Source organism: Miniopterus natalensis, chromosome 7, assembly GCF_054644295.1.
Source record: "Miniopterus natalensis isolate mMinNat1 chromosome 7, mMinNat1.hap1, whole genome shotgun sequence".
Classification (NCBI taxonomy): domain Eukaryota; kingdom Metazoa; phylum Chordata; class Mammalia; order Chiroptera; family Miniopteridae; genus Miniopterus; species Miniopterus natalensis.
In genome coordinates, this window is record NC_142087.1 from 27788538 (window position 1) to 27890250 (window position 101713).

The window sequence follows — 101713 nt, forward strand, 5'->3', positions numbered from 1 at the left end:
AGTGATGAATTGCTGCCACATGGAAGGATGGCATCAATAAAATGAGATGAATGAGCATGATATTTGGGGAGCCCTAAATTGAGTAAACCGATCTGGCTAGAGCAGGTATTTCAGATTAGCAACTAGGTAACTTTAATGTGGGAAGGAGATCTTCAAGACTATTCGTCCAGTGCCCTCTGTGGCAGATGCTGTCAGTGTCCTATCGGTAGACTCTTGCTCTTATACTTCAGTGTGTATCAACTCAGTGCCCAGCCACCAGCACCTGTGTTTCATTGCCTGGGTGCTTGCTTGCTTATTTATTTATTTGTTTGTTTGTTTGTTTATCTATTTATTTATGGCCCCCAAAGCCCATCTGCCTATGCAACAGACCAGTTGCTTGCTGGGGAAATAATGCCCATGAAGAGTAGCCCTTCAGCTACTTCCTGATAGGAGATGGTGTATATAACTATCCCAGCTTAGGGGGACTCCCTCTAAGACAGGTGTCCACACTTCTCTCCAGAGTTCCCTTGGTAGAATTAAATCCCAGTTGACCACAATGGTAATGCTTTATAATGTAATTTAATGGCTGCCTTCCCTTCCCTGTCACTCAACCCCACTCCCCTACTTGTATTTCCTGAGATGACCTCCCAATAAATGGCTTGCTTTTTAGGGAAACCCAAACTAACATGCTCTCATTTACAGTTAAGGAAAACAAAGCCAGTATTCGGATTACTTTGGGGAAGTGCCATGACGAAGTACACCAAAACATGTCACACAAGGTAGAAATTTATTTCTCTCCATGTAACAGTCCAGGGTGAGAGGGCAGACTCTGCTCTAGGAAATGATCTTGTGAACCTCGGCCATTGGGGGAGCTTGTCATTCTCAATCTGACTTTCATTAGCATAATTCCCAGCCATTGAGAAGAAACACGAAGGTATGAGTATGAGATGCCCCCGCCAATCACTCTGCTTACATCTCATTGGTGAGAACACGCAGTTGCAAGTGAGGCTGGGAAACGTAGTCCTGGGGGCAGCCACAGGCACAGCAAAAATAGAACAAATTGGTGAGAACTGACCCCCAGGAGCCTCTGACACAGGGAGATCACATGACTGCCCAAGTGCCTGCAGCTAGTTAGAGGACAACTAGAGTAATAAATCTTCAGTCCACCATTTTTTTTCCTTTGATTTTTTCCCCACATTGATTCCAACCAGGCTGTGGCAGGTTTCAAATGCCATGCTTAAGAGTCTGATACTCTGCAGGGCCCATTTCCTCTCATCACAGAACCAGCAAAGCAGAATAAGCCTTTGGAACCCCTCTCAAGTTCATTCTAGACTAGACTGCTGGATTGGACTTTCTCGCCAAAGCACATGGCATAGAGGGTCATAGGCCCTGTTGCCCACGACCCTCCCTTTTAGGCAGAGCCAGCGAGCCTCACTGCCAAGCCCACGTTGGTACAAATTTTATTAAAAAACTAATAATGGCCCTCTTTCTCAAGGAACTCTACTGCCATACACCAGAACGGTGTCTTAAAAACCATACAAATCCACAATGACAACACTGTGAGGATGCCCTTGGAGTTAGGTGACGTTCAACCTGTCTGCTATCATCACAGTCCTGGCCAGGGGAGGGAGGGGAAAGGACTATGGAGCAGGCTGACATCCTTGATGATCAGAGACATTTTGCAGTCCCCTCTGAACAATCTGGACTTGTGTCTGTGACTTGCAATTATCCACAGGCTGGTCAGTGCTGAAGCTCTTTATTTTTGAACCCAGTATCAGGGCTGGAGATGCCCACCCAGTATCGGCACTCAGCACAACTCATTTGAATATTAAGATAGAGGGAAATGATAGCAGACAGGTTTATCGAAGTGAATCCTGTTTATAACTTTTACATGCAAACCCGTATTTTTCAAATTCTGTTTTTGACCAGATTTAGGTTTAAGCTGGCCATATATGTAGAAATTGCCTTTTTTGTTTTTTAGGGCAATGAAAGCAAATGAATTAAAAGAGTTTGTTCATTGGATGAATTTGTTTAATAGCTCTGCATTGTTCTTATCTCTCAAATTATATTTAAAAATCCTTTTATCCTCAATAGCTATACCTCTGAGTTTTTAAATCATTATTCTGCCCCTTGGCCATTCTTTACATTTCCCCAACATAGAAGGTGTATTTCCTTTACAATTAGTTTGAAAATAACCAGGGTATGTGCTGTTTAAGTTGTTGAACATCACCTATTACTATATTTTCAATATTTTTAGTGCAAGTGTACATGAGTAACAGTTACTTCTAATTTGGACTCTACAAAGTAAGGTGGTACCCTAGATTCGCCCCCCCCGCAACAATTTCTGGTTATGCTTAGCAATTCTCCCCCTAATGCAGACCTCCATCTCACTTAGGAGACTGTGTTGAAAATATGTACCCAATCACCAAGAATCCAAGCATTTATCAGGATAATCCTTTCAAACTCATCTACTTTAATGGTATCCACACAGCTTTTCTGGAGAGGGCTCATTAGTTTTGTGGGTGTTTTTTTTAATCTCAAAATTTCAATGGTCTGCGGCTTTACTTACCTAGTTAAAAACATAATCAGAGTTCTCTGCTTTCTTGTTTAATAGCCATTTTTTGCCCGTATATTGCCTTGAAAAACAGTCAAACAAATGTAAAGAAGATAAATATCAAGCACAAATGAACTACTGCCAAGGGGGGATAGGTTGTGTGCATAAAAATGAGTAACATCAGAGCTGCAGAGTAAGAAACTGAATGTGTTGGTGTTTAAAATTAGAATGGTTCCCAAAAGAATTAATAATGCTCCATTTAAGAAGAGAAATGTTTTCAAGTCCCTCTGCTAGCTAGAAGTCTGAATCAAAGTCAGAAATTAATAAAAAAAAATGCAGAGAGCAACCCTATCATAAATAACAGAGACGATTACTATGTTTATAAGAGCCTGCGAGGCCTGGCAGGGTCTATAGTTCTGGGGGGTGGGGGGCAGGGGGTGTCTCATAAAATGCAAGAAGAAAATGTTAAAAATAGAAATAAATGTTCTTGTAGAAATGTTATTATGATATTCTTGTGACACAATGACTTGTCTTCTGGAAAAGTAATTCTTCAATTGAGCTCAAGCAAGCATTGTATTCACTGTAAAGTTGTACATTTAGACCTATAGTAAGAAGGGTTTTCCTGCGTTTAGAGCTCGGTGCACCCCACGCTCATTAGAGAACAGGCGCAAAGCTCTATCACATTACTGCTTCGACACCACTCTGAACTTCAGGGTAGTTTTCAGTGCCTTCAAGTACCTAGATTGTCAGCAGTGTAGGAAATAGAAAGTAGAATATTGAATGGGTGAGGTGTATACATCAAACACGTAAGAATGTATAGACAGAGATAAGAATCGTGGTCGAACATCCTGTTGGAGCACAGTCAGTGCAGAACAATTCCAGGGTAAACACACACTTGCAGTAAACAGAGCTGCAATGCACAGGCTGCAAAAAATCAGAGCAGAGTGTCGCATTCACAATCCCATGGTTCCTTTCTGGACTTTCTATCAGGAGCAGGGCTTTGCTGTGGGTGGCAGAAAGACACGGGAACAGAATCAGAGCCACGAAATCTTTAGAGCCACGGACAGCAGAGGAGAAGTGTCTGAATTCAGGTCTGTTTTGACAACGGGATGGCGTCATTCTACAAGTGCTTCCTTCCAAATTCGGGCCAAATCCATGCTTTTGCCGAAATGCATACCAGGCTGGGGGTGAAGAACAGGGAGTGTGTGTGGTGGTCAGGAGGAGGGATGGGGAGAAGTCATTTAAGGACTATATCCAGCCAAATAATTCACCTCTGTTTGCTGGGAACTCGGTTTGCTTTTAGGCATTTATTTCTGTCGTGAATAATACCTGCATGGAAGGAGAACACTGAAAAGGTACAAGATGCAACAGTGAAAAGTCGGCCTTCCTCTCTGGCGCACACACAGTGCCCCTTCTGGTAGCAACGACCTTGGGACCCTTCCTTGCAGGTATCTCCACACACAAGTCAGCCAGGATATTAAAGAAAAGCAGCCCCCAGCCCTGCCCAGTTCCTCCAGCACCCATGTCCTCCTGTCCCCTCAGGTTATTCTGCACCCAGTCTCCTCCCCAGCCGGCCTGTTCATCTCAGGGTCCTCGACAGACGACCTGCTGACCACCGTGATGACTCAGGCGTTTTTCTTTCTTTAAAAAACAATGGAAATAAAGGAGCAGGGTTATTACTTAATGATAATGACTTATTTTACACATTGTCATCTGCTGATGTTTAAAAGATATGAAGGCGGTTGTCTGGCAGACGCCTGAGGCCCTCGGAGCCTGCCGGCAGACCCTGCCAAAACGTTTCCAAACTGAATAGTCGTTGGGCTGCCAGATAATTCAGGAACTATTTGTATGAGCTGTTTATCAAATTATTAACCGCACAGATGTTGTTTGGCTGAAGAGCAGCTGAATCCCCTCTCTGGCAGCCGTGTAGACAAAGGTCTCCAGGAATAATTGGAGATGTGCATGGAATATTAAATTAATTTACTGCTCTTAATTCTTATGCAAATTCTGACCTCCAGTGGCGCCTATCAATTACCCCGCGCACTGAAAGCGAAGGCGACAGTTTCTTTTCTTCTCTTGGCTTTTTTTTTTTTTTTTTAAGAACTCGAAAAAGGAAATATTTGCAATAAGCAGGCGGCAGGAGCACCGCGTAACTGGAATTATTTAATTGAATCTCCACGTTTTCAGGGATGTCCGTAAAAGATAAAACCCCGGGATGCCAGGGAGAGGGGAGGAGAGGCGCAGAGCGCGGAGGAATTTGTTGGTTGGACCGCACACCTGCCGGCTGCGGGAAACCGCACGACGGGCGGGGACCCGCGAAGGGAAAGAAAAGCCTCGGTGTGCGGGCGGGCGCAGACCTCGGGCAGCCCGCGGGTCCCGGGTCCGAGCCAGGCTTCCACCCGCCGCGCGCGCTGCCCCGCACCCCGGGGTCAGCGCCGGGAGCGCCTGGGCGCAGCTTCCCTGGACCGCGGCCTGCAGGGTCGCCCTCGGCGCTCCGGGTTCCTTTTAATTGTCTTTTAAGGATGTTAACTGGTCTTCACAACCCCCAACCGAAGAGAGAGGGAGAGAGATGGGTGGGGGAAAGAGGGACGGGGGTGGGGGGAGAAAGGGAGGGAGAGGGAGATTTTATTCATTGTTTGAAAAACCAAACCCCAACGCTGCGCTGGTTCAGCTACTGATATCCCGGGTGGGCCGAAATGCGATTTAATTGTCTCCCGCGTGGAGAAGTGACACCCGCTCTTTCCTTTGAATTGAGCAAACTCCCGGGCTTTGTCTGCGCCGGTGGCGTAAACTCTGTGCGGGGTCTGCGCCCCGGCGATGGGTTGTAAAACTGGGGGTCTCGGAGTCTTTCATCATCTTTTTATTAAGGAAAACCAAATCGGGCGCGTAATGTCATCAGCCCCGGCTCGACCTCGCGGGGACCCCGGCAGCCCGACGATGTCGCCGGCGGCCCCGGCGCAGTCGCGCCGCGCCGCCTTTCAGCTTCCCTCTGCCCCCACAAAGGCCAGACAACAATATCAATTAATCATGCAGTCGGCAAACAAGGAGATTTGTCCCGCGACTAACAGCCCCACCAAGGGCCGCTGAATGGGCGTGATTAGCATGTGAAAAGGCGAGCAAAGCTCCGCGGTCCAGCGGCTAAAGAGCAATTTGGTGGGGCTGGGACGGGGAAATTACTTCATTAGCGTCCGTCGGAGGAGAGCGCGGTTCCAGCCCCGCGGCCTGGGATCCAACCGCGAGACAAAACGCGCCGGGAACGCGGCCGCGCAGAGGGAACGCGGGCGACCGCGGGCAGCGCGGGGCCCGCCCGCCCGGGCCCGACGCCGGCGGGGGCACCAGCAGCGGGCAAAGGGAGTGCCCCGCTGGCTGCGGCCAAAGCCCGAGGCCCGAGCCAACGGGAGCCCCGACAGCTCGCCCTCGCCGCGCTCCCGAGGCTCCCGGGCCCGCACGCGGCGCGCGCCAGGCACCCAGTGCCGGACTCCGGCCTTTACTCGGTGCGGGGCTCGGGTCAGGAGCGGGGCGAGAGGCGCGGGGGGAGGGACAGGCCCACCCACGCCGTCCCTGCAGTCCCCCGAGGGGACCCGCGGGAAGCAGCCCGCCGCAGCCGCAGCCCCCGCCGACCCTAGGGCTCACCGCCCGGCCCCAGTCGCAACGCCAGCGGCGCGGCCACAGCCGGCAGCTCTGCGGTTCCGTTAGCGCGCGCAGAGGAGACTGAAGCGGGCCGGACGCGTTTTCAGGCTCCGCCTAACGTGGTCACCCTGCTCCTGTCTCCTGGAAGAGCTGCCGCGCGTGGTCTTAGCGTGTGACAAGAAAAGGGTTCTCTGGCTGCGCCCCCAAGGGGAGGAGTGGGGAGTTGGGAGGGAGCGCCCTAGCTGCTTGCGGGGAACGGGGTGCTGAAGGCTGCCAGGGGCGTGCGGGGTGAGAGCGCGAGTGCCTTGGGGGTAGGGGCCTGGATGGAGCAGGCCCTGGGGCTCTCCGTGGGCGCGCGCGGGCGGACAGCCCCAGGCCGGCCTTGGATCCGGACACGCAGGGCCAGAAGTGACAACGTGGACAGCGACGCACCGCGGCCTCCTCCCGGGGCCGGAGGGCAGCTCCGAAGGCCCTCAGCCCAGCCCAGCCCAGGGTTCGGTTCGGACCCCGCTTTTATTTGCTGGGGGAAAGAGTGACTGGACGAAAGGCTAAGAGGCAGCGCAGCTCAGGGTCCGCAGAACGCGGCCAAGGGGAGGGTTCGGACACGCTCAGGCCCGCATCCTCCCAGCTTGGGCGCACGCCCACGCCTTCCCCGCAACCCCGGACCGCACTCCCAAGCTGTGAAGCCTGAGCCGACCCCAGCGAGAGGAGCTGGGGTTTCTACTCGCCGGGGCGCCTGTAACCTTCCCTCGGGACGCAGGCCCACAGCCCGGTGCTCCCTGGCTCCTCCCAGTGCCGGGGAAGGGAAGGGCCCCCGTCCAGTCCCCAAAGGCCCTCTGGAATCCAGGACCCACGAAAAGGGTCCTGCCAGCCCAAGCCCCGAATCCGGGTGCCCGAGTGAGTCCCCGGGACGCGGCCCTCAGTTTCCCCGGGAGTGAGAGAACCTAACCCGGCCTTCGGGAAGCACATTAACACAGACGCCGTGGACACGTCGACAGACAGACTCGCCAAGGCCCCGGCCGTCTCAGATTCCCCCTGTCCCTTGGCACAAAGGATCCAAACACCAAGGAGTCAAATCTTGTTTATATAAAAGTGTGTGGGAGGGTGGGGGGTGGGTCGTCCCTAGAGCAGAACAATGTCACCCACTGAACAGCGTCAATTAACAAACCTCAGCTCGCGACGGGCTTTCAAAAGCTCAGTTCTTTATGAAATGCCTCTGGCGGCGGGTGTGCCGCGAACCCGAGCTCGCCCCTCTCCTTCCTTTCTCCTGCGCCCCCCCCCCCCCCATTCCCCGCTGAAGCCACAGTGAGGCTCCTTCCTTTTTCTGCCCTCAGTCGAACCCGGCGAGCCACGGCCCCCGGTTTGGCGCCCGTGCCGAGGTCAGGGAGGGGCCCGCGAGCCTGGAGGTCGCATCCGAAACCGCGAGAAGCCCTGGCGCGCTCTGGCTAAGAACCCGGGACACCCGCCAACCTGGAGGACCCGCACCCGGGGCCTCGGAGCCTCAGACCCCCTGGGTCTCCCCGCAGGCGGCGCGCAAGGATTTGCGGACCTCGGTGCCTCTTTCTCCGCTCAACCCTGCGGCACAGTGTGGCCCTAAGCGCTTTCTCCCGGTGGCCAAAGCTTTCCATTTTCATTTCAAAGCAAAGCGATTGAACCGCCTCAAAGTTGGCGGGCGGGGGGGGGGGCGGGGGGGGCTGGAAACCCGGTGGCTGAATGCCTTTGGCCTAACGGGATGGCGTAGCTTTTCCTACCCATGGCCACGGCTCGGGGCTGGCTTTGTATTTATTTTTACAAAGTTCTGCCCGGTGCCCAGCATATTGCCCTGAAAAGCAAAGGAGGCCGCTGCAATTTATTCCAATGGGCGGTTTGTAAGAAGCTGGCAATTTGAACCGGCTGGGTGTTACTTAGTGCAATATGAAGTCAAATGATCCTATTTCTCAAATAACAGTGTCTGTGAGGAGAAGCGAGTCCTCTGAAAGGGTAATTGTCTGCTGATGGCGTTGCCCATTACGCGCGATCTTGGCCTAAACGGTGCTGGGGAGAGGGCCGGGGGCGAATCGCTGCGCGAGCTCACGCTCCGGAGCCAGGGCCGCGGCCGCCGCGCTCGCGCCACCCCGTGCGCCCCCGATTTCGACGTCATTGGCGGGGGTCCGACACCGTTCGACAGGAGTGATCTTGGGGACCAGAGAATAAAACTAACCCTTCCTCCCTTCGCAACTTTGGGAACCGTTAGAGATCGCCATCGCCCTCCCGGTATCCTGGCGTCGTTTAATCAGACTACACAGTGACGATAATCTGGGAAATGAAACCCCGCTTGGCGCCCCTCGTCGTCTCCCCCTCCCCAAGTTAGTACCGAGAACGCGGGGCTCTTCCAGGGACACGCTTCTGCCTGGGATCTTCCCAGTCCGGCTCTGGCAATTCAATTTATGGGAAATATTGTGTTCCCGAGGCGCCTGTTATTTACACGGGCTTGGGGCACCTTTTCGAGTTTTAGAAGATGGCCCTGAGCTTTCCATTTGTTCTCCGAGGGCCCAGCTACTGTTTGGGGTGAAAAGCAGATACAGGGGTTCAGTTTGCAGCTGAGAGAAGCACGGGCCAGGAGCAAATTTAAGGAATGGTTTTAAGAACTGGGACAAACCGGGCAGTCCGAGACCTGCGCGCCTACGCTTGGGGCGCGTCAGGACCCCCGGGTCGAGCGCCAGCGCGCACGCCAGTGTGATCCACGGGGCTACCTCTCCGCGGAGTTATTCCCGGTCGCTCAGGGGTTGCAGGCAGCAGCCTTGCCCACAAACCTTTTGAAATTATTACTCGGGAGAGAAGCGGCCTCCTCTTTAGACTAGCCTGCGGCCCTGGACAGAGGGGGGTCGGCTGGAGCAAAGGTACCCGGGGAAAAGGCACCTCCAGGGCCACAGCCTTCACACTTTTTCCCTAAGGAGAACTTTGTCTATCAGAATGTCCTAGAATATTACCCTACACGCGCTAACTCGGGGCGTTTCAGGCCGAGGCTCCTAGGACGAGTTTGTGCTGTTTCTGCCCTAGCTAGGCAGGCTCATTACCACAGCCTCTTTGGATGTTTTGAGACCATTTATATATTTATACATTTCCATACTGCGACCTCTGTTTCCAAGTCCCTTAGATTGCTGATTTCCCCCCCCCCCCCACCTTGGCGCTACTTCCGAATATCTAGAGAAGGGAGAAGTGGTCATTCCTTTATGTCCGAGGAGCCCAGCCCTAGGAAGCGTCTGTCCCTTGCTCGGAGGATCGGCCCAAGGCACCGGGCACCGAGCGCGCCGCTCTCGGAGCTCCCTCGGGCCTCGCTGGCCGTCGGAAAGCGAGTCGCCGGGGTTCAGCCCGCGGCGTCCCTCCCGGGGATGCCATCGCCCGGCTGACAAGCCAGCCAGCAGCGGTCCTCTCGCCAGGCCCTGGGCACCGCCTGGACACCCGCCCTCCCGAACCCGGGGGTGGCACTTTTATTCTCACCCTGGCGTTGGGCGTCTGAGCAGCCTGGGTGCGGTTTCCTAGGGTTTTCTGGGGACACTCCCGCCTCTCGGGGTCCTGCCCTCCCCCTGCTGAATGGTGAGCCCTCCGAGGCAATCACAAAGTAAGAGGCGACGCTCCCACTCGCCCGCGAGGGGCCTCTTAGGGGACCCACCCGAGACTGTGGTCCCTGCGCAGACCCCGCGCTCTGCGTTGCAGCAAAAGCAGCCACCGCCCGCGCCCGAGGCATGACTGCCCAGGACCGCGGGCACAGAAAGAGGGCAGCGACCGCCTTCACACCTGCGTCCACCCCTCTCCTCGAGCCAGTCTGCGACCCCTTCAGAAGAGAGCGCAGCCAGGAGGGGGTCCCCCAGCAACTTCAAAGGGCTTAGACGGGCTCCCCGCGCCTCCTCCCCAACGCATCCAGCTGGGATCCCCGGCGACGCTGCGCCTAGATTTTTGTGTTTTTGTTTGTTTGTCAGCGCCTATTAGCCGTCCCGAGGTTTCAGGCTCTCCTTAGGCTTTATGCGCCCCCCCTTCCCCCGAGACGTGCCTAAACCCCGGGCTGGCGTGGACATCGGCGGGCACAGGACGGGGCTGGGGCCCGCGAGCCGCGGAAGCGAAGGGGTTTGGGTGGCTCAACCCAGCGGCCGCCGCCCTGCCTGCAGGGAGACCTTCAATGTCCGGGGGGGGGGGGGAGACTCAGCGCCGCCAGGCCCCGCGCCCCCTTTCGCCAGGGGTCTTGGGGTCCCAAGGAGTCTCGAAGCCCCTGTGGCGGAGAGCTTGGGGATTTAAGAGGGATCTTCCCATTGTCTGGACCATTTCCCGGCCCCTCCGCGCCTCTGCCGGGGCAGAGCTGCGGCGCTCCCAGCCCGCGGTCAGACCCGCGCCGCGCTGTGCCCGCGGCTTCCCCTCCGCGCTGCCCCCCACGGTTTCCCCCCGCACCGCACCCCCGCCTCCCTGCCCGCGGGAGGCCCGTCCCGCACCCACTGACCTTGGGCGGCGCGGCGCGGCCCGGCCGCCGGCGGACCCCGCGCGTGACTGCGGAGAAGAGCGCGGCTTCGCCCGGCGCCCGGCCCCGCTGGCTCGGCTGCGCCCGCGCGGCCCGCGAGGGAGCGCAGCGCTCCCCGCCCCCACGCTTATAATTTAATCACACGCGATATTAAATTATCAAGGCGCTCATTAATCACCGTGAGAGTTATTGGGACTGAACGCGCCGCCGCGGGTTCTGACGGCCCCGCGCGGCTCGCGGGGTCGGGGCGGGTCTGGGTTTGGGGGCGAGGGGGTGTGGAGCGACCTGAGAACCACTGCGGGCCCCGCGGGCGCACGGGCTCGTCGGCGCAGCGCGGCCCGGCCTCCGAGCGCGGCCGAGGGTTTGCGGAAGCCCGAGCGCATCCCTCCCGGGCCCTCTCCTTACTGTCCGAGTTTTGAGCGCCGTGATGAAGCCCGCCGGCCGCGTGCCAACCGACGGGATCTTGATGTGCAGTTTTCCAGAGGCTGAATTTGACCCGAACCTGTGCATCGTCATTACCTGCTGTGGACGGTGCGAAATTAATGCGTTTGAAATACAGATGAAATCTCGCTGCGGTCATTTCAAAGGACAACTTTTCCCTCAACTCAAAGGGACGCCCTTGTCTTTTGCATACTATAGATGCGAAGAAAGGGAAAGGGTGTGCCCCCCCCCCAATTAAATCCCTAATTGGAGGTTTTTCTTTTTAAAGGTAGCTCATGTGTTTCGCTCTAAAGTCTTTAGAAACTGGTTTTATTTTCCGGGTGTGTTTTTTCTTAATTTCGCTATTTCTATGGATTCTTAAAATGAATTAACTAAGTGAAAGTTCCTATGACTTGATCCCATATGCTAACATTAAGTGCTCATAAAAAGTTGTCTCAGTGGCACAAAAGAGGATCATTGGTTCTCAGCCTTCAGGATCTAACACACCAGTAGAACAAACAAAAGAAAGCATTCACCCCTCCACCCCGTGACCCCCTGTGGGGTGATGTGAATCTGTCCACCTACCTTAATATATATATATGCATATATATGTATGTATGTATGTATGTATGTATGTATATATATGTATCTCCAGTTGGAAATTAGGCTTTGAAGAAACGTGATTCCCAAATTAAGTCTTTTCCCACCTGAGCGTAAACCATGGCTGGGATTTAGTTAAGTGGGCAAGCAAAGTCTTCTAAATAAATTGTAGGTCAAATCAAATTATTTCCTTTTAAAAATATAACATAAAAACAAATGTCAACCAAAGGTATGTTGAAAATCCATAGCAGCTGAATTGTGTTTTACCTTTTCAACCAGGAAGTGTGATCAATTTAGTAAGCAAACAACTAAATAAATCTTCTGTGGTTATGGTTTATCACAAACATGATCAATATTATTACATGTGTTCAAGGACATTCTTAAGATATTTTCTCTCCTATTACTCTGGCGTCTGTATTTTTCTAACATATTAACACAAAGAGATAGGTATCAAAAACTCCACACACACACACACACACACACACACACACACACGCTGCTGCTGCTGCTGCTAGGTAAAATTCATAAATCTTAAGCTTGTAGGGGAAAGCCGTAATATGGTGTGAATTTATTTTTAAAATAAACAAATGGAGAAAAAAATATCTTGACTATCTTTACCCAGGCAGTTCATGCCTACGTATGTTCTGTAATGATAGGGACATTTGCTGATCGGACTGAGAGAGAGATTTCTGTCCCAGGAGCTCTTTCAAGTAAGAATGGGCCATTGGCAACCGCCTGCTAAAAATCGTATCTGAAGACTTTGTTTTAAAACTGGAGACCTCACATAACCTGAGTTATTCAGACAGCATGGATTGGTGGACTGGGTAATTGTCTTCTTCTGAAATGTAGAATGAAAATCGAGACAACCTATGTTATAGAGTCGTACACTTGAAACCTGTATGGTTTAATAACCAATGCCACCCCAATAAATTCAATAAAAAAAGACTACATGACAAGCTTGCAAAAAGAAATTAGAACACAATGTTTTGTTGACAGACCCACCAAAAATGAGAAAAATTCCTTTCATTTATCTATTTTTCTTCACGATATTGCTTTTGCAGACATCATCCCATTTGACTCTCGAAGAAATGCTGCAGATATGATTGCAGGCCGAGAGTTTCATCTCTCCTACTTGTGCTTAGGGAAGTTACATGACTTGTTCATGACTCACAGAGCAAAAGGGAGAACTCACATTTTTAAATGCCTACTTCAGTGCTCTTTCCAAACAGCAGCTGTTAAAGATGGCTAACATATACATCTCAATTTTTTTTTGTAAGCCCTCTCTCAATCACTCAATAAAGTTAAGCATTTTAATATTCTGAACCTCTTTCAGAATGTAACAAATATAAGAGATACTCATGAATATGGGTCAGCTCAGCCCCTAGTTTTGTTTCTGACTTTGGACAAGTTACTATAAACTTGAGACAAAGATTACAAGGCAAGTAAATTTTTCTGGAGGTGATCTCAGGAAGCAACACAGTAGTGGGGAAAGAGTCAAGAAAAAGATCGAAGACAGTGGGTTACCAACCAAGTTACCCCTGTTTGCAACTGGGCCTTAATCCTGCTAGATGAACTCTACGAAGCAAGGGAATTGTAGTATCCAGCTCTAGTCAGGTATTGGTTGGGTCTTAATTTTTCATTGCTGCAGACCTGCCCCACAAGAGGCAGAGCAGACTCTGTGCCCCAGATAAGTCCTAAAGCAAAGAGTTGCAGGTGCTGACATTTGGATGTTGGGTCATGTGCATAGAAATAGTGAGTGCCATTGTATTTTCCAATTATGTCCAACTAAATCTCCCAGCCCATATACTGTGTAGTGGGGTCTTGCTACTCTCCCATCAAGAGGTGGAATCTATTTCTCCACTCTCTTGAATCTGAGTGAGCCCCATGATTGCTCTAATAGAACACAGTGGAACTGACACTGTACTAGCTCCAGGGATAGGCTTCAACTGGTCTAGCAGCCTCTATTTCCCATTTTGTGAAATGCTGCCTTGTAGGACACTCTCTCTCAGAACCCAGCCACTATGCTGAGAGAATTCCAAGCCAATGGAAAGGAATGAGATTGGGACACTGGTCAACAGCCTTAGCTGTTTCCAGCTGATGACCAGCATCAATCACCAGCAATGGGAGTGAGTCATCCTGGATGTCTAACCCAATAGTCTTTGGAAGACATCTAACTATAACCATATGAGAGACCCTATATGGTTAATTCTATGTGCCACCTTGGCTAGGCTACAGTGTTTAGTTATTGAATCGAATAGTAATCTAGATGTTGCTGTGAAGGTATTTTGTAGATAGAGCTGACATCCAAAATCAGTTGACTTTAAGGAAGGAGATTATCCTGAATAATATGGGTGGACCTCATCTAATCATGAAAGTCTCAAGAGCAAAAATAAGAGGTTTCTTGGAGAAAAAGATATTCAAGACTGCTGAATCAACTCCTGCCAGTTTCCAGCCAATTCCTTAAAAAAAAAAAAAATGAAAAATACACACACACACACACACACACACACAAATATAATGTCTTCTGTTTTCCTGGAAAGCCCTGACTGACACAGGACCCAAACAAGAACCACCCAGCTGAGCCCAGTCAACCCACAGAACCACGAGAGGTAGGAAAAACTCATTTGTCATGCAACAAGGGGTAATCAGAACAGGAACTGACATTGTCTACTGTACTCTGCTGCCCTGGACATCAGTTCAGTCATCTCCTTGGTGAACATCTTCTTCTAGACTTACCTTGCAGGTCTTTTCAAACTTTCTTATTCTCAAATTCCTGAGACTCATTAATGGGATGGAATATTTTGTGGTGGTGAAATTGATAATACACATTTTATTAAAAGTAAGACAAGAAGAATATGAAATAATTAATGAAAAATGAAAAAGATAATATAAACCAATTACTAAATTATAAAAACTGTAGGACCTGAAGAGGTTATAGAGTTAATTAAATAGTAGGTTAAGGTGAAAGAGGCCTTATTCTGCTTTTTCTATAGAGTTACTACAATAAACCTTAAAGTGTTTCTGTAGTTTTATGATGAGGGAGCTTTTATCTGATGCTTTTGTAAAACACAATGACACTGACCTTGTCTGCAGGCTTTCTACAGAATAAGAATTATGTTCTTCAGTGATGTAGCCAAAATGTTCTGGAGATGTAGTTGACTATCTTAATGGAAATGACACAAGGCCCAATTATTCTCTTACTCTCAGAATGCCCAGGTGCATTCTCTGAGATTTGAGAAGCCATGGGAAATTTTTGTATTTCTCTTTTCACACCCATAAAAGATAATTATTTCTCTCTCTGTTCTTTTACTACCCAAAGACAATGATGTTACAATTTCCAAGATGTTCATTAGAAATGTATTCCTAAAGAGAAATTCTGCTTTAAAATATTCAAGGAAGCTTACGGAAGATATGCAATTGAGACTGTTGAAGGAAACTTGTGGGGTATTGAAAATGGGGAAGTGAGTGAGAACATTGACTTTATGCTCTAGGATTTCATGGTAGTTGTAGTTTCTCTACACACCTTCAATATACAGTTGGCCTGAGGCTCTCTCTTCATTTCAGTGTCCCTTTTAGACTACTGAGTTATTTCATCTTCTCTACTTTTTACTTAAATTCATTCCATAGATTTACAGTTTCTGCTCAGTGATATAGAGAGCTGGAAAGAGTGTTGTTCCCAATCTTACAACACAAAAGCCAGAATGTCACTAAGTATGTAATCAGCAAGTTAAGTCATTTTCTTAAATGCAATGGGGATGCTAATATCACAAGGCAAACTACTGGTCCAAAACTTAGGGTCAGGATGAGACCTGTTCATCCCTAGTCCCATCTCCCTTCAGTTTCTGAGTGCATCCATAAAGTTCTTCAAAACAAGTCATGCAGCGATAGTTGAATAGTTTCCTTCCAAGGAAGCAGTAGCCCTCTAATAAGGCTTGGAATCAGTCTTCTCCAACTTCTTTCTGTTTTAAAGTTGTTTGGCTATTCCAGGTCTTTTGCATTTCCACATGCATTTTAGAGTCAGCTTGTCAATTTCTACAACAACAACAAAAAAAGCCTGCTGAAATTGTGACTGGGATTCCATTGAATCTAGATCAATAGGGGGATAATATTTCCTCTTCATTTACTTAGATCCTTTTTAATTTCTCCCAGTAATATTCACAGTTTTTAGTGTATAGAACTTTTACATCTTTTGTCAGATTTATTCCTAAGTATTTCATATTTTTGATGCTGTTATAAATGGTATTTTAAAAATTTCAACTTTCTATTGTTTGTCGCTAGTATAGAGAAACACAATCAATTCATGTAAATTGATCTTTTATTCTACAAGGAAGCTCCCATAAGACTGTCAGCTGATTTCTCAAAAGAAACTTTGCAGGCCAGAAGGGAGTGCTAAGAAATAGTCAAAGTGATGAAAAGCAAGGACCAAGATGACTCTACCCAGCAAAGCTGTCATTTAGAACTGAAGGTCAGATAAAGAGCTTCCCAGACAAGAAAAAGCTAAAGAAATTCAACCCCACCAAACCAGTATTACATGAAATGTTAAAGGGTCTTCTTTAAAAAGAAGGAGAAAGAAAAAAAGAACAAAAATATGAATAATTAAATGGCAACAAATACATATTTATCAACAATTGAATCTAAAAAGCAACATAAATGAACAGGCAGAACAGAAACAGACTCATAGATACAGAGAACATTTTGACAGTTGCCAGATGGGGGTGGGGTGTGGGGTTAGGGGATGGGTGAAAAAGGTGAGGGGATTAACAAGTACAAATTAGTAGTTACAGGATAGTCATGGGGTGTAAAGTACAGCACAGGGAATATAGTCAGTAATATTCTAATAACTGTGCATGGTGTCAGATGGGTATGAGATTTTTCAGGTTGATCACTTAGTAAGTTTTATAATGTCTAATCACTGGGCTATACACCTGAAACTAATATAATATTGTATGTCAACTTAATTGAAAAATAAAAAATGATTTAAAAAATGACCATTCTACCCAAAGCAATCTATAGATTCAGTGCAATCCCTATCAAAATACCAATGGTGCATTTCACAGAACTAGAACAAATATTCCAAAAATTTGTATGGAATCACAAAACACCCCAAATAGCCACAGCAATCTTGAGAAAGAAAAACAAAGTTGGAGGTATCACGCTAACTGATATCAAACTATAGTACAAGGCCATAATAATCAAAACAACATGGTTCTGGCATAAAAACAGACATATAGATCAATAGAACAGAATGAAGAGCCCAGATATAAACTCACGCCTATATGGCCAATTAATCTTTGACAAAGGTGGCAAGAACATATAATGGGATACAGAGTCTATTCAATAAAATAAATGGTGTTGGAAGTTTGGACAGATACATGCAAAAAAAAAAAAAAAAAAAAAGAAAAGAAAGTAGATAACCTTCTTATACCAGATACAGGAATAAACTCAAAATGGATTAAAACTTAAATGTAAGACTTGCACCATAAAAATCCTAGAAGAAAACATAGTCAGTAAACTCTCTGATATTTCTCTTAGTAATAAACTTTTTAAAATACCTCTCAGGCAAGGGAAACAAAAGAAAATTAAAAAATGGAACTACATCAAACTAAAAAGATTTTGAGCAGCAAATAAAATCATTAACAAAACAAAAAGACAACCTACTAAATGGGAGAAGATATTCAGCAGTGATACATCCAATAAGCGGTCAATATTCAAAATTTATAAAGAAACCATATAACTCAACTCCAAGAAAACAAACAATCCAATTTAAAAAATGGGAAAGACCTGAATATACGCTTCTCCAAAGAGGACATACAGATGGCCAATAGACATATGAAAAATGCTCAATGTCACTTAATTATCAGAGAAATGCAAATTAAAACCACAATGAGATATCACTTAACTCCTATCAGAATGGCTACCATTAATAAATCAACAAACAAGTGTTTGTGAGGATGTGAGTGTGCAGGAGGCAGCTGATCAATAACTCTCATGATTGGTGTTTCCACCTCTCCTTCTCCCTTCCTCTCTCCAAAATCAATAAAAAACATATTTAAAAAAATAAATAAAAAATAACAAGGATCATTATCATCTCATGGTTTCTGCGGATCAGAATTCCAGAGCACCTTAGCTGGTCAGTTCTCTCTTGTGGCAGGCAGATGTTGGCTAGAGCTGTGGTCAATAGGAGGTTGCACAGGGCTGAAGGACCTAATCCTATTCACGCACGTGGCTGGTAAGCTGGTACTGGCTGTTAGGACAAAGCCTCAGTTACTCTCCAAAGGGCCCTTCCTTAGGACTGCTCAGGTTCCTTCACAATATGGTGGCTGGTTTATGATAAAATGAGCCATTTTTGGATGTCACACACTGTCACACAGGTTAGCCCTGATTCAATGTGGGAGGGGCTACACAGGGTATGAATTCATTATGGATAGGAATTTTGGGGGGACTGCTATGAGTTCAGTTGTGTCCCTCCAAATTCAGTGTTGAAGTCCTAAACCCTGGTACCTCAGAATGTGAGTATATTTGAAGATAGGCTCTTTAAAAAGGTAATTAAGTTACTGGATTTCTACGCTTGAGGGGTGATGTGCTGGGATTCTTTCAACTGCCAGTGTTGACACAAAGAGTGAAACTGAATCTCAATTAAGGTTCCCAATTGAGTGTCACCTACTAACTCGTCAGTGATGAGTTCATGTGACCTGACTCCTCTGAGTGGGTTGGTGAGTGCAGGGAAAGCAGCACTGATAAAGGATTGAGAGGAAGCTTAGGAAATGCCTTTGAGAGGTAGAAATAAATAATAAGAAGCAGAACATCGGCTCTTACCTCTGATGACTCATCTTCCAAAGGGACATTCTTCTTGCCTTCTGAGGAAGTGATACCAGTCTATGTTTACTGAGGTCTAACGCTACCAGGCATGATTCCAAGTGCATCACATTTAATCTTCTCAACAAGCCTGAGAGGAAAGCGCTGCTACGATCACCACTTTACAGGTGAGAAATGTGAGTCACAGCAAGGTTAAGTAATCTGTTCAAGGTCACACAGCTTGTAAGAAGAGGTGGTACTATACCACGCAGAGGGGGACCTGAGCCAAAATGCTCAACCTCTGTGTTCTACACTTTTATAGGACACAAAGGCAAGTATTTGTTGGAACAAGGACGATGCTCTGCGTGGCAGTCACCATCCAGGTGCCCCAGGAATGAATGAAGCCAACATTTCTACAAAGACACATGCCATGGATAACTGCAGATAATAAGAAGTGGAATGTTCTATACCAGGTGACCTGCCACCTTGTAAACATAAACATAAACAGTAGCCAACAAATTAAATGGTATTTATTATGCAAAATCCTTTGGTTTCAACCTCCCTGTGAGTTGCAAGAGCAGGCCTAGTGTGTCCCTTTGTTTCCAATCCTTGTTCTTAGGAGTACTTGTTGAACCCTGATGAGAAGTGCATCCAAGCGGCAAACAAGTATAAAATCCACCAAATGATTTCTAAGGAGAATCTCAGCATTTAAAGATTGTTCATGTGTGACATCAGTACCCACAGGGATGTGAGGATGCAACTCAAGAACCCAGGGATCCAGGGCTGTGGAGCAGTAGTCCCTCCCAGGCAGAACCAAGCCACCAGCCAGTCCTGCAGGGAAAAAAAGAGTACAAGGTTTTGGTGCCACAAGTCACAGGGTTTTCCTTGTTGTTTGTTTAATGAGGCTATTAGGGACCCATCTTCAGAACTAGACTCATTAATATTACATAGATTACCAGCTGTGTGACCTTGGTCAAGTCCCTTACCCACCCTGAAACTTCTTCCAGTCTAGAAAAGAGGGTGAGGCTAGATTCTTCCTAATTTCCAGCTAAGACATTCTGTAGCTTACAGGAACCCTTGCCAACTTAGGCAGACTTGATGTCCTGCAGTCCAGCTACGTTAAAAGCAGAGCTGTTTATAGAAATCAGCTCTGCTAATATAAAGGGATTTAAGAATAACATTAAAAAAGAGTGCTCCAGCAAATTAAATATTCCAAGTGAAGAACTCTGAATTTATTAAAAGTCTGTCACCATTTAGAATGCATAATTTTAGCATAAATATTCTAGAAATATTCATTTAGTTTGCTATGTGTTAGTGTTAATAAAGGGGGTCCTGCATCTAGATTTGTCATATGACACTAATAAGTCAACCATAGAATTCAAAATAAAATTATTTTGAATTATCTATTTACTGTTAAATTGTATTTAATTTTAGACACTCCTAAAATAGCCTAATAAAAATTTGGGATGCTAAATGATTGCCTCATCTACTTTGTGTATTTGTGGAAAATAATTAGATATGTTAATTGTTTGGGGGATTTTTCTTTTCCTCCAAAAACTATTCTGGGTGAGGATAGACCTTAAAAAAAATCCTAAAAACATGTTTTTGGTTTGTTTATTTGTTTTGCCGGGGTTGTAGTAAAATGTTGTTTGCTCTAAAGTCAATAATGTAAACCTTGCCTACTACCATGGGAGCAATTTGGTATAATGATTTAACAACTAAATAAAAGTAACATCAGCAGATATTAGATCCTGGGCAAGAGAGTCCCTGCCCTGGCTTCTATATGTTACAGAGTCTGTTCTGGCCCTTCTCTGGCCCCAGGACCAGGGACTATGCCTGCCTAGAGCTCCCCCCCCCCCGCCTCCACCCCCACCCCACCGGCCACACACACACACGCCTACCACCCTGACACCCCTGCTTGAACGGACCCAAGCTCCTTTAAAGACCTCTTTCCTGGGTCCCTCCTGCAAGGGTGGCTGTACCCGATGAGCACACCCTTAGGCCTGAGGAGTGGCCAAGAGGAGGCTAGGGTGGGAAAGAGGCCAGAGCTGGGACTCGTGGGCTGGGGTGGGGAGAGGCTGGGGCCAGTGGAGAGACACACACGTGGCTGGCTGTGTGTGAAGCCCCTCCCAGGGCAGGACTGAGCCCAGAGCGGGAGGGGGTCAGAGAACTAAAACCCCCCTGCCACTTTCCAGGTTCTTATGAAGGCACATTGGCCAAGGGAGGGGAGGCATTCTACTTACAACTTTTCATCTTGATTTATAATTTTTAAGTGATTTGACAGATGGTGGTATGAGGACCATTCATACTCTACTCATCCTCTTGCCCTGGGCCCGGCAAATGGGAAGGAAAGGCTGAACCACATCATAGTTTTGTATTGTTGAAGTTATATAGACTGTGAGGGATCTACCTCGCTTGCTAATGATGGGTTTACTAGTTTTAAGTCACACCTTACAAGAAAGTAAGTGAAATTAATGACTGAGAAGAGAAACCCGAAGAAATGAAGGGTAACCGATTGAAGAAACTCTATTATAGTTACTTTTTTCTGCCCTCTGGGTTTTGGAATACGGTTGTCTTTCTTCGGGAAGCTTTTCCCACGAGTTGATGATGATGATGATGATAAAAGATGATGCTCTCTACGTGCTGGGCACTCTTCTGACTCAGCGTTTCCATAAACTTCTGAATCTAATTTTCACAGAGGCAGAGGCGTGTCCCGTGGCGACGTCCTCCCTGTCCTACTCGAGGGGCCCCGTTCTTCACCGGAGGCTTGCCCGTGGGCGGCGGAGAGGCAACTGGAGCCCAGGCGGCCTGGGGCCCGCGGGGCGCTGTCCACCAAGCGCGTCCGCACGAACCGGCGCCCGCCCCGCCAGCAGCCGCTCGGCGACTGCTCCCGCTCCACCAACCAGCCACGTGACCCGCAGAAGTAAACACATCCTTAGGATTCCCACGTCAGGGGCTGGTCTACGTCGGGGCGGCGCGCACACAGTTGCTTAGTACTTGTTTTGTCTTCTTTTTTGTGCTGGTCCGTTTAGCTTTCACGTGCTGGAAGGAAACAAGTTTTGCCCAGAGCCTGGCACTCGGCACATCCGGAGAGAAGGGAGGGCGAGGCGCGGGGAGGGAAGGAGAAAACCCACCGGGTAAAACGAATGCAATTGGATGCCGAAGGTGACCACGTGATTGCTCAGCCCAGCCCCATCCTCTGGGCAGCCGAGATCCAGGGTGGATGTCTGACCTGGCCCTCGGACACGGGTCCCGCTCCGAGGCGGTGTAGCATCTCTCCCGTGACAACTGTGAAGGGTCCGGGGGCGGGAAGACGCCTGGCTCCGGGCGCAGAGGCCTCGGTAACGAGTCCACACGCCGCCAGCAGCACCACCCGCAGGGAGCCTCAGCCCGCTCGCCCGGAGACGGCCGGCGCCCCTCCCACGTTGCCCCGCCCCTCCACGGCGCCACGCCCCCTCCACGGCGCCACGCCCCTTCTCCGTTCCTCACGCTGCGGGGCTTTGCGGCGCGGAGTTTACCCGCGGTGCATGGTGGGGCCGTCGCCTCGGACAACCCATCCCCCCCGGCGGCCCGGGGGCGGCCCGGAGCGAGCGCGGCTGCGGCTGCGGCGGCAGCATGAGCCGGGCCTCCGCTCCGTCCTCGCCCCTGGCGAGCCCCGACTACTACGAGAGGCTGGGCCGCCTCCAGCACGGGCTGCGGGACAGGTACGGCCTATCGGAGCGGGGGCGGGGAGCCGGCCTGCTCCGAGGGCCCGCTGGTGCCAGAGCCCCTGTGGCCTCGGCGTCTCCCGCCCGTGGCGCCCCTGGGCCCGGGTCTGCACGCGACACCCCCAAGCCCCGGGTGAGGCCTGGAGGGCAGAATTTCCCAGAGTCGCCTCCCTGACCGGAGGTCTCCCGCCGCAGGATGCGGCCGCGTCACCGAATTGCCCTGAAGTGGGAGTAGGCGTCCCCCTGCCTGTCATTCTCAGTCAGGCCCCGTGAGCGTCTCTAGTCCCCACCTACGCTCCTCCCCCCAGGTGTCTCTTCACGTCGCCAGCCCCCCGCGGCGCAGCGCCGGCGGCCACGAGCGCGGGTCCAGGAGCGTGCGCGTGCGCCTGTGCGTGCGGGGGTGTGCGTGCGTGTGTGCGTGCGTGCGAGTGAGTGTGAGAGAGAGAAATATGCGTCCTGTCTAAATACAGAAGACTTTGGGGGCCGGGTATCCAGCGCAAGGATGAAATTTCCAGCCAGGGAAGTCCAGCTTCCAGAGGGCCCGTGATACCTTGATTAATAACTTGATTAAGACTTGAAAGATGAGAACCACTGAAAGCAAGATCTGAGCGCGTAAGAGAGGAAATTACAAAGCGATTTACCATAACTAATCACATAAGAGATAAGTTGTCGGAACTATTACTTAGCTGCTGAATTAATTGAAATTAGAAATCTCATTAGTTGACAAGAAAGGAAATAGAGTTTTGGATCTGTTGATTAAACGTTTGAGTGTTAAAAGTTACGAAGTCATCTTAGTGAAGAGGAGAGCTGCGTGTGTGTGTGTGTGACAGTTCTAAAACGACGATTATATATGTAAGGGAAAGGCAGACGTGGTTTTTGGAAGGAATTATATTCATCGTATGCTGGCTTTGATTCTTGCCAAATACTCATAGAGCAGCTGCAATAGGCCTTCTTAATTGTCCTAATCATATTTCACCTCTTAATCTTTTCCTACATGCTCTTTTCTTTCTGACCTGCCACTACCCATCCATCCCAGCAACCTCCTCACCTCCAACTTTTAAAAACTCACTTTCTGAAGTTCATCCCTAACTTAGGAGACCTCGGATTCCTACACCACTCTAGATAACGGCTTTAAGTGACTGCCTAGACTGAGAATTCCAGGAGGACAGGAACTATATCTGGCTGGATCTTTAGCTAGTGATAAGAGTACCCAACATGGAGGAGGGGCTTGATAAATGTTTGTCGAATGAATGGAAGGAATCCCAGAGTCAACCAGCTAGTGTGCAGGAGTTACAAATGTCTTGTATAGAACCCAGTAGCCACACGTTGGGACTACGTAATGACCATCTTCCAAGCAATCAGGAAAAGTGGACGGTGCAGTATTTCAAAGATGCTATTCAGTGTCTGCACATACCTGATAATTAAGAGACAAGACATTGCTCTGTACATTAGTATACTTAAAGTGCTTTTCTGACTGCTCTGTAAAAGAGTAGCCAATAGTTACTCCACGCCTTTAGTTAGTTGTATCTCTTAGCCCACGTTCTAATTTCAGAATGTTACTGGTTCAAATAACATTCTTTTTGAACGAAGTTAATTGTGAGTTATCATTTTTGCTTCCTCTGCTAGAACACCTGGCTGTTTATAGTCCTTATAGTATAACTATGTAATTACTATTGCTCACTTTATGTTTAACATTTAATGCTTTATTTAGCAAGGTGAGGCTGTTGAAATGATATATAACAAATTTGAGTCAAATTGCATAACCTGTTCATGGTTCTGGATTTGGTTTTATTTTTAAGTCAGTACAAATCTGTTTCTGTGTGTATTCACTTTTTATTTTATTTTATTATTTTATTTTAAAGTCTATAACTAGCTCTAACTCGTAGTTAATAAATACAGAGGCAAATAACTTTGGCTTCAGAGAAAACTGCAGTAGAAATGTGGAAACCTGGGTTTGAGTCTACGAACAACTGTGTGACTTCAAGTAGGTCGTTCAGCTTCTCTGAACCTTAGTTTTTCACCTGAAATGAGGAGCCCTGATTAATATGCAAAGTAAGACCACAGATTTTTTTTTTCTCTCTACTAAAGAACCTCAGCGTAAAAAAAGTTGAAAGGTGTAGTTTTGCAGAGCAAACTGAATATCATGGACTATAGGTTGAATCCCAAAGCTGGATGTTTCAAAGATTCTGAAATAACATGTGGAAACTGCAAGAGGATCCTCCAAATAAGCCTTTCTCTGGCTTTTATTGGAGTAAATATATGGTTCTAAGTCTTAAATTTAAAATATATATGAAAGATAGCACTCAGAGGCGGTGGGGCGTGGACAAGGCGGCTAGAAAATGGGCCTGAGATGAAGCGATAATGGGATTAGAATAATTTTGCCTGGAATAAAAGGCCAAGAGGTGTTTGATTGTGCTTTTTCAGCGTGTGAAGTGTCACGGTAGAGAACAAGCAGATGTCTGTCTGTCTGTATTGTAAGTTGTGAGAAAGAAGACACCTACTGAGAAGGGCTACCAGTAGCTAAGTGGGCTCAAGATTAAAAAACAAAAACAACCAAAAAGCAGCCTAGCAGCCATTTCTACACAAGAACTGCTCATTCAAACTGCACTTCAGGGAGAGACCTGCACTGAACTACCTGCCCCGGGTTTCTGCGGCTGAGCCAGCCCTTATAAAGGAGTTTCTGGAATCCTATTCCAACCAATAGGATGAGACTTCCCCCATTTGGTCAGAGCTGCACAGTTCCAGCCAATCAGAGAAGCTCCATTCTGACCAATCAGGATAGTGTCTTTTGGATCAATTCAGCTGTGCCCACTTGGAGTGCTTATTTGCATGAGGACAGACCAATCAGGGATGGGGTGGGGACTTCTGTCCATATAAGCCAGCTCCCATGTGCCTCTGAGAGCTCACTTTCCGCTGAGGAGTATGTTTCCCCTTTGAGCTGAAACACCGGAGGGCTCTCAGGAGCAGAGCGGAGCTGTGTATCTGGAGCGAGGCCTGGTTCCAGGGCTGCCTCACAGTCAGGCTGTATCACAATTCAACTGTTTTGCACTGAATAAAGTTTCCTTCTTTGCCACCCTAAAATGGGGATGCCTGTTGGTGTTGAATTATTGCCAGTAACCATCAGTTGACTATCTGTTGACAGTTGAGTAGGAGCAAAGAAGTTTAATGTTCATTATTAAAAAGAACTTGCTGTTTGGGAGCTGATGGATTTCCAGGTTATGGTCCTGTTACAAAGTTATAAAAAGAAATTCCCCCAAATGTCATTGAGGCCAGGTTTATTTTTCAGAGACCTATTCCTACCTCAGCCATGTGATTTTGCACAAGCTTAACTGGTTGGGAGCAGAGCAAGCCACTAGTCTTTAGTCCCCATTGGGTTTGTGGAAGCATCATGTCTGGTCCTGATAAACCCCCATTGCTCAAGTGCCACCAACTCAGAGATGTCTGGCTATATTATATCTTACATATTTACCTGTTTATTGTCTGTCCTTCTGTCTGTTCTTGGTTGCCTTGTTCACCGTATTAGTCTCTAAGCCTAGAATAGTGCTTGACTCATCATGGGACTCAAGAAATACGTGCTGAATGAATGAACCAGGTTCCCGGCCTTTTCTTACGGCATTTCCCCATTTACTATGAGGATCTTGTACTTTTTGCTTTATATTTGTGTCCTCTTTGCTTTTTAGACATTACTGGTGACTGCTAAGTAATTTTGTGTCTTGAATTTCAAATACAGCTGGCATTTTCTGCTTCTCAGAGAGACCAGAGAAGCATTCTCACAAAAGTGTGGTTTCAAAGGAGATCATATTCTAAATTCAGCAGTCTATAACTTACCAGTGTAATTATTCATAAAATATTTTCTTTCTGTTCCATAGTGAAAAGAAGAGATTGGACCTGGAAAAGAAACTTTATGAATATAGTCAGTCTGATATATTCAGGTAAGATATGATAGTGGTAACAGTTTTTAAGCCACTTTGTGTATGTTAATCAATTAAAATTTAATCCTAAGTATGTTGTAAATACCATAGTTGCAGTACTTTTACCATTCTTTTTAATATGTAATAGTTTCAAATAAACACTGTAATATAATGACTGTCAAATGTAAGAATAAATTTAATTAAAATTAGTATAAGGTAAAAATTATTTTTTTCATTATTTAGAATCTATTTTGCTTAAATAGCTTAAGAATAAGACACATTATAGTATGCTATCATTTTGTTCACAATTTACCCATTAAGTCTGTGTAGTAATTAAGGCATAATTACTATAGCTGACCTTTCAACAAACTGTTGTAGGCAGGGTTACATAGTTTCTCATTTGTTCATGGATATATGACAATGAATGTCAAAGTTATGGGCAGTAGATAATATTGAATAATTTATTGAACTAACAATACAAATGCTACTGGTACTTTTATGAATTATGTACTTGTGAAAAAGAAAGAGCTAGAATTAGCAGTGTTAGTTCTATGAGTGGGCTGTACATCTTGAGTCTTTTGATACTACACTTTGGATGGTCCCTAAAGATTTTTTTTCACAATTTGAGTACAGTTACAGTCTATATGTTATTAAAAAATACTTTAATAATATAGTATGTTGTTGCAATTTCTAACAAAATTTAAAAATTACATCTAAGTGAGAACTTTTTAGTTTAAATTTCAAACTTTCTTAATGTTTATGGATTGTGGTTTATAGTTTGATTTCCATAAGAGCGGGTAGTTTTGACATTGTCGTTAAAAAGAAAGCTGATGGGCTTTTCCTCTGAACATGGCCATGTAGACACCACTCTTAGAATCACATTTAGCCCAGCCCGGCGTGGCTCAGCGGTTGAGCGTCGACCTGGGATCCAGGCGATCGGGGTTCGATTCCCGGTCAGGGCACATGCCCGGGTTGCGGGCTCGATCAATGATTCTCTCATCATTGATGTTTCTATTTCTATCTCTTTCTCTCCCTGTCCTTTCCTCTCTCTGAAATCAATAAAGATTTTTTTTTTTTAAAAAAAGAATCACACTTAATTTTGAGAAAGAAACCCAAATAAATCTTTACTGTGTGACTGTTATAATGTGGTCTTGTATATATTTCTCAGGAGAGTTATGCCTACATGTGCTATCTCAGTGATGTTGCATTCATTTCTTCTTTCTAAAAATGCATATACATTCCATCCTTTAGGTTTCAGTGTGGGGAAAATACTATAGAATACATTGTTTCACTAACAATTTTGTTAAATTCTCCTGAACTAATAAATGTTAAACTTGGTGCCCTACTGTTGCAAGAACTATCATTATAGCAGAGCAGTTCATAACTTAGTCCTCAAAATGGACCAGAAGAAGGAAAATGCTTCTTCCCCAGCGGCACTTTGTATATTCCACAGGGCTGTGCTAAATAAATGTACATTACGTGTTTTCCCACCAAAGCAGAATGCAATAAACATCTTCAAATTCAATTTTTTAAAAAAAGAAAATTCACACTCTTAGTCAGAATACAACTTTGCTGTTTCAAATCTGCTTTTATTTTTCTAGAGCTAAACTGAAGTATATAAAACTAAAGAAATACCTGAAGGAAATATGTGAATCAGAAAAGAAGGCTTGTACTCGAAACCAGGAATATTTAAAGCAGTTTGAGTGTATCCAAGCTCAGATTGGACACTTTACCCCAAATACAGAGAAGTTTCAAGAACTAAAGGTGACATCTTGTTCTGTTCTATGGTTTTTAAAAATACTTTTCTGCTAAAATCAGAAATAGTGAGCAGTAAGTTTCAGATAAGTGGCAGTCACAATGTTCAGTTGTTCGTCTATAAGATTGTCAGTTTTCTTTATGAATTATCACATGGCCAAATTTTGATCAAAGCACTTGAAATTTCATTTTCTCAGATTCCTACTTTAGTTGAGGAATTAATGGAATATCTATACTTTGTTGTACTGTACAAATTGTTAACTTAAAACGGGTACATACATCACTAGCCACCGCCTGGCACATGGTATCATTGGCCTCATGGTTGAACTTGACCAGCATTAGAGTTCCCTCTAGAGACTGCTTCCTTCTTTAAATGATTTTTCCTATGGTCTGGACTCCTCTGTTCTGGTCGTTCAGGCAGTGTGGTGAGGGAAGACTGAGGGGATAGAACTGGCCCTGAGGAGTTTGCCTTCATGTTCCTCACCTTGGGCCCCAGACCAATTGCTCTTATCATCTCTCTCTGATTCTGGTGTCCCATTCCTTTAAGGAGCTTGGCAACCTTCTGCTCTACAAGTTATGCCAAGTATGGAGGGCTGGACCCTTTGTCTCAGCACTTGTGTTGGTCAAGGGTTGTTGCCTAAGTTAACCCACTGAATACTGGTTACAGGAGAAGTGGCTTCAGTATTTCCCTTTTTCCCCTCTAGCACTTTTCTCCCCAGCCTTTTATTGTAAAAATTCCGAGTACACAAAAAAATTAAAAGAATTATCCTAACAAACATTAATGCTATGGTCTGAATGTTTGTGCTCCCCCCAAATTCATTTATTGAAATTCTAACCCCCCAAAGTGAATATTGGTAGGTGGGGCCTTTGAGAGATGCTTAAGTCCTGAGAGTAGAGCTCTCACAAGTGGATGAGTGTCTTATAGAAGAGGTTTCAGAGACCTCCCAGCCACTTCCACCAGGTGAGGACACCCTGAGGAGGTGGCTGTGTACCAGAAAGACGGCCCTCACCAGAAGGCGACTGTGCTAGGCCTTGATCTTGGACCCTCAGCCACCAGAACTGTGAGCGATACATTTCTGTTTTGTATAATCCACCATCAGGGGTGTTTTATCATAGCAGACCAAATGGACTAAAACAACTTCTATACTCTATCGAGATGCACTACTTGTAAATATTTTGCCGTATTTGCTTTGCGTGTGTGTATTTTTGAAAGTGTGTTGCAGACACAATGACAATTCTCCCCTAGTGGACGTTCTCCTACATGATCATAATGCCTTTTATTATCACACCAAGAAAATTAATAATGATTCCATAATATCCAGCCTATATTTAAATTTCCCCAGTTCCAGACCAGGAGCCAACTATGGTTTATACATTACATTGGTTATTGTGCCTTTTTTTGGTTTCTTAATCTAATTTAGTGTCTCATCACTCTTCCTTTTTTTTCCCATAGCACTGGCTTTTTGAAGAAGGTAGACTTGTAGAATGACTCACATTCTAAATTTAACTGGTTATTTCTTTGAGATATCGTTTAGCTGGTGTTTGTGTTACGTGCGGTTGAGTTGGGTGAACAGAAGTAAATTGTGCAGAGTGAGGAAGCGAATAGAAAGGCCCTCCTGAATTTAGCTGGGCAGCATCAAGCCCAGTGTGTGAGTAGCCCAGTAACAGAACCATTACCTGATGCACTAATTCAGTGCTTTTGGGTCTACTAAAGCAGATTTCCCCTGGGGAGGTAGGGGATGTGGGGTTATCCTTAGAGAAGCTCTGGACCAGCAGATGGTGCTGGGACATGGGTAGTTTGGCCCCTGAAGCAGCAGATCTCTGACTGTGAGGAATCTAGGCCACATGGTGAGAAGAGAACAGGGACCAGAGTCTGCACCAGAGAGAAAGAATGCAGTTAAGCCCTGGTGTATTGTGGAAATAGGAGAAACATATATGTACAAATAAAAGGCAAAGAAAGAGAGCAGAGCAGTTTTAGGTGGAAATCCATGGCCGTAGGTAGTACAGAGTTCCAGTTTGTATCAATTACCAATTTGTCATAGTAACATTTTTTATTTCAACTATATTGTGCAGTACTTATTTGAATAATTAGTAAAGAATGTATAGCTCAGTAAATTTTTCAGGTGCACTGAGAACAATCTAAGTTGGACTCTCGAAGATACTTTTCCTTACTGATCCTTATGAAGCCCTAATGCAGTTATCACTTTTTGCTTCAGCAAAATGAATGTAATAATACTGTGATGTTTCCACGAGCAAGTGCTCTGTCTTTGGAAGCTATGGCTCTGAAATAATTCCATAATGAGGAAATCAGATGCAATACCATTGCATGTTGGTAACTGATCTCAAAGAGCAGAAGAAAACATTTGTAGTCATGGGAACAAAAGATCTTTGCTTAACCTCTGATTACTTAATAAACCTCTGTTGATTTTGTTATCCACTCTCATCCCCCCTTTTAAAAATTATTTTTATTTATTTATTTTAATGGAATTTATTGGGGTGACATTGGTTCCCAAAACCATACAGGTTTCAAGTGTACAGCTCAACAAAACATCATTTGCACACTGCATTGTGCACCCATCACCCCAAACAAAGTCTCGTTCCATCCCCATTTCCCCCTCTTTGTCCACCTCCACTTAGCCCCCACTCCCCTTTCCATCTGACCATCACCACACTGTTGTGTCTATGTGTTTTACATATATGTATATATGTTTTTGTTTAATCCCTTCACCTTTCACCCAGCCCCCTCACCCCCCCACCCCCCACCCCCGACGGCTGTCATTCCTTTTTAAAGATACTTTGCCTTAGAATCTGGAAAGATGCCTGTTGAAGATTCTTGGGACTAAAAATTAAATATCTGAGTTCATAGGAGTAGATATAGAACAGAGAGACGTAAAATGTATTTTCTTAATTGTTCATTTTATTGTTTGTTCTGGCCTCAGAGACTTTTATTTAATTCAGTATCTATTTAGATCATTATTGCATGTATCATATTAATAACATTCTGATAGAGAAATAACATCCTGCTTAACTGTTATTAAAAATGGCAGCATATAATACCTTTTAAGACACTTGAGGGAAACAAGTCAATTTTGGTTATTATTACCTGTTAATTTTTGGTGTGTCAGAACAAAGCCCAGGCCTGTTTGATGTTCAGAGGTATGTTTCTAAGCGCAGTGTGTCACTGTGTAGCTTAGGAAACGTTCTCATACCTGCTGGACCATGTTCAGTGACTTTTAGGTTTTACTTACCAACATACTGACTCAAAGTGCTTTTCATGCCTTGCTTTTGAGAAAAAGTCATTTTGTAATGGAATCACTTTCATTAATTATAGTGTGATGATGATGCAGACGTCTTGATGTAGTCATTAGTTCCCAAGCAAACTTGATTCCTATGGTGCCGATCATTGATGTCTGCAGTGTATGTTTATTCATAGAAAATAGAATTTGTGTTAAGTTGATCTAGCAAATAATTTACTCTGTTGCTGTTACTAGTAGGACCGTGATATTATATAGATACACAGATAAGAAGTGAAGATTGATTTCTTTTCCTTTGTTTAGGGCAAAACTTTTCAGAAAAAACACTGATGTCTTACTTTCATAATAAAGTAAATGAATTTTTATGATAGGTTAGTATATCAATGTTTTATTCCCTAAATTGATGAAAGACTAAGTAAAAATCCATCAAAACATATTTTATTTAAAAACACTTTCTAAAATTCAGCTTTTTAATGTGCTATTTGTGAAATTGTTTATTTTCTCAGATAAGTTGAATTTCTCAGCAGTATCAGTTTTACTTTCTACTTTACTGTTTCTTCTTTTCTGTAAAGATTAAAAAATAGAGAGATGTGCTAGTTGTAATAATATCCACCAAAAAGTCAAACTTTGTTTATATTTAGATTTACTCTGAGACTCAAATTAAGAAGATACAGCTACTGTCAAAAGATAGCCTGGGAGTGAAAGGCGAACTGAAAAATGAAGACAGAGAAAAGGTAATAAATTAAAATGACAAACTTTCTGTTAACAGAGGATTTTTGGAGTGTTCATCTTTTAAGATATTGTTTTTAAGAAATCATCTTATTACAAAGATATTTTTTATTAAACCTTAAGTGATTATTTGAAGACTTTTCCTTATAGAGTATTGCTTTAATGTCTAATTCAATTCATTTGCTGAAAGGTAGGCACTGTGGTTGCAAAACAGATACATTCCAAAGAAAACCCCAGTGTTCAGTGTTGTTAGTAGGTGAAACTGTGTTTTTCTAGATAATGTTCTATAGCTGCTTTTTTCTTAGTTCCAGAAATATTTTAAATGAAAAAGTAAACAAAATGTGACATTTTACTTCTTTCTTTGTATATATAATTTTGTGCATTTTAACCTTTTCACAGATAAAGTGGAAAGAAAGGATTGCATATCTAAGCAACAGACAAAAAGACTGGAAAGGAATACTTAAATAAATTCTGCTATGTATCTGCCGTAACGCAGGCTTCTAATCCTCCCGCCTATCTCCATATAAATGATTCTGTTCAAGACCATAGATGTTTTCTTCACTAAAAGCAGTAAAGCTCTTTTAGATGAAATGTCTAAAAACATCTTGTAATAACTTGGAGCATGCTGGCAAGAGTAGTCACTTGTGACTATGTGTGAAACCCCCTCAGCCAGTCGATGTTGTAATAAGCAGAATGGTAGCATCACTCCATTATTCAGAAAAGCCAGCAGCATGCTTGTTCCTTAGGCTGCAGCATTCATTAAGAAAAGCTTACTGGGCTGAAAGCTGGAAACAGATGATAACGGGATATGATTTTCATATTTAATGCTTTCCTTGGAAGAGTATGTGTGCTACAGATTGATAGAAGAATCATCTGCTACTTTACTAAAAGACTTTCAGGTTTGCCCTATAGCTACCGATGGAATCATTCAGCCAAGAAATTAACTTTCTCTTCTTTTACCTGCTTTATATATCTGCTAAGCAGGCTGCCTGGCTGCCAGTAAATGTTATTATGCAGTTAACTGTTTGGTATTTAAGACTCTTATCAGAAAAGAAACAGAGGCCACACTATTTTGTTTTTATAGTAGGAGGAAGGTTTTAGTTTTTCTTTTTATTCCCGTGCATTAGCAGGCATTAATCTTAGTTTATAGAAAGTTTTAGGTTTTCCTTCCAAAGATTAAAAAGTTAAAAAACCTAGAATTTGGAGCATTCTTTAAACTGTAAGATACAAAACACCAAGCCCCAGCAACCTTGACCTAAATAAAAAGGCGTTTAATGATAAATGATTCCCGTGCCATTAGATGTATGCCAAGTGTGGTGTGATGTGATAGACTTATAAACCATTCAGGCAGTTTTTGTGTTTGACATTTCTTCATGAAATAATTGATTTGTTTTTAATCTATAAATTGGTTTGTTCTTCCTATGCCATTCCCAGATAGACACAGTCTTAGTACAGCTGTGTCGATGGTACTTAAGTATACAACAGATTTTTTTTTCCTATTTGTTCCCCTGATTCCTTACCTTACATATAGTTATCAGTCTCCTTGTAAGTCACATTTAAAATTAGGGCAGAGATACATCTCTGACAACTCCTTAAAGCATTACATATAATAATTAGAAGATAAGTTTTTCCTTTATACCGAAAAGTGTAATCTCCTTAAAAGCTTTGACTATTGACTGTATGTAAGAATCAATTAGGTAACACTGAGAAATTTATATCTTGCCTTCGTCAGTTTCCCATTGATGTTCCATCAATTAAAAAGTAAATGCATTTCAGCAAAATTATGAATTGGTTCATCCTTATTAACTAAAACTAATTCCAGGACACTTCCTTATCACATGAGTTATGTTTGAGTTTTCAGTGAGATCTGTACTGCTCTTCTGTAGGCAGTCAGATGAATCAGTTCCTGTGCCCAAGGTGGTCGGTCTCTGGGAACTGGCCTGAGCAGAGTACAGTCTCACTGGTTGAAGTCAGTAAATAGTTTTTGAGCAAGTGTTCTGTTTGTGAAGCCACAGTAGGCCCTTCTGTGAATGCCTCAATGCCTGCCCTTGAGGTGTTTCCTCCAAAGTGCTATTTTTTCCAAGGCATGGGACAGTGTGTGGTATGAGCCAGTTACCTGGGGCAGACATGAGTGACAGGAAGAAAGAGCATACTCCTCCGCTGAGATGAATAACCTGCGGCTTGGTGGAGGAGGCGATGTTTGGGTTGCTGGCATGAGGATGGGTAGGATGTCAGCAGGTTGGGATGTGATAGACATTCCAGGGTTAGGAGATGTGAGTAAAGGAGTAGGTAGTGGGTCGTTTTTCAGTCTGGCTAAAGTCTAGCTAGAGTTCTTGTAGGGAAGTGATGGACAGTGAGTTTGAAAAGGTACATCATGGAACTTAGTACCAGGCTCAAGAATTAAGATTTACTCCTGGAATCACGTGTGTGTTGTGTCAAGGGTGGGGGTGTAGGTGAAGAAAGGACTTGTGAAGATAGTATTTATATCGCAGGCTGGCAGTGTTATGAGAGTGAACTGGAGGAAGGAGCTCATGGAGCTAAGGAAATCAGGGTCAGTTCAGATGGAAGAGTTAATCAAAGGACTGGATTGGGGGTGGCCACTGAAGTGGAAAACACTAATGACGGGGGAGGATCTATCATTTTAATGATAATTCAGAATTATAAAAAGGTATTTTTTAAAAGTGATTATGCAACTTTGAACTATAAGCAGTAACTGGGCTGTTCTACTAAAAAAAGTCATGAAGTTGGAGTTGTGTGGTTTTTTAAAGTAAAACTCTATTTCAGCTTTGTAATAAGACATCCAATGTTTTCATAGATCTAGTGGCTACTCTTCAGAATCACGTGTTCTCTTAAGTGGTATATTCATCCCCCAAGCTTATTTCCAATATCAATTTCTTAGCAATTAAAAAAAAAAAGTATCTTTATTGATTTCAGAGAGGAAGGGAGAGGAAGAGAGAGATAGAAACATCAATGATGAGAGAGTTGTCATTGATCGGCTGCCTCCTGCATGCTCCCGACTGGGGATCGAGCCTGCAACCCGGGCATGTGCCCTGACCAGGAATGGAACCGCGATCTCCTGGATCCTAGGTTGATGCTCAACTGCTGAGCCATGCCCGGCCGGGCATTAGTAATTTTTGTTGTTGTTAATGGATAGCAAAAAGACAATGTGCAGGTCCCTACTTGACTCCTCACAAATTTTACTATAATTTAGTAATCTTTCTTCTCTATTATACATTGTCATTTTTTATTTTGGGGTAAAGTCTAATTTTCTTGGTCTCTAGGCATGTTCTAGTTGCTCAGTTTTTTGTATCAGCATTGTCTGCATAAAAACACATCAAAACATATACCCAACAGAGGTAGAGATGGCATTTGTGAATGAGAGTATAAATTTTGGGGTGGGGATGTGAAGTTTCTTTGAACTGTAATATTGTGAAATATATTTTACTAAAAGCAGAAGTAAACTTAATACTTCACAGGAAGATTATCCTCTGCCAGAGCTGGAGGACCTGGGAATTTCATCACAGGGCTACAGGCTGGTTGGGGAGTTCCACTTCCACTGTTGTAAACCTTTCTGCAAGGGTCGCGTGGAGAATGGTTGTGCAAGTTACTTCTCCTTCTGATAAGAATAGTAACCATGGGTAATTATCATTGTAGAGTTTTTCTGTGCCCAGTGCTGCATTAAGCTCATTATACTCATCAACAAATTTAATACTCTCAACATTCCTGGAAGTAGATACGATTGTTATCCTTATTTTATAGGAAGTCTCAGAGAGGTTAGTTAACTTGCCCCAGACTACACTGCTAGGCAGAGTCAAAATTCAAACCTAGATCATGTGGCTTCAGCATCCATGTTAATAGCCATCTTTCTACACTGCCTTCTGAGGTAGTATGGGTGAAATGCCCTTTAAGAGTTGGGAGAAATTCTAGTCAAATAACAACACCCTAGCCACATCATAAAAATTTTCAGTTATTCATTTAGATGCTGCATTTTTACCTAAACTTGGAAGGGTGAAATGGTCTCTCTTGGGTACCAGAGTAGCTGCCACCAATTCTGGATCCAGTGCCATGTGCCACTGATGCCCACCTGCCATGCACTCCCAATTACTTTTGATTCTAAGTCCAGTGTGGTAACTCAAGGCTCAGCTGATTGTGAACCGTCTTAAGGAAGAACAACCCCCAGCGTAAGATTACAGTCTTTGGGGTTGGTGCTGTTGGCATGGACTGTGCCATTAGTGTCTTAATGAAGGTCTTGGCAGATGAACTTGCTCTTGTTGAAATCTTGGAAGACAAATTGAAGGGAGAGATGATGGGTCTTTAACTTGGCAGCCTTTTTCTTAGAACACCAAAATTGTCCCTGGCATAGACTATAATATGACTGTAAGCTCCAAGCTGGTTATCATAGCTGGGGCACGTCAACAGGAGGGCCAAAGCTGCTTTATTTTGGTCCAGAGTAGTGTGAACATCTCTAAATTCATCATTCCTAATGCTGTCAAATACACCCCCAACTGCAACTTGCATATTGTTTCCAATCCGGTGGCTATCTTGACTTACGTAGCTTGGAAGGTAAATGGCTTTCTCAAAGACCATGCTATTGGAAGTGGTTGCCATCTGGATTCAGCTCAGTTTTGTTACCTAATGAGGGAAAGGCTGGGAGTCCACCCACTGAGCTGTCATGGGTGGGTCCTTGGGGAGCATGGAGATGCTCGTGTGCCTGTGAGAGTAGAGTGAATGTTGCTGGTGTCTCCCTGAAGAACCTGCCCCTGATTCAGGTACTGATGCAGATAAGGAACAGTGGAAAGAAGTTCACAAATAGGTGGTTAACAGTGCTCATGAGGTGATCAGACTGAAAGGTACACTACCTGGGCCATTGGACTATCTATGGCAGATCTGGAAGAAAGTATAATGAAGAATCTTAGGTGGGTATATCCAACCTCCACCATTATTAAGGGTGTCTATGGGATAAAAGGAGATGTGCTCCTTAATGTTCCTTGTATCTTGGGACAGAATGGAATTTCCGATGTTGTGAAGGTGACTCTGATACCTGAGGAAGAGGCCCTTTTGAAGAAGGGTGCAGTTACACTTTGGGGGATCCAGAGAGAGCTGCAGTTTTCAAGTCTCCTAATGCACCACCTCACTGTCTAGGCTACAGCAGGCTTTTAGTTGGAGATCGTGCTTTCTTTTCTGATCTGTGACTAACGCAGTGACTAAGACAGCCTAGGAAAAACATCAGTTTCCTGAAGGTAGTAGTAGTAATGGTTCATAGAACCCTGAAGCTATATTCTGATGCCAGATGGTACTTACCTTGTGTGGTCCTAACCTGATTAGTGTGAAATAGTTCCACCCCCTCAGAGGCACCGCTGCCAGTGTTGCACATGCTACAGCTGCCCTTCAAATTAGATGCATGTTCACTGTGTGTTATACAACTTGTGGTTCCTTCACCCAACATGCCTAGTCCAACTTTTTCCTCCAGTTAGTCACATCCCAGGATCCAAAGTCTAAATACAATAGTGCATGTCTTGTGCATAATTGTTCTAAAGGATCTTATTTTGTGTACTATATATATCAGAATAGTGTACACTGCCATATGATATAAAAAGAAAAGTCTACATATAAATAATGCAGCCAACTATCCAAATGCCATACCAACTAAAACACCAAATAAACCTTGACCAGTAAAGAAAAAAAGAAATGGTCTCCTTGACACTAAAATATTCCAGCCAGATCAGGTGAGCCACGGAAGCAGAGTGCCTGTCTCTAAACTACTTACCTTTGCAACTAAAGGATCATCTGTTCCACTGAAGAAGAACTTCAAGGGAGAAGACAGATGTGCACCTAGTGCACAGTGTCCACTTCTGGCTGCTGCATTCAGGCCAGGAGGCACAGGTGTTTGCAGGAGGGCTGAGATGTTGAGGGCCCAGGGATTTGGACCTGGCCCTGTCATACCTGCTATAGGAAAGGACAGTGGGGGAGGGGCAAGAGGGTTAGATTATTACTGAAAGTTATCTATATAAGCCCCAATTTCTTATCCTTACTAGCCCACTCTTGCTTCCTTCACCAGCAGTCTCCTTGAATCACACTGCTCAGTTATAAACACAGCGAGCCCCAATGTGGGGCTCTGAGCGGTTGCCCAGATTTCTAATACCTAGCTCTTGTCACTTCATGGGGATGATGACCCTCAGCTCTGCTGTCCTCAAAGTTGTGACTTCATTTAACCTAGAGTGATGACAAGTTGAAAAGTAGTCTCTGTGTTCATCTGGACCTCTTTTAACAGCTTTTTATTTGCATGTGTTTCTATTGAGAAAACAATGAGAAATTAAAGAATTTTTCAAGTCCTGGCCCTAAAACTAGATCTGCCAACCTTTTTTCAGGAAAGGGTAGAAACCCTTTCCAGGCTCCCTAGGCTGTGAGCTCACACAGGGCAGGACCTAGGCCCCTTCCCCGCGTTCACCTGGTGTGTGATAGTGGCTTGCCCACCTGCAAAGGGTAAGAAGAGAGCTATTCTTTAAGCCTGCTGTGCACCCCATTTCAGACGAAGTTTGACCTCTTTGCCGCCTGCTTCCTTTTGGAGATACCTTCCAACTGGATGGTGGGGAATGTGGCTCAGATTTACAGCTAACACTTATATTCATCTTACTATGTTTCATGTACTGTTCTAAGGACTTTTATGTATATGCATATGTAAATATACATGCAAGCATGTATACATACTCATTGCAACAGCTTTACAAAGTAAGAATTGTTTTATACTCATTTTATAGATTAGGAAATGGAGGCCCAAAGAAGTAATTTGTCCCCAGGTCACACAACTGGTTAGTGGCAGAGTTAGTATTCAGATCCTAGCAGACTAGTCCAGAGCCTTAATTAATAAATATATAAACTCACTTCCCAGTGTCTAGAAGAAAGGTTTCACTTAGGAAAATGTCAGGAGGGTGTCTTCCTTTAAGGGGTTAGCCTTCTCTCATAGTCAAGAATGAAAATAATATTTTTAAAACTTACCTTTTGTGGAGACATTTGGATATACAACTATCATTTCTTTGCTTTCTTCAGTAGCAGAATTATGGGACAAGTGTGTCATGTGTCAAACACTCTTAAAGGTGAGGGAATTGCATTCCTTTGTAGGTGCCCAGGGACAGTGGAGCGGCAGGCAGGAGGGAGAGTGAAGGAGGGAGGGAAAAGGAAACAAGGCGATGTTGCAATAGGAAGGTAAATTGTATGGGAAACACTGTTTCTTCTCTATCTAATAACACAAGGGATTATAGAAGCCTCCTCCAAGCAAATATTGATTTCTTGTTCTTGAGAAGACTTTCTAAACTTCGTATACTTATATTCTATGAAATACCAGATTATTAGAAAAAGAACCTTCTTCATGCAGTCTGAAAAAACGTGTGTGTGCCTAGAACTTCCCTGGAAGGGAATCTCCCACTAACTATCACAGATAAATATGCATATACACTTGTTTTAGCAATCCCGCTTTTGATAATCTGTCCTCTAGAAATAAAAGTTCCAGTTGATTTACTAGTGTGAGGAAGGAATGGGCAGGTGAGTAATGCATTTTAAGAAGGAGCCTGCCTATAGGTGAGATTGCTCTTTTCATTGTGGTAGAGTATGAGTTGCTTCTGTTCTTTCTAAAGTCTCTCAGAATTAGAACATGGAGTTGGAGTTCTGTCTCTCTGATGTCATTCTGCACATTTCTCTTGTGAACAGTGAATTCTAAGAGGCACACTTATATCCTGAGTCACCCTGTTTGGGAATCATGGAGAATATACAGGGCATATTAGATTGTATTGTAAAAGAAAGGGTTCTTGTCTTGTTCTTCTGTGACATTTGTCAAGCTTCTGTTCTTTACTTGAAAACCATGACTTAGCTTTGTGTTGTTTTGATGAAAGCAATGGTTTAGGCCTGGGGTGTTGGGGAAAACGTTGGTGCTGGGGTGTGTGTGTTTTTTTTTGAAAGTCACCTACTGGTGCAATTTAGGGATGCTGAATTTCTCTCAAAACGTCCACCCGCTTTTCTCCTACGCTTCCCATTCACACTACACGGACTTGATTTTACTTACCAGTTACAAGTTCCATGTGGAGTCTATTTTAGTAGATCTGAGTTTGTACTGGTTGAGTTTAGTAAGAAATTAGACCTATACTTCAGATTCATTATTGGGGATTTTTATGTTGTTGCTGTTGTTTCAAAAAAGCTGTGGTTCAGTAACAATTTGAGTTTAGCTCACTCAGTTTTGAACATTCTAGCATGGGGGGATGCAACACTGGAGTCCTCATTTCTGAGTTTGAATCCTGGGACTGGAAGCGATTATTCAGCCTCGCTAAGTCTTGTAAGAGTGGGGATCGTAACAATGGTTGTTTTGAAGACTGAAAAAGGTAATGGATATAATTCTGCTTGACAGATGTCCACTAACTCTGTTGCCACTGTCACCACCATCACCGTCATCATCATCTTTTTTCCCCATGAGGGGAACCATGTTCTGGTCCTGGCTTTTTACCACTTAAGTGGAGAAGGCTGCTGTGGTCATAGAGAGGCTACCTGTGAATTAAAGAAATGGGAGGTGAGGCCACCTGGTAGTAACAACTCATAATAGATTGCTTTTATAGTTATATATCCTTCAAAATAACTTACAGGACATAACCTTTGAAGCCTAAATTTAATGGATCCATTTTAAAATTTAGGTAGTTTCAACAACTATTGGATTTTATGGCCAGAAACGTCTGTTTGTGGTTTCAATTGTGAAAATTTGGTTAAGCCTATAATCTGTTAACAAAAAGGAAGAGTTAAAAATCACATCAGCATGGTGTCTTAGTCCGCTGGGACTGCCATAACAAAATACTACAGACTGGGTGGCTTAAACAACAAAAATTTATTTTCTTACAGTTTAGGAGGCTGGGCAGTCGAAGATATAGGTGCCAGTAGGCTTGGATTCTGACGAGACCTCTCTCCTTGGGTTGCAGATGGCCACACTCCCCTCGAGTCCTCATTTGGCCTCTTCTCTGCGCCTGTGCATGGAGAGAGATGGATCTCTGGTGTCTCTTCCTCTTCTAAGGCCATCGGTGTTATATTGGATTGAGGCTCCGCCCTTATCACCCCATTTAACATTAATTACCTCCCTAAGGGCCTATCTCCAGAAATAGTCAAGTTGGGGTTGGGCTTCCACAGAAGGCTTTGGGAGGATACAGTGCAGTTCATAACAAGGCAAAGTAAAGTAACTTCTTTAGGACATGCAAATTTTATTAAGAGATTTCTTTGAAATCTCAGCGTGACTTAAGGGTTTGCTTACATAGAATCTAAGAGCAATAATTGTGCTGTGTGAAAAGCTGGAAACTTGGTCTGCCAGATCCACTTTCATTCTGCATGGACGTTGATACTTCCCAGTTCCCTTGTCTGAAAAAAAATAATGTATTAAGAAAAAAATAAAGATCTCAGTATTTTATAAAACATGACATATAACATAAATATATTCTTTCAAAGTATAATAATGGCCAAGATTCACCTGCTTTGAAAATGGTAAGACATCATTATATTCATTCTAAACTTGCTCATATCTCCATAAATGTGTTCCCTCTCCTTTCCCTCAGCAAAGATGAACTCCTAATTTTAAAAGTTACTGTCTGTTTACTAATAAGTATTTTCAGTGATATTCATTTGCTTTATTATCATTTTCTCCATTTCCAATTATTTTTTTCAATTTATTTAAACTTAAAAAAAAAGTATACACATTTCTTCGATCCCTCTACCCCCCACCTCTGGCGACCACCAATCTATTCTTTGTATCTATCACCTTGGGGTTTTGGTTTGTCTTTTTAAAATATGTTTTTATTGATTTCAGAGAGAGGAAAGGAGGGGGAGAGCGAGAGATAGAAACATCAATGATGAGAGAGAGTCATTGATTGGAATTGAACTGTGACCTCCTGGTTCATAGGTTGATGCTCAGCCACTGAGTCATGCTGGCCGGGTGCCTATTCATTTGTTTTTAACTTCTAAGTTGTTTCTTTCACTTTTGGGAATAGGAGAGACAGTATATTTGAAGAGAAGGAAGAGCTGGATTCTATTTCAATAAGTGTGTGACATTTTCTCTCCTAAAGTTTGGGCGTCAATTTTTCATCTGCAGAGGAGAGTGCAAATACATTTTCCCATCACCTCTGTAGGGCTCTGTGAACTAAATTCTGTTATGTATGTGGAGACACTTTGGTCCTTTGGGAGAAAAGCTTCATAACTGTTGCTTCTAGTTCTTCCTACTGTGTGTCCTTGAGCAAGTCACTGAACCAGCTGCTTACGTTTCTCTGCCCCCTTCCCTGCCTCCCCCTCACCTCTCTTTTTTTAAGGAAGAAAAAATGCTCTTCTCCCCATAGACAAGCCAGTAAATTTAAATTGCTTTAAATATCTTTAAAAGTACTTGAAGATGTTCAGAAAAAACTGATGTTATTTGCCCTTTGACTGATTATTTTACACATATGCAGTATATTTTAATGCAATCTTGAATATGATTATTAGAAGTTTTTTACATTATACAGAATACTAGAAATAGAGTTTTGAAACCTACAATAGTTCTTTAGATTACCCCCCTTTTTTTTGTCAAGTACCTCCCTAGCTCCATCAATTTCGAACTTCTCAGTGGAAAGTGGTTAGAATGCATGGTTTTTAAAAAAGTTGTGGTTAAATATACATAACATAAAATATACAATTTAACCATGTTTAAGTCTACAATTCAGTGAAATTAAATACATTCACGTTGTTATGCAATGTATGCATCTCTTTTTGAAAAATGTAGATTCCAAAGTTACTTAACAATATTTGCTTTGTGAATCTATATTGTTATTAAAATTAAGTAGTGTGGACTATACTGGATTTTGCTCTTTCATTTTGAAGGAAGCCATGAGATTTCTAAAACATGGTAGGTGTTGATTTCATTGGTCATGCTTCCTTTATCTCATTTCATTTCTGAAAACAACCTGAACAGCCTAATCGTTCATACACAATAAATATGTTTAACTCACATCTCTTTTGTTGCTGCAGGTTGCGGTGCAGGCAGGAATGAACTCAGGGACAGCCGTGTCAAAAGGACTGTATCAACCAGCAACCATCTTTATGGGCTGCCAAATGTCAGCTGTCTCAAGCATTGGAGACTTCAGTACAGTGCAGAAATCTTCCCAACCCACAAAGAACTTCTCGATTCCTGACCCACATTCACACCAGCAGACAGCCCAGAGCTGCGCCGTGACAGACAGCTATGTAGTACAAACTCACAGTGACACACCGTGCTTAAATAAGTCTAACAAAACGGAGGGAAAGACATCTCTTCAGATTGGTGAGAAGACGCTAGTCACAGCCAGGGTGTTGTCTGAGGAGGAACAAGCTCATTGCTTGGAGATAGGAAGCAGCACGCGTCATGGGAAGAGTAATTTATCTGAAGGCAGAAAGTCGGCTGAACTCCATTCCCTGTTACAGGGAAGATTAAGTCCAGAGAACAGAACCACTGATTTAAAGTGTGACAGTTTCAGCAGATCAGAGGGATCACAGGGAGAAGTACTGACACAAGAACATATTGGAGTCAAGGAAGAAAGAGCCAGACCGCCTGTCTCTCCGATATCAGCCTCAGAATACCCTGTATCTGCAAGGAAGTGTCCGCAAGACGAGCATTCCGAGGGGGAAGGTTTCTCAGGTGGGGTGAGAGGCTGAGATTCTTTGCTGATTTTTGTTAGTATTTAGTTTCTCTGGTTGGTATTGGTCTTATGTAAGAATAAAATATACACTAATTTCAATCTTTTTGTCAAAAAACAAAGTAGTGTCTTTGCCAACAAATTCCGTTCTAACAAATTCTAAAATGTGTATTTGGAAATATTTTTGCAAATAGATTCTCTCATTTTTAAACCCACTGTGATGTTTTTAAAAATATTTTTAATGAATTTTTAAATACTATAATGAGTTGTGGATTGTTGCTCCTGTTTTTAACTGATGTAGTAATTCCGTCTGTGAGGTGGAACATCTTACCTTGCCTCTCCCTGAAGTTAGTGACCAGTAATCTATTCATATCTCCTCTCACAGATCATCTTCCTCATGCGGACCCAGAGTCACAGAAACCCTTCAGGAAAATGCAGGAAGAGCAGGAGGAGGAAAGTCTGAGCAGCAGCAGTGGCCTCACAGTTTCTCTAAGTGAAGATGATCTGATTTTCAAGAGTCCAGAACCACTACCAAATCCAGGTGACAAGATGGAGGGAGAAGATGGAATAGAGGCCTTAAAATTAATCCACTCTGAGCAAGAAAGAGATGCCCCATCCACTGAAAAGCATAATTGTATTTTGCAAACTCTAAGCTCTCCTGATTCAAAAAAGGAATCCTCTTCTAACTCACCAACAAGACAGTAAGCCATTCAATTTTTTTACAGTCCTATTTTTAATTATAGACATTTTTAGAGACCATTCTACTTGGAATGTATTATTGAACTCTCAGTCATGAATGTGTAAGTTCCTTAAGTCTCATAAATAGTCTTTTAGGTAAGATATAATTTTCTTCCCCCCCCATTTTTATGAAATAGCTTCAAAAATCTGAATATCATTGGAATCATGGTGACTGGCCATTTATAATCATATCCAAACAATCCCTGGTTAATTCATAAGTTATTCCCCCTACCCACCATCTTTTTAGGAAATAAATCATTTTAAAGTTCTGGTAACACAGAAGGTAACAAACTGTTAAACTTACTAGGAATTCAGCTTTAGAGACTAAGAAGTTGTATCTAATTGATTTGCTTAATCCTTACATCCATTGCCAAAGTATCATTTTTGTCATTCGGTTAAATAGGAGTTAATAAATTCTTCTAGGGGTATTTAAGCTAGCTTTTCTTTTCCGAATGTAAATATGAGGACACTGGAATTTTTAATGTTAAATCAGAATAACATGAGTCTTATATATTTTGAGCATTTATAATATTCAACTCATAAAAGCGCATATATGATTTTTTTACTATTGATTGGAGATACTGGGTAAAATTGTAAGACAACATGAAAACTGTTGAAGGCCAATTCTGTAATTAAATATATATATATATATATACATATATATGTATATATATATATATATCACATCTCTTTTAGAAATAGAAGGAACCTAAGTAAACAAACTAAGGCAAATATCATCTTTTAAAAATGAGGAAACCAAGGCCAGGGGCGTAAGGGGTGGCATGTAGGCCACTAGGGCAGACCCTCCATACAGCCTCACTGCCCCCCACACTGCCCCCAGGACTTTGTTACACCCAGAAGCTGTCATTTGTTCTTTCCTACAGCCCTGGCAAGAGTGAAAAGGCAAGTGGACATTCTTGTATATGAGGGTATACGTTCTCTTTTAAGCACCATTGTACCTTTTAATATATTGCTTCTTACAATTCATTATCTACTTTTAGTGAAAAGTTTAATTTATAGTATGATTGACTCCAAACTGATGTTTAAGAAATACTTATTAAGAGCACATCCAAGTTCAAAGTACTTGCTCTGTGGATAGAAAAACCAACATGGTGCCTGTTCTTGGAAAATTTGGTTTATTGCAGAGGCAGGCCAAATGGATTTTTCTAGTAGTAATACTTCTCTTTCATTAAAGAGGTACATCAACATACTATGCCATTAGAAACTTCATTGCTAAAGATAGAATGTATCTGTTTTGGGTTTTCTATTTGCAGGCTTTTTATAGCAATTCATTGGACAAGTTAATATTTTGGTAGCTAACTAGGGGAATAGTGTAAAGTTTACCCAGGACTCAGTCTTTTTCTGAGATGAAAAAAGTTGTGTATTTTATCTAAAAACTTATCACCCAATCCAAGATCACCTAGATTTCCTCCTATGTTATCTTCTAGAAATATTGTTTGACCTTCATATGTATGATCCATTTTGAGTTAATTTTTGTGAAAGGCATAAGCTCAGTGTCTGGATTCATTTTTTAAAATTTGTATGTCTATTTCTTGCAGTACTACCTGTTAAAAAAAAAAAGTATACTCTTTCCATTGAGTTGTCTTTGCTCCTTCATAAAAGGACAGTTGTCTGTATTTGTGTGGGTCTATTTCTGGATTCTCTGTTCTGTTCCATTTATTTATTTGCTTCTTCACCAATATCTCTCTGTCTTGGTCATGGTCGTGAGAGCCTTTTTACTTAGTTCTTCATTGGCTCCTCTGTGTCCTTTGCCTTTCCCTATAAACTTTAAAATCTTTGCATGAACTTGAAATATCTCTCCATTTATTTAGATTTTATTTAATTTATTGCATTGGTTTTGTAGTTTTATGTACATATATTATACTTAATTTTAAGTACTTTGAGTTTTTGGTGCTAATATAGATAGTATTGGATTTTTACTTCAAATTCCAATTTTTTATTGTTTCTATACAAGAAAACAATTGACTTTTATATATTAACCTTATATTCTGCAACACTGCTATAGTCGCTTATTAGCTCCAGGAAGTTTTGTTTTGTTTTTGTCAATTCTTTGGGATTTTCAACATACACAAGCACGTTATCTGTGAATAAAGATAGTTTTATTTCTTCTTAATCTGTATGCCTTTTCTTTTCTTGTCTTATTGCATTAGCTTTTAGTACAGTGTTGAAAGTAATTGTGAGAGGGAACATCCTTGCCTTGTTCCTGGTCTCATGGAGATAGCATCTAGTTCTTCCTGTTTAAATAAAATGCTAGCTGTAGTGTTTTTCTGGATGTTCTATATAAAGTTGAGAAAGTGTCCCTCTATTTCTAATTTGCTGAGAGTTTTTATCATGAATGAGTGTTGACTTTTGTCTCATACTTTTTCTGCATCTAATAATATAATCATCTGATTTTTCTTCTTTAGGTAGTGGGTTGGTGGATTACATTAATTGATTTTCAAATGTTAAATCAGTCTTCTATGCCTGGAATAAAATCCACTTGGTATGGTGTATAATTTTTTTTACACATTATTAGATTCAGTTTGCTAATATTTTGTTAAGGAATTTTCCATCTATGTTCATAAGAGACACTGATCTGTAGTTTTCCTTTCTTGTAATGTCTTTATTTGGTTTTGGTGTAAGGGTAATGCTAGCCTTATAGAATGAGTTAGGAAATAATTCCTCTGCTTCTATCCTCTGAAAGAGATTAAAGAGAATAGGTATAATTTCCTCTTTAAATATTTGGTAAAATTCACTGGTAAACCCATCTGGGCCTGGTGCTTTCTCTTTTGGAAAATTATTAATTATCGATTCAATTTTTAACATTATTTTATTACTATTATATATTTATCTTTGTGTGCGATTTCATTGTGTCCTTCAAGAAATTGGTTAGTTTCACCTAAGTATTCAAATTTGTGAGCATATAGTTGTTTATACTATCTCTTTATTATCCTTTTCTTTAAATGATACTACTCATGTTTAATAGTTCATTGATTTTTAGAGAGAGAGGAAGGGAGAGGTAGAAAGAGAGAAACATCGATATGAGAGTGAACCATCAATCGGCTGCCTTGGCTGCCTCCTGCACACTCCCTACCAGGGATTGAGCCCAAACCCCTGCAGCCTGGGCATGTGCCCTGATGGGGAATCACAGCTGCAGCTTCTTTAGTGCATGGATGATGCCCAACCAACTGAGCCACATGGGCCAGGGCTCCTTTATTATCGTTTCAATATCCATGGGATCAGTACTGATGGTCTCTCATTCATTTCTGATATTTGTCTTTTCTCTCTTTTTTTCTGGTTAGCTTGGTGTTATGGACTGAATTTTAGTGTCCCCCAAAATTCAACAGCACCAACACCGAATGTGTTGTAGATAGGGCCTGTGAGGAGGTTGTAAAGTTTAAATAAGGTTGTAAATGTGAGGCCCTAATCTTATAAAGCTAGTGCCCTTATAAGTAGAGGAAGACACCAGAGCGCTTTCTTTGCCATCTGAGAACATAGTAAGAAGGTCTTAACAGGAACCAAATAAACTAGCACCTTGAACTTGGATGGCTCCTCTACTCTACTACAGACCCTGCCTCCAGAATTGTGAAAAATAATTTTCTGTTATTTAAGTCATCCGGTTTGTGATATTTTGTTACCGAGTTTGGAGCAGACTAAAATTATCCATTTTGTTAGTTTTTTTGTTTGTTTTTTCCAGAGAAGCAGCTTTTTGTTTTGTTGATTTTCTCTATTTTTCTGTTTTCAGTTTTATTGGACTTCTGCTCTAAATTTTATTATTTCTTTCTTTTTGCTTACTTTAGATTTAATTTGTTCTTTTTTCTAGTTTCCTAAGGTGGAAGTTTAGATTATTGATTTTAGATCTTTCTTCTTTTCTAATATATGCATTTTTAACACTATAAATTTCCCTGTAAGTTCACTATATGAAGCAACTATGTTGCTTTTGCTGTGTTCCACAATTTTTGATAAGTTGTATTTTCATTTTTATTCAGCTCAAAATATTTTTAAATTTTTATTTAGATTTCTTCTTTGACTCATGTCAAAGAGTTCTGGTTACCTGCATTTTACTATGTTCCACTGACATGAGTTCTGCACTCAGGAGTGGGGGGGGGGGGGGCGCAGGCTGGCTTTCCTAGTTTTATGGCTCCAGAGCTCCCCCTTCTGTTGTTCTCCAAGAATGTTTATAGGTGTGGGCTCTTACTTTCTTAGGTCTCTTGGCTTTTATCCCATCCTCCACTTTAAGTAGAAAAATTATTTCTTCTGCCCTTATTGTCTTAGTTCAGCTCAGTTTAGAGTTCACCCCCAGGGGTTTCTCCTCAGTGTGGAACTTTCCTGCTGAAAGGGCACTGGTAAGGCTCTGGAATTGTAGGGCCCAGATGGCTCCTCTCCCACAGTTCCTTCATTCTCACCATTGACGTGGACCTGCAGGCCCCCTTCTAGAGGGGCTGCTGCTACTCATGGATGGTTGGAGGTTGTTTTGCTGTCACACAACATGTCCTTTTGCTGTCCCTCCACTTCCTCCTACACATTTGTAGTTATAACAAGGGGTTTGTTGTTCTCACTATGGCCCACTTATATTTTGTCCCCTAATTTTGAAATAGATATTAAACATGAGTTATTGGTTTGCTTTCTTCCCCTCCCTTCCCCCTCCCCTCTAAGGAAATTTGGAAAATTAAAGAAGAAGACAGACAGTGAAAGACAATGCTATTACTGTTTACCTAGACTTTTTTTAAACATTTGATATTTAAGTAAATTATGACACTTTGGGGAGATGTCCCAATGGAGTGTTAAGGTGCCATGTCCCAGCACTATGGGAGTCCAACAAGAGATGTAGGGGGAGGTAGGGGAGGAGGAAAGAGAGGGAGGGGTAAAGGGGCGGCAGAAGGGGAGAAAAATTAGAGTCTGGTGAGAGAATGCCGGGAGGGAACCAATAGTCAGGCCAATTCTGCCAGGGTAAAGCAAAAACAGACCTCTTTTTAATACAAATCCGAGATTGAAAAGTAGTTTATTCTGAGTGAAACAAGTTTACCCTTGGTTTCAGAGGTTGGAGGGGAGACAGGGAATCAGGTCCTGGTTTTTGAAGATAAAAACAAGATAGGAAAAGCTAGAACATGGTCCGGTTTACAAGAAAATAAGGCTGTTAGCAAACAGGTCTCAGGGAGAAGGCTGTGTATTGGTGTTGCGGTCAGTAGGCCCAGCTGAGCCGGAAGTCATCCCATCCCAAACCCCTGTGAGATGTGACTGTAGAATCCTCCAAACAATTCCAGTACCCTGCCTTCCAGCTCACCCCTAGATATTCAGGCTGAGGCCCAGACATTGTGGAATGGAGATAAACCACCTGTATTGTTCTCTGTCCAGATTCCTGCCTACAGAAGTCAGAAGCATAACCTCATAACAGAAGGCCATTGGTGGTGGTTTTGTACCATTCAATTTGGGTTAGCTTGTTACACAGCAGGAGATTACCAGGATAGTTGTGATGATTGGTGGAAGGAGATTAGCAATTCCAGATTTTGGGGGAGGGCTGCAGTGTAAGCAAAGGCCTTGGAGGCAAGCCACCATGGCCCATGTCCAGGGAACTATTGGTTACTCCAACCAAAGGTGTGGCTCACATGGCAGAATATATCACCCCTGCAGGCCAAGGGACACACCCCTGGATTGCTAGGGTCTTTCCCTCATCTCTTCCTCCCAGGCATGAGCAGCCACCTTGTCCTGCTTCAGGAAAAGTACACCTCCCCGACCTCCCAGAATCAGGGATGTGCTTGCCTGACATCCTTTGAACTGTGACACTAACAAGAAAAGCTTGTCATTGGGTTCCCAGCATCTACGCAGGAGAGCCAGTTAGCCTTTATTTTTTCCTTGCTTTCATCCCCCTGCCTGTCCTTTGCAGTTAACCCACTTGTTTATTCATAATGATAATTTGTTATCATCTACTTTCTTGTTTCTTTTCATCTTTGGCATTCTTTTAGCAGCTTCTTAAGTGAATGAGTATTTCAGTAATAAATTGTCTCAGCTTCTTCATTTTAATTCAATATTGTCCCTCTGAAAGGCCCAGCCACAAACCAGCACCATCCTTTCAGCAGTCCTGTAGTATTTGATTTACACCATACTCATTCGGCAGGAGGCCAGCTAATAGCTGAGTGTTCAGTTCCTTTCCTATAGGTGCCCTCCCTGGGTGCTGCCACTGCCATTTCACTGTCATCGAGGAGGTGGACCCTGAACACGGAGTCTGAATGCAGGGAAGCATCTGCCTTATTGGTCTGAGCTCCCCTTCGATGGAGGATGACTGCACTGGACCCCATTCCCATTCATTAGAGTTAATTGGCCTCCAAGGAGACTCACTTATCCTGGAGAAGTGACATACTGATTTATTTCAGGGTCTGAACATTTCCTGAGCCCTCAGTAAACCCATCCACTGTCTCATCGTACCTTCTGGGTTCTTCTGTCCCTGGATCCCCTCACATGTTGGAACCCTTGCCAGCCCAGTCAGAGCCTCCTTGTCTCTTCTCTTACAGATATATGTCCACATACCATTGGAGACAGACAAACATGCCACAGCAGAGCAGAAGTCTGATGTTTTATGTTATGGTCCTCCATTTGTCATTAAGCCCCAGCAAAGATAACTCTATCCTGACACTGTTGTTATAGGAAAGGGGACCTGGCCCTTGGTGGGTCTGCCTAGGGCCTGCTGGTAGTGTGTGGGTTCTTTGTGCAGGGAAAATTTACAATGCGAGTCCAGGTGACTATAAGGGAATGTTTATTAAAGCTGGGACAGTAAAACAAGAAAGGGCTTGGCATGGAGGAAGCAACAGGAAAGCTGAGGCTGGGCTGCTTTAGCTCACTGGGAAGTCAGACAAAAGGTTCAGGGGGTTAGTCTGGGATGAGCTGCCGCTGCTCATTGTTCTCCTGGTTGCAAGCCTCGTGGGGTCCTTTAGAGTTTAGGAGATGCATGCCTGTCAGGGAGAAGAGAGGAAAGAAGAGGGGGAAAAGAATGGGGGGCGTTGCTTCCAGAGGGAGAGCGTGTGCCAGGTCCTTGAGGTTTTTATCTCTTGTAGGTGGGACTCTTAGGGGAGGTCTCAGGGGAGGGTTCAGCAGAATATTCATCAATATTCTGGGTGTGCTCCTTCAGGGCTGTGGTCTCTATTGATTGGTCAGTGTCAGGGCAGGAGTCAGGTTAGGGTTAGGGTTAGGGTTAGGGCTGGGTTTGCTGCTTTTCTGGGTCTGGAGCTGAAATACTACTGAGGCCCAGATGTTACCGCTAAGGAGGTGACCCGTATCTGCTATAAATTGCTCTTCCAATTTGTTCAGCTCTTTGTTTCACTATTACACTTGTCCTGGCCTACTGGCCTGTCTCACTATCCGATGCCCTTTTGCCAGAAGTACCCTCTTAGAGTTTAATTATAGAACTGATTATGATAACATCTAATAAACCAAAAAATGTATTATTTTGATAGTATTTTTTTAACTTTTCCAAAATGCAGGCCCTGATAGTATTGAATTTTTGAAAGGTAAAAGTTGTATAGCAGTCAGATATTGACCCTCCATGTTCTTTTTTGCAGCAAATATTTAAAGCTAGGTCACTTTAGGTGACTGGCTTCATAAATCTGTTGTGTGCACCTCAGATTAGAGAGCACAGCCAACACCCTAATAATGACACCCCTCTGGTTATATGTGAGTGCTAATTTAAAAGAAACCCAGGGAGCCCCAGCTGGCGTGGCTCAGTGGTTGAGCTTCGACCCACAGACCTGGAAGATCCATATTCGATTCCCAGTCAGGGCACATGCCGGGTTTCGGGCTCAATCCCCAGTAAGGGGTGTGCAGGAGGCAGCCGATCAATGATTCTCTCTCATCATTGATGTTTCTATCTCTCCTCCCTTTCTCTCTGTGAAATCAATTTTTTAAAAAAATTTTTAAAAAAATGTAAGAAAAGAAACTCAGGGAGCAAGCGTAAATCTTTCTAGTCTTCACCTTCCCACCAAGGAGAATTTTTATCACCCCAGATGTTAAGTTTGGGATCCATAGTTTTCAAAGGGAAATTGACTGAGAACACTCACTCATTTCATAAAGCACGTGTGCTGCTATCACAAGTAATTCTTGGCTACTAAAACTCAGTGTGGTTCAAGCTGGTTATCTCTGTGTGAGGGTGGAGGGATACACCTAGTTTAAATTCTCTCAGGCCTTCCAGCGCCTCATTAAGAAAAAAACAAAACAAAAACAACAACAAAAAAGGAACTGAATGATAAGGTCTGTTTTGAAGCCAAAGGGGGGGGGGGGCAAGGGTTTTTCCTGTGCATCCTCTGCTACAATAAAGAGGACCTTAACCCAGATGGACGGTACCCTACAAAATGTAGCCCATAATTCAAGCTGTCAGCTTAACTACGCTGTTTCCAGGTAGAGAAGGAGTCCTTGTTTCCTGGGTAAAGAGAAGGAGCCTTGTTTGCTGACCCCTGGTCTGCAGCCTGCTGCAGCCCGCCCTGCTCTGTTGGCCTTTGTGTCTAGGTCCCCTCCTTCCCTTCTTTTTGGCATTGTGCTTCCTTCGAGTGGCCCCCTGTAAGGGACCACCCAAGGGGCTGCACAGTGGGAACTGAGATAGCCACCAAAACATAGGTTTCGTGAGACTGCCCATTAAAAGAAAATTACTGTTTAACTATGTATGTGTTTGTCCTTTCTACAACTGTTTTGTGTGGCAAACAAAACCCCGTATACAAACTTCACTGTGGCCGCCCATCCAGCTGTTCCAGCCATCGGGTGTCAGGTTTGAGATAGTTGCTTCCAGTTTATTTTCTCAGGGCACTAATTCTTGATGCGATTTATATTTACACATTTGGATTTATGGTCAGGAAATTTGATATCAAAGCAAACAAATTGCACTGGCTTTATGAAACTATTACCAGTCCTGGAGTTTGTGGCTTGGCATTGCTCTTGGGTGAAATTTGTCTGTAATGCTCTATAACAAAAGCTAGCAGCCTGGAATTCAGTTCTCAATAGGCATTTACACCTCTGTAAAAGGATTAGCTCCAGCTAATTGTTACCCTGTTTAAACCTTAATTTGCATCTTTATAGACGTAGAGCTTCTAGCGACCTCTCTGCTGCTTGTATTTGTGTACCTGTGGATGGGAGGTCACTGAAGGTTTTCTTATTGGTGAAGGTGCTAAATTGCTTCAGGATGACCAGTAAGCTACACAAAGTATCCTTACTTATATTTTGTAGGAGTATGGTCTTCTGAGTGTTTGGTGCATGGATACATTCTGTTACTTCTGCTTTAAACTTAAGAAGTAGGGTCTTAGAATTTTAAATCTAGTTAATTGTAATAAACAAATTTCCTTGAGAATTAAATGTAAAAAAACAATTAGAACTTTATAAAGTGATAGTTTTTAAAGTAAATTTTTTATACAGACCATGTGTTGTTAAAGATCAGAGCCCCCTTATGCATTGGAAAGGAGATAGGGTCAAACCGGGAGGAGGAATTGCATTGGAACTGGAAACAAAGGAGGGTTACTTTGCCTCTTCCTCACCTTTCTGTGTCTGGGTTCATCCTAAATAACACGCTCATAGCTTATGGACCACTTCTACAAAGATGCCTCTTTGTTGTTGCTCATTTTGAAATACATTTTTCCCCCTAAAACTTTGATCTGGATGTGACTGACTATAGGGCTCATGTTTCTTCCATCTTATTAAAAATACAGTAAACATATTTTATAGAACTTTTCAAAGTAGTATTATGTTATGTAAATTACTTAAGCACAAACACATTACTATTTATGGTCAGTATTACCACACCATTTTGAGACTGTTGTCCCCTAGAGAAAATAAAACCTGAAAATCCAGCCTGTAGTGCTACAATTGAAACATATAAATTCTAAGTCCCCCCAAAGATACCACCCACAGGAATGTGTGAAAGGTACCTGGTAGAATTAAAGTTTGTTTTCTGTAGCCTTCATACTGTTGCTGTGTGCATTTATTTACTTGCGGTGACTGGTGAATGCATGCATTTACTAGATCTAGTCAGCATAAATTTAAAATTACAGTGATACATACAGAAAACTCTTCTGTGAAATTAAACTTTTCATGCATACTTAATTTTAATTACACAAACGTGTCTAAATAAGTAAAAACAGGTAAACTAATCTGTCAGTTTTTTAACATATACCTGCATTCAGAAAACCTACTTTATTATATAACCGACTTTCAGCTTTAACAGGCGCTCCCTTGCCCAAATTAGTTCATTATCTTGAGGTTTTACTGCGCCGGTTTCTCTTCTGCAACCACCCACTGCTGCTCTCACACTTACACTTCCTCCCCGCCATCCAGAGTACCAGGTGTCTCCTGGCTGGTGTCCATCTGTGCCTCAGGTCTCTACTGAACAACTTCATCTGCGCACCACTGTCAGGCTAATCCTCTCGAAACCAGTGCCTTCAGGAAACCAGCCATGGCTCAGAGATCCACAAGGCTTATTCCTGTTTTCTCACCAGAGTTTCATATCAAATTGTATTACTTCCCATTACTATCTTACCACCACCAACAGCACCCTATCTGGCCAGACTTGTCTCCTTGCTGGTCCCCACACCCCTCTTCCCCTGGCATTTCCTGTCACCTTTGCCTGTGCCACTCCTTAGCTTGAATTTTTACCTCCCCTTCTATCTGAATCCTGTCTCCTCCTCTTTGTCCAGCCCCTGTGAAGCCAGGGAGCTCTGTCTCTCTACCCCTCACGATTCCTTACTGTCTTCCCATTGATTAAGTGCTCTCCTTTACTGCTCTGAAATGGGCTCACCTTAAGGGTGGGCTGTTATTCTGTGAATTGAGTGGTGACAAGATGAAGCCTTCCAGGAAGAATTAGGCCCCAGATTTTTCCTAAGAAAAACGATATTCACAGGATAGTCACATAGGCCAGGATTCTGGAAGGTGTGGGGCAGCAGAGCTCAGAGTGAAGGAAGAACCCAGCACAGGGTCTGGCCTACAGGGAATGCGAACCCAGGCTTAGAGTTTAAATGAGAGCTTAGGACTTAGCAAGGAGCTGGAGCACCAGCAGGGTGGCCCAAGGTCAGGAACCGAGCCTGAGTCCACGGGACCCACTTGTATTTCCTGCCCAGAGGGTGGGCTTGAGCCTGCACTGATAACTCACCCTCAGTAGATGGACAGGGCATGTCTCTTTCATCCTCGTGATATCAGTTACATGGCCATATTATTGAAAAGTTGTTTCATTTTCTTTTTGGGGTATATGTTGAATATTCCAAACTACATGTGTGATCAGCTCCTTAAAAACACAAAGTACTGTTTTTGTCTTTAATATCTTCTCCCATAGCTTTTTAGAATCATTTTCCCCCAAAATAGACTTTTTTAAAAAGGGAGGTTATATTTAAACAAAAATAAAATTAAAAAAAAAAATAAGGGAAGTTATAACCAATCTGGAGGCTACTGTAATGTGACAAACCTAACCTAGAACAATGGCCAAATTGTTAGACTCCACAAGTCCCCCTGGAGACTGGAAATAGACAATGAAGGCTAAATCCCTCTGTCCATGCCTTCCTGTTCTTACTAAGCATAACGAAAATTGTAGTTCAGTGGGATCTAAATAGAGAAATAATAGTCCCATCTTTCTGCATTCAGAAATAGAGAGATGTAACCTATACTCCAGCCAGCAGTTTTCAGTTTCTTAGCCGTGACAACATAAGTAAATTTCACAATGTGGAGATCTTACTTTGTTATGATTGACAATATAAAATCAGACTTTTCTGCTGTTAAGATCATCTGGCCTTCCTATCAGCCAGGTGGAATGTGGAGTAAGATTGCACAGCTGTGGATCCGAAGTCTTCAAAGAGTTAAAAGTTGCTTTCTCTGACGGATTTAAACCTGCCATGTACACACAAACAAGTTTTTCAAACTGCCCTATTTTACATCTTTGTTGAGAGACTGTCTAGTTGTTGCATTTTTATGTCTAGATTATATTACAGATACATTTCAATAAACCACGAAGAAGCACCATAGATTCTAGAAGCTGGCCGCCTGTGCTTAAATAAACATCTCCTGCAGCACCTGTTTTATTTTATAGGCTCTATAATCATGGTGACATTCTGAAAGAAGACCTTGAAGACTGCAGGGCAGCTGTCCTTCACTAGCTTCTGACACTCTCACCAGGGGAGGCAGGGATGAAAAGCATGCCAGGTGTTACTGTCATGAAACTACTGCTGCCGTGGGTGGCTGTTCAGGCTCCTAGATGCTTCCAAGAAAATGGTCACAGAGTTAGTTGCAAAACACTAGTCCACACAGCATGGAATAAACACTTGCAGTCCTTGGTTTAGCTTCTTTATGAACTTCACAATCTGCTTCTGTGTAAATGTATTTTTTTCTAATTGTTAACTGGATATATCCATTCAATCCTAGCTTATTGCAGTGTTTTAAGGGCTGGCTTGGTGGGAGAGAGCATGGATAGCCTTTGTTGGGTATGTTATATTAGCATACCTTGGAGAACTACCCAACATATAACCCAGTATAGCCACCTCCTAGAGGGATGCCCTTGGCAGGTCCAAACCCCAGGTGGGTTCCTAAATTTCCAAGGTCATGCTAGTGATACAGGCTCCCAATCTAGAAGATACAAGTCTACAATCTATGAGTGTGGTACCTACACCAGCAACATCAATAAAACCGGAGAACAGAAACACACCTCAGGCCCTACTTCCCAGGATCCACTGAATCAGGAATTTGGGGGTAGGGCCCGTCTGGGTTTTAATGAGCCCTTAAGGGAACGCTAATCCCTCAACTTTGAGAGCCACCATTCAGAGTATGTGTCTTAAATGGCCAAAAGCTGGGATGAGAGAGAGAAGTTTAATTGTCTGTAGGGTAGTTGGCACATGTGAGTCATGATTCTTGTACCTCCTTCCTAAGACAACCAAATTCATTCCTTACCCTCTACCCTCCTATTAGGCTGTCTGGTTTCCTCCCATGTCCTTAGAAGCTTTGTGGCATCTGGGCTACTTACTGAGTTTATGTAAATATGTAATGTGTGTAACGGTTTGTTCACTGCTGGCACTTGGTAGGTGCCTAATTCATGTTGCATGTATGTTACCAGTGTCCTAACCCTGATTTTTATTTTGGGAACTGACTGTTTTCCCTTATTAAAGTACATTTCTACCACTTGCTAGTAAAGAACAAACTGTTACTTGAGTGTGGTCAGCAGATGATGTCTGTGCAAGCCCATCCGAAAAGACCTCGTTTGGCTGAGAGAGGGGAGGGCTTTGGGTCTAGTTGTTTTACATCCAACACCATTTTCTCCACCCTGAGTGTGCTGTGTAGGCTGTTTCCGTGTTAATGATATAAATAAGAAGGGTAACGTGACTTTCTTTAGAATAGAATTCAGCACAAGTCCAGTGTGTATTGGGTCCCATCAGGGTGTAAGGAGAAGTCAGACAATGGTTTCTAACAGGACTTTGTCATGAAAAAACTTGGCTAATCACATGGTTCCATTTCAGACCACAGGCTGAGGTCCACAAGTCCCACGTGTGCCTACAGTGCTTTCCGCATCTGTACTAGCCATCACCAGGCTAGGGGGTACTGGGCATGACCTTCCTGGTCGGTGCTTCTCAATCCAAAGTAGTAACATGCCATGCAAGGAAATTCTCTTTCATGTTTCTTACCATGTGAAATAAAAATAGCACTTTACAAAGGTGGTGGAAGAAGCTGCTGGGAAGGAGTCTACTCTCTCTGGTCGTGTGTTGTAAGGCTCTCTGATGAGGCCCCTGTTTCTTTCTTGCTGCCTTTCACACCCATTGATGTACTATTTCACATAAACCACAGTCATTATATGTGGCATGGAAAGCATATATGCATCCATAATTCTCTGTGCAAACTGACTGGTTAGACTGCATGATTCATTGTGCGACTCTCTTAACCTGGGCTGCCAAATTGTGACTGTGGGTGATAAGATATGATGTCTACATCTACTAGGCTAATGTTTGTTATAGTTTCTCAACATATATAACAGAGCATTGATTTCCATTATGAAAGGTTGCATTTTATATGACTATTGATCTACAGTTACCTATAAATCAGCCTTCCGTAAGAAATGATCCTTGTTTATGACCAACACAAATTTTAAAATTAATATCTGGAGCCTTCAAGATGGTTTCTATACCACAATCATTTTTAAAGCCTGATAAAGAAGTCAGGAATGGTGACTGTTGTCAGTGTTTTGCTCTGTTACGAATAGAATTGTCCTGTGTGTGGCTGAGGATGCTGATTAAAGCACATAGATTATCACTGGTCACTCTCTAGCCTGGGAAAAAGTGCCTTAAATGCAGATTCTTTCTAATGGGTTTTAATCATGGCATCAGGCTCCCCCATGTTCTTCTTCATCTAGGTACCCCCTGCACCCCTCAAACCCCAGGTGTTACTGCTGGGCACTCCCCTAAGTGAAATATTCCTGCCACTTTGTACTCTCCCCTGGACCGAAGCTGTCCACTGGTCAATTTTATAAACCATTCCAGAAACACAGATTTGGAAAGAATGATCTACTCTTGTTCCTTCATTGTTAATGACTCCGTGTTATAGAATGGCAGAGTAGGAAGTTTCTAGAAGGTTATGAATTCATAAAAACCTGTTGAAAAGAGCTGTGCTCTGTGTGCCCCAGACCAAACCATGGCAGTCGCTAGCTGTCTCTTTGCTTTAGTCTCATCGGTAAAATGGGACATCTGCACCATAGCATATGCTAAAAGGTAATGAGAAGCTGTCTTTCCTTTTTAAGGCTAAATCCAAAGTTTTTAAATTTTTTACATTTTATTTTTCTTTATTTTTTAAAAGAAGTCACGGCTTTTAAAACACTAGCTGTGTCAGTCCATTGTAACCATTATTCTTTTTGGTGCTCAGATTGTGCTGTCTCTGGCCAGGGAGAGCCCTCTTCAAGATAGCTCCTGAGGCTTTGCCATGACTCATAGACTGTGATGGCTCCCTGACCTTCGGGCATGATAAGGTGTTCAGGCTACCTCATACATTTCCTGTGCTAGACCTGGAATAGGGGGTTTTTCTCAGGGGCCCTGGTTCCATTTAGCATCTAAATACCATAGTCTAGACAGCAAGATGGGCTTGCTTTTTAACTCTTTCCTAATACTATCTTCATATTTTTAATTATAAGTAGACCATAGTAAGAGTACAACAAGGATAAACTATTGTTAAAGGGAAAATGTGGTCTGTTTCTCTTGCCCACATTTAAGAAGAGCCTGGCTGGCTATGCAGTGATTTGAACCCATGGCTGCACATTCGAACACTCTTTATGGCTGGGTCACAGCCCAGACCTATTTTACTAGACTCTATAGGGGGTGGCACTGGGCACCTAGGTTTTACAGAGCTTCCCAGATGGCTCCACTATACAGCCGAAGTTGAGAATGCTTGTTGAACATTGAAATCATAACCAAAGTAAAATAAAAGTTTTTAAAAAATGTACCTGGACTCTAAAAATTCCCTTAGTCCAGACTAAATGAGATTCCAGGCTTTTCTGGGTAACCTGTCTTCTACTAAGTTGATTATGGGACCTTAAGAAATGTGGGAATCTCATAAGTAGCTCAATCTTACAAATCTCTAATGTTTCTCCTGTTTCTGTTTTACAGATCTGAGCAAGCACCAGCCTCAGGCTTATTAAGGGCACGATTGGGTCAGCATGTCTCCACCTTGAAAGAACATGATAATTCTAATAAAGAAGAAATAGGTAAACTGTCAGAAGTTTTCCCAGTCAAAAATGTGGACCAGAGGACAAAGGTTAGTCATTTTTTTTTCTTCCCCATTTTTTTTTTGTTTAAAATATTACAGATGTCCCTTTTTCTCCCCAGTGGCCCGTTCCACCCTGTCCTTTCCCCCTCCCCAGTCCCTCTCCCCATCATTGTCCGTGTCCTTGGGTTGTGCATATATGCATATAAATTCTTTGGTTACTCTCTCCCCCTCCACCCACCCTCCTCCATCCCTCTGACATTCGTCAGTCTCATCTATGCTTCCATGTCATTGAATCTATTCTGTTCATCAGTTTATTAAGCTCTTAGATTCCACGTATAAGTGAGATCATGTGACATTTGTCTTTGTCTGGCTTATTTCACTTAGCGTAATATTCTCCAGTTCCATCCATACTGTCCCAAAGGGTACGAGATTCTTCTTCTTTACAGCTGCATAGTATTCCATGGTGTAAATGTCCCACAGCTTTTTTATCCACTCATCTACTGATGCTTGCTTGGGCTGTTTCCAGATCTTAGCTATTGTAAACTGTGCTGCTGTGAGCATCGGGGTACATATATTCTTTCTGATGAATGTTTCAGGATTCTTAGGATACATTTGAGGAACCTCCATACTGTTTTCCATAGTGGCTGCACCAATCTGCGTTCCCACCAGCAGTGTACTAGGGTTCCCCTTTCTCCACACCCTTGCCAGCACATGTCGTTTGTTGATTTGTTGATGGAGCCATTCTGACAGGTATGAAGTGATACCTCATTGTGGTTTTAACTTGCATCTCTCTGATGATTAGCGACGTTGAGCATTTTCTCATGTGTCTCTTGGCCATCCGTATGTCCTCTTTGGAGAAGTGTCTATTTAAGTCCTTTGCCCGTTTCTTAATTGGATTGTCTGTCTTCCTCTTGCTGAGTAGTATGAGTTCTTTGTATGCTTTGGAAATTAGCCCCTTATCAGATACATCCTTGGCAAATATGTTTTCCCAGGTTAGTCATTTTTTAAAAATAGTTTCAAGATGTACAAGGTAATGATTTGAGGAAATAGTTACGTTCTTAACACATTTGAAAAAATAACTAATAAGTGAGGTTTTGTGGTTAGTTTGTTTTAACTTTCTGATCTCAGGCCTTTTGTATATTGTTTTGTGTAGGAATCTCACCTCCTTACATAGTTAATTCAGGTCCTAGAGGTAATCTAATTAAACACATCCACACAACATTTTCCAAGGAGCTCAGAAGCATCTTGTAGCGTTCTGGTTTTCTTTCTCCACTCTGTACTTCAAAAACACTGTATGATTGGTCATTCATGTCAATTCGGCAAGTATGTATTGATCCATTTCTGTACACAGGCACCAGCTCAGACCCATTGGAGGGAATGAAATAAATAAAATGTGACCCCATTCTGGGGAACTGCATAGTGAGATGCATGTAATAAGAAAATGGCAAAGAATATGGGCCTTCAGAAAATGGAACCAAGCCATCTGGAGGAGCAATGAGGGCAGACTTTACAATGGAAGAAACAGAGGGGGAGTGAAGTGACCCTTAACAGACTGACAGGCCTGGCTGGTGTGGCTCAGTGGTTGAGCGTCAACCCGTGAACCAGGAGATCGTGGTTTGATTCCTGGTCAGGGCACATGCCTAGGTTGCGGGCTCCATCTCCAGTAGGGTGAGTGCAGAAGGCAGCGGATCAATAACTCTCTCATCATTGATGTTTCTCTTTCTCTCTTCTCCTTCCCCTCTCTCTAAACATCAATACAAGGCATGTCCCTGGGTGGGGATTAAAAAAAGAGAGAAAGAGAGTAGAAGGACTTTTTAAAAGTATATCAAACATGTATACATAGAGTAATACAATGTACCCACCTCCCCAGATTCACATGTGTTGCTGTATCGTACTGTATTGTTTCAGACCCCTCGTCCTCGCCTCCCCCCCTTCCTCCCTCCTCTCATGTTTTCTCTCCCTTTCACCCTCTTCTCCTCTCCTCCTACTCTTTCTCTCCTCTCCTTCCCCCTCCTCTTCCTCCTCTAGCCTCCTTTCTCGCCTCCTTCTTTCTCCTATAATAAATTATCACCGCTATAGATACAGCCCCTGGTCCTCTCAAGGATCCCGTGCTCCTTTTCAGAAGTAGCCTTGTGGATCTCCTTTCTGCATACATTTTCATTTTCCCGAATTGTGTGTGATTCAGTAAATAACATAGAGCTTTGTTTTGGTTGAGGTCTGATACCATTCGCGGGAATGTTCTTTAGGAATGACAAACCTGTGTTTTATAAATCCATCTCATAACTGGTGATAAATGCAGGTCTCAAGAAGGATTTTGTTTTCAGATTTCATTGCCTGTTTTATTTAGTACTGTTCTGTAATGACACTGTTTACAGCTAATATATCACATCAGCTATGTCAAGGGTGAAATAAGTATTGGTTGAATGCCCTTTGTTATCTAATCTTTTTTAAGGGTGTCTTTTAAATTAGAAAGCATATTCCAAGTTCTAGACAACAAATCCACTTACAATTTTCAAATAAAAACTCCATAATTAATGAGAGGGGGCTGCCCATCTAATAACTTAAGAATCAAATAATATTCTGCTTTGTTCCTTTAAATCATCATGATCTCATCTTAGTGGCAATCATAAAAATTACCAATAAATTAATGACAACATCTATCCTTAAAGCTGGAAGTAAGCAAGCAGTCTCACAAATGGTTAGGTTCTGACTGATGAAATGCGCAGCCCCAATGGACAGTGTTACCAAAATTATACGGGCAGGGCCAGCCTTGGGCACTTGAGTACGAAAATGCTTTGTGGGGTCTAGCTCTGTTTTAGTTTCTGCATCACCCTTTTATAATTAGCAAAATCAAGTATCTTTGAGTTGTTTCCTCGTGTTGAAAACAATATGTACATTTAGTAAATAGTATGGGTTAAATATTTCTCTATAAATAAAATTCTTAAAAGTAAAAGATTTAAGAAAGCTCTACTAGCAATTACTTGGTTAAGTAAGAGTCTAATGAAGCTCAGAAATATTTACTTTGATCTCTTGGGTAAATGGCTAATTAAACAGCACATGTAAATGATGTTTACCTGTGGGCCCCCTGCTGTCAGCAGGAGTCAATCCATCTCTTGAGTAAATACATCATTAAAGCTCTGAAACTCGGATTATGTCCCCTTGAGACTAGATAAGGTCCACAGCACCCGCATAATGTATTAGGCAGTTACATTATTGAGCTGCACACTTTAAATCAGAAAAATTTGTAATTACTCTATGTGAAAAAAAAATGAGTTGGGTGCTTCATTAAAATACAAAGTGCCTTAATACTCCTTTTCGTTTAAGTGATGCTTGTTTCCATCTGGGAAAACCCCAGACAAAGCAGAGTGGTCTGCTGGTGTCACTGGTAGAGCAGGTCAGTCCTATCCCCTACCACATACACATCAGCCAGACACGTGACTGGTCACAGAAATCCCTTCACCTCTCCCTAAATGGTGGGCTGGTTGCTTGTTCTCTCTTGAATGCTCCTCTGGTGGCTCATAAGAATACTGCCCCTTTCTGTTAATTGCTACATAGATAACATCCCTCTCTTCTCGTGTAACTTAGATATAATGTAAGTGATGATGCTCATTTTTCTCTATAAATGCTGAAAAATTAACATCGAGTGTGCAAGAGGAAGGTTCTTGAGGAAGGGCCAGTTGCATCTGTGTACATGGGAAAATGCCATGGCTGTCTACATCTATGGTTTTAATTCTCTTGCCTGTCTGTATCTGCATTAGTAGCGCTGATTGACACATAGAAGGGAATTATGTCTTACTAAATGCTTTCACATTCACTTTCTCTTTATGTTGTTAACATAAACGTTCAGACCTGTAGAGAATTTTTATGAGGTTATTGAAGCAAACTGATGACACTTGCTGGGAAGCAAAACCTCAATGGATTGGGGAAATGCTCCGGAAAATGGCACTTTTACCACTTGTTTTATACACCAGAATTAAAGGGGAAGACTAAGGGAGTTACATGGAATCCATTGGTGATAGATTAGGGAGGCAGAAGAAAGTGAAGCAGGGAAATCTCTGGGGTTGGATAAAAAGTTAAAGGAATAGACACACTCCTTTTACATTTGTGGGTTATGGGGTAGTTAACAACAATTAACATGATAACTAACAATGAGGGAACTTGTAGTCTCTGCTTTGGTGTGGTGGTTGTGCTGTGAGGGGTCTGGGAAAAGATGAAATTACTTTGACATTCCAAAAGAATGTTATTGTATATGCCAAAAGATAACAGACAGGCTCAGTTACCATAAAGCTTGACCTTTGTCAGGGAAGATACCGGCCTAGGACATGACTACCCACCGTGAACTCCTTTTAGTTGGAAAGTTTTAATTTCAGACCATCCTATGTGGTTGCTTTCAGTCTCTGAACTTGTAACGCCACCATGCAGGCCTCCCCTGAGCCTGTCAGGTTTAGTATGTGCTCCCCACTTTTTTCATCCACAGTGTTTGTACTACCCATCACAGAAATTGGATTCTTTTCTATCTGGCATATATATTCTTTAAAAAACTAGCAGGGGAAGAAACATAAACTTGGGATGTTAAGGTAACCAAAAAGAAGAAATGAGAATTGCTTGTTGCCCGGCTGGCGTGGCTCAGCGGTTGAGCATCAACCTAGGATCCAGTAGATTGCAGTTCGATTCCCAGTCAGGACACATCCCCGGGTTGTAAGCTCGATCCCCAGTGGGGGGCATGCAGGAGGCATGGCTCTCTCATCATTGATGTTTCTCTCTCTCTCTCTCCCTGTCCCTTCCTCTCTCTGAAACAGAAAAAGAAAATTGCTTGTTATTTGATTCTCCATATTTAACCTTTTGACAGTGATGTATGGTTTTTGATAGTTAATGTATTTACATGGGTTATACTGTTTGTGAACATAGCTTCTTTTTTCCCCACTTGTCACAAGTGAACTTACTTTCATATCATCACATGTTCTACATCATTTCCTGTGGCTCTCCAGAGACCCCTGTATGAATATTCCACAGCCTCTTTGACCAAGGTCCTGTTGTTGAGCATTTAAGTTGTTTTGAATTTTTTCTCTAGAAAAAAAGTTTCAAAGAAAATCTGAGCAATTAAGTTTTTACAAATATCCATGCTACTTACTTAGAATGAATTCTTATATGTAAAGTTTTTAGGTCAAAGGTTATATGAATCTCTCAGGCGTTTGCTATGCACTGCTCGTTCTGCAAGTGTCAGCAGAGTGACCAAGAATGGGTGAAAATACCATTTCTTTGAGCTCTTAATGAAACTGGATACTGTCAACTTTTTTTTTTTTTGAGCACCAAATTGGGAAGTACAAATGACATCCATTTTGTTTTGTTCACCTGACCTTTACATTACAATTGAGGTCAAATTTACCCCCTGCCTGTTTGTTAGCATTTGTATTTCTTCTTTTGTAATTTGCCAGTTCATGTTCTTTGATCATTTTTCTCTTAGGTTAGTAATACTTTTTCTTATTAACTTGTAGGGACTCTTTTATATACATTTGTGCAATTTGTTGTAATATTTGAGCAGTTTGATTTTCACCTTTCATTTTTCTTAAGAGTGTTTTCGACACAAAGTCTTTCCTATTAATATCTTCATTTATCTATTTATGCATTTGAGTATCACAATTGATAAGTTTCTGGATATAAATTAAAAGTCAGCCTAGGTGACTCTTGGAGTTCTAGACCTAGCAGGATCCATATTTAAACTAAACTTTGAGAAAATTTCTAGTAGAACTGAGCCAGTAATTCTAGGTATCCTGTTTAGTGTAGTTAATAGGACACTTTTATCTTTCATAAGATCTGAAATATGGAGTTATCACCATCAGTCATTTTGCAAATATGTGCCTTAGAATTGAATTTCTGAGTCCTTTCTGCTGGCTCCTGGGAAGGCAGAAAAGTGAGGAACTAGTCTGTGGGTATTGACAGTGAGACAGTCTCGAGTCTTTGCTCTCCTGACCTCCAAATGTGTGAAATCAAACAGTCTTTATGAGTTAACAGGTAAGTTAAACCCCATGCAGCCCTGGCCCGTGTGGCTCAGCTGGTTGAGGCATCATCTTGTACACCAGAAGGTGGCAGGATCAGTTCCCGATCAGGGCACATACCCAGGTTGCATGTTTGATCCCCAGTTGGGGTGTACGGGAGGCAGTTAATCAGTGTTTCTCTCTCTCTCTCTCAAATCAATAAAAACATGTCCTCAAATGAGTATTAAACAAAAAAACAAAACCCATGCACAGTCCATTCATAAGCACTGTCAGAGGCCATGGTAAAATTGTTGTCTGTGGCACTTTTCAGACAGGGAGCTCCAGTTTGCCCAATGCTTTCAAACCTAGCGTGACATGTGTGAGCAGCTCATTCACTGCTCTCTGGGCTTTTGCTGTGTTGCTGTCTGGGTTAGTGTCTTTAGCCTCAGACTGCAGGCTCACTCACATCGGGGGCTTCCGTAGAAATATGCCTTTCTTAAGGATCTGCAAACATGACAGGTGTTTTTCCTAACTCTGCAGAATTTGTTTTGGACTGGAAACTTCTGACCATTCCTTGTCTAAGTTTGACTGTTGTTTCTGTCCTTGCTTATCATTGGTCCCTGCTTGCTAGGGTCTTACGTTCTGGATTCATTCCTTTACAATGGATGTAACCCACAGGGCAGATCTGCTGCTCTCTTTGTTGGCTCTGTGGTCCAGCAAGTCAACCATTCTCATGTTGTAATTTGATAATTCATCAAAATTCTTATAGATATAAAATGCTCATCTCTGAGAAGTTATCTGTAGAATTATAAGGTGAGTCCTTTTATAAACTCCTCTCAAAAACGTAAGAGAAATCCTAGAAATATGTATAATGAGTAATGAAGAACGAGACAAAATATATGAAATAAATGAGAACCTGCAGTGTGCTCACACTTTATTACCTCTCCACGGTTAAAGAAAAGAGGGCGCAGTGTGGAGCTGTTGGCTCTGGTGGTTCTCCGATGAAGCATACAAGGAGCTGCTAGAAGGATACTCACAGTATTATTGTAGCACTCTATTCCGTTTCCCCTTGAAGCCCGCTGGAGCCCAGCTAAAGCAAAGCGGGTTTCATGGGAAAGGGACATGCAGAAGAGTAAGATAAACTGTGTATCATCATGGAGAGGCCAGTGGGGAGTTATCTGAGTCACTGACAATCCAAAACAGTTTTCCTTGTCTACAAATCCTGCAGTAGAAAATGTGGGAAGCTTCAATAGTCCTCTAACAATTTCACTTTTAAAATGGGTGTTAAGACAGTGGCTATTACGAACTTGTGCCAAGAAATTATTACAGTTGTTGCGTAAGGTAATATGAGGGAGAAATAAAAATTTGAAGTGCTCTCAGAAAGTTTGAATTATTTGAAATGTCAAAAAGAAAATTATAGCTTTAAACTACAGAATTTGGGCCAGTTCTTTTTGTTCATATTCTAAAATGTTTTTCCTATACCCTGGATTATTGGGCACACAGAGTAGGAGCTTAACTCTCTGTGGGGACAGCCTAGATCAGGATGAGTGGAGATCTAGAAATGAGGCACACCAGGATGGTACAGGTGGCTAACAGATGGCAGTCATGGAGCTGGTACTACTCTTCACCCCTCTCTCTCGGAAGATTCTGGAAGCAGGTGTAGAGCAATGGTTCACGTAGGCAGCTGAGATTGGGGCTCTGTGGCAGCCAGTGATGGGAGCCAGCCTTGGCCTGAGCTTCAAGGGTAGGACTCTATACCGAACCCCAGTCTGCAGAAACGGATACTGTGCAGATCATTCCAATAGGGATTTATCACAACTAGAGTATAATCCAGGAACTTCTTTACAGAAATAGAGGAAGAGCTCCCAAGGCTAACTTGAGACTAAGTCCTTTGGCCAGGGAGACTAGAACTCCTTAAATCCCCTAAAATTAGCTGCTCCTGCTTCTAGGATAGGTTGTGGGCCCAGGAAGCCAGACAGTCCTGGGGAGGGCACAGGGCAGAGGGCAGGAACCTTGCAGGGATATCAAGGCTGATGACAGCGGCTCTTTTTTTCAAAACCAGACTTACAGGGCCAGATCTTCCATGTTCTGCCTCAGTGATTCTCCCTGTTAGGGCACCTTCGTCTTCTCTCATGATAACTACAAGGAAAGGTTATCTTCCCTTTTTCACTAGAAAATTATGTTGTTACTGCTTGGCCCTTGAATTAACATGACCAAAGCTGTGAGGCTTTGTCCAGCTCTCCATTCTTCATACTGATGTGTAGAATCCCATCTCCATTTCCCACAAATTGGGTTGGACACTGCCCTATATTTACTACTGTTCTCAGATACCAGTGAAAAATTAGCACCACACCAAGGTGTCCTCTCCCACCCTCCTGGGCAAATCACTTCTGAGCAGGAAGTGAGAAAGAAACGTATTCTGGCAGTAGGACGGTGTCGTCATGGGTTGTTTTACTCTTGTTATCAGCATATTTTTAAGAGTGTGGACTGAAAATTAAGAGAGATTAACCTGTCCTGTTAATTGCCACTTTTTCTCTACCTCTTCATTTGGTTGTGATAAAATCTGTGCCCACCTCCCTGCCCAGGACACATAAGGAGATACGGTAAGACAGTTCTGTGCCCTTTGAAAACAGGGAGGCAATATGGTGGTTAAGTTTCCTAGGCTCCCCAGCAGACTCAACAACAGAACAACTTTATTCCTGATTGAAGATTATTAGGAATAAAGAACAGGTCTTTTTTTGCTTAGTGTCTCCTCCTCAGCCAAGTTTTTATGCAAGCTTCCCATTTGGGGGAAGTTCAAGGGTCATTTATTTGTAGAAGAGTGGGGATACCATCAGGTTACATTTTTCCAGATCTCTTTCTCAGTCCACCAAAGGATTCATGCAGTGACAGAGAAAATCTTAACAGAGGTGGTCATAGCTCATACACATATTTCACAAGTAGAAAAACAGTTCTGCATAAGATTCAGTCCTCAAAAAAATGTATTATTTCTAGTGTAAGTTATTATAAAGAATTAAATTCTGCTGGAAAATAATCAGATGTTATTTTATCTTGAAGACATTTTAATTTCAGTTAAATGTCAGAAAGCAAATTAAATCCTAAGTAAAGCTTACCCTAAATTGTATTTGAAGACTGGGTCTTTGAGACAAGGGGGAATGCAGCTACAGTTTGTTTTTATTTCTTTGTGCTTTCTTTTAAACACTGTAGGCCACAGCACTATTGAAAAGAGCCCCCACAGAAGAGCATGAGGATGGGTCAGCTATTCACAGTAATGAATCATCTTGCAGCTTGCCATCTATTCTGAATGACAATGGTGGAACAAAGGAGGCAAAATCCGCTCCGTGGTTCAACAGAGTTCTTACGAGGGAACAAGGTAACTATTGTTAAAGGGTTGGTCCACAGCAAAAATGCATTCAGAGTCAGCGTGACACCCTTTCTCAAGGTGTACCTATAAAATAAAGGGGACAAGAGAATACCTTTGATTTTAATATGCATAATAGGCTATTTGTTTTATATTCCACCTTTCAATAAACATATGATTTTGTTTAGTTTACAGGGATAGGAAACCTAATTGTATGTCTGCAGTGTGGCTGAATTGCCAATAAATTAAGTTTTTATAAGTTGTGAAATCTTAACAAAACTAATCACTGGGCAATATGTAATTCTGATCATCCTACAAAGATGAAGATGATTCCATTAAAATGATTCCATAAAGTACTTCAGATAAAGTACTGTGAAGTTTTCTGTACCACTTAATAGAATGTACTCATAATTTATAAACATTCTTTTTAAGGTTGTCTTTATAACACAACATTATAAAAGTGTAAACTGATGATTAAGAATCAATGAATTTATAACCTCCAAAATTTTAGTATCCAGAAATTGTGATTATTTTAGCACTGCTCTTAAGATATGTCAGTAAACCACTATAGTGGTATTTCCAAGACAGCTGTGAGTTGCTCAGGATGTATTCAGAAGTTGATATACATGCACAGAATTTAAGACTGACTTGTTTAAGCCCCATTCAGATTTGATAGATGTCAAGCTAAATTATTTTGCATGAAAACAACATAGAATAGGTTTCCCTTTAGGAACAGTACTATTTCAGGCAAGAAATAAACCCCCCAAAAAGGAGGTGGGAAGACAGTGAAGATCATAGGAATGGTAGTTTAAAAAAATCAAAGGCCTAGTCCATAAATATAACCCTGACATACATTTTTATCATCATATGTTTGGTTTTTAGAAGTTTCAAGTGGCTGCAGAGAGGAGAGCAAGGAAGAAGAAAGCATGGCAGCAAAGGTTCCAATCACAGGTAAGGTTATGGTTGCCTAAGAGTCGCAAGCACAGAATTCAACCTTATTATATAATCAGAACATTCTAGGTTAATGGTATATGGACTCCACTGAAAGCAGGTATATTTGACTACTACATGCTGGAGGAGAGTAATTATAAGAGCACATAATCATAATGTGCAAGCTTAGGTTAACACAAACTAAGGTGCAAAATAACCGTGTCTATTGAATTCTCATAATCATGTTATACATTTACACATGCGAGCATCCCCCATCGCGTAGCCTTTCAGCACCTGCGTCTGTGTGAAAAGGTCAGTCTCCATGGGGAACACCCGGTCATTATATGGTAAACTACAGATGTTTCTGATTTCATTCTTTTCTTTCCTGTGATAATTGAATGTGTATCATTAAAATAGAGCAGGGAAAAAAGTGCCAGATAGGAAGCTAGCTTGTGCTTCAGTTACAAAGCCTGTCTGATAATTTAAAGATTTTAGCAATAAGGTTTCATCAAGACCTATTAAGTTTTCTGCACATGTATTAGGCTTACTAAGATGAAATCTGAATGTCATTACTTTTTTAGTTTTAGAATATCAGCAGCAGAAATTAGTATTCTGAACAGAGTTGTATTTGTCATATATCTAAATTTAGTAGTACCTTATTTTTTAAAGTGGTATGCTACTTCATTATAAATTCAAAGGTCTGACTTTAAATATTTACACAAGTAAATACGCCGTTGCCCTGAGGTGCTGAGGCACACATTTGTGTATGTGGTAGTTTTGTGGTTTATATGCAGGAAAGAATGGCTTTCTTTTATGGCAATACAATTCATGGCCTGATGATTAATTTTTTAAACCCATATTCCTATGATGAACTCTGGTTTTGTAAAAGGAGTTTATAGTAGAGCAATTATTGTATATATTCTGCATCAGATAATATTTCACTCCAAAATACAGAGGGTTTTTTTTCTTTTAAACATTTCCCAGTTAAATGTTTATTGCCTTTTTCTTCATTTTGAGAAAATTCTGGTAGAGTTCCCTATTTATTTATTTATTTATTTATTTATTTATTTATTTATTTATTTATTTAATGGATTTAGGGGGGAAGGGGGGAGGGAAGGAAGGAGGGAGAGAGAGAGAAGCATCAACTGGAAGCCTCCCGAACTTGCCCCAATTGGGGAATCAGACCTGCCACCTTTCAGTGCTCAGGATGATGCTCCAATTAACTGAGCCATACCGGTCAGGGCTTTAATTTTTTTAAAAGAATTGTGGATGATTCCAAACTGCAAGTAACCAAGAAGTCATTTGGATTCTTTTCTTTTGCATTTACCTTTGAATGCATAAGTATCTAATAATCTCTGAATTTATTTCAGTTAAAAGTATAAGAGCTTATTGGGAAAAATCAGGAAGTGGCCTCGTTGCCCATTCCTACTAGTCTTTTAAGTATTCTTTCCAACCATCCCTTGCTGAGAGTAGATGACTCTACTCAAAATTATTGCAAATGTTACTATCCCATAAATTGTGTTATTGAAGTATAATTGATTTATATATATATGGAACTATGTTAGTTTCAGGTATACAGTGTAATGATTCAATGTATGTATACATTGCAAAATAATCACCACAACAGTTCTAGCTAACATCTCTCATCATACAGAAACAAAATTTTTTTCTTGTTATGAGAACTTTTAAGATATACTCTTCTAGCAGCATTCAAATATTCAGTACAGTATTATTAACCTTAGTAACCATGCTCTTCCTTACCTCCCATAACATTCATTTTATAACTGGAAATTTGTACCTTTTTTTTTGACCTTTTAAAAATTTACAATTATTATACAATACTATATTAGTTTCAGGTGTACAGCATAGTGACCAGACATTTATATAACTTGCGAAGTGATCACTCCTATAAGCCTAGTACCCATCTGACACCATACATAGTTATTATAATATTATTGACTATATTCCATAGGCTATACTTTACATCCCTGGGACTATTTTTATTTTTAATTTTATTAAAATATGTCTTTATTGATTTCAGAGAGAAGAAGGGAGAATGGGAGAGAGAGATAGAAACATCAGTGATGAGAGAGTCATTGATTAGCTGCCTCCTGCACCCCCTTGCCTGGGGATTGAGCCCGAAACCCAGGAATGTGCCCTGAACGGGAATCAAACCATGACCACCTGGATCCTAGGTGGACGCTCTACTGCTGAGACACGCCAGCGGGCTGTGACTATTTTTATAACTGTTAGTTTGACTTTTTAATCCCTTTCACCATTTTCACTCATCCCCCAACCCCCTCCCAACCTGAAAACCATCAATTTTTTCTCTGTATCTATGAGTTTGTTTCTGTTTTGTTTATTTTGTTTTTAGATTCCACATATAAGTGAAATCATTTGGTATCTGTCCTTCTCTGTCTGACTTATTTTACCTAGCATAATACCCTTTTGGTCCATCTGTGCTGTTGCAAACGGTAAGACTTCATTCTTTTCTATGGCTGAACAGTATTCCATGGTGTGCGTGCACCACATCTACTTTACCCGTTCATCTATCGGTGGACACCTAGGTTACTTCTATGTCTTGGCTGTTGTGAATAATGCTGCAATGAACATAGGGGTGTATATATCTTTTCAAATTCGTTTTTCAATTTCTTCAGATAAATACCCAGAAGAGGAATTGCTGGGTCATAAGGCAGTTCTATTTTTACTTTTTTGAGGAACCTCCATACTGTTTTCCATCATGGCTGCAACAATCTGTATTGCCACCAACAGTGCATAAGGGTTCCCTTTTCTGCACGTCTTCTCCAGCACTTGTTTGTTGATTTATTGATGGTAGCTATTCTTACAGGTGTGAGGATATCCCACTGTGGTTTTAATTGTGTTAGGCCTACAGAGGAGGGGAGGTTGCAAAGATTTCTGAGTATGGATTGTATCAAGAGATATGCCCTTTATAAAGAGGGGCAAATCTGAGTACATGTAGGCCTGAGACCACATGCTGGTAGTAGGATATTCAGGTTAGTGTTTCCCTGAAACACTTAGGCCAGGATGAAAGCAATGTTTATCTAGATTATGAGGGAGTCTCCTTCTGAACTATTTATACCCCTGAAGGGAAAGTTCTCACACTGACAATTTTATTTGTGTTCGATTATGTTTACCTTTGAGAATTAAGTGAATTTTAGTTTTAGCAAATGATGCAGCTTATACTAAATGTCATACAAACCAATAATCTAACATAGTGTCTGGCACACAGTGGGCACTCATTTTGTCAAACAAATGAATAAAGATGAGAGTATTAAAGGAGTTTCTTTAAATGCTTGTTGATTCAGGCCAAAATACTATCTCTTTCAGTCATTCATTCCACCAATACTTTTCCCACCCACGTGCCCATCCTGGCAAAACTCTTCTCCTTAAGCTCCATGTGAAAAGGGCTCTCAGCTTTTATCTCAAGAGGATTAAGCCCTAAGAATGTCCATTCAGCCTCTTATTCTTTTGACACCAATTCACTTGGTCAAGCTGTGTTGAAAGTGGGTGCCTCACTGTGCCATTTCTCACTGATATTCTTTGGGAAGCTGAAATATTCAAGGTCGTACCAAGGTACTCCATTTAGACGCTTTGTGGGAGGTCAGCATAAATTTGAAGGGTGTCATTTGGGGTCCTGGGCAGTGCTTGCCAAAACATCATTGCTTGAGTTTTACATCAAATTGGAAAAGAGCTGGACACATACAATGGCCATGTTGTCATTGGTGACTAAATTTATCCTGAGAGAAAAGACTGTGGTGATAACTTCAGACTGCCCCAGTACAATGGCATGATATCTCCAGTGCTGAGGCTTAACCAAGAATGTTCCTCACTTATTCCTTCCCAGAAATGCTCAAGAATCAGTAAAGATGTATTACCTGCTGTACCTGGGACAGGGGACCCTCAACTCGTGCAAAACCAAGGAACCACCATATGCTTCTGGTTTGTCCATTGCAGGTCACATGGCCCTGTTTCTACAGCAGTGGTCAGGCTGCTGGAACTTCACCACTCGGCCTGCTGCCTGCTGCTTGCTCTCTGGCAAAGCATCCCTCATGCATGACATTGCAAGATGGTGGTAGTTGATTAACGTAGTGATTAAAGCGTTTTGACTAGTGCTCTTGACTGGATGCCCTGCATTCACTGAAATGGGCTCCTATATGCTTAGAGAAATTCTCTTTGGTGGCTGCACAATAGAATCCTATGGGGCGTTCTGAAACACACCCACACCCCAGCTCATCCCTTGACCAGTTATATCAGAACCTCTAGGGGCAAGAGCCAGGTATCAGTCTTTTATAACACACCCAGGTGACTCCCTAGGTTTGAGAACCATGGAGCAGGAGGTCTCAAAGCTGAAAGAGTCCTTGGAGGTCATGTTGTAAAATACTCTCACTTTACACACGAGACTCAAGTGAGGAGAGAGAACAGGTTGGGCTTTAGATATTTTAATAAAATCGGGAGCCAGGGAGTGTATTTCTATCATCCCTTGGTGTTTTTTCAGTATACTGGTTCTAGGACCCATTTCCCCACCCCCATTGGGTATACCAAAATCCACAGATTCCCAATTCCCTTATATAAAAAGGCATTATATTTTGACATTGGCTACAGCAAGGTATAACAACACATCACTTCATTTGCATGGATTTAGTGTAGTAGCAAATTCAAGGTTTGCTTTTTGGAGCTTTCTGGTATTTAAAAAATATATTTTTCACCTGCAGTTGGTTGAATCCATGGATGCAAAACCCGTGAACACAGAGGACTTAATGTATTTTCCTAGGGCTGCTGTAACAAAACACCACAAACTTAAAACAACAGAGATGTATTCTCTCACAGTTTTGGATGCTAGAAGCCTAAAACCAAAGTGTCAGCAATACTGTGCTCCCTCTCGGGGCTCCAGGGGAGTGTCCTTCCTTGCCTGTTTCAGCTCCTGGTGGGGCCCAGTTTGTGGCAGCATAACTCCAATGTCTAACACCATCTTAACATTACCTTCTTTGTGTCTCCTGTGTCCACCTCTCTTCCTCACAGGACACCATTCATTTTAGGGCCCACTGCAAATCCAGAATGGTTTCATCTTGAGTCTTAATTAATTACATCTGCAAAGGACATATGTCCAAATAAGGTCACAATCTGAGGTTCTGGGTGGACATGAATTTTTTTTTCAATTACAGTTGACATTTTATATCAGTTTCAGGTATACAGCATAGTGGTTAAACATTTATATAACTTACAAAGTGACCCCCCAATAAGTCCAGTATCCACCTGGCACCATACATAGTTATTACAATATTGACTATTTCCTTATGCTGTACTTTATATCCCCATGACTGTTTTGTGACTACCAATTTGTACTTTTTTTTTTAAACATATCTTTATTGATTTCAGAGAGAGGAAAGGAGGGGGAGAGTGAGAGATAGAAACTTCAATGATGAGAGAGTCATTGATCAGCTGCCTAGCCCGCAACCCCGGCCTGACCTGGAATCGAACCCCAATCTGGATCCTAGGTCGATGCTCAATCGATGAGCCACACCCAGCCGGGCCTAATTTGTACTTCTTAATCTCTTCACCTTTTTCATCTAGCCCTCAACCCCCTGCAATCTGGTAACTCTCAGTTTGTCCTCTGTATCTTTGAGTCTGTTTCTGTTTTGTTTGTTCATTTATTTTGGTTTTTTAGGTCCTACATAAAAGTGAAATCATGTAGTATTTGTCTTTCACTGTCTGACTTATTTCACCTAGTACAATACCCTCTAGGTCCATCAATGTTGGCACAAGTGGTAAGATTTCATTCTTTTTTATGGCCAAGTAATATTCTATTGTATATATATAGCACATCTTCTTAATTCAGTCATCTATTGATGGATACTTAGGTTGCTTCCACATCTTGCCTCTTATAAATAACACTGCAGTGAACACATAGGGGTGCATCCATCTCTTTGAATTAGTGTTTTGGATTTCTTCAGATAAATACCCAGAAGTTGTATTGCTGGGTCATACGGCAGTTTTATTTTTAATTTTTTGAGATTCTTCCATACCATTTTCCATAGTAGCTGCACCAATTTTCAGTTCCACCAACCATGAATGAGGGTTCTCTTTTCTCCACACCACTTATTTATTGATGGCAGCCATTCTGACAGGTGTGAGGTGATACCTCATTGTGGTTTTAATTTGCATCTCTGATGATTAGTGATGTTGAGCATCTTTTCATATGTCTCTTGGCCATCTGTATGTCCTCTTTGGAGAAGTGCCTGTTCAGGTCCTCTGTCCATTTTTAAATCTAGTTTGATTTTTGGTGGTGAGTTGTGAGTTTTGTATAAATTTTAGATATTAACCCCTTATAGGATGTGTCATTGGTGAATATCTTCTTCCATTCAGTAGGCTGTCTTTTCATTTTGTTGATGGTTTCCTCTGCTGTGCAAAACTTTTTTAGTTTGATGTTGTCCTATTTGTTTAGTTTTTTGTTTGTTTCCTTTGCCTAAGGAGATAGATCAGAAAAAATATTACTAAGAGAAATGTCAGAGAGTTTACTGCCTATGTTTTCTTCTAGGAGTTTTATGGTTTCAGGTCTTACATTGAAGTCCTTAGTCCACTTTGAGTTTATTCATCTGTGTGGTGTAAGAAGGTGGTATCGCTTCATTTTTTGGCATGTGTCCGTAGGTTGATGTGAATTTGGGGAAGACATTCTTCAGCGCACTGTGGGGGCTGAGGAAGAACTTCTTCACATTTTATGTTTCTAGCATGTGGTTCACCTTATTTAGTGATTGTCCCTGGCCCACGATACGTGATGATATTGATGATATTAATGTCTTATTTCGGACTCTTCTCATTATGTGAATTATTAAGTGCAAATTGCTAAGAATACTGTCTCTAAAAATCATTTAATTATGCCAATAAAGTAGAACTTCCTGATCAAGATTACTCAGTCAAAGATTCCATGACTTGGAGAGTTGAAAGTTCATCTCCCATGATTGAACAGTGTTAAGTGGCAGGCACTGTGATAATAAATTTACATGGGAAAGCAATGCCAGCAAAATTGTTTCATTTAGTTTTGAAACAGTTATTAAAGTTCAGTTATAAGCCTGGCATTTATTTTCAGCTGTAATTATTTAATTGCTCCAGAGAAATTAAGAATGTGATATAAATAATCTGTTTTCTGAAGCAGCTCCAGGCAACTCATATGATTTAGGATTTTCTCTGTGCATCAGCGCTCTCTGTGAGAAGACAGAGAAACCTGGGCCAATGGACTTGCAGGCCTAGGACTCCTGGTGGAGTGGAAAGTCCAGATGTGAAAAGTGAACCCAACCTGTGTTTCTCACATTCACGTAAACTTGTGACCTTAAAAAAATTTCCTACATGTAGATGAGTTTTCTGTATGTTCAGAATTGTGAAAGCACCCATTTCCTAATATGTTCTCATTTTCATTTGAACAGATTACTAGACAAGTGGTTTCTGGATTTTAAGTGATAATATTTATCTATAGAATTAATTTTAGAAACATATTCCACAATTTTTGTTTTATTTTGCAAAAACAACTAGGTTTGCTGCATCAGCAACACATCTACTTTATTGTGCAAAAATAATAATAAATTGCATGGATATAGATATACATGAAAAGTAACAGCACTGGAAATTCAGTGGACAGAAAATATTTTTTAAATTTAATTTAAAAAATTATACATACTTCATATAGGAATGGTAATTGTCCTTCCTTACTCAGAGATGCCCAATTTTTGTCCATTCCAGGTCCATTTTACTTGCTGTAGGGATGTGTTATTTGCATCTCCCTTTGTTATTCCTTTTCCGGACCCGACTCTTCTTTTTTCATTAGGGATTTCTGCGAAGCCAAGGACAGATCCTCTGCCTGAGAGACACCCCATAGAGGCTGGCGAACCACATGTTTATCTGGCTCTTGTAATAGGTTGTTAAAGCACTTGTTCATCAGATATTTTCTTTTTCTTTTTCTTTGTAGATTTAGAAGTATTTTAGCAGGTGTACATTTGCATTTAAAAGAGAATAAAAGATAAGTTGAGGCTTTTTCTTTCTCCTCTTAGCATCATCTCTCCCCTACCTCCCTTTATTCAGCCCGTTTCACTTTGTTTCTCTAGCTGTTTCCATTTTCTAGACACAAAATGCATGTCAAAAACCCCACAAAAACAATCTCAGAGATCCATCACCACTCTGTAGGAAGATTGCTGATTGGGTTCTGCCAGTTTATGTAAGGAAGTAGGAAAATACATTTATCTCATTGTGTTATACGTCTAGAATTAATAGCCAAGGGTAGATATTAGCCCCCTGGACACTTGCCTTATTTTTTGTTCTAAACTGTAATCTTTTTACTTTTTAAACTAAATCTTGACACAGATTTGAATATGTAATAGATGCTTGACTGGGAGATCCAGCACTGAGAGCTTGAGCAGGCAAGCGTGTTTGTTGCCGTGTGTACCAAACATTCTGATAAAAAATAACTGTATTCTGTCAGCCTGCTCTCTATGAGCCTGTCTCTATTTCACTTGGTAGTTCAGTTTGTTTATTAGATTCCACATGTGAGTGAAATCATATGGTACTTGTCTTTCTCTGACTGGCTTATTTCACTTAGCAGGCAGATTGCTCTGGTGGGGAGGGGTGTTGGGGGGAGTGGAGGGATTGAGAAAAAATAAAAAAAGAGAACTCATGGACAACAGCGTGGTGATTGTGGAGAGCTGGGAGGTTGTGGAGGTGGAAGAGGGCATAGAGGGGATAAATGGTGATTGGAAAAAATATGTATAAATAAATAAACACATGAAAATAACTGTATTCTTTAGAAATAATTGTTATATATAGTAATTTTAACTACTCAATAGTTTTCTGAGAGTTTGACATTACTAATAAGAGGAAGTGTTTCCCTGGAGTTCTACGGAGCCACCCAGTCCTCAGATTTACAGATGTAGAGTTTGCTGTCCTGTTGAGATGATTAAAGCCTTTTGCCCTTGGAATTCTATGAACCTAGTGTATCGCAGGCTAGCTTGAACCTCTAGGTTTGTTGGTTTTGCCCTGTCTGCTCATTCATTCATTCAATAGCAGTGCGTTTGACGACAGCTTAGTGCAGCTTTTCAACACTGATTCTTCACCGTCAGAAGCCTGGGCCTGAGTCGCCAGAGACCTCAAGTTCCTAGCTTTGCCTAGTTGGCCTCCTAGCCAAGTCTCTAGACTGTTTCTGGAGGAGTCTGCATTGTTTGAGCACCCCAGCAAAGAAGTTTACACTTGTTTCCAAAGAATCAGAAATCTGGTTCATTTGATACAGATAGCTGCGTAAAAATCTCTATGTAACTCTTGCAGCCTCCCTTAATAGTATGTTCTGGGGCTTCTCAACTCTTTGAGCTGAGTGAGCTTTTTAACATCTAGCTTGGCTGACGTTTTTCAGGAAGTTTTCTTGCAACACAATAAAAATTGCTCACCACCATCTAGTTTCAATGTTGCAAGTATGTTCTGTTTGGCCTCTGCAGTGTTTATTTTTTTCATCTAAAAAGGCAGAAATCTGGCAAGACTAGGCCCACTTTCCCACCTGGCAGCAACTGGCTATAGCCAGAGAACAGCTCTCCCCAGTGGACAGGACAGCCTGCTGCAAGGCTCACCCCTCCCACTGCTCCCACCTGTTCAGGGTCACTTTTTATGTGTGGTTCCTGCTTGGTCCCAAAAAGTGTCTGCGTTTACAGTCCCACCCTGTCTGGGCTATTTACAGTGTCTGTGTTCTTGAGCCCAGCTTCCCTTATTTCTACACAGGTCATGTAGCCTGTAACCTCTCCTGATGACTTTTTAACCAAACTTTAGTTTTGTTTTTCCTTTTTGGATTGTCTCCCAGTCCTTCGTATGTTGTTCTGTGCAATTCTTCTGACTAAAATAAGGGTGAATAAAGGTGTGGTACATGCCATGGAGATTGACTCCCCATCTGAGTGTCTGCTCCAACTCCTCCAGCTGGTTCGGTGTCTCTGGGCCTGCCTCAATTAGTGTTTATTCCTCCAAGAGAATGCACTTAATCCTTTTACCTTTTAAAAATATGTTTTTATTGACTTTGGAGAGATAGGAGTTGGGGGGGGGAGAGACCACATCGATGAGAAAGGGAAACATTGATCAGTTACCTCCCGTACACACCCCGACCAGGCATCGAACCCACAATCTTTTGTTGTATGAGACGACTCTCCAAAGGTAAACTTTTAAACTTCACTTTGCCCTTAAACCACTAGAGGAAGCATGAATGGAGAGTGAGGACGAGAGACATGCCCAGCAGTCCCCAGCATTAATTTTGCCAGACCTTTATTCCTTGGGTCTGGGTAGCTACATCTCAGTTAGAAACTGTCCAGGTGGGTTTCAGTGACTCCCCACTTAGAGAAGGGCCACAGGTTTAGGGATCGAACACCAGTGAGGAGCCATGGTTGGAAAGGGAGTGGAGTCTGGCTGAATGGGGTAGGAGATGAACTGTCTCCCTCCAAAACTGTTGTATAGTTGAAAGCAGACTCAGGCAGCCTTGAAGGGAAAGTCCATAGCCCAGTTAGAGAGTCCAAGTCCTTCAGGAAGGAAGGGGAGGGAACCAGAATGGAAGGTATGTGAAACATGGAAATGACCTATCTTTCCCAGAGTAGTCAAGTGATCCCTTGCTGCTAAGAATGAATTCACATTCCTTCCTTGCTAGATTGAGACCAGTAATATCAGTTCTGTCTCATATTTGGACAAAATACTTAATCCCCCCAAATCTGAAATTAACGTTACAACTACCAGCTTGATATTTTTCAAAAAAATTCCCTCCTGAAAATAAATAGCACACGTTTCCCTGGTTCTGAGAAGCACGAGAGCCAGCTCACTGAAGTTAAATGATTTGCCTTAAGACAGTGGACAGAGGAACCCCCAGCTCTAGCTGCCAGCACCAGGAGCCTTTATCAATAAGGCATTCATTTTCTCTTTCTTTTCTTTTTAAATTTCTATCTTTTCTACTTTCCCTTGAGCAAATGAGTTTGATTATAGAAATAGCACATGGTCATTAAGATCAGGACTTGTATCCTAAAAGCTGAAAAGCTTTTTGTTTGACCTTTATAAAATAAAAACAATACAACATTTTCACCTCTTTTATAGTGATTCTGCACCTTTTCAGAAATCAGACTGGCTTTGATTTTATTAATAACTCCCCTCAGATTCTCTTACAACAAATCTGAAGTAAAATGGATATTAGGATTAATTGGAGAGTGTTATGAGGCCTTCCTATTGGAGCCGTCCTAGGACAGTGGGACTAACCTCCAGCAAGAAACACTTTCCTCCCTTTTTATTGAATTTATTGGGGTGACACTAGTTAACAAAATTATTCAGGTTTCAGGTGCACAGTTCCACCACACGTCATCTGTGCACTGTGTGGTGTGTTCACCACCCCAAGTCAAGTCTCTGTCCATCACCATTTACCCCCCATACCCTCCTTCACTTCTGTCCAGGAAACACTTTCTCTCCAGGCCAGTATTTAACACAGACCGACTGAAGTTCCACACACAGTACCTTCTCCTCTGCGTGCGCTGCATCTGGTGTTTTGTTTATTAAATTTGTCTCAGGTCCAGCCAAGCTGACTTCACATCCAGCAGTGTTAAAAATATTACCTTAGAATTTATGATTTTCAGAATCAAGAGTCCCTGTCCGTACATATTTTAATTATACAGCATTTAATATTCCAAAATATGCTCATTTTAAGTCCTTATTTTTATCTTGAATGATTCTCAGTAAGGCCAGATAAGTTATATTTTCATCCTTCAGGGTGATGATAGTTTTAGTCCAGTGATAAGGGCCTGTGGTTAAGTTTTTAAGTTGAGTTAGCAGAAGCAGGAAGGTGTCTGATCACCAGTCCCTGGTGCTCACATGACAGCAGGAAGCCTTTCATTTATGGCCACTTGGAAGATGTGAGCACAGATTCTATTTTATCGTCTGTGCTAGAGCCAATTCTCCATGTGCCGTTTCATCCAGGTGTCCTTGGGACTTGAGGTCCTTTATAAAGGTGATCTTCATGTATTGTTTTCCCCAACAGTCTTTTCTACAGTAGCTTACAGTAGGTGCTATTAGAAGCCCTACAGGGCTAAGGGTGTTCTGTGGACAGAGCCAGGTCTGGGCTGCTGCTGATCCCTTTGGCATGCCTGGCTTTGCTCCATGCACATGCTCTCTTTGTTCCCACAACAGGCCTTGGTTAGATTTTTCTCAGCTCTGGATCTCTGAGCCCATCCTGCTACTACCATTCTTCCTAATGCTCCTGCCATTTGCCTAGCCTAGAAACCCCGCTCTTAAATGTGAGAGAGCCTGAGAGGCAGAGCAGGGAGTGCCTTGACAGAACTGGAGGACAGACGAAGGAATTCCAGGCTGTTTCTTCTGGTTCTTTCCTGTAGTGGCCTCTATGAGGCCTGGAGTGGAGAGAAACCCTTTTACCATGAGTTGAACCTATCCATAGACCTCAAAATAATGACTAGAATTTGGCTATTTCAGATAAGTTTACACAGCTTGCCTTCGAGTCTTGAAAACTGGGTTCAACTAAATTGTTTTTTGTTTGTTTTTAGAGTATCTAAAAGGCAGTTCAAAAAATAATGTGCATGCATTTGAAAAGTATTAACATCACAGGAAGAGTTTTAGAAACTTCTCTCTAGGTAGTAGAAAATTTAGTATTTCTGTATATTTTTTCACACCTAAAACAATTAATAACATTTTACCAATATCACCAAATATACAACCTGTTCAAATATTTTTTACCATTGTGTTTTTTTTTTCCTTCCCATTAGTAGCCCAACTATGTCATTGCATTGCATTTGGTTTATATGTCTCTTTTTTAAAAAAATATATCTTTATTGATTTCAGAAAGAGGAAAGGAGAGGGAGAGAAAGACATAGAAACATCAATGATGAGAGAGTCATTGGTCAAGCCCGCAACCTGGGCATGTGTCCTGACCGGGAATTGAACCCTGATCTCCTGGATCCCAGGTTGATGCTCAACTGCTGAGCCATGCCCTGCCGGGCTATATGTCTCTTAAGTAGAGTGACCGTATAATTTATTATTCAAACTAGGAAACTTTTATAATTAAAGAAGATTCTATTCATAATTATACTGGGACAAAAGACGTAAACCTGAATTGTCATGGACGAATTGGGATATCTGGTCACTACTTTTATGTGTGTAAAAAATACGTAACATTAAATTTACTATCTTAACCATTTTAAGTACGCAGTCAGTAGTGTCAAGTAGATTCACGCTGTGCAGTGGATCTCTAGAACTTGCTCATCTTGCAGTACTGGAGTACCCTACCCACTGAACACTGATGCCCCCCATGTGTCATTTAGCCATTAGTAATCACTTCCCACTTTCTCTTTCTGTGATTTTGGCCACTTTCGATACTTTATATGAGTGGAATCACACAGTATTTGGCTTATTTCATTTAGCATAATATCCTCAGGGTTCATTCATACTATTTCATGTGGTAGGATTTTCTTCCTTGTTAGGGCTGCATAATATTCTATTGTATGTATATGCCAAGTTTTCTTTATCCATTCAACTATTGATGGACATCGGGTTGCTTCCACCTCTTGGCTATTGTGAATGAGTAATGCTGTGATGAACACAGATGTGCTGATAACTCTTTGAGATCCTGTTTTTAATTTTTCTGGATATATAACCAGAAGTGGGATTGATGGATCATATGGTAATTTAATTTTTTTCTGTGTCTCATGCTTCTTATTTAACATCAAAGTGATAAGTGATGTGGGGATTAAAATCAAGAGCATCACTGAGCTTCACCTTCCCTCCAGCCAGTTCCCCAAACTCATACCCCCACACCCTTTATGCTCCCAATTCTGTAGTGAAGAAAGAACTTAATCCTGGAACGATTCTCAGGTTCTTTCCCCCACTCTCCCTGTCCTGGGAAGGCTGGCGGCTCCATATGAATGCATGGAGGAGCCCAGAGTGGTGACACACACAGAGGGAAGGGCTTAACTCTAGGGAACGGGACGGAGGAGTACAGTGTAGTGAAGCAAGGGCCTGAATAGCCTGGGCTACCACAGTGGGGCCTTGATCTCAGAGGAAAGGATACTGGTCTGGTAATTCTATTTTTAATTTGTTGAGGAAGCTCCATACTATTTTCCACAGTGGCTGTACCATTTTACATTTCAGCTAACAGTGCACAGGGGTTCCAACTTATTCATGTCTTCACCAACAGTTGCTTTTTTCTAGGTTTGTTTGTTTTTATAGTCGCCATCCTGATGGGTATGAAGTGGTAGCTCATGATTTTGATTTATATTTCCTTAATGATTAGTGATTTTGAGTATCTTTTCACATGCTTATTGACCATTTATATCTCTTCTTTGGAGAAATGTCTATTCAAGTCCTTTGCCAATTTTTAAATAAGGTTGTTTATTTTTTATTGTTATCTAAGTTCCTTATATGTTCTGGATATTTACCCCTTATCAAATATATGGTTTCAGTTATTTTCCATTGTTCAGCTTGTCATTTCACTCTGCTGATTGTTTCCTTTGACACGCAAAATTTTTAAGTTGATGTAGTCCTGTTTGTCTGTTTTTATTTTGTTGACTCTGCTTTTGGTCTTCAAGAGATCATCACCAAATCTACTGTCCTGAAGCTTTTATCCTATGTTTTGTTCTAAGAATTAATAGTTTTAGGTCTTATATTTAAATCTTTAATCATTTTTGAGTTGATTTTTCTGTATGGTGTGAGGTAAGGGTCCAACTTCTTTCTTTTGCATGCAGATATCCAGTTATCTGTGCCTTTTTTTAAATATATAGAAACAAAAGCCTACCAGTTGCTGAAGCATTCTACCCTTCAGGATAATACAAACCAAACTGAAGACAGATTCCAGAAGGATGCTTCTGCATCACAGCTGTCAGGTAAGCAAGGGCTGATCCAGCACTGAAAGTCAGTGTCTGGGACACACAGCACAGGGCGGTGGCCAGGGCTGTGTTCAGGGAAGTGTGGTCATTCTTTGAAGGTTTCTGGAGTTTGCTTTGTAACAAACTGTCACTGGGTCAGAATGAGCCAGTGCTTTTTCAGTCATTTCAATCATTAATGAACAGGAGTTTGGAAAAGTCTTCCCTCCTGGATTTGTGCATCATGATAGTAACTTTTCACTAAGTACCACAGGAGATACCCCAAATTCCTTTTCCCCCCACATCTTCTAGTTTCTTAATCACTAATGGGGAGCATCATCCTAGGCTACCTCCCTCATCAGAATTTTGGGGTATTTGGGGGGGTTCTTTAGATGAAAAGACTAAATTCCAGTAAAAACTAGTTTTAAGCTTAAATGTAATTTCGTCAGTCTAGGATGTTTGTTTTAAGTGTAATTTTCTCTGTTTTACTTTATTATTGTATTTTTATTATTTTTAGTGGTTTTTATTTTATTACACCTTTTTTTTAGTATAAGTTACCTCAGTTCCCTCTGTAAGAGCAAATGGATTAATCCTGAAGGAAGAACACTGGAATATTCCTTTCACATAAAGTGCCTTGCCGTATTTTACCTCTCAGACTGAACAACGATTTCTTTTTTTAAAAATATATATTGATTTCATAGAGAGGAAAGGAGAGGGAGAGAGAGAAACATCAATGATAAAGTCATTGATCAGCTGCCTCCTGCACGCCCCCTACTGGGGATCGAGCCCGCAACCTGGGCATGTGCCCTGACTGGGAATCAAACCCCGATCACCTGGATCCTGGGTCCGACACTCAACCGCTGAGCCACGCCCGGCTGGGCTGAACGATTTCTTAATGTCACGTACTTCCTGTCCATGTTCAGATTCCCACCTGTCACTTAGACGTGTTCACCTTACAGACTTTTTTTTTTTTTGAGAGACATACTTATGGTGCATCAGACTTGCCTTTGAAGAGCTATTTCCCAGGTAATTCTAGTGTTAGAATCGGCTGCTGCAAAATTAAGTTATTTTGGCTGTTTTGAGGATTCAGTGATCCACTACAAGTTAAATGCCCAGCACTGTGCCTGTTGGAGAAGAGCCTCCAGGGAGGGCTGGCGTGTTGTTGGCAGTGGTTGTTTGCAGTCAGAGAACATGAGACATTGTAGTTTGTTGAGGTGTAAAGTGGGTCCTCTGCCCCTAGTGGGGGCTTTGTCACTCTGGAGAGGTATAGCGCCTACCTGTGAGCCCTTAAATGCTCGCTTTTATCACCTTCCTCACAGCTGAGTCACAGAGGTAAACCCCAGAGGGATCTTATCCAACCCCCTCATTTTTCAAGTGAGGCCCCAAGAGAGTAACGTCTCTTTCTGAGCATTATGGCTGGTTAGCAGGTGCATCGTTTGGAAGGTGACTTTGTGTGTTTTTGGTAAGTATACTTTGGATAGTTCATTGGACAGGTTCAAAGGATGAGTAAATTTGATATAAGTTGTAGTCTGTTGGGTGTGTATCAAAATTACAGTACTACTAATATACTAGTAATTAACATTTTTGTTAATTTATTCATAAGTGAAGTGATGCTATACGTATTTTATACTCAAGCACCTGTGTCCAGGTTCCTCACTCTACACTTACAGTGACACTGCGCTTTGCAACATTCTGAATTTCCCACTATTAGGATCTTAGAAATGCTTCTAATAGCATTGGGTGTCATTGTGGTTAGATACTGCCTCTGATATTTATTTTACATTTGATCGTGCATTACTTTTTCATTCTCATTCTCACTCTGATCCTAGGGACTTCTCTGAGCTCCAAAAAGAAGCAGGAAGTAGGCTGGGAGGGCAGAGGGAAATGGAAGCCAAGTGCCCGTGTTAAACCACACAGCACTGTTCCAGGTAGTGGTGAGGATGTGCCCTCTGAACTCAGGAGCCATCCTGTCTCTAAAGAAAGCCACTTAAACCTTGTGCCTTTTTTTCCATATCTGAAATGACCAGGTCCTGTTAAGCACATGCAGACCCTGCTCAGGCTGAGCATGGACACATTATCAAGAGAGTTGCTCCTCTGCAGAGGTTATATGCAGGCAAGCAGATTACTGGTTAGAAACTCAGCAAATGCCTGTTGCTGAGATGCCCTTGCTCTCTCTAGCTGTGATCTTGGGCAACTGCTAGTTAAGAATCAGGCTTGTAACAAACACATCCAAGGCTGAGGGCTTCCAGGAGGCACAGGTCAGGAATTGCCCTGCAAATTGGGGGCATCGTGGGCTTTCCCTGGCCCCAGGGAAAGAGGTGGATTGTGCATCTTCCCCATCAACCTTTTCAGGCTGGTGAAAGAGTGGCCTTGATGGTTTTCAGTGGAGATTCAGTCTCCTCTGCAAGATGGAAAAATAGAGGATTTGGGAGAGGCACTTAAAGGTGGGTGGGGTGGGCCACTGTCATCCAGGAGTGTCAGCTACTCCTGCGGCCTGGTTCCTAGCACCCATCATCTTGGTGCCTACGTGTTATAGCAGTGTGAATTATCCAGAGCTCAATGCCGTAGTTGAGACCCATGTGCTTACACATGCATCTCGGTCATTTAAAATGCTGTTCTTTGAATGGTTTTATTTTTCACTTTTCGTGACTTCTGTGTGTCACTGGAAACCCCCCACTTCCTTTCAGCACTCTACCAGCATGTTATTCCTTGCCTCAGAAGCTCCCTTTCTCTCTGTGGCTTGAACAGCATCTTCCTCTGTTGATGTTTGTTTTACCAAAGTTATTGCGAGGTCCCTTCTTTTTTCCTTGCGCCTGTTGCTGCGTGGAGGCTAATGCTCCCGCCCTTGTTTGTGCTTGTCGCAGGTTTGAACATTGGCAGTGATACAGTGAAGACAAAGACAACTCACAGAATCACTTCGGAAGCGAGTTTTTCATCTAGCGAAGGAAGTCCTTTGTCAAGGTAAAGTCTCGACAGCCTCTCTGAGTAGTGGCAACAAGATGAGAAATGTCCTACGCAGTGAATCGGACTTTAGCTACATGTTATTTTGTTGTGTGACTTGATGGAAGGTTATGGTTTGGGGTTTTGTTTATCTAAAATAACAGTTGAAACTTTAGTCTACCTTTGAAAATATTTGCACCAGAGCCAAGTATTGTTTTGCAGCTGTTGTTTCCTTGGCTTAAGACTCAATTGACACCTCAGTGAACCACAAATTAGCGTCTACAGCTGCTCGCAGTAGGGCTGCTTAGAGACCACACAATGGAAAAGGGCAGAGAGAACAGCGGACCTTAAAGGAAATGGAGTGGCCTGTTCCTTCTTTCCGAGACAGCTGATGTGTATACTGGCACTAGCTGGATAGCTGTTTTTGCACTCCTCTTAAGTATTTGGGCTCAATTATACTTTCCTTTTCTGATATTTTCTTGCTTATTTTCCATAAAGAATAAAATTTATTTTTTCACATTTTTTCAACTGTAGCACTTCTTGTAAGTTTTTCAAGCAGTGGTGAGTTGTGTGCTGGATTTGTCACCAACATAAAATGCTAATCATGCAGCAGCATTGAGTCCCTCAGGAAGAATTTATAGATGGGAATAGAAGCATTTGTCTGACAAAACACCTGCCTTTTTTGCTTTGGGATAAATATTTAAAACAGCACAAGTTTCCTTTTGCAGTAACATTTCTCATTTTAAAAATCCTTTAGATGATTGCATTACATTTGAATTAACTGCTTAGCCCAATTAAATTTTAAAACAGGAACTTTACATTCTAGTATCCCATAAGATAAAATGATTTGATCCAGAAATACAGTATTTTTAAATGAAAAAAAAACTATCTTCATTTTATATTTTGAGAAACATTACAATATTTTTAGGACTGATTTTCTGAATTTCAGTTCCTCTTTTAGAAACCTGATAAGTTCAATTTTAGGGAATTATTAATTTAATTATCAGAAATTATATTTAATACTTGGGTTTTCATCCATGTTTTTGAAGGAAGTGTGAAATGAATTATGGGTCAAGAAGAGTATTAAAGTATTATATTTTTATGATTATACCATAAATTCAAGTTCTGTGTCTTCTAAAAGAAATTTTAAAAGATGGTAAATTCTACAGGTAGCTTTTAGAGCTTAATGTTACCATTTGGCATAATAATACATGCATTTAGTTTTTAAAGATGGTTAGAAATGTTTATTTTTATTATATTTTAGAGGCATTAAAAACTCGATTCTTCTTAAGCTTTTCTTTATATATATTCTTCAGGGAATTTTTAAATACATTTAGAAAGCAGTTGGATTCCTTAGAACATTTTCTCAGCCTGATCATTTCATGTCTTATACCTATACTCCATTACAAAAATCAGTCTTTTTTCTTTTTCATTTTGAGCCAGGGGCGTTTTGTTATTACTGTTGTTTCTGCATGAAATTAATTTCCTAAATAAATTATAAGTAACCACATCACACCCTTTGAGAAAAAGAAAGTTTTCATGGAAGCTGTGGTTCTAATCCAGTGAGGAAAGGTCTGGGCGCCAAGTAGTGGGTTTGGATTTTTCTGGTTTGTTCCTGTGCGGTGTTTGGTGTTGTTAACACGCCACCCCGGGCTTTGGAGAGCGCTGGTTTTGCTGTCTGTGCCTGAATTCACTGAAATTTCTTAGAGGCTTACATTTAAAGATCCCACTTACTACAGTCACTCCTCGTGCTTTATTGCTTTTACAAGTGGTCTCGAAACCAGTACTTGAGAATAAACATAACAGTGCAGTGCTGCTGTAGCACTTTAAAAAATTCTTCTTTGCTCTATTTTGTCAGTGAGCTGATGAGCAACCTCACAAAAAAAAAAAAAAAAAAGACCCCGCTGGACCTAAAAAAAAAAAAAAAAAAAAAAATGGCTTCCTCTGATGTCCTAGAGACAATAATTATGATGTGCTAGTTAAGCCCAAACTACAGCTGAGGGATTTTACTTTAAAGCAGTGGCTTGGGCGCAAAAATACATTTATAGCTCTTTGTCTGCACCTCATTATGTGTGGGCCTGATTCATTAAGTAATTGGTTTGCAGTTGTTTACATGAGTATTAAGGCCTTCTTTTCAGCCGCCTTTGAGAGATACATTGTGCAAATGTTGCCTGCGATGAATGCAGAATGAGGGCCAGAGGGTCCGTCCTATTGGCTAAACAGTGCACTCTGTTGAAAAGCTAGAGAAAGGGATTGGGTGCTGCTTTGCATAGCAATGGCTTTCTTAATAAGCGTTTCAGATTAATACACACAAGCTATAAAAGATGCAAAGAGATACTCTTAGCACATTTATACATGCTCAGTTCATTGTGATGGTGGTGCGGTCCGGGTGCTTTCATTTTCCGTTTTTCAGAGCAGCAGCCTCAGTGCATGAGCCGTAATAGAATCCGATGTTTATTGTATTATAAATCGCAGGCAAGCAGGCAGATCGGCAACAGTTTATTATTAAAGATTCTTTCAGTGTAAATCTTTTTCTACCATTGTATCTGCTTCGGCAAAATCATTTTGTGGTTGAGTGGGGATGAAAGGCATAATGTACGAAGGAGTGAGTCCTAATAGGAGGCTGTTCTCCAAGTAAAGACCACTTGTTCCCTTTTGTTCAGGGGTGCATGCCAGTGCTTCCTCTCCTCTGCAAGCATTGTCTTGCTTTACCTTCCCCAGGAAGCGCTTTCACTCTCCCGGATCCATTTATTCAATGGAGGGTATATTTTAACAGCCTGTCGTGTAACTTCAGTTTACTGGTTGGATCGAGATAACGTTTTACTGAAAGAAAAGGATGTGTGCTTACAACATAATTGCTGGGGGGTGGGGTGAGGGAAGGTAGCAGAGGTCACCCAGCCATCGCAGGCACCCTGGCAGGGCCTCCTTGGGTGGCATTCTGTGCCAGCCCTGCAGCCACAGGAGTGGCCAGCGGAGGGCGCCAGGCTGCAGCTGATGCTCTGGGGAGCTGCGGTATTTCTTCTTGCGTGGTCACTCTGCCATTTCCCCCTGGGGTGATATGAAGATCACAAAGAAATAAAAATGAGATTTTCTGGATGTCCTTTAGGTTCTCATCTAAAAGCCCCCATCTGCATCTCTGGTTTAGCAAATCTTCATTCTCCTACTGAATTAGCAGCTTCCTAAATAATCCACATGCTTTGCATCATAAACTAATATAGTTTTATTTTCTGCACAGAGCACAAAAGAACAGTGGCTTGATTAGCTGAAGGAAAGGAGTTAGTTAACAAGTTGACCCCAGGCAGCTAAAAAACTGGCATCTGCTGCAGGGTTCCTAGTCAACCATCAGGGGGCGCTCAGACTTTGTTGAATTAGACTGTCTCAGACTTTAATCTGCCTCTAAAACTTAAAATTAGTACAGTATTTCCAAAGATTTTTTCGCGCACTTGTTGGGAATGTTTTTTCTTTCTGGATTATTATTATTATTTTGCCTTTTACTTTTCAGAAACATGTCTGTTTTGAGGAAAATTCTAGCTGATGATGCTATGTGAGACATTTTAATACTGATTTTTAGCTAGCAGTCAAAATCACTGAAAATTATAGAATTCAGCATCTAGAGACCACAAATTCTCATAATTTAGTTATTTTCCAGTTTATACCAAGACCCTAGAACTGGACTTTAGGACATTAGTTCTGCTGTTTTCCAAATCCTTCTCCCTACAAGCCAACAATGAGCATCAATGCCCTAGCCTATTCTACCTCTGCTGCTGCCAGTCAGGAGTTCCTGTTGCTTACACCCACCAAGGACTGAGTGGCCTGCACTCTGCAATGCCCTCCCAGCCAGCTCCCTTAGGTCCCTGTGCTCACGGGACAGCCACATGTCACCTCATACAGCATGTTCTGTCATATGTGCCAGCTTTTATTCCTGCTGTTTTGCTGGAATGTTGCTGCCTCACTCTCACCTGGCTGATGCCTGCTAGATTTTCAAGCTTAACTTTTAACCTTCTGAAAGTTTCCTAAGCAGAGACCCTGGTCCTATGGCTATTTCTGTTATATCATCTGTAGCACAGGGGGGAGGTACCCTTCCCCCACCGTGAGCTCCTCACTGAGGTTTGGGGGCTTTTCTCAATCACCAGTGCTCAATAACATTGGACTTTCTGAGTAAGTGATCATCAATATATAGCTCCACCATTCACTCAAATGTCATTTTTTTATAAAAGCCACTTGCACAGTTGCCCTCACTTCTGTATGGCATCATGTACTCAAGCAGCGGAATCACACACTCCATAAAGTTATCTGCATGAGAGTGCAGGAGAGGTACCCAGGAGAGGCCAAGTTGCAAACCAAAGCTAGCTGTCACTAGTTCTGGGCCTGGGACCACTTAGCAAGAGGTACTGGGACTCAGAGGCCAGATGCTGCTTGTTTGAAAGATTTTAGGAAGGTCCAAAGCATGAGGCAATAGAGGCTATTTGTATGGAGAAGCCACTGGAAATGGCTTGGATGGGCTGGCAAGTTGAGTGGGGCGGGGTCTCAGGGAATCACAGGGTGGGGGGTTGTCCAACAGTGTGAGTGGCCAAGTTGATGGAGACTCAGATATGATGCCTGCCTGTCAGCTTTGTGGGGGAATGGGAGACTTCAGAAAAGGAGCAGTGGCCTCTGCCAGCACTTTATCTGGCAGAAAGCTGCGCCCCCATCTCTTGCCTTGATACCAGAAAATTCAGTGCCTCCGTGTATGTCCCTGGTTCCTTCCGAGCTGCTGTCCCAGCACTGGAGCTCCGAGGGAGTGAGTCCAAGTAAGTCCCTGCAGGGGCCCTTTAAGAGGAGCTGCCTGGGACTGCAGCAGCCTCTGTGTCACTCAGCCTCAATCCCTGCTGGTTTTCACAGCCAGAAGTTGTGGGACTTCTCTTCTTGGCTCTGGAGCCCTGGGCTGGGAGGCCTGGTGTGGGGCCGGGACCCCTCGATCCTCAGGGGGGACTTCCACAGCTGAGATAACCCTCCCAATTCTAAACCTCCACAGGTGGGTGTAGGATCGGCCTGTTCCTCGTCTCTGCCCCTCCTGCCAGTCTCAGTGTGGCTTCTTTAAATCCCTAGTTGTAGGACTTTCATTCAGCTCAGTTTTAGGTGGTTCTGAGTGATGGTTTTTCTGTAGTTTAGTTGTAATTTTGATGTGGTTGTGGGGCTGAACATTGAAGTGTAATTTAAAAACTGAATGATGCTCCCACTGGGGACTTTTAAATTAATTAAAATTGCAAAGGCTCTTGAAAAGGAGCACTGAGATGGGCATCACATCCTACAGGGGTTTATTGGCCTTAGGAAACACGCTGCTAGGTATTCAGAGCCATCGACACTTGCATTTTTATGCATGTGATACATGGAGACCTAAACTCCCTACTTTAGGGATTTCTCTTTTAATTTGTCTACAAGTGCTAAAGCTTTACAATTAGTGCTTTCCAGAGATGGAGGGGAAAGCGGTCCTCTGCCCCACTGCCATGCATTCATCCTCCAGAAACAGCACAGCACAGTGCCCTGTGGCACATGCGGGCCGAGTGGAGTTGGACCCAGCAGCTGCGGAGCCAGCCCTCGGGGAAGCAGGGTTGCTGTCGCAACAGGGGCCCTCCCGCCAAAGCATCAGGAACACCTCTGGCCACAGCGGTCCTGACATTTTCTTTTTGCTTTAGAAAGTTGGGGAGTAAATGTAAAATTTCTGGCCTTTCAGTGAATAACATGCTTATTTCCTAAGGTGCTAGATGTAAAATATTAGTCTGGTTACCTTTTCTGTGGAACTCAGGCTGTTTCTCTGTTTTACAGCCATGAAAACAAGAGGAAACTAACTACTACCTTAAAGTCTAAAGGTAAGAGAAACAACTGGAGGCCGGACTGTCTTTCTGTGTTTTGTCCAAAAGACCTGTTTGTGGCATGTCTTGTTTTCTTGTGTGAGGGCTGTGAAGCACGCCTGTGGTCCTGAGGGCAGCCCTTGCTGCCCTCCCTGGGGTGATGCTGTCTCTGAGGGGTTGGGGGACTTCAGTGACAGGGCTGTGACCTGTGAACACACGGTGCCATAGGTCAGAACCTAGCATTTTAACTTGCAAGTATGAATATGTGGGAGATCCTGACCTCCACATGACTGATTACCAACCCCCTGTATTCCACCTCTGAAGTGTTGCTCTGTCCCCATCCCCACTGCTAACACCCTGCAGGTGCCCACTGCTCAGGACAGGACAGAGCTCTTGCAGGAGACTCAAACTGGCCTCTCGCATCCAGCCCTTCCCGACTCCTGACTGTCCTACAGCTGCCCGCGGCATCTAAAACCTCATCTGATCTCCTTCCCTTCCTGAATAGGAACTGCCGATGCCTCCCCACTACCTACAGGATAAAGCCCGTAACTTTCTCCTTTGGTCTGGCCCCATCCCTGCTCTCCAGCCCAGTTCTTCCCAGACTCCTGTTGTCTGTGGGTCTGGTCACACCAGCTTTTTCCAGATATACCACACTTGCACTCTCTGCCTTGGCTCATGTTGTTCCTTCTCTGCAACTTTCCTTTTTTCTTTTCCTCAGCCTAGCGAGCTCCTATTCACCCCCCAACACCCAGTCTAACCTTCCTTTCACACTAACATTGTGGCATGTTCCCCGCTGGACTTGGGCTCTCTCTACTCCTGTCACCTTAAACCCACTTCCAGTGGTTTGTAATTGAGAGCATAGGTTTGCGTCAGGCCACAAAGGTGGGACTCCTGGCTTGACCACCCACTAACACTGATTTGGCCAGTTACTGAACCTCTTGCAGCCTTCATTTGATCAGTAAAACAGAGATATCAATAGTTACCTTACCAGGTTGGTGGAAGGATTAAATGGAGTCATATATAAGAAGCCCTCACAGAGCTGGCAGATCGTGCCATGTAGATATTGGTAGTCATGTACATTGTCAATGTAGCAGACAGTATGCCCCACCCCATCCTGTCTGATCACTTTGAGGGTCACTTCAAAAGTTCACTAACATGTCCTTGGTCTTCTACATCAGGCCACTGTGCGTCTCCACCTGAGGGCTTTATCTGGCCACAGGAGTAGATAAAGCTCCTTTCTCACAGGGCAGCCCTAAGCGCCAGGGAGTTGATGCCCTGGTTGAGAACAACCCCGAACAATGAGACATGAGAGTTGGTGTGTAAATAACCTCACACCGTCATTCTTTCTTGGGACAATTCGAGGAGAGTTCCACAGTCTCTCAGAGGCCCCCACAGGACTGAGCCCTAGGTTTCACCACTGCCAGCCTTTCTCATTAACACCCTCTGCGGGTTCCTCCCTTCCCTGTGTCACTCTCCCAGTCCCCCCAGCCCCCATTATTCCCAAGATTACCTCCCAAACAACTCTCATGCACCCAGACCTTTGTGTCAGTGTAAACCATGTCTCCCTTCCCTCTGCTCTTGTGAGGAGCAGAAGAGACCAAGGTGGAGAGGCAGCTGAGTGAGGTGGGGTCCGACCTGACAAAACACCCTGCTTCTGTGCTAATACTGATTTCAAATCCCAATCCTACAGTAAAGAGTTGGACACAACAGAAGGGAAAAGAAAGTATTCTGCTAAGTGTTTTCCATAACAGTACATAGAACACACTGAAATACGTAAATCTGTGCAGTATTGACATGCATTCCAGGTGTATCTGGTCAGGTACATCACATGGGGTCCTTAGTAGTCCTTTTGCAAACCGGTGCACCAATTAACCAGTCCAGCTGATTAAACCGGGCTATTCAGGGTACAGAAATGTTAAACAGCTGTCTGGTTTTCTCTTCCAGCCTTCTGGGGTGAGTCTGATGACAGTAACTCAGAAATTGAAGCCGCTTTACGTCCTAGAAACCATAACACATCCACAGATGATTTTGATGATTTTTATGACTAATAAGCTATAACAGCTGTTGAAATAAAGTATCTAAACAAATTGAAACCCTGTCTTCATATGTGATTTCCAAACTAAACATGTCCTTTTAAGTTTTCTGATTGTTTAATAGGAAAACTTGGGTCCACATTGCTATTCTACTGAAGCTTTATGACATAATTAGAAACTGGCATATTCATTTTTCAGTACTGTCAAAAAGCAAAGTGATGAATGCAGTGCCCAGTAAAATTCAAATTGTTTTCTTTGTAGAAAATGACACACTGATCCTCAAATTCATATGGAAATTTAAGGGACCCAGATATGCCAAAACAGGTTTGAAAAAGAAAAAAAAAAGTTTCAAAACTGAATGTGAAATACAGAGCTTCCCAGACAAAAATCAAAAGGCTAAAAGAGTTCATTACCACCAAACAAGCATTGCAAAAAATGTTAAAGGACTGCTGTAAGAAGAAAGAGAGAGAGAGAGAGGAAAATACATATAAAGAAAGAAATGGCAATAAATAAGCACCTATCAATAATTTAAGACTGGACTCATGGCAAGAGTGCTCGAGACAGTGGGAATAAATGGTGACGGACGGAGACTTGACTTTGAGTGGTGAACACACAATACAGCACAGAGGTGATGTGTTATAGAATCACACACGTGAAACCAACAGGTACATGAAAAGGTGCTCAACATCACTAAACATCAGGGAAACGTAAATCAAAACTATAATGAGATATCATCTCATACCTGTTAGAATTGCTGTTATTGAAAAGATAAGAAATAACAAGTGTTGGCAAGGATTTGGAGAAAAGGGAATCCTTGGGCACTATTGGTGGGAATGTAAACTGGTGCGACCACTATGGAAAACAATACGAAGGTTCCTCAAAAAATTAAAAATTGAACTACCATATGATCCAGTGACATCAGGAAAGAGGTGCTTTCATATACTTTGAAGAGCACATTTATAATATGAAGTAAAGTTGCAGATGGCATACATACCCTAGGACGCTATGGTTCCATCTCTAAATTTACACTCTGGAGCAGCCACACTGTCCAATACAGTAACCATTAGCCACATGTGACTCAAGCACTTGAAATGTGGCTAATCCAAACTGAGAAATTCATATTGGATTTAAAGACTTAGTAGTAAAGAAACAGTGTAAGATGTTTTGTTAATTTGTTTTTTGTTTTTATTGTTGAGAGTAATACAGATGTCCCCCATTTCTCCCCTTTACCCCTCTCTACCCCTCTTCCGCCCCACCCCAGGCCCCCACCTGTCCATTGTCTGTGTCCATGGGCTGTTCATATATAATAAAATGTATATATTGGATATCTTGAGTTAAAATGTATTATTAAAATTAATTTTATCAGTTTCTTTTTACGTTTTTTAATGTGACTACTAAAAATTTTAAAGTGTATATATATATAACTTTAATTTGTGGCTTTATTATATTTCTATTGGACAAAGCTGCTATAGAGAAACGCTGTTTTACACCAAGAAACAGGTTCAAAATTTTAATTGTAGTATTGCTTGAAATAGTAAAAATTTGGAAACATTAGTGCCCACCAGCAGGAAAACAATAAGAAACATTGCTGGAGGATTTATACAATTAATAAAATATATGTAAAAGTGAAAAACACACAATAATATATTGTGTTGTTTATAGAAAAGGGTTCCTCTATTGTAAAAGTGTAAAACATGGATGGAAGAGATTTGTGAGATTTTCATGAATGTGATTAGCTCCAGAGAAGAAAAGAGGAGAGGACGGCCAGTATATACAGAGAACTTCAGTGAATCAGTAAGAGCTTATTTCTTTCTATTAAAACACATTCTCTAGGCAAACAGAGCAAAATGTCAACATTTGTCAAATCTGGGTGGTGGCTTCATGTTATCTGTGTTATGTTCTCTGCATTTTTGTTGTGAAATTGATTTTAAAATCAATTTTTGAAATTGATTTTTTAATTGATTTTTAGAGAGAGAGAGAGAAACATGAATTTGCTGTTCCACATATTCATGCATCCACTGGTTGATTCTTGTATGTGCCCACAACCTTGGTGTATGGGGATGATGCTCTGGCCAACTGAGCTACCTGGCCAGGGCATCTTCTCTGCATTTTTGTGTGTTTAAAATAGTTCATAATTTTTAAGAGAAACAGGTTATGGAGAGTTTTGTTCCTCGTGCTAAGGACTTTGCACTTTCTTCCTTTGGTCAATGTTTGGAAACCACTGAAGGGCTTTAAACGGGAGAGATTTCCATTTAGAGAGAACATTTTGGCAGTCTTGTTTTAGGCTCATCCACCCACCAGCTAATGAAAGTCAAGAAAACTATTTCATTGCTCCTGGCACACACTTTCCCCTGCATTTAAACAACTCTGAAATTGGGGTGTATCCCTTTGGACAGTCAACAGTTAGGGCATAGGTGTCCTTGCCTGTCATTGTCACTTGCAGAATGGGTATCAGCCACTTGGGGGAAAATCCCGGAGACAGTGGTGGAGCTTTCTCAGTGCTGCATCACCAACGCTTCTCCTGGCACAGAGTGCGATAAGGTGGGGACACTGATATCAGTGACTGAATCGAGCGATTTAGAGGAGCTAGATTCTGTAGGGAGTTTTGGGAAGCATTGGCCTTGTTTCACTGGCCTGTATTTGCCTTTTTATATGTGCACAGCCGCGGAATGATTTTTTTAATTTTTAAAAACTGGTAAAATACACATAAATTTACCATCTCAGCCATTTTTAAGTGTACAGTTCAGTGGCATTCAGTACACTCACACTGCTGTGTAACTGTCGCCATCTCCAGAGCTCTCTTCATCTTGTACAACTGAAGCTGTACCCATTCAACAGTAACTCCCCACCCCCAGCCACTGCACTGAAACCCCTCTCCGAATCTCATACAAGTACATCACAGCGCAGCTTCAGGTGAGTCTAGAAAATGCAGTTGGTAGCTTTTCGGGCTCTGATGGCAGATGGCTCTGAGCTTCCGGTAAGGCCCTAGCAGGGCATATACGAGAGGCTAGGACAGATGCTGAGCGCAGTTCTGCCGCATCCACTGTAACTGTCTACCAGTACTGGTCCCGGAATACCCTGGGCAAAGGGTAATTTTAAACAGAGAAACCGTATCTAGAAGTGAGTTCTTTGAGTTTGAAACACCAAAGTCGACCTCACTTAACTGTCCCTGTAACTCCCAAGAGAGGCCTATCAGGGTCTCTCATCAACAGTGGGAAATGACATTCTCCAGGCAAAACACCATCAGGGCCAGTCTCAGCTGAAAACCTTACACAGATAAGACCCATAACATTTAGTGCGTTTGCTGCCACGGGACTTGGCTGTCCTTTAACTTTTCATCGCGTCGAATTGCCTTCTAATTGCCCTTCCTTCTTAAATGGTCGACATGCCACTCTGCCCTCCCAGGCTTTCCTCGTTACCATGTGGTTTCATACTCTCGGCATTTAGTTGTGTTATTGACTGACGAGGGTTTTTAAGGCCCAATTCTCTCTTTGCGACAGCTTGTGAGTTCCCTCCCCCTTTTCCTCAACAAAAAAATGAGGGGACCAAATAGTTACAAATACTAGCGGCTTTCATCCACTTTCAGTATTCCTGTCACCAGCAGTTGTGTCAGCAGCAGAGTGCTTTGGTGACAACCAGATTTTGATGCATCAAACTGGCAAAAACCCATGAAAGATGGCAATAATTCCAGCATCAGGTCCAAGTGGGTAAGGATTGTGTTCCTCAAGAACTTTCCCCAAGGGAGAGAGCCTGAGCTCATCCAATGGAAAGACTTAGTATTCAGCAGCCAAGATTTCAAGTCTAACTGCTTTTGGTAGAGGTGTTATATGTTTATCTCAAAATCACCTGGAAATCTCTGGCTCCTTAAGGTAGCTTCCTTAAAATTTTTTTGAGCAATAATATGATAGTCACTCACTTCCCTACACTGATGTTTTCCATTTCCTCAGGCCAGGCCAGCCATTGACACAAAACTAATATTTGATGACAGATGGCTCTGTGAGCGTCTGTTAAGGCCGTATTTCACACTGGAATGCGAGCAATAGCCGAATTCCTCTAGAGTCTTATTTATGATACTATTATTCTGCACAAACTCATTAGATGTAAAACACTCTGCCAATCAACTTGATCCTGCTCTTCCCCAGCTGTCACACTGGCAGTGCAAAGATGACGACAGATGATCCAACTGCCATCTCCGCATTCCCAAATTTAATGCCGGATGCTGCTGGGTTTTTTTTTTTGTGTTCTGTTTTTTTTTTTAAATATATCTTTATTGATTTCAGAGAGAGGGAGAGGGAGAGAGAGATAGAAGCATCAATGATGAGAGAGTTGTCATTGATGGGCTTCCTCCTGCACGCCCCTGACTGGGGATCGAGCCTGCAACCTGGGCATGTGCCCTGACTGGGAATCAAACTGCAATCTCCTGGATCCTAGGTCAGTGCTCAACCTCTGAGCCACGCCCGGCGGGGCCCAGATGCTTCTTGACCGAGGGGATATGCCAGAGAAAAGAGCGAGGGTGGCACTTTGCAGTATCCCACAGTTTAATCACCGTGGTTGTTTACTAATGGCATTCGTAAGGTCCCCGTGGCCAGGTCTTCCCAGCACTTGCGAGCCTTCTTATGGCAACTGTGTGAATCAACTGAAATAAAACTGCGTCTTATCCCCTGGTGCCGTGAGAGTGCTGTCAGCCCTGCAGCTAGTCCCAGCTCTTGGCAAGAACTAGTTCTTTCTCCCTTTCCAGGCATGCCTGCATTGGCCGCAATGCGCAAACATTTCTCATAGGCATTTTTGCATAATAGAAGGAGTAACAACTTATCCAATCACTCATTTAACAAGAGCATTTGTGCTGGGTACTTGGTAACCCCCAGATACTATGCCAGGCCAAACATACGTAGAGATGAATTTGGAGTGTATCCCTGTAAATTGTTTAGGTAATGTTTTAGCTGTTGTGACAAATATGCCCCAAGTACAGTTGCTTTTACTAGATGAAAGTTTCTTTCTCATTAACAGCCACAAGTTTGGCAGATGCCTTGGCTTTCACATATCCAGAAATCCAGGCCCCTCCCATCTGTGCCTCCTCCATCCCCAGGGTACCGTCCTGAGCTGCATGGCCAACCTGGGGGGCAGGCCCTGGAGGCCAGAGCGCAAGTCCTAGGAGAGGGATTTCCTTTGAAGAAGTGATGTGGGAATTTCTCACATTCCTTTGGTGAATACTTAGTTATGAGGCCATGCCTAGCCATAGAATACGTAGGGAAACAATCTCCAACTAGGCAACCATGTTTCCAGGAAAAAGAGGAAAGTGGATTTGGGTGGGGAAATGTGCTAAATATTGATAGAGGATCATTTCTGTACAGGCCAAACCATACAGTGGGTAGACACTCAAGTTCAGGAGCCAGACAAGCCATTGCTCAATGCCATGCATATAGTTAAGTACCCAGCAAATATTAACTAACAATGCGTCTGTTTGTCATTTCATGGCACTGAGGACAGGCAGCAAAAAAGCCCAGACTATGATCCAATGAGAAACTCATCCTCCATGTCTGAAGTTAAGCTGCTATAAAATCCAATTCGTGTTACAGGATGTTAAATGTAATGCCCATGGTAACCACAAAGAAAATAGCTGGAGAATATACACAAAATAAAACAAGAAGGGAATCAAAACATTTCACTGCAAAAAAAAAAAAAACACAAAAGACAGTAACGCAAGAGATGAAGTACAAGAAAACAATAAGACATATAGAAAAAAATTCAAAATGACGAGAGATTCCCTCTATCAGTAATTAAAAGTAAGTGACTGCCTGGCCGGTGTGACTCAGCGGCTGAGCATCAACCTATGATCCAGGAGATCACGGTTCGGTTCCC

General features: G+C 42.3%; 1 protein-coding gene, 1 long non-coding RNA gene and 1 pseudogene across 2 annotated transcripts; 2 read left to right on the top strand and 1 right to left on the bottom strand.

Moving 5' to 3' along the window:
• Positions 1-15144: 15144 nt before the first annotated feature.
• On the bottom strand, positions 15145-21687 carry LOC107536297 (uncharacterized). Its single transcript, XR_001603115.2, has 3 exons — positions 21602-21687; positions 18489-19298; positions 15145-15704 (listed from the first exon to the last, which is right to left on the bottom strand). It is a non-coding gene; the product is annotated as an uncharacterized LOC107536297 (long non-coding RNA).
• A 383-nt stretch (positions 21688-22070) lies between these two features.
• KIZ (kizuna centrosomal protein) lies at positions 22071-95914 on the top strand. Its single transcript, XM_016211930.2, has 13 exons — positions 22071-22171; positions 26044-26106; positions 27687-27849; positions 31736-31828; positions 42840-43485; positions 43869-44184; positions 59812-59959; positions 69094-69259; positions 70130-70198; positions 84970-85071; positions 87915-88011; positions 93796-93839; positions 95766-95914. The coding sequence occupies exons 1-13, from the start codon at positions 22083-22085 to the stop codon at positions 95867-95869; spliced, it is 2100 nt and encodes a 699-aa protein (XP_016067416.2). The 5' UTR covers positions 22071-22082; the 3' UTR covers positions 95870-95914.
• Positions 35913-36965, top strand: LOC107536253 (L-lactate dehydrogenase A chain pseudogene; annotated as a pseudogene).
• Positions 95915-101713: the final 5799 nt, after the last annotated feature.

What these genes read in the sequence shown, in the direction of transcription:
- KIZ (XM_016211930.2), top strand. Translation starts at nt 22,083, where the DNA reads ATGAGCCGGGCCTCCGCTCCGTCCTCGCCCCTGGCGAGCCCCGACTAC. An exon ending in CAGCACGGGCTGCGGGACAG is followed by an intron (nt 22,172 to 26,043) that starts GTACGGCCTATC and finishes TCTGTTCCATAG; the next exon opens with TGAAAAGAAGAGATTGGACC. An exon ending in TCTAACTCACCAACAAGACA is followed by an intron (nt 44,185 to 59,811) that starts GTAAGCCATTCA and finishes TCTGTTTTACAG; the next exon opens with ATCTGAGCAAGCACCAGCCT.